The sequence below is a fragment of the Bos javanicus genome, chromosome 2 (assembly GCF_032452875.1).
Source record: "Bos javanicus breed banteng chromosome 2, ARS-OSU_banteng_1.0, whole genome shotgun sequence".
Classification (NCBI taxonomy): domain Eukaryota; kingdom Metazoa; phylum Chordata; class Mammalia; order Artiodactyla; family Bovidae; genus Bos; species Bos javanicus.
In genome coordinates, this window is record NC_083869.1 from 98958629 (window position 1) to 99102807 (window position 144179).

Sequence of the window (144179 nt, forward strand, 5' to 3'; positions counted from 1 at the left end):
TGTGTCTTTCTTTACTAGACTCGAGCTTTCTGAGAATTATGATTTTGTTTTATTCATCTTTGTATTTCTAAGCCCTAGTACAATACCTGCCACATACCAATAACCAAATAAATAATTGTGAATTGAATAAAATGAGTTTATTTCAGCTCTCTTTAACATTTTCCTCTGAGGTAAGAAAACTTCTGATGTAAATAGCATCAGGTAAATTGTGGCAGTTTATCAATTCATCATAGTGCAAAAGCTTTAGAAACTAATTCTACCTTACTCTTGTACATTCTTTATTAATACTACAATGCTACTTATGTCCAGCTTCCCCTTCTCCAATAGATCTTTGGGAATAATAATGTAATGTCTAAGAACTTTGTTTTGAGATGAGTTGAAATCTGAGAGAAAGAACTTCTCTGGATATGGGGGGAATATTACAGATTGTATGGGCTCTTGATGTAAAGATTAGAATCTTCAGAGACTGCACTAGTTAAATTTCATTTTGTGGCTCATCTTTGCCACAGATTTGTGTTCAGCTCAGATTAGCAGAAGCGTATCAAGTAAGAAAACTCAGAATAATATCTTAGTATTTCATGAATCAGCCTTGTCTCTTGCAGCTGCTTTTACATCTGCTGTGACTTTAGTTCTCTTGAGCGCGTGCATGCTGTCACTGCAGTTGTGTCTGACTCTTTGAGACCCTATGGACTGTGGCCCACCAGGCTCCTCTGTCCAAAGGATTCTCCAGGCAAGGATACTGGAGTTGGTTGCCATTTCCTTCTCCAGGGGACCTTCGCAATCTAGGGATCAGACCTGCATCTCTTACGTCTCCTGCATTGGCAAGCTGGCTCTTTACTACTATAGCCACCTGGTTTTGCTTATTCTCTGGTGCTTAAAGCCACAGTTTTCCTTTCTATTTCCCCAGGGATGGGGTTCTAATCTATACTCACGTGCTCAGTTCAGTGGTTTGACTCGCTAATAATTGCCTCAGCTTCTCTGGTTCTTGGGTCTTATGCTCTTGCAAGGTCAAGTGTTCTTACAGGAATCTCATTTGTACTGATATAGATCTTCTATTTGGACTAAAAACTCATAATCCTAAACTCTGCTCAGTTTACACTTTTTCTGCCATTACTTTCTGCTCATCTCAAATATGGCTGACTTCCACCTGACTACACCATTTTCTTTCCTAATAGCTTGACATCCTGCTGTCCTCCTAAATATATTGCTTCTGCTCTGTTCCTTCAGTTGTCTGCTCTCTGGGTGTCAGCCATTTCCCAAAAGGTTAGCTCTGCTATTGACCACACTTAATGAGGATGACCTGGTCCTGAAGTTGTTCCCGAAAGACAGCAGAGCTCAGTGTTCCCTGAGGGGTTTCAAGACACCTAGCTCCTCACCAGAGTTACCATGCATGCAACCTATAAGTAAAGATTTTAACACCAAAGCTCAGAACTCCACATAGGAAAAGCTCAAGCCCTTATTCTTTGACTTATTCTGACTGGAATTACGTGAACAATAACAATAAATCATAGTCTCTTGGAACTTAGAAATGCTAGATTCAGTGTTCAAAATCATGTTCTTCTAAAGTCTCAGAGAGAATTCATCTTCCAAAATTTCTTCAGAAAACCATTTTGTATTAAGCTGTTTCGTTTATGATCCCATATATTTATGATTCGTTTGCCTTGGTGGTGTTTGTGCCTGTCAAGAAATCATAGTGGTTAGTATATACCTTTGCTTGGTTACTATTGGGCTTCATGTTTTAGTTTTACTACATCTATTTATTTTTCCCACAGAAATCTTTGATTATTATTTGTGCTTATCTCTCATTTTTTTTTCTCACTTACTCTGTATTTTCCTCAGAATGAACATCATTTCCAGCAATGAGTTTATCAGAGTTTTAGAGAGTAGGGAAAAATTCTCTTTTAACCAATTTATTTCAACTGTTATTTACCCAGTTGCTTACTGGAAATCATATGTGTTTTATTTGTCTTGAAATCCATAAAGAGAACATATTAAAGTAGTGAATCATACCCCCCACTGACATTAATGTCCTTCTCTGAAAGCTTGTGAAGCCATTTTGATCATATGCATAAATTCAGATGTTGTGATATAATAGCTTGGGGAATTAGGTTTTTTACTCAGTCCTGTAAATAACAAGAAAAAGATAAAATGATTTTTATCATTAAAAAGCACCCTCTGGCTCAAAACGCTTAAAAGAATAGTTCTTTCTCTTGAGTTATAAAGTATTCAATTGATTTCTTCTATAGCGCATTGGTTCCTTATTGAAATTTAGCATTTCAATAATAGTGTACTTTTTGAAATATGCAATCAAAAAAGTTGGAGCATAGAATATATTCTGATTTAATAAATCCTGGGAAACACAAGCAAAGTGAAGTCCTTATTTAACTTTTAAATTAAAATCTAATATTAAGTGTTACTGGACATGATTACATAATGGAAACACACCATTTCAAATCCAAGATCAGTCTATACATATTTTTTTTTCAATTGAGATAAAAATGAGAAGTTTTCTATATGCCAAACCCATATATTGTATCTTTCTTTAATAAGAAGGGAAGAAAGAGTCATTTCAATAATGTTACATAAATAAAAATTATTTCATATAGGATTAAGTTTGTGGTTACTGGGTTAAATCGTTCATTTAATAAAATTATGTTGGCATTCACACAGTAGCTTATGAATAAATGTTTTTATTTGTTAAAACTGATACATGACATCTGAAAACCTAGAAACTACTATTTTAGAGAATTATAGGAAAAGTGAGCAAAACATCATCCATTAGAAAGCAAGCTTACAGTTATTTATAGTGTTCTTATTTCTCCCAAGTAAAGCTCCAGCAAAATAGAGGTTTCCTAGCAAAAAATTTAAATTGAAAGCATGCTGGCAGATTACATTTGCATTTGAATGATTTTATTCCCTTTATACTCTCAAAAAGCATTACATTAAGTATTAATGCTACATTTTGCGCCTGTTATTGTTCACCTTCACTTCTGCTAAACATTAACTTCTCAGCTTATTCAAGAACAGATGTAGATGAGACATAGTGTTTGGTGATACAATGTAGCCAATCTCAAGTTATCACTTTAGTTCCAAAACACTGTTTATCCTATAATGCAAAGAACTGACACCATGCACATGAAGTTATCACCGAAAAGCTTCTCTGTTTACCATAGTGTTTTTTTTTTCTATTATTTCTTTCAAAGATACAATTGCTGGAATGGATGTAATTGTAATACAAAATGGAAAACATCAGTATAGAAGCACTATTTTATTTCTTCTTCTGGTGAAAACAAAAAGCATAATAGAAATAGGTTTTCTAATCAAGATTTACTTTCCCTTTCCCTACAGAACAGAGCATGAGTTATGTAAGCTATTTTAATAATAAGAGACTACTGTGCAAAGCTTAGCAGAATAGTAACAAGAGAAATAATTATGACAGCTAGGAGTTTTAGAATACTAAAATACAAATTTTCATTTGCCGATCAGTTTTAAATGCAGTTCTTCACTTGACTCCCAGATTGGCTAAAAAATCAACACTGCATTTCACCAACCTACAGTAGGTAGAAGCTCCTTTGTGGTCTTGGCTCATTTAATGAAAAGAATCTGTCAGATGATTTGTCTCTGTTATCAGCCCTTCATTAGCAGTATTACTTTCAAGATATTTGTGTTTTTATCAACCTCTTTTAAATATCAGTTCATCCATGGATGTGAAGCAGTAACATGACAGTTTCCCAACCCAGCGCACGGTAGTAGGATTTCTACTAATGGAAACTGAATATTAATCAATTCACCCCTGCCCCCCATCATCTATTCTTTATCCAGGAATGAGATAATGTAGGAGTTGCCATTTCAAACTTCAGTAACAAATATCTATTGCCTATTTTGTGACAATCAGTGGTCTGGTCACTAAGTCAAATGCATTCTCTTTGCTGTACACATGGAACTAACACAACATTATAAATCAGTTATATTTCAAAAAGTTTTTTCAGAAAACACATAAAATACAGTTCAGTTCAGATCAGTTCAGTTGCTCAGTCATGTCCGACTCTTTGTGACCCCATGAATCGCAGCACACCAGGCCTCCCTGTCCATCACCAACTCCCAGAGTTCACTCAGACTCATATCCATTGAGTCAGTGATGCCATCCAGCCATCTCATCCTCTGTCCTGCCCCCAATCCCTCCCAGCATCAGAGTCTTTTCCAATAAGTCAATCTTACCATACTAAAATAATATGTATAGATTTTTATACTCTGAAATGAAAGAGAATTCTTTGACTATAAGTACTGTATTTTACCTATAGAAAGAATTCTCTTTCATTTCAGAGTATAAAAATCCATACATATTATTTTAGTATGGTAAAATATCTCATGCATTTCCTAGAGCCTTCGTTTAAAATATGCACGTGCTCAATGAAGAGAAAATAGCTTAGAATGTGATACTGGATACTTTTTTAATGATATACTGTAACACGTTTAAAAGGCTTATTTCCTTTAGCAGCATCTTGTCGGGAAGTTGACTCACCAGTCTCTTTTTCCGTATGAAGAATTATCCCTGAAATAACTTGTTGCATTTGAAGACCTAATTAAAGACTTAATTAGTTGGCAAGCTTGTTAAATTAGACTTTGTAAAAGTGCATGATGCTCAAATGGAACTAACTTACAGCAGTTTTGAACAGTGCTACATTTATCTACCATATGCTATTCTCTGGGTAATTGACTTTGCTCTCCACTTGACCTGGAGTGCAAAGGGAAACTATAACAGACAGGTCTATAACCTCTGAAGAACTAGAAATGCTGACATAGCCAATCCACATATTTGCATTATACATACTAAACTAACAGATGATAGTATTTACAAGGCTTCACTAAATGCTTAAATCTATTTTGTGGACAAAAGGATTTTTAAGTTAATTCATTTTGTGGAGAGAATAATTTAACCAAGTTAGCATTTAGTTGACAGAATTATGATGAAATTCATTTTGTCTACCTAATTGATTGGACAGCTAGCAGAATGCATTTCTCCCTAGAATGAAGAATATGCAGAGCCTGTCAAATGGCATTTCCTCCTTGGTCTCAAATCATTCTGTCAACAAAATAAATACAACACTCTTTCGTCTACAGTATCGATGTGGGTGTTAATTATGGCGGAAGAGAATGCAAAGTCAAAATCTTCTCTGTTAAGTATTGATAAAAAATATTTATACCATCCATTAACCAGATATCCATCTTGTAAAAGGATTTTTCTGGGAAAAGCTTATATGTAAACTGTGTAACAGGGTAGGTGTGTGGTTGGTGTTCTTCACATTCAGTGTTATAGACATGAAATAAACACATTGGCTAAAAATGTAGATTCAGTGACTAGAGTGATAACATCAGGAAACCAATGAACAAAGCCAATCTACTAATAACTGGTTGTGGTGAAAAACGTGCATTGTTGATTGCAAGTTTCCCAATGGGGGCCAAGCAAAGAAAATGAACAGATCATGCTCTAAAGACTAGAACTACCTGAAGGCTTTAAGAGAACTTTTTTAGAGAGGGATGAGGGAAAGTGTCACAGGGTATGTGATCTGCTCATGGACATTCTTTTGATTGGCTGGTGATAAGGTAACTATAGTATATGGAGAATCAACATCACTAACCTTCTGGTTCCAATGGATCTAGGATCTATGTGCTGGTGGTCAGCACATAATGTGTTCCATCTGGTAGAAGTTTGTGTGTGTGTGTGTGCGCTCAGTTGCTCAATTGTGTCTAGCTCTTTGTGATCCCATGAACTGTAACCCACCAGGCTCCTCTGTCCATGGAATTTTCTGGGCAAGAATACTGGAATGGGGTGCCATTTCCCTCTCCAGGGGATCTTCCTGCCACAGGGATTGAACTCACGTCTTTTGTGTCTCCTGCACTGGCAGGTGGATTCTGTACCATTAGCATCACCCGGGAAGCCTGGTGGAAGTTTTAGTACCTGTAAAACAACTCAAGGATGTATCTTAGGGGATTTATCTATGGCCCTTGAGGATGAGCTAAAGGTCCTTGACTTTGTCTTATGGCTAAACCATTTTTAATTTGTCTTGTTTTCCTTTGTTTCTGTATTTTCTCACTTCTCTAATTAAATTTTCTCTTGGGATATCAGAAAGGCCTAATATGCTAAAGTTTTCCTACAAACAAGATGTGGGGGACCCAAGGGTCGGTCCCTGGGAAGGCTCCACAGGGTCCTACTGGGTTTCAGTCTTAGAATTTTACATTTCTTGTATTCTTTCTCAAGACAAGCTCTGCTTAATAATGGAGTTCTGCTGTATGCTGTGCTGTGCTGCGCTTAGTCATTCAGTCGTGTCTGACTTTGTGACCCCATGGCCTGTAGCCCACCAAGCTCCTCTGTCCATGGGATTCTCCAGCTAAGAATACTGGAATGGATTGCCATGCCCTCCTCCAGGGAGTCTTCCCAACCCAGGGATTGAACCGAGGTCTCCTACATTCCAGGCAGATTCTTTAACATCTAAACCACAAGGGAAGCCCTAATAGTGGAGTGATTCAAGAAAAAATAAGTCAAGAGTTAGAGAAAGCATGAGACCTAAACCCAGGAATTTGGTGAAGGGGAATTTCTAACTGTATAATAGGAACAGGGGACAACCCATTCAGATTGAGGCAGGTCAGAAAATTCTGGGAGAGAAGCTTTCAGGAAGATGAATACCTGACACATTTGGATGTTTTGAAAGAATATGTCAAGTGACTGAAGGCTTGGAAGTAGAATTAAAAGTAAATATATAGCTGAAGTAATGAAAAAAATAAGATAATTACTAGTCTCACTCTCGGGAGAGAGAGCAAAAAAATTGTTCAGGGAAGAAAAAGTAATCATATCTTATCACCTTACCCAGTTGTGATTAGAAGTACCATAGGATAATGTAAACTCAGAAAATGATCCACACCAAGTGACAAGGTTAGGATATTATATAAACGGAAGTATGAAGTTCAGGCCCTGGGGTTAAATAAGGGAAAGAAAGAATAGATTTCTCATTTCCATAATGGATATCAATTCCACTCTATTTGAAAACATTGATGTAACTACCAAAATTACCATCTATAAGAAATCAAAATGGTTGTTTGTTGAGGAATGGGTAATCATAGTGAGAAGTTAGGCACTATTATTTTTGGCTTAAAACAAACAAGCAAGCAAGCAAAAAAACACCTTTACAAGGTGTTAAAAAACAAACAAACAAACAAAATCTTCTACATCTTAAATTATGCACTGTCCTGTGTCAAGTCACTTCAGTCACGTCTCATTCTTTGCAATCCTAGGGACCATGGCCTGCTGGGCTCCTCTGTCCATGGGGTTATTATATCTCTTAACTCGTTAAGCACTGAATATATTTATTTATCTATATCCACATACACATACACACATGCCATGCCGTGTTTAGTTGCTCAGTTGTGTCTGACTCTTTGTGACCCTGTGGACTATAGCCTGCCAGGCTCCTCTGTCCACTGGGATTCTCCAGGCAAGAGTACTAGACTGGGTTGCCATTTCCTTCTTCAGGGGATCTTCCCAACCCAGAGATTGAAACCAGATCTTCCACATCCAGGAAGATTCTTTACTGTCTGAGCCACCAGGGAAGCCCACACATACACACATATGCATTATAAAATCTATTGGAAAACTGAAAGCAATTAATGAATTTTTGTGTATTCTAAGTTTCTTTGAAATGTCCCACATCTTGTGAACTTCCTTATAAACTATATATTCCTATTTAAATATATTGCCCAAATAACTGCTTTCTGAATAGCAAAGTGAGATTACATTTAAAGATATGTCTTTATGGATGACCAAAATTAATAATATATGAATCTCATTTGGTGTTTATAAGTAGATGCATTTTTAGATCTCAAGAGTTTCGAAAAGTAGTAGTTTGGAACTCAGTAGTTCCAAATGCAAATGCATACTTTTTGTGTTTATTTCATGCTAACATGCTGAAGTAATATGCTGGGCATGAAATGTTTGCCTGATGTCTAAACTTATTTAAATTTTCAATATTGTATATAGCTTATAATCACCAGGTGCTCCTTGGTTGGATTTTTTAACATGCTTAACCAAATAATAATAATTAGAAATGGAGTAGAAAATGTTTGAGGAATTTTATGCAAGATAGTAATTTAAAAGAGCAAAATACCTTTCATTTTTAAAACAAAATTAGGAAATAACCAGAAGGTTACAATTATAAAATGGATGTTGAGAATTTAGCTCCTTTATTGGATTTTATAATTGTTAGAAAAGTTTAGATACTATAGAGAATGTCTGCAGGTATTATTTCTGATAGACTTTCTTGTCACAAAGCTTAAGAAGTGACACAGACAGGAGTGGATTCAACACAAAGAAGTTTGTTTCTTTTAAAGATGCTCCTCAGTTACAAGTACACCATTGTCTCTAAAGACAAAGGCACAAACTTTTAGTATCTGTACCTATGAAGAATATTGCATTTCAAAAAACCCTACAGAAATGACCCTGAAAAAATGTCTAACATGGAAACTGACCAATGCAAGCCACTTGTTTAAGTAAAGACAGTTCCATCCTAAAGTGGACAAATGAGAAAGAATGAACAAAAACAAAGTCCTCATTAATCCCCATGACATAACAGATACAGCTTACAAAATAAGTGCTGAATAGATTTTCTATTAAATGTATTGTTTTTAGCAGAAGAAATGCATTGTATATTAGATTTACCCTTTGTTTCTAATCTAAAGAATACTGCCATCCTCATCTTTTCTGTCATAATTACTCTCCTTGTTAACACTCCACAATGAGGAAAAGGCAAATCAGTTGTGTCATTATACCTTGCTGCTAAACAGAAGCAGCACAGCCATTAATGACTTTAACATATGTTCATGTTTTCCTGGCCACTGGGAACTTCATTCATCTGGTTCTCCTTGATGAGGCAAGACACGTCTGTTAACATCATGATGCTGAATTTTTTTTCTCTGGGAGCTGATATTCAGAACAAAAATTTCAGGTTCAATATTAGAGGTGAGAGAGAAAGTGTGCGTGAGGGATAAATGTTCTAGAAGCATCTGCTCTCACCTTTTCCTCCCTAAACCCTATGCTGGACTTCATTACAAATCTGTCCACTAGGTGGTGATATCAATATGTAACTTCAAAAAGAAAGAGTCAAAATCTTTAAATACATAGGGCTCATAATTTCAATAAACCTATAGCATTAAGCAATACACTGAGTATTTTAACATTGACTTGAGGAGCATGAGTTTTAATCTTAGAACAGAGAGTTAAAGTGATTATCAGATAATTTGCTTAATAATTTAAACTCCTCCAATCCTTTCCTTCCAAAGATGTGCTTTTAATTTTACTAGAACCATCTAGCTAATTGTATCAGCCTCAATATTTTCTTGTCAGTTCAGTTTAGTCTTGGTCAAGTTACTTAACCTCTTCATGTCTCATTTTTTTTTTTTTTTTGCCTGGTGTGATCTAATGTGAAGAAGCACTAATAAAAATGATTATAAAACACTTTGCAAATTTTAGTGCCAAAGACAACTACACTGCTTTGAAGTCACCAGAAGTGTGACAAGTGTTCAGACAAGTACATAATTAAACTGTCCAAACTGCATTAGCTATTGATGGCATTTAACTAGGGCTGACTGTTCCTATCAAGCTATGAGTTTAAATTATAGTGGCCTCTGTAACTCTCCCAGACTTCAGCAGACTAGAACTGGCAATGGGCACTGAAGTCTGAAAGTTTATATGTATTTTAATGACAGTGATGGAAACATGAACAGATTGAAATCTCTTCAGTTTCCTCTTTTGTTACCCATAGAAGAAATGGTAACTCTGTTAATTGGTTTTTTAGGGAAAATGTTGAATATCGTTAGTGTAAAGACAGATAATGAAAGATCAATAGTGTTACAGTTCAGAATGGTTACTGTTTGTAACCTAAGTGTCCCAGCTTTCACCAGGCCTTGAGTACAGTTGAAATCACATTCATTTCTGTGCGTGTGTCTGATACCAAGCTCCCATCTACTCACGAGAAAGTAATTACTCCTCAAGTGTTTCTGAGAATCCTTGTGATGTGACATAAATGCATCGTATACTAAACCAGGTTATTGATCATTATCCCTGATAACTGAGTTGAATCTTTGGAGCTGCTAGCAGCCCACATAACACCTCAAAGGGGCCCCTAATCAGAACAGCTTTGTTTCCTCTTGTATGACCCTTCTCTACTAGAAAAGAAGAAATCACTTCAATTACTTAAAACAGAGGGGACTGAAGGCAGAAGGGTAGTTTCTCAAGTGACATTAGAGCTTAGAATCCAAATAAGGGATCAAAAGCCACTCCATGATTAACAACAGGAAGTCAGGTTATCCCTAATATGAAGGGACAAGAAAGAAGTGTGGTGCCAAGAAGATAAGAGGTGGAAGCTACAACCACAGAAGGAGAATCTGTCATGAACAGGATCCATAGAAGAGGTACACTGCTCATTTAAGACACTGCCAGAAGCCAAGTGGCAATAGGCCAATACCCAGGCTTTTCCCCTTCTTCCCAGTCTCTCCATAGTACCTTTTATTGTCCTAACTCAGGCAGAAGGCAGCTGACATGGAAGACAGGAGAAGGAAACACACAATGCTGAAATACAGAGCACAGCAGATCAAGGGTGAAAAGGGGACAGGAAGGCAGCTAGGTACTGGATCAGCACAAGATAGGCTGGATTTTATTTTATTGGAAGGTAATTGCTTTAAAATGTTGGGTTAGTTTCTTGTGTACAATAAAGCGAATCAGCTATATGTCTACATATATCTCCTCCATCTTGAACCTCACTCCCACCCCCCTAACCCAACCCCTGTAGGTCATCAGAGAGCACCAAGCTGAGCTCCCTGGGCTATAGAGCAGGTTCCCACTAACTGGGCTTCCCTAGTGGCTCAGACAGTAAAGAATCTGCCTGAAATGCAGGGGACCCAGGCTCAATCCTTTGGTTGAGAAAATCCCCTGGAGAAGGGAATGTCAACCCACTCCAGAATTCTTGCCTGGAGAATTCCATGGACAGAACAGCCCAGGGGGCTACAGTCCATGGGGCCAAAGAGTTGGGCACAATTGAGTGACTAACGCCTGCATCTACTTTATGCATGGTAGTGTATGAACGTCAATCCTAATCTCCCTATTCGTCTCACCCTCCCAGCTCTGCACCCACGTGTCCGTTCTCTAGGTCTGTCTCTCAATTTCTGCCCTGCAAACAGACTCATCTTGTGGCTGGATTTTTATGCCAACTGTATTGAATGATATGCTCTGCCACTAGAACAAGAGCTGGTAAAGTTAGATTTTTGGAAAAACCCTTGTAGTAAATAATTTTGGACTCAGTAGGCCATACTGTATTGTAACAACTATTCGAATGATACTGCACAAAAGTATCCATAGGTAATATGTAAACAACTATGCAAGGATGTGTTATAATAAAACTTCATTTACAGAAACAAGCCTTTCATGAATTTAAGCTATTCCATGGTATTGTTGCTTCAGCATCTGTTTGTTTGACCAGTCTTCAGAAGCTTAAACTGACAGAATTCTCCTGCAAAGCAGGAGATGCAGGAGATGCCAGTTCGGTCCCTGAGTGGGGAAGATCCTGGGGTGGAGGGGAGGGCATGGTAACCAACTCCAGTATTCTTGCCAGGAAAATCCCATGGACAGAGGAGCCTGGCAGGCTACAGTCCATGGGTCACAAAGACCTAGACAAGATCAAAGCAACTGAACAGCACAGTAGCAAACGGACACAAGCCACCTGAGCTCAGCACAAATTCTAGATGATAACCCAGATAGTTACAAGCAAATGTGAGTTCCTGATATGACTCCCCCTAAAGCACTTGTGATCAACAGTCTCCCCCATCTGTTTGGTTCTTCCCCTCATGTATCAAATAAAACCCCCACTCAAGTGGGCCTTAGGAAGCATCACTAAGAACAAAGCTAGTGGAGGTGATGGAATTCCAGTTGAGCTATTCCAAATCCTGAAAGATGATGCTGTGAAACTGCTATACTCAATATGCCAGCAAATTTGGAAAACTCAGCAGTGGCCACAGGACTGGAAAGGTCAGTTTTCATTCCAATCCCAAAGGAAGGCAATGCCAAAGAATGCTCAAACTACCACACAATTGCACTTATCTCACATTCTAGTAAAGTAATGCTCAAAATTCTCCAAGCCAGGCTTCAGCAATACATGAACCTTGAACTTCCATATGTTCAAGCTGGTTTTAGAAAAGGCAGAGGAACCAGAGATCAAATTGCCAACATCCACTGGATCATTGAAAAAGCAAGCGTTCAAGAAAAATATCTATTTCTGCTTTATTGACTACGCCAAAGCCTTTGACTGTGTGGATGACAACAAACTGTGGAAAATTCTTCAAGAGATGGGACTACCAGACCACCTGCCCTGCCTCCTGAGAAATCTTTATGTAGGTCAGGAGGCAACAGTTGGAACTGGAAATGGAACCAAAGACTGGTTGCAAATAGGAAAAGGAATACGTCAAGGTTGTATATTGTCACCCTGCTTATTTAACTTATATGCAGAGTACATCATGAGAAACACTGGACTGGATGAAGCACAAGCTGGAATCAAGATCGCCAGGAGAAATATCAATAAGCTCAGACATGCAGATGAAACCACCCTTATGGCAGAAAGCGAAGAAGAACTAAAGAGCCTCTTGATGAAAGTGAAAAAGGAGAGTGAAAGAGTTGGCTTAAAGCTCAACATTCAGAAAACTAAGATCATGGCATCTGGTCCCATTACTTCATGGCAAATAGATGGGGAAACAGTGGAAACAGTGACAGACTTTATTTTCTTGGACTCCAGAATCACTGCAGATGGTGACTGCAGCCATGAAATTAAAAGACACTTGCTCCTTGGAAGGAAAGTTATGACCAACCTAGACAGCATATTAAAAAGCAGAGACATTACTTTGGCAACAAAGGTCCATCTAGTCAAAGCTATGGTTTTTCCAGTGGTCATGTATGGATGTGAAAGTTGGACTATAAAGAAAGCTGAGCTACAGGGAATTAATGCTTTTGAACTGTGGTGTTGGAGAAGACTCTTGAGAGTCCGTTGGACTGCAAGGAGTTCCAACCAGTCAATCCTAAAGGAAATCAGTCCTGAATATTCACTGGAAGGATTGATGCTGAAGCTGAAACTCCAATACTTTGACTACCTAATGCAAAGAACTAACTCATTTGGAAAGACCCTGATGCTGGGAAAGATTGAAGGTGGGAGGAGAAAGGGACAACAGAAGATTAGAGTGTTGGATGGCATCACCGACTCGACAGACATGAGTTTGAGTAAACTCCGAGAGTTGGTGATGGACAGGGAAGCCTGGCATGCTGTAGTCCATGGGGTTGCAAAGAGTCGGACACGACTGAGCTACTGAACTGAACTGAGGCTTACAAAACTGTGCCATTTTTGGCTTGAATTGACCAGTTAGTCTTAGTTCAGGAATTCTAAAGCACTACACTCACAGACCCTTGTAAAGGCATGTGCCTCATGTCCTGGCTCTCTCTCTGTACACTCTGCCTTGACCTTCCTATGTGGTCCCTTAAGGCATATCTGTACTTCTTTTAGGACCTGTGGGTAATAAACTTCTCTATTTCACTTTCTTTTGCCATCGTCTGTTGAGTGGAGCCTCACCATCTGGAACCCTGTACTCTACTTAATGAGTGCTAACTTAACAAAGTCAGAACAAGAGGGTGGGCTGGATTTGGCCTGAAGGCCATTGTCTGCTCACCTGTTTTCTAAAGTTATTTTCAGCACTACTTGCTGAGGGCTCAGGATATTTCAATGCAAATTCAAGAATATAATACTTCCTTCCACGGTGCTACATGGATAAGATTTTTTTTATGAAGATTTCTTGATTTTAAACTATAGTAAGTGCCCGACATAATAAATCTTCAAATTGAGAACTTCCAAAGATGTGAATATATGTACGCATGTCCAACCATGTGTGCTATTTCACGTGTTGGTGTATATTGTCATGTGAGTGCATTCTCTACAAGTGATTATGCTTTTGTGTGCTTAACTGTATAGTACTGCATGCATGCCTGGATAGAGCACAGTAGAAAAATGTCTGTATTCCAAGCCAAGGGTGTCTGGAAACAAGGATAGAAGCGGCAGTGATGTAGCTGATACTACTCTATTTTTTAAGGTACTGTAAGATTTAAAATTGTTTTGCTATTTTCTGTTTACCTTTTATGTATTATTTGTGTAAAAAGTATTATAAACCTCTTACAGTACAGTTCTATTTAGCTGATTGTGTTAGTTGGGTACCTGGGCTAACTTTGTTGGAGTTATGAACAAATAGGATTTAGAAATGCACTCTTGGAAAGGAACTCATTCGTGTGTAGGGGACTTACTGTATTAGAAACATAATAGACATAATCTTATTTTTTAACCTTACAATTTCAATAAATGTCCCATTTGTTTATTTTTTATATTAAATTATGTCAGACTTTGGATCATGTCAACAGGTTGGGAAGAGCCTCAATGAGGCCCTATTTTAGGAACCACCAATTTGCTCCAAAATATAAATGTATATAGTATGTGGAGAAAATGAGATAAATGCCTCTAATCTTTAGACCATCATGGTCACCAAAAGACCCTCATTGTTCTGGCAACAGGCACCATCAAAGGAAAACTCCACACAAGACAAAAGAGGGCCAAGTGAGGAACTCTTTTACATTCTACTCCTGATTCCACAAAACACACTGCACTCCAGCCAGTATGCCTTCCTGCTGAGAGTGATTCCTTATTGTGTGATCCTTTCTCCCTGGAGCAAACTCTTTCTTGAGGACTTCCCTGATTAATATACCAAACAGAATTCTATTGCCAGAGCCCCAAGCTGATAGAAAGCCCAGGTTACTCTTTTGTTGGGAGAGGTCTTTGCTTTTTGTTTTGTTTCAATCCACATGTGAATCAGTGAACATAAACTGACCTGAGAGAAGGGATCAGCTCTTAATTCCATATATCCGACTAAGTCATAGTTTAAGCCCAACTGGGATGCCTGATGTTATACTTTATTTGCTTTTATAACCCTCTGGCAACATCCCCAAAGAGACTAGAAGTAACTGATATCCTATACTTTGTTTTCAAGATAAGTTTTTAAATCATCTTAGTGGCGCAGTGGTAAAGAACCTGCCTGCCAATGCAGGAGACTTGTAGGAGATGCAGGTTCGATCCTTGGGTCAGGAAGATCCCCTGGAGTAGGAAATGGCAAGCTGTTCCAGTATTCTTTACTGGAAAATCCTGTGGACAGAGGAGCCTGGCTATAGTACATGGTGTTGCAAAGAGTTGGACACGACGGAATGGCTGAGTATAGCATGTCCATATTTGTAGGGCTTCCCAGGTAGCACAGTGATAAAGAATCTGCCTGCCAATGCAGGGGATGCAGGTACAGTTCCTGGGTCAGGAAGATCCCCAGGAGGAGGAAATGGCAACCCACTCCAGTATTCTTGGCTTTAAAATTCCATGGACAGAGGAACCTGGAGGGCTACAGTCCATGAAAGTCGTAAAGAGTTGGACACAACTAAGCACGCACACGTGCGCACACACACACACACACACACGCACGCACACATCTGTAATCCTAGTTTGAAAGCAGATCACTCTGATTCTAGAGAACTTGTTCTGGAGATGGAGAAGTCAGGTTCTGGATGAACAAATTGTTGGGGTAAGGTGAAGATATTCAGTTATTTTCATCTGTTGCTGTATAGGCTGCTGGTCCTTTCAGCAAAACCAAAGATGTTTAGACTTAGATACTCTACAAAGAGCCCTGCAATCAGTCAAATTCAACACAGGATGTTGGAGAAACAGTAAAACGCCTGGAGAAAAAAAAGGAAAAGAACACAAGATGTAGAGATCCATAAAATGGGCTGATTGTATTCATTAGAAATTTGTGATAGATATGTTACAGATTTTTTGGTAGATTCTATCAAGAAAAATCAACAAATAAGCAAAAGTTCCTGGTGTTAGGTATTTTTTCCCTTTAGGAAATCTACAGGGAACAGAATAGAATGGTCTAACCTGTTAATAAGGATTTAGGTTACAACCATGTATGACACTCTAAATACAGTCACGTTAGAGTGTGTGCTTCTCACCCAAGGGCAGTCAGTGTGGCTTAGTTTCACTATTCAGATAGGTGTATCCTGACAACACAGTTTTCTGGGGAAAGGCATGTCCACCTGTGGGCACACTCAGCTGTCTTCAGCTTGGTGGTTTTTCCCCACACTGAACAGGATCAAGTTTCCACTTGAATATGGAAAGTTAAGATCTGAATGTGTAACAGTCTGTGTTCAATGAGGCAGCTTCTAAGAGCAAATCTGATGAAGACATTTGTGTTGTGTGATTGGTAAACACAAGAAAGTAGGAACTAAAGGCATGGAGATGGGGAAAGAGTATATAAAAATATAAAACAGGACGGAATACAGAAAGGTAAGATTTATAAGAGCTCAATTCATGTGCTATATTGTATGAAATGAAATAGCAAAACTGTGAATGAGGCTGTAAATGCATGTCAGGATTTGGAAGAATTTTTATTACCCACTAGAGTTAGACTCTTCTATATTTTGATATTACTAGGTCCTTTGCAGAGTAATACACGCTTTAAATTTTTCCCCAACCACATCAAGACAGTATTCTGAACAATAGTTGCCACTATATCAGGAGTTATTGCTTTTACTTTTATTTTTATTTTAGTGAAGTCAGCAGTTTCTATAGAGTAACCTGAAGCTATTTTTAAAAATCCATCTTCAATCGTGTATTTTTTAACACTTTAGCACTAAGCATGGGTTAAAACAGGGGAAAAAAAAATGAAGTCATATTTGAATATAAAACAGAGTGGTAGCATTGATAGTAGAAAAGGAAACATTGACCATGGCTTCTTGCTTTCCTTTAAGAAATGGCAAATATATAGCGTTCATAGTAAGGCCTTGCTTTCTTATATAGAATGGATAGTGTTTTATATATTATCATGCCACAGAATCTTTGAATCTGAGGTTGGAGACGATGGTTTCTCTCATCTTACATTTATTATCCGAGCAGGAATCCACTCATCATCACCCCTAAAAGAAGCATGGACAACCCCTGCTTCAAAAGCCCACAAAGATAATGACCTCACAGTTTCACAAGATCACTCTCTACTGAAGAGTCTAGACAGCTAGAAAGTTTCATCTTATATTCATCCTAAATCTGGTTACTCACAAGTGATGTGCATCTTTCCCAGTTGTGTTTGTGGAACTACCTAGAATAACTCCACTTTTACTCTCAAGACCTCCAAATATAAGGGTAGTGTAACTGTATAGGAAGAAGAGGCTGAAAGAATATTCCAGAAACCTTTCAAAATAAATAACCTGGAGAAACACTCCAAAACTGTGTCTCAACCAATTCAGTCTTTATAAAGAAGCACATGTTGGGTTTCAATCATATTTACTATTTAAATAAAAGCTGACATTTATTTAAAGCATATAATTTAAATAGCACTATATTTTTTGTTCATCATGCATTTTCCTTAATTTAGCTCACAGCTTCCTTACACAGCTCTGCAGTCTGATGTGAGGCAATCTTGCTTCACAGTTAATATCACTGGAAGAATACTGGTGGAGAGAGAAAGAAGAAATGATATATTTAGTACTATATTTTATTGGATATAGCATCCTATTAGTTACAAGATACACCTTTATTTTATGGGCCACTATGGCTAGGTGAATTATGGTATTTATTAGTTTGAGAAATTAGGAGACTAAACGGATGCTGAAGCAGATAATTTCCTGTGTCCCTGTTCTGTTCTGAGGCTAGGCATGACTGAGGACAGGAGCGGGAACACAAGGTGACTGTTCCTCTCTATATTCGTGTTGTGTGCTTAGTGGCTGAGTTGTGTCCAACTCTTTGTGACCCCAAGGACTGTACAGGCTCCTCTGTCCATGCGGATTCTCCAGGCAAGAATACTGGAGTGGGCTGCCATGCCCTCCTCCAGGGGATCTTCCCAACCCAGGAATTGAACACAGATCTCCCGCACTGCAGGTGGATTCTTTACTGTATGAGTCACCAGAGAAGCCCATACTCGTGTTCAGTTCAGTCAGTTCAGTCATTCAATCACGTCCAATTCTTTGCAACCCCATGGACTATAGCACGCCAGGCTTCCCTGTCCATCACCAACTCCCAGAGTTTACTCAGGCTCATGTCTTTCGAGTCAGTGATGCCATCCAACCATCTCATCCTCTGTCATCCCCTTTTTCTCTTGCCCTCAGTCTTTCCCAGCATCAGAGTCTTTTCCAATGAGCTGGCTCTTCGCATCAGGTGACCAAAATATTGGAGCTTCAGCTTCGGCATCAGTCCCTCCAATGAATATTCAGGATTGATGTCCTTTAGGAATGGCTGGTTTGATCTCCTTGCTGTCCAAAGGGCTCTCAAGAGTCTTCTCCAACACCACATTTCAAAAGCATCACTTTTTCAGTGCTCAGCTTTCTTTATGATTCAACTCTTACATGCATACATGACTACTGGAAAAATCATAGCTTTGACTAGATGGACCTTTGTCCGTAATGTCTCTGCTTTTTAACATGCTGTCTAGGTGCGTCATAGCTTTTCTTCCCAGGAGTAAGTGTCTTTTAATTTCATGGCTGAAGTCACCATCTGCAGTGATTTGGGAGCCCAAGAAAATAAAGTCTGTCACTGTTTCCATTGTTTTCCCATCTATTTGCCATGAAATGATGGGACAAAATGCAATGATCTTTATTTTTTGAATTGAATTTTAAGCCAGCTTTTTCATTTTCCTCTTTTACTCTCATCAAGAGGCTCTTTAGTTTTTCTTCGCTTTCTGCCATAAGGGTGGTGTCATCTGCATATCTGAGATTATTGATATTTCTCCCTGTAATCTTGATTCCAGCTTATGCCAAATACTCAAAGCAAGTATTGAGAATGATTGGAAATGTGTGGTGCGAGTCAACATAAATATGCTTCATATTTTTTTTTTTAAGTAGCATTATTTGAAGGTGGCGAACAGCCTTGTGAGTGGCTTCCCAGGTGGTAACAGTGGTAAAGAACCCACCTGCCAGTGAAAGAGATGTGGATTTGATCCCTGGGCAGAAAAGATCCCTTGAAGGAGGAAATGGCAACCCACTCTAGTATTCTTGCCTGAAAAATCTAATGGACAGAGCAACCCAGTGGGTTACAGTCCATGAGGTCACAAAGAATTGGACATGACAGAGCAACCAAGCATGCAACAACAGCCTAGTGAAGCCCCTCGGATTGACAGTATTTTACAGTAAGATTTTCTGAGCTTCTGACACATAAACATCAAGTGTAGATGTCATTTTTAAATCTTATTCATTGCATGCCATTTTGTGTGAAGACTTTTTCTTTTTCCCCTGATTAGATCTTCTGTAAGTCAATAATGGCATGATGAAGGATGGACTGAGAACTTTGGAGTGGGCTGGAAGAGTCTGGAGATAGAATGAAGTGGTGCAAATAGAAGAACTGGAAATATAATTTGCATTACCTGCCTCTTTACATGCTTCTTTAATATGTTTAATTTAGCAAATTAAAATAGCATTCTCAACTATCTTCACCAAATCACTTAAATTTCCTTTTGTTCATCTGGCTTATTTGCTCAAGAGACTGCAAATAATATTAAAGGCCAATCTGCCATGTAAATGAAAAATCACAATCTTGGGCAAAATCACAGGTTTCCTTTCCATTACTCTTGAAAAGTGTTCACTCTTACCCTCTTTTTAACTTTTCTCTTCTCTTCTTTTTACCTTTTTTAGCCTTTGTATTTATGTAGGACAATAAGGTTTGCCCCTTCTTTTAACATAAAATGTAGGAGGAAGAAAACAAAGCAAAACTCATTCTCTTCTCTTAGATACTGATAAGGAACTCTGTGGATATCAAGACCCTAATATGAATTACTGGCAAAGAATGGTATTTGTAGCTATTGTCAACTTGACACCGAAGTCTGTGTGAAGCGTGATGCATTTCCTTTCCCTAGATATTTAGAGGGTTTGGAGTACTGTTACCCAGTTCTCTATCATCTCTTTACTAACTGCACAAGAAAATAATTTTACTAAATTATGGCCACACAGATGGAAAAATAATTTTTCTAGATTACTGGGAGTGAAATACAACATAAAGAGCCAAGAAAGACTGTAGCATTGACAGAACATTCTTTCTCCTGCTAGAATGTAATACCATCTGGTCCCAATTCTTTTCTCCCATATCTGTGTCTTTCATGACATCTTTACAGCCTCTCTCATCTAAAGAACTATTCTTTGCTCCTGACTTTGAAATGGTCTTTTAGCTGGATTTGACCAAAACACATGATGGAAGAGGAGGCGCTCCACTTCTAAGCAAAGACCTCAAAAGTACTTGTGAACCCTCAATGTCTCAGATAGCCACCTCAAACAGAAGATAAACTCCAGCTTGCCTAGTGGGATATGAGACATCATGTTAAAGCAGAACCCAGAGAGCTGAGAAGGGAATGGCAACCCACTCCAGTATTCTTGCCTGGAAAATTCCATGGACAGAGGAACCTGACAGGCTACAGTCCACAGGGTTGCAAAGAGTTAGACATGACTGAAGGACTACAACTCAAAGAGCTGAAACTAACCTAGACTCTCAGAGCCTGAGAAACTCACCAGCTGACCTGGACATATAATAAACCTGGCTGGTCAAGACCTGTTGAGTCTGATTTTAATTAGTGAGACCTCTCAGCTGATCCATAGATCTGTGAGCTAAAATAAGAGTTTATATCAATAAAGAGGTTTTATTATTGTAAATAAAATGACAGAAGTTTTTTGATAGTAGGATGAGGTATCTAGTTCCTTCCTTGAAGCTAGTTCAAAATTTCTAGAAGTTCCCAAGGGAAATATGCTGTTACTTACATTTTTTTCCCCTACTTCTCCTGCTACTAGTTGTCCAACTTCTTTTTCCTCACTTTACTGAAAGAAAAAAAAAAAAGTTAAAAAAAATCAAGTCTGTGTTTAGAATTCTGAGCTTCTTTTACATTTATTTTCCTACCAAGTAAGGTCCCATGATCTTGGGACATGACTTCTCATTATAGTCATCTGTCAACTTGCTCTAAGGTCCTTGACACACTTCATTCACATGAATAAATAAATGAATGAAAAAGCATAAGACGTTAGGGAAGGAGCTGAATTTTAATATAGTAGCAGTTTATACTCATAGCCTTAATTGTTTTCTCTTAAATTGTAATCTTTGGTCACTTGTATGAGAATCATCCAAGAGAAACCTCTAGAATACATATCCTTAGGTCCTACCCAGACTTATTGCATCAGGAACAGAAGTTGAGCAGAAGTAAATAAATTACATTGTGCTGATATTTTTACCTGTTTGTTGTTTAGTGTTGCTTTCCACTGCTGAAATTATAAAAGTCAGATCAGCAGTCAACTCCTTCATTTCACTGAAAAAGAAGTTTGGTTTGCAGTCAGAGATCCATCAAGAAAAATAAGCCACTCCATGTATTCGAGTCACACAAGTTTATGTTTGGATACAAAATTAGAAAAACATTAAAAATTGCCCAAATGCTATGTGCTAAGGAAACAAAGTTCAGAGAAACTCTTGCTAGCATCTAAGCAATTAATTATTAAAAAGTTAACATGAAGTTTGTTTCAGCTGTTACATCTCACACCAGCTCACATATCTGTCCAGAACTTTCTCTGGAGATGAATGGTCTATTCTTGTCTTTCACTCTCCAGATTTCTTGCAAATGTCTCTCCTTAGCTGATTTTTAAATTGAAACCAGAAGGATAAGGGGATTTTGTGAAATGTATTGATATTTCCCAGCTTCTCCTCTGTGATGCAGACATATCATAGATGAGGCTGGTGATGGGGTTCAGTTGACCAGAGAGAACACAGTACATATCCAATCTTTGAGGTAATGACCCTAAAATTTTAATGGAAAAACACTCTACCTTTTGGTAGAAGGCTGGAGTATCAGTATTATATAAATATTATTTACATTTAAGTTTTGATAATTAAACCAGGTAAAGATAGAGCTGATATTGCTCTCATATGCAACAGGTATCAACAATTCAGCTTTCACAAGTGTCTTGAGCAATTTCTTTCTTTCATTATATGTTTAAAATTTTCTCCTAAAACTTTGGTAAACTTTAGATCTTATTTTCTGATTGGGCACTTTGTTAGATCCTTTCTTCCTGAGTTTCACTGGACAATATGCAGCAGCATTTGACTTTCTCTTATCAAGTTCATGGAAAATATTTCTAATTTTATTTCCACAATTACGGCCTTCTTCTATACCACTTCTGGCAGTAACACTGTTCTTATACTCATGGAACATGATGGAATTGATACTTTTTGTAGAGTCTTCCCAAAATAAGACTAAATGCAACAATACACTAAACATAGAAAACAACAAAATTGACACATGTAATTGTTAATAACATCTGGTGGAGTTGGGTAGATTGCACAGGTTTTTAAACTCCTATTTTCTTGTTAGAGTTGGGCAGTCCAAAGTTCATGAACAAAGGGCAGTCTCTATGTATATATGAATTTCCATCTCAAGCAAAGGTCAGATGTGTTTTGGAGAATGAGAACAGCTTACATGTGTCAAGAATTTTGATTGCATAATTTTATTAATTGCTCACAACAAGTCCATGAGCATTATTCCCATCTTGTGTATGTTGTAGCTGAAAGACAGAGAGGGTGAAAAGTTAATACAAAATCACACAGTTTGTAAAAGAGCCAGAATTTAAATCTACAGCTTCTATGTAGAACTATAAAAAACCGTGAACTTTTTTCTACTTTATCTCTCTGCCTCTGTCATAGAATTTTCCAGCAAATAAAGTCTTCTCTGTTTTGCAAAAAGGAGTATATAGCACTGTTCTCTGCAGCCTCCATGGCTGATTCTCAAATTGGGAAGGAGGAAATGCTTTATAAACAAAGCCTCTACCTTTCCTCTCTGGGGCATCTCTTCTCATTTTTTTTTTTTGTCACCAATGGTAATAAACCAAAGTTGTAAATCATATTGTACCTTTGTTGTGAAAAACATTTTTTTTTCAGTCCTCTAACAGCCATTCTTTCTTTCTACAGCACAATTTCTTCTCAAATTTCCTGTTTCTTTCTGTGTGTAGTCTTAATGGGGTGTTCAAACCAGTCTCCTACTATGGAGGCTGAAGTGGCACTCCCTAGCCTAGTACTTCTGAGGACATATGATTCATGATTGACTAATCAAATGCTTTCCTCTAGAGTTTTGAATTTGAAGCAATGGATGAAGTCACAGGGACAATTTGGAGATGACTTAATTCAAAGACAGTTTCTGTTATAACATTTATTTCTGTAGTCCCTCTTTCACCACAGCTTTAGTTTCTGTCAGTTTCCAAGGAACAAACTTCCCTTACTTTGTGTGAGTGTAAACTGGCACTTTACTTACTTTTTATTATTGAGGTTAGTAAGATTCAATTTCCATGGAATAAAAGACTCCAAATTAATATATTGATAATAATCTATTAATAAATTCACCTATCTCAACTCATTAAACAAGGAAACCGTGAGTTTTAATGAGAAAACTGGAGAGCAAATCACTTTATATTAGGATATTGACATGTATTTAGTGTGTAGTGTGTATAATAATCAGGGTTACTTTCAGTTGCAAGTAGAAAAAATAAGTCCCATTGTATTTGAAAATCTTGGGGGAAAATGAAAGAAGAAATGAGATTAAAAAAGATAAGGTGGAGAGTTACTGCCCAACATTAATGCCTTTATAAATTCACTAAAATTATGCCTCTACAGTGAGAGTTTTCCAGAAGCCTAAGCAAGAAGAAAACACTGTCAGTTGCACATGTCTGAAAATGTCTCCAGTAAAACTTGATCACTTGCTCAGAAGAAAAATTACACCTCACACTGAGACCAGAGGGGGGTGGGAAATGTTTTTATTTTATTTTATTTTTTAGTGTATGTGTTCTCATGTGAGAACTATCCAAAGTACAATAAATAGTGTCAACAAGCACACCTTAGAGGAAACAGTATGTGGTTCATATACTGTTTTTAAAACTGTTGCTCAGTATAAGTTAATAGCATCATGCCAAACTGAAATCCACTGAAAAGAGTTCTGGGGGGACAAAAATGAAATGACCCAGGTGTGTAACTCTCTGTAGATCAGTTGTTTCATCTACAGAGAGATCTTACAGTGTTTAGAGGTATGAGTAGGCAACTAGCATTCCAGAATTCCTCCAAAACTATTGTTTTCCTAAAGCATTGCTGAGAAATGAGCTTAAGGTTACATTCTCTAGCAATTAACTGCTGGGCAGCTATTCTATGTTGACTGTGGAGCAGATGGTTAATTTGGCCGTTGTTAAATTGGAGGAATTGAAGACAGAAACATAAATAGAAAAAAACAAAAAAACTGCTTTTCTGCTTGGAAAAAGGGAGAGGCATATACTGGGAAGAGATAAAATTATGCTTGAGAAAGTATCAGATGATTTTAAATGAAGGAATAAAGACAGCATTACAAGTAATCCCTTAGGGGGGAAATGGTGTTAACAGTAAGAAGTTAATTAAACGACTTCCTCTTTGGACTGAATACACACTTAGTTATATGACCCATTATCTAACCAAAACAAGAAAGTTATAAGAAATCTCAAACAAACTAATTAGTTCATATTTTTAATGGACAAATACACATTTAAATACAGAGAAAATTAAAGGACATTTAAGAATGTATATGACTCATCTATGTAAAATTTGAACTATAAAAATCTTGATTAAAATTATAATTTTATAATAATATAGTTTTTCAAATCTGATCATAGAGAAATAGAAACAGAACAGCTACTAGGAAGTTGCTATGGACTAAATATTGTTTCCCCTGGGAATTCACATGTTGAAGCCTAAATCATCAATGTGATGGTATTTTCAGGTAGAGCCTTTAGAGGGGAATTAGGTCATAAGAATGGACCCCTCATGACTAGAATTAGTGATCTTTATAAAATAGGTGATAGAAAGATGATCTTGCTTTCTTTGCTCTCTGCCATGAGCTTATAATAAAAAGATAGCCATCCTCGCACCAGAAAATGGGTTCTCACCAGATCACAGCCAAGTGGTCACTCTGGTCTTAAATTTTACACCCTCTAGAACAAAATAAATGTTTGTCATTTAACTCACCCAGTTCATGGTTTATTTGATACAGCAGTCCAAACTAAGATAGAAATTGAATAAAGAAATATCAAAATAATTGACTTAAACTCAGACGTATCAATAACTACCTAAAATGTAAATCGATACTCTGTGGTAGATAGACTTAGAACCCCAGAAATGTTCATGTCTAATCTCTGAAACTTGTGTGTATGTTGCTTTCCTTAGCAAAAGGGATTTGGTAGATGTGATTGATTATGGACCCTGAGTTGTGAAAATTACTTTGGATTATGCGAATGAGGCCAATCATTCACATAATGAGCCTTTAAAAGTGGAGAAACTTTTCCAGCTGGAATCGAATACCGTTAAGTTTAAGAATGGAGAAATAACACTATTAGGCAAGGAATGTAGGTGAATTCTAGAACCTGGAAAAGACAAGGAGATAGCTTCTTCCTTGGATTCTCAGGAAACAAACACAGGACTCCTGGCATTTTGATTTTAGCTCAGTGGGAGACCTGTATAGGACTTCTAACCCACAGAATAGTAAAATAGTAAATTTGAGTTGCTTAAGCCTCTAACCTGGTGGCAGTTTGTTACAGTAGCAATATAAAACACATAGATACTCCAAGTACAGGAAGAAATGTTCAGTCTGCATTAAAAACAATGTGTTGTTAGAATAAAAACTCATATAAATATAAGAATACTGACGAATGAAAATACAAAAAGAGATGCACCATGCAATAAAGGAAGCTGGTGTGGCTATATTAATAGCAGACAAAGTTTACTTTAATTCAAGATAATTTAGTTTAATTACCAATTATGGAGCATAGCATTATATAGTGAAAAAAAAGTCAGTTTTTTAAAAAATATAATCTTAAATGTGTATATAGGCGATAACATAGCTTTAAGTATTGTTATCTATGGCAACATGATAGAACTGAAAGGATAAATAGACTCATCTACAATCATAGTTGGGAATTTAAACACATCTTTCTTAGAAATTAAATGAATAAACAGACAAAAATATCAGGAAGCTATAGAATATTTGAAAAAACCTATTAATCAGGTTGACCAATTTCACTTTTATAGTATATAAAGCAATAATACTATGTGAGTTGTTTTTTAGTACCTATAAATCATTCACAAAGTAGACAGTATGCTGGGTTACAAAACAAATCTCAATAAATGTTACAGGGCTGACATTATATGGAGTGTGTTCTCCAAATGCCAAGAATTACAGGAGATGATTAGAAAAATACTGGCATGTTTGAAAATTAGGCAATACATGTCTAGATAATTTATTTTACAAAGACGAAATCACAACAGAAAGAGAATGTTTTGAATGAAACAATAAGAAAAACACATATACCAGTGTTTGTAGAATGTAATTCATGCAGTAGTATTTGGCGGGGATTCTTTTTTAGCTTTAAATACATATAAGAAAAATATGGTTTTCAAAATTAATTAAGTAGGCTTTAATATCAAGAAACTAAAAATCAACAGTAGGGATATCCAAGTAAACCAAAGACAGAAATAATAAATGTAAGAACAGAGACAAATGCAAAGGAGACACTTAACAGAGAATATCAATGAAGCCCAAAATGTTCCTTTGTAAAGATTTATGAAAAATAATAAAAACTTATTGGACGGCATCAAGATAAAAGAGTGAAAAATAGCAATATCAGAAATAAGAAGCAAAATCTCACCATAGATCCTATAGGCATAAAAGGATAATAAGATGATATAATGAATTAATTATATCAATAAACTTGACAATAAATTTGAAATGTGAAAATTCCTTGAAAATGCAACACACTAACGCTCATGCAAGAAAAACCAGAATATTTTATATATGCTATATTTATTTATATATACCAACATTAGTTCCAAAAATTCCCCTCTCAAACAAAACTTTATGCCCAGATGAATTCACTGGTGAGTTCTATAAAATATTTAGTGAAAAAGAAAAAAAAATTCTATCACAAACTCAGGATAAAAAGAAAGGACAAATATTTCCCAACTGCTTTTAAATGTCAAGTAGATTATTAATACCTGTACCTGCAAAGATACAACATGGAAAGAAAATTACAGGTCTATGCCCCATTTCAACATGTACAAAATATTATCAAAGTACTAGCAATTTGAATTTCCTGGTGTATCAAATGCATACATTTTTAAGACCAAACAGAGTTTATTTCAGAATTATGTTTGGTTTGACATTAGAAAAATAATGTAATTCACCTCAGTGACATAAAAAAGGAAGAAAACAATTGATTTTCTTAGTTGTGTAGAAAGTATTAATAAAACAACAACAACTTTTATAAAAAGTATCTCAGCAAACTAGAAATAGAAAGAAACTTCTTCAGTTTGATAGAGAGTACTTACAAAAAGCCTACGGGTAACATCAGACTTAACTCTGAAATATTGAACGTTTTTCCCCTACGGTGAAGGAAAAAAACAAAGATGTTCATGATCACCATTTTTATTTGACATTGTATTAGAAGTCCTAGCTCATGGAATAATGTAAAAGAAAAAAAGAGCCAGAGATACAGAGACAGAGAAAAAAAAATCTGAAGTGAAAAGTAAGAAGCATAACTGTCATTATACACAGACAACATGAATGCAAATTTAGAAAAAGCAAATAAATCTACAAGCTACAAGAACTAACAAGTGAATTTAGCAAGTTCATGGGTACACAGTCAATTATTTTTTATAAACTAGCAAGAAATAACTGGATAATAAAATTTTTTAAATGACATTTATAATTGTATCAAAAATAAAATATCTAGGAATAATATTAACAAACTACATGCAAGGCTTTTCTGAAAATTATAAATGAAGAATTCTTTAAATATTCAAAGATCTAAATAAATAGAAAGATATTGCATGTTTATGGATTGAAAGTCTCTAAACTGCCAGATATATGTTCTATCTAAATAAAGTTGTTATCTCAATCAAAATCTCACCAGAATTTTGTAGAAGTATGAGATTTATATGAAAATTTAAAGACACAGAAAGGCTAAGACCAATCCTAAAGCTATAGGAACAAATAGAGGGTCATATTTGAAAAGCATAGGCAAATACTTGACATAAATAGCAGAGAGTTCACAGAAGGACCCACATATATACAACATCTTGATTTACAACAAAAAAACACCAACACAAGTTAATAGGAAAATTATTAAGTCAAAATTTTAGTAAGGCAAGAACATACTTTGAGAATAGCAACAAATTTGTTGTCTTTAAAAAGGTATAGACTACCCCCTCAATTCAATCGAATATGACCACATTTGTAAATCAATTGCTAAGAAAAAGTGCTAGTTTTATAGCTATTGTTTCTTAGTCCAAGTTTATGTTTCTATACTCTTTTCTGAGATACAAGGATTTAGAGTCTCCAAATTCATATTCCCTAATCTTTCTTGCAGGCTGGCTTTCTTTTAGGTTCTGCCAATAAGAGGCACTCAGAGCATGCTGAAGAGCTGGGTAAAGGAAAAAGGGATCTACTTCTGTTTCCAAGCTCTGTCAGCTTCCCTCTGACACTGAAGGGCTGCTGCCAGCTTCTTCTGTGTTGTCCTCCTTAGAATTTCCAAGCCTAGCTCTGTATGGGTCCCTCCTTTAAGCTTCAGCATTTTGGTAACTCCATCTCTTCCCTCTTGTTCTTCCAACCTCAGGTGTTGGGGTTGCTTCCTGCCATTAATAATATTGAGGTTCCCTTGGCATCCATTTTATTCTTTCAATGTTCAAACATCTTCTATAACCAATTTCTTGTATCAGATCATCATTTTACAAATGCCTGATGTTTTCTGCTTTCATGGCTGGACCTTGAATGATATAGAGCCCATAACTCACTGGAAATGTTTCTCTTGAGGCAACCGCATGAAAGTTTAAGATATTCTTTTTGAGTATAAATTATCTAATTGAATTTTTAAAACCCTCAGGCCACCTTACCCTTCTCAGCAACTAACCTTCCCAGTCTGGTAATGAGTGCTAATGAATTCCAGGGCAGTTAATGCAGGAATAGAAGTAAGCAAAAGTGATTGCCTTCTATAATATCCAAAATATCTTTCTTAGTGGTAGCAATAAACACCAGGTTGATGGACTACTAATCTGTTGTTATTATCTAGGATGTCAATGTGGACCCAGAATTTTTCATACTTGCTTGAATTTCTCACCACTGGTTTCTGTTTATAGGTAATTTTGGTAGCAAAATTTTCCTTTTAGGTTATGACAATTGTCCTCAGGGCCAATAGCAACTGAAATGATCATTATACAACAGCTGCAGAGGGCATTCTGCCATACCTGTAACCAATCCCAGTATTCAGGTCCCCAGAGGTGGTTGGCTTTGTAATGAACAAGCTAAAGTTAATGTCAATATAACAAATGTCCAAGTAGAAAGAATCTATTTTGCCAGAAGAAGGTAAGGGTTACAATAAGCATGTTCAGATTTACTGGAGAAGAAAGCAGAAAGAAATGAACTGCCTTAAGAGAAAGTTCCTGCCCAAATTCCTTTTCTTGACCACCAATAGACAAGAAACAAAATCAGGCATATTGGAGAAGTGTGTTCTAAATTTCATATATTTTATAGGAAGCAAATATTAAAATTTATCCTCAAATCTCATCAGAATCTGATTATTAAAATCTTTCATCATGTTCTACGACTGCAATCTTAGTCATTGAAGGAGCCCTCTGGGGCATCTACCAATCAACAAACTGTCCATTTAATGTGAATAGTAGTTATAATAAGTGTTAGTCATTCAGTTGTGTCTTACTCTTTGTGACCCCATGGACTGAAGCATGCCAGGCTTCTCTGTCCATGGGATTCTCCAGGTAAGAATACTGAGGTGGGTAGCCATTCCCTTCTCCATGGGATCTGGGATCTTCCTAACCCAGGGATCGAACCCAGGTCTCCTGCATTGAAGGCATATTATTTGCCATCTGAGCCACTAGTGGAGTGATAATAATAGTAGTGGTAATGATAGCTGTACATGAGTCCTTATTTTGTACTTACAATTCTAAATGATTTAAGTGTGCAATCTCTTTATATTTCCAAAAAGACAAGAAGCCATTCCTACTTTGATTAAAGGCAGTGTCTTGATTTGCTTTTTGATTTCTCTTTCTGTAGAAGAGTTTGAGCTTGAAGGAGCTATTAATTAAGGGACTCTGTCCTCAGAGAACTATAAGATGGGCACATGACCCAAACTAAGTCAACTGAATTCCTTTCAGAAATTTGAATCTTGGTATGACTCATTAGCAGCAATACTCTGACAAGATTCTCATATTTACTAGGCTAGTAAATAAATATTAATTCCTATTGTGAGATTCAATCACCAACCTTTCCTCTGATTCTCTATGCCACTCAGTATCTACACCCCAAAATTATTTTCTGCTTAAAATTTCATAGAATCCATTACTGTTGTTTGCAACAACATTTTATAAAAGATAAGTTTTATCTATGAGAAAATTGACGCTTAATGTGGTTAAGTCAATTGTGTAATGTCAAACTCAAATCAGAAAGTGAAGTGAAAGTGTTAGTCACTCAGTCATGTTCAACACTTTGAGACCTCATGGACTGTAGCCCACCAGGCTGCTCTGTCCATGGGATTTTCCAGGCAACAATACTGGAGTGGTTAGTCATTTCCTTCTTCAGGGGATCTTCCTGATTCAGGGTTTTAACCCAGGTCTTCTGGATTGCAGGTGAATTCTTTATTGTCTGAGCCACCAGGGAAGACTGTCAAATCACAGCTAGGATTTTAATCCAGGAATCTCTGGTTTCATGAGGCCAGAGCTCTAGATGAAATGGCTTTGTTGTTGGTGTTGTTCAGTCACTCAGTCATGTCTGAGACCACCAAGGAAACAACACGCCAGGTTTCCTTGTCCTTCACCATTTCCTGGAACTTGATCAAATTCATGTCCATTGAGTTGGTGACACCATCCAACCATCTCATCCTCTGTCATCCCCTTCACCTCCTGTCTTTAATCTTTCCCAAAATCAGGGTCTTTTCTAACGAGTTGGCCCTTTGTTTCAGGTGGCCAAAGCACTGGAGATTCAGGATCAGTCTTTCCAATGAATATTCAAGGTTGATTTCCTTTAGTATTGAATGGTTTGATCTCCTTGAAGTCCAAGGGACTTTCAAAACTCTCCAGCACCACAGTTCAAAAGCATCAATTATTCAGCACTCAAACTTCTTTATAGTCCAACTCTCACATCCATACATGACTACTGGAAAAACCATGGCTTTGACTATATGGATCTTTGTCACCAAAGTAATATCTCTGCTTTTTAATATGCTCTCTAGTTTTGTTATCGGAGAAGGCAATGGCACCCCACTCCAGTACTTTTGCCTAGAAAATCCCACGGATGGAGGAGCCTGGTAGGCTGCAGTCCATGGGGTCCCTAGAGTCAGACACGACTGAGCAACTTCACTTTCACTTTTCACTTTCATGCAATGGAGAAGGAAATGGCAACCCACTCCAGTGTTCTTTCCTGGAGAATCCCAGGGACGGGGAAGCCTGGTGGGCTGCCGTCTATGGGGTTGCACAGAGTCGGACATGACTGAAGCGACTTAGCAGCAGCAGCAGGTTTGTCGTAGCTTTTCTTCCAAGGAACAAGCGTCTTTTAATTTCATGGCTGCAGTCATGATCTGCAGTGATATTGGAGCTCAAATGGCTTTGTAATAGATGCAAAAAGTAAATTTAATGTTATTCAATGTGGAGTGTTTCTGAACAGTTTTTAGAAATCTGAGACACTGCAAGCATTGGTCCTGGTCATTCATATTGTAATGGATTTTATTGGTGGCTCACCTAAACAAGAAGTGAGATTCTCAAAGCAAGAGAAAAGCTTTAACATGAATAAATCAAAAAGGCCTCATGACCAGATTCTTCTTATAGTTAGGAGAAGGAAATGATTACAATTTAAAAGAGCAGTTTGGGAAAACAATTTGGTGGTTCTTCAAAAAGGTAAACACAGAATATGTTCTAATACTTTGTCTTTCTGTTGTTTAGTCGTGTCCCACGCTGCAACCCCATTGGCTGCAGCATGCCAGGCTTCCTTGTCCTTTACCATCTCTCGGAGCTTGCTCAAACTCCTGTCCATTGAGTCAGCGATGCCATCTGACCATTTTGTCCTTTGTCATCCCCTTCTCCTGCGTTCAATCATTCCCATCATCCGGGTCTTAGATATACACCCTAAAGAATTGAAAACAGAGACAGAAACAGATTTTTATACATGCATGTTCATAGAAGTATTAGTTCAAATAGTCAAAAGGTGGAAACAACTCAAATGTCAATCAACAGGTGAACAGATGTATGAGTGATGTATATATAGAATGGAATATTATTCAGGCATAAAAAAGAATCAAGTACTAATACATCCTATAATGTGGATACCTTAAAATATTTTAAGTGAAAGAAGTTAGACACAATAGGCCACATTAGTCATGTGACACAAGTCATATGACTCCATTTATATTAAATATATAGAATAGATAAATTTTTGGAGACAGAAAGATTGATGGTTTTCAGAGGCTGGGGCAAAGTAAAAATAGTAAGTGGTTGCTTACTGGGTATAGGGTTTTATTATGGGGTGATGAGACTGTTTTGGAACAAGATAGAGGTGGTATTTGCACAAAAATGTAAATGCCACCAAATTGTATACTTTAAAATAATTGAGTTTATTTTGTGTGAATTTATCTCAGTATTTTTACAAGTGCCTAACCTCTTTAAGTACAAAGCCTATTAAGTCTCTAAAACTACCTTATAAAATAAGTTATTATTACCCAGCCCATCTTAAAGACAGAGAAGATAATGCATAGGAAAATTGATGCTTGTGATCACAAAGCTGATAAAGTAGTGGATTTGGAATTCAAACTGAAAAGTTCAAGCTATAGCTCCCAAGTCTGTATGTTTCTACATTATACTCTTACACTCTTCAGAAGCTTGGAATTGTGTAATTATACTATAGGCCAGCATTGTCCAATAGAACTTTCTGATAATGAAAATGTTATTTATCTATATTGCTTAATACAGTAGCTATTAGTCACCTGTGATGACTGTGCACTTGAAATAATGCTAGGACAGCTGAATATCTGAATTTTTAATACTGTATAATTTTAAAAATTATTTAAGTGGTCTTATGTGGCTACGGGCTACCATATTAGTTGTTGCAAGTCTAAACTCTGATGTGTTTTTTTGTAAGATATTCTTTAGGGCAAATTTTTTTTTTCAAAATGCATATTCTTCCTTCTAGGTAATATGAAGAGATAGGAAAAGAATTGGAGTAGTTCATCCTAAATTACCTCTGTACCCTCTGAGAACTTTTCAAGTATGAGAAGGAGATTATCAATCCCAACCACTGTGAGGTTGTGTTAACCTTGACTTTTTGTCATAACATCATTTTAAAGGTCAGAAATCTCTTAATACTCACTACAGGGACATAATTGGACCAGATTGAAAAATATTATTCAGGATAACCCCAAATGCAATCCAGACAAAGAAAGCTAGTCAGTGGTAAAATACATACTAGCATCCTACCATGCTAGGATGTGGTAGGACATCCTACCTGCTAAATCAGGTCAGTCGTGTCCGACTCTGTGCGACCCCATGGACTGCAGCCCACCAGGTTCTTCCATCCATGGGATTTTCCAGGCAAGAGTACTGGAGTGAGGTGCCATTGCCTTCTCTGACCATCAGCCCTAGGAACTGTCATCACAAGAATCTTTGAGGTGACATCTTTGCTACAGGCATTTCTGCCACAAACAGTTCCATTGCATGACTAATTGGCCATAAAATAATTTTTCAAAAACAGATGAAATGGCACAAAATAAAAAGGGGACGTTAAAAAGGAGATAAGGAAACATGAGAAAAAAAATAACAAAATTAAAAACATTTTATTGCAAAATACAAAATATTTGAATACATTTAAAATGGATGTAGATTCTTGGCAATACTGAACAAATAACTGATTTTACCTTGTGGGTCATACCTAAGCTTTTATCTTCCATGCGTTTAGTTATTAGTATTTTTTGTTTGTTTGTTTGTTTATTTTTGACTGTGCCACATGGCTTGTAGGATCTTAGTTCCCCAACCAGGGATCAAGGATCAAACCTGTGCCTCCTGCAGTGGAAGCATGGAGTCCTGACCATTGGACCACCACGGAAGTCCCCGTTGTTTTGTGGGGTTTTTTTTGGCTAACAACCCCCTTTTTCTTTTTTGCTAAAATTTCTTCCCTCATTAAGATAGGTATCAGGTTCCAAACACTAGAACACATATCTTTCTTGTAAACTAAGCTTTGTAGTGCATTGTGAAAGAAAATTACACATTCTTGTCTGTTCTTGGCATATTATCACATATCTATTGACAGACGTTCTATAGTTCCATGGGAAATGTGAGTTCAATAATGTGCCTTCAAATCCATGAAGGATTTACAAGCTGATACATTATAATTTTCTGGAAGAGTATGCAATCTGACTTTACATTCTTATTTCACATTTCCAGTAATTTTTGTCACCATATTTTCTATCAAGTTGATATACCTAACTGTTATCACCCACTATCTTAAGGCCATGTTGACTCTTACTCTGTACACCATCATGAAGGTTTACATAATTTAAAAATAAAAGTACTGTGTTAATGGAGAAGTAAAACAAAACTATCAACCAGTTGAAAGCAAATTGTCAAACAAAACTGTCAACCGATAATTTTATAATTTATGACAAAATTACCTTGCAACCTATTAATTATGTGGTAAAGATGTCTATGGCAAAGATGTTTATGGTGAAAATAACTGGACACACCTATTGTCACTTTGAAGAGATGCAAGATGTAGTGAACTTTGAATAAGTATGTTCGACATTTGGTATAAAAGAAATGCCATAAATGTAGTTGCAGGTCACCTCCTGTATTTCATCCTACAAATATCTTTTCCAAGGTTTTCTTTCATTTGTTTCTTCCCCAAAGTTAAATTTGCTTTTGCTTCAGGCCTCAGATTGTCACGTTTTATTTTTCTTCTTCTTACACTTGTTTGTAATGTCTACATGTTTAATAGAAACAACCAAGGTACCAAGTTGGAATACACATTTTTTCAGCCCAAAGTATCTCACACATGTACCAGCATGCAATTTATACTCATAATTAAAATTATTCTCAAAAAATAAAAAAGATATTAACATTACCCTAAGGTGTAATCACTTGTGATAATTTACCACAAATTAACCTTGCACCTTGTGTGTGCAAGAAGCAAATAGATGACTTTCATTTGTACAAAAAATATTTGAGTTAACATGCTGGATATTACATTAAACATTGAAATACAACAGTAACCAAGACAGACAAAAAATTATTCTCTTATAAAGCTAGAGAAACAAAAATAAGTATAGCAATTAACAGTTAACATTTATATAGAATTTAATATGCTCAGGCATAGTGTCTGGGGGCCAACTGGAGGAGTGATATTTGTAGATGAAGATCAGAAGTTCCATTTGGATTATGATAATCCTAAAGAGGAGCTTCCCAGGTGACTCTAGTGATAAAGTATCCACCCGCCAATTGCAGGAGACAAAGGAGATGCAAGTTTGATCCCTAGATCAGGAAGATCTCCTGGAGAAGGAAATGCAACCCACTCCAGTATTCTTGCTTGAAAAATCCCATAGACAGAGGAGTCTGGTAGTCTACAGTCCATGGAGTTTCAAAGAGTAGGGCATGACTAAGCAACTGAGCAGGCACACACACAAGCTGAAGGAGACTAAGCTTAAAGGAGACTAACTTAAACATAAGTTAGAAGTAGCATGGATAGTGTTATTGGGAAGAGAAGGACCAATGTGCAAGACCAAAGTTCAAGTTTCAAGGGGAAAGATCTCTGCTGGTGTTACATATTTAGCAGTGATGGCCATGTAGAAGATACCTAGAGCTGTGAGATAGAGTGACATTACTCAGTGAATAAGTATAGGTAGAAAAATGAGAGAGTCCTAGTGCTAAGCCCTGGAGAATAAAACACTGTGAGGCAGAAAGAGAGATTGATTAAGCAGACCAGAAGAGTATGAAAAAATCCAGGTTAAGTATGGCATCCCAGAGGAAAATTTTTCAAGGAAGGGAAAATGATTCACTGTGTCAAATGCATCTGATAAGCCAAGAAAGATGAGGAACTGGCTGTTAGATTTAGCAATATGAAAGATATTCAGTATATGAACATTTTAGTGGGAGTAGTTTAGATAAAACCCCAACTGGAGCAGTTTCAAAAAGAATGAGAGAAAAAAATTGGAGAGAACAAGCTTCTATAAATCAGTCCAGGATAATGAAATGAGTATGTGTATACTGATGATATGAATATCAGGTGACGAAGTCAAGTTTTTGAGAAATAGAACTTTCCTCATACTTCCTATGATTGAATTCAGTACTTTGTTGCATTAATTGCACAAATTTCTTTGCAGTGTTATTTGCAAAAGTAAAGCTTCAGAAAAACTGACTATTAGTTAAACATTATTTTAAAAGCAAATGAAAAAAAATAGCATATAATTTGCTAAGTATGGGGCATCTATACTATGGAATATTACAGAGATGGAGAAAAGAGGTAAATCCTTTATGTTTTGTTATTGAAAGATTTCCAAAGTATTTTTGATGAGCAAAACTTATGGCAGTATAGCACCTATAATGCAGTTTCTTTACTTTGTGTCAACAGTTTGGTTAGATAAACTTGACAGGATTCAACTAACTGAAAAATTTTGGACATTACTATTAAGCTACTGAGTTATTAGACTAGTCTTTGTTTTGAGGGTTAAAATATTCAGGGTGATTCAAGTCAGAATTTGTATCTCCCATCTCATTGAAATATCTCCTTTTCCTAAGGAGTGCCCAGCTGTTCAAGGAAGCATGGTTTGCCTTTTCTATTTTTTTTTCCATTTCTTCCCCACAGCTAGTTGCTGCTTCTGTTCCCCCAAGGTGGGCACCAGATGGAAAAAAATTAACATCATCCCCCTGGCTAATTTTGTTGTAATTTGATACAAGTGTAACATAGGCTGGCTTATGTCCAAATGCTGGCTCTTTTTCTCAGCAAATGATTCTGGGGCTTCTTTGAAGACTTCCCCAGTGTGGACGTTAAACAGCACTGCCCTCTGGTAGGAGGGCACACTCATAAATTGGCCTCTGTGACCTCATTCCTGGTGGCTCAAACAGTAAAGGATCTGCAATTCAGGAGACCCAAGTTTGATCTCTGAGTCAGGAAGATCCCCTGGAGAAGGAAATGGTAACCTATTCCAGTATTCTTGCCTGAGAATTCCACAGACAGAGGAACCTGGTGACCTACAGTCCACGGAACTGCAGAGGGTTGGACACATCTGAGCAACTAACACTTTCACTTTTTCAATTTCAACCTCCTCTTTGGCCCCTCCTCTGGCAGAATACCTCATACAGCTTTTCTCTTATATGTTACCTCTCGCTGACAGGAAATCGTATTAGGGAACATTGAGAATGGAGTCAAGCCAATGGGATCATATACAATATTTAACTTGGTTTTGGTAAACAATAAAAGGCTTTTGGTAAGATGCCTCTTGAAGAAATCTGCTGCTGCTACTGCTAAGTCACGTCAGTCGTGTCCAATTCTGTGCGACCCCATAGACGGCGGCCCACCAGGCTCCCCTCCCTGGGATTCTCCAGGCAAGAACACTGGAGTGGGTTGCTATTTCCTTCTCCAGTGCATGAAAGTGAGGTTGCTCAGTCGTGTCCAACTCTTCGCGACCCCATGGATTGTAGCCTACCAGGCTCCTCCGTCCATGGGATTTTCCAGGCAAGAGTACTGGAGTGGGTTGCCATGAGGATTAGTTAATTTACTATAGCCTTCCACCAAATTTTATTAAAAACCTCTGCTACATGCAGCTATTTATTATAGAGCTATTCAGAAGTAACACAAAAAAGTTCTTACAAGGTTCTCTGAAAGCTGGATGATGGCCCAGCTCTCTGAACTTTTAAATTTTACCTAAACCACCTTGCTTGAAAGGTTTATTCATAGTAGAGAAGACAGCGTTCAAGAAGTATATTTTTTTTCTTTACCCTGTAGTGAACATAAGATAACAAAAAAATCTACCTAAATTAATGGCTGGATAAAGCACTAGTTAGGAATAAAGCCTTAAGAGCTAGTCATAGAACAAATGAAAATAGTTATCTCATTAGTTATCTGACTATTGAGGCTGTTTCTAAAATAATTTAGCCAATCAACATAATTTGGTTAGTGCTGATTTCATCTATGAAATTCCACTTAAACATTCTCATGTTCCCTAAGGGGCTCCCCTGGTGGCTCACTCAGTAAAGAATCTGCCTGTAATATAGGAGACCTGGGTTCTATCCTTGGGTCGGGAAGATCCCCTGAAGGAAATGGCACCCCAATTCAGTATTTTAAACAGAAGAGCCTAGTGGACTGTAGTCCATAGAGTCACAAGAGTTGGATACTACTTAGTGGCTAAACCACCACCACCACCATGCTACCTAAGATGCTGTTAATTTTACCAATTAAAAAAAAAAATTTCTCCTCTTCCTTGTGCTAATTATCAAAGTGTTTGGCGTTGAGATGGGAACAGCCCAAGGAATCTACTAGCCAACGTTGGAGTGTGGATTGATGCCCTGAAATGGATAGGGCAGCACATGAAGTACATTCTGAAAGGACACATACCTTCGCCTTCCTAAGCCAGTGGCCCATAGGAAACAGCTGTCACTCAACATCAGCATCTTTTCTGCTTCATGGACAAGGGTTATGACACATAGTGGCCCCCCACTGGCACAATTCTTCCATGCAGTCATCATCCAGATGCACAAGCCCTGTTTTCTCACCAGCTGGCACAAGCCTTTCAGAAAAATAAGTGAGAAGAGCTCGCACTGTTGGAACACCACCCATTTAAAAAAGGGCATGATTGCTATGCAATGAAACCTCTTTAACTTCTTGCTCCTGATGGAATGACGAGGGTTTGCAAGCTCTCCTGGGGAGACCCATGCACTGGGACCAGTGGATCAGATGTCCCGCTGCAGTATGGTTGGCATAAGGAGCTCATTCCAGAGCTGAGATCTTTAGCAACAACCTGCAAACGTGGCAGCAAAAGCTTATCCGAGCCCCGCAGGTACAGTGTGCCTGGATGCAGGAGCTGCAGGAACTGAGGCCTCTCATCAAGGCCATGTTCAATGCTCAGTTTGAAAACATCTCCTGACACCTTCTACAAGTCTGCCTGCTTCTAAGAGCCTCATGCCCTATTCCAACCTCTTCAAGGACTGCCCTGGCTACTGGCTCAAAGACCTTCTGCCGGCAGCATTAGGTCCCTCAGGACCCGCTAGTTCTGAACAGCCTGCAAGAAGAGGCCCCTCCTCCCACAAATCCCAGACAGGAAAAAATGACTCTAAGCTGAGAGTTTAAAATAATTAATGTGAACATGTCACACAGAGCTTGCCCCAGGGGTATAGTTTAAGATGCTTAAAGAATGACTTTAAATACTTTAAGATGACTCAAACCGGCTCTGTCCCACGTTGTTGACCATGATCCAGACACCTGGGCCACTACAGAAGGAGATTTCTCAGTTTCTTCTTGCTCTTAAGGCAGCTCCAGTCAGGTGCTTTCCTTTAGGGAGTCATGTGAGATGAGGATCATGGGAGGTAGCCTTTTGGAGTCCCCCAAACTGCAAGGAAAACAGTTCAGACTTGACCAAGAACTTGGCAGGTGCCTCCAGTTCTGTGCTCATGGCCTGACACTTAATAGACATCAAGCCAGAAGGCATCTTAAAGAGATGGGAACACCAGACCACCTGACCTGCCTCTTGAGAAATTTGTTTGCAGGTCAAGAAGCAACAGTTAGAACTGGATGTGGAACAACAGACAGGTTCCAAATCAGAAAAGGAGTATGTCAAGGCTGTATTTTGTCACCCTGCTTATTTAACTTATATGCAGAGTACATCATGAGAAATGCTGGGTGGGAAGAAGCACAAGCTGGAATCAAGATTGCCAGGAGAAATATCAATAACCTCAGATATGCAGATGGCACCACCTTTATGGCAGAAAGTGAAGAAGAACTAAAGAGCCTCTTGATGAAAGTGAAAGAAGAGAGTGAAAAACTTGGCTTAAAACTCTACAGTCAGAAAACTAAGATCATGGCATCTGGTCCCATCACTTCATGACAAATAATTGGAGCAACAGTGGAAACAATGAGAGACTATTTTTCTGGGCTCCAAGATCACTGCAGATGGTGACTGCAGCCATGAAATTAAAAGACACTTGCTCCTTGGAAAAAAAGCTGTGACCAACCTAGACAACATATTAAAAAGCAGAGACATTACTTTGCCAACAAAGGTCCATCTAGTCAAAGCTATGGTTTTTCCTGTGATCATGTATGAATGTGAGAGTTGGACTATAAAGAAAACTGAGCGCTGAAGAATTGATGCTTTTGAATTGTGGTTTTGGAGAAGACTCTTGAGAGTCCCTTGGACTGCAAGGAGATCCAACCAGTCAATCCTAAAAGGAATCAATCCTGAATATTCATTGGAAGAACTGATGCTGAAGCCAAAACTCCAATACTTTGGCAACCTGATTCAAAGAACTGACTCATTTGAAAAGACCCTGATGTTGGGAAAGATTGAAGGTGGGAGGAGAAGGGGATGACAGAGGATGAGATGGTTGGATGACATCACTGACTTGATGGACATGAATTTGAGTAAGCTCTGGGAGCTTGAGATGATGTTGAGGTTTAGGACTATAGAAGGTGTGGTGGTGGGTGGGGGAAAGCTGCTCCATCCTCTTCCAAGGGGATAGGGAGGGGCGATGGTATAGTCCTTCTAAAAAAGACAAAGGGTTCTCTTTTTCCTCCCTACTCCACTTCCAGACATAAATCATGTAGCATCCCTGTATCTCATGGTCCAAATGCCATGCAGAACCTCTCTCAAGAATGTGAATGACTTGTACTATGGGTTTGGAGATGCAGATAATATTCACAATCAAATACAAGCTGTCAATTATAATCCAGCAAATGGGATTTCCCTGGTGGTGCAGTGGATAAGAATCTACCTGCCAATGCAGGGAACATGGGTTCGATCTCTTTTCTGGGAAGATTCCACATGCAAAGGAGCAACTAAGTCTGTGTGCCACAAATACTGAGCCCATGAGCTGCAACTACTGAATTCGCTGGACTTAAAGCCTGTGCTTCATGACAAGAGAAACCACCACGATGAGAAGCCCTCACACTGAGCAGAGTAACCCCTGCTCTAGAGACAGCCACACTAACCGCACTGTCACACTAGAGAAAGTCCTCGCACAGCATCAAAGACCCTGTGCAGCCAAGAATAAATAAATACAAAATTTTAAACAAAAAATAAATAGCATAAAGTCCAGAAAATGAACTTCATGCTCATTTAATGAGTATTTATGGAATGCCTTCTTTGTGCTACCCACCGGCCTTAGGATGTATCTAGAAAGATCCAATTCTTCATTCCCCACCACCACTCAATTATCTCTGAGAAATGGGTGGCTGACTTTTTACCTTTTTCTTCCACATATTTTATACTATGGAATTTTTTTCTTATCTATAAGTTTTATTTTTTAGTTTGTAAATCATTTTCAGAATGAGAGCAAAACTTATTCTGTTTCTCTTCCCATATGCATTTTTAATTTATTTTATTAATATAATAATTCAATTACTGTTTTTGAAAATGCAAGATGCTGGTCATCTTTCCCCTTTGGCTTGTGAGGTTCTAGAATCAATGATTATAAGCTTTAAAGAAAGAAAAAAAAGTCATTGCTGTTCCGGTGACTTATTTTATTTAGTAAGTATAATTGGTCCTCTACAGAGCATTGATTAAGCTTTAGGATGTAAAAGGTCAGATGTAGATTTATGCAAGATAAGACCACATCTTACTTCCAACTCATTCAAAAATGGCACACTACTTACCTTATCCTTCTTTGTGTCTCTAAAAGATCTCTTTGGGATTTATAACAACCAATTAGAAATATATATCCTAGATACAATTAGCCTCCTTTAAAAGTCACAGTCATCTGGAGGAATTAATAGTTCACCGCATACCCCCAAAATCAAATAACGAGAGATGGATCTTTTACTTAAAATACCTAAGAATAAAAAAATAAATAAATAAAATAAAATAAAATACCTAAGAATTAGCTATCTATTGAAATGTAACAAATTACTCCAAAATCCTATTAGCTTAAAAGACTAACTTTGTTTTCTTATATTTTCTGTGGGCCAGGAATCTGAACATGGCATACTTAAGTGTGTCTGTTCCAAGGTCTCTCACAAGGCTGTAGTCAAGCTGTTGCCTAGGATTATAGCCACTCAACACTTAACTGGGGGAGGATCTAATTCCAAGTCACTGACATGATTGTTGGCAGGTTCTCACTGACCACGTCCAGAGTCATTAGTTCTGCTTCATATAGGTCTCTCATTTGGGATATTCACAACATGGCAGCTGACTTCCTTAAGACCAAGAGATTAGAAAGAAAGACAGGGAGACAGAGATCCCTCAAAATGGAAGCCACCATCTTTTCATAATCTAATTTTAAAAGTAACATCTTATTGTTCTACTGTAGACTGTTAGAATGTTTCTAAAACAACATTAACAGGAGGAGATTATAAAAGGATGTGAATATTAGGAGACTGAGGTCTTTGGGGGCCACATTTCAGGCTGCCTTCAACAACCTACTTCACACTCATCTTCTCTACCCCTGCCATCCTCACCATGCAAAGTTCATATTGTTAGCCAGAACATCTTTTACATCCTTCTCTTCTCTCTGGGTAGTCTAAAATTCTCTCTGTTTTTCATCGCAACACTTCTCCTCAGTTAAAACACCCATTTAACAAAAGAAAAACACATTTATTTAGTAGAATATGGATACTATTGTTTCTTAAACAGGTCCCTCAAGAAGTCTTAGTGTAAATGGAACAATGCGAAACTTACTATAACATTATACTTAAGATTAATTATTTCATATGACTCTATTGCAATTAAAACTTTATTATTATAAAGTACTTGTAATAGCCTCAATAATTAAATCTTTTAGGAAAGAGAAGCTGTGTTCAAATGAATTCTGTGTTATCATTGGTTGTATTTATAGTGAGTCTTCCCAGAAATGAACTGTGATTTTCAAGAGTTTTCTTTTTTTTTTTTAAGTTAAATTTTATTCAAGCAAAAATGTGTGTTTGTTTCCAAAGTCTCTTTTTTATCCCTCTTTATGTGTCTCAGTACTGGTTCAACTACAGTGAAGAGGAACACAAAGCTTTTGACATTTGGGCCACGAACAATGTTGGTTATTAAACTCAGTCTTACCTTGGAACAAGCTGCTTCCTCAGAACACATCTTGTTATATTTTCCTTGTCTGCAGAGTCAGGAACGAATAATGCCATATAGCCTTGAGTGCTCTGTGAACAAATGATGCAAGCCTTTGAAGAGTTTTCATAGCTTAGTGGTTTCTTTTCCTTCCCTCTTGATATTATGTTTGTTTTGTTTTGCTTTGTACCAGGTTAAATTTAAGCCCTTTCCTGAGCTTGTCCAAAAGTTTCAGAGGGAATAAAAGTTTCAGAGGGAATAAACGTAGTAACTCTCAGACACACTTTCAAATTCTAACGTCTGGAAACTGATTTCTTCGGATCTCTGCAAGTGAGACCAGAAATCATCTGGATTCTTTCAGCCAACTGTGTACAATAACATGACTTGACTATCCCAGAATTCTCTTGTACAGGAAAATGAAAATACAAATAACTTTATTTGATTCTTCAAGATCTTTTGGAAAATCCAGTTATCAGAACATTAGAAGACTCATCCAGCCCTCATGAAAGGACTGGGATGATAAGTAGTTAAACCAATTTCATCAAATGACTGTTGACTTCTCAAGACTTAATTCAGACACTTGGGCTTATTGTGTCCACCATCTTATATTATTATATCATGAATTTTGCCCAGTCTCAAATAGATTTTTACAGTAAAAGATCTATATTATCTTTCCCCCTCTTTTTTAAAATTATAGTTGATTTATAAAATTGTGTTGGTTTCCAGTATACATCAAAGCGATTCAGTTATATATATACACATATATTCTTTTTCTAATTCTTTTCTCTTATAGATTATTACAAGATATAAAGGATAGTTTCCTGTGCTATACAGTATGCCCTTGTTGTTTATATATTTTATATATAGTAGTGTGCATATATTGTAAAAGACCTACTTTAAATCAAACTGCAGAAACTCCATAAATATTTCATCTTTGTTCCCTCCCACCTTCAAACACTATAAAGACTCTACCAGACATCCCTTAGTTTAGCAAGCAATAATCTTCTCTACAAGTCAGTCACTTTATCTTCAAGTTGCTTTGGTGATCTTTTGAGGAAATGCATAGTTGAGAGAAGCAACCAAGATATGACTGTTCAGGGAAAAATTTAAACATTAGTGTTAATTACTGTTTATTGATTCTATATGAATCCTACTTCTCTCAGTGAGAAATATAACAATATACTCAAGTTGTATCATCAAAACATGATGAATGAAATTTGTCTAGTAAAAGCAAAACAAATACTTCAGATAAAAATATGTAAAGTTCAGCAGTGATATGTCATATTACCTGAGTTGGAATATGCAACATCTTGAAAGTCAGGCAAGTAGAGAGTTGAGGCATAAGAGGCAAAGTTAGGTTGTGTCCAACATCTTCTGTTATCCAAGCTATGTGGGAAAGAAATAACAGAAAGAACAGATATAAGAAATAGCTTCTACAAACCTGTAAATGTCACAGTCTGCAGCTAGGATATTTGCTTGACAGATAAGGCTTCATTGAGAATGATCTTGAGTGACTGTAACCTCAAGGAGGCTCACCAATGTTTGTTATCATGAAGTTGAAAACAAGCAAGGACTACTTTGGTTATTTTGATGGATATAAAGGTCAGGGTGGATATAATACATTGTCTCCTTAAGAACTGCTATTGAGCGTAAACTTCCCTTCCGGATATAGATATGCATTTTCATTGTAGCTGCATCTCTAACAACCCTGATGATCAATTAGCTGTCCAATTCAATTAGAAAAGAAAGCTATCACCCTTGTCCCTCTGTTGAAGTTGCCCTTGAACACCAAGCTATAACTCTTCAGAGGTGGTCTTCCTGTCCTTGGACTCCTGCCACCTCAGTAACCAACACCACATACACTCAGCATTACAGAATTTTTTTAAACCTAGTGAATTTCATTTGTCTCCAAAACAAAAGTGCATTTGAAGTCCTTCTTTCTATCAAATATAAGTTCTGGGCTTCCTTGATGAGAAAACAGAGCAATGGCAGATTGAATCCCAGGGAACATGAAATGAAGCTTCAGGAAGGGAAATCAGTTGAGTGGGTACCCCTCTTAAGACTGCATTTAGAGGTAAAATAAGTACATTGTCTTTTTTACTTCCTTTCTTTCATTCTTTGTTTTAATTTAAAAATGCACATGGACAAGGTTACCCACTATTACTTGATGCTATACTATCTGACTGTGTTATCAATTTGACATTTTGTGGATTAAGAAAATGAAGCCACACAATTTGGTAAGTGGGCTACCAATAGTCTAGCAACTGTCTCTAGATCAACAGCATGAATCAATATGAAATTTTTTCTTATAGAATTATTGTATCCTTCTTATCTTTGCTGTTTATCATTTTTATTTGGAATAAATAATGTAGATTTTTCACTTTTTGATGCTGATTCAGTTTCTAGAAGTGTTTGTCAAGCCTATTTCCAATTCACACAAGCATATCAAAATGTGATACCCAAATTAAAATACTTTCACCTATCCCAAGGTTTAGGGGGATTGAATACATCAAAAGAATATGAGGCATTTATATAATTTTATTTTTTAATTAAAAATATTTCTTTTTCCAATTTATTATTTTTATTTGTTTTGCAAATAACACTAACAGACAATTTCAAAATTCCATGTTAATAAAAAAAATCACCTTCAATCCCAACATTCTTTTTTGATATGTACAGAAACTTTTAATTGGTCTTTTTCAGATATTTTCTAGAGAGTTACTAAAAACCCACTTCTAAATGAAACCGACAAAAAAATAAAATAAATGAAACTGACAGAATAATGATTCTTGTCAAAGATATACAAATGAGTTTTCTATTGCTGCATAAACTACCACCCCAAAACTTAGTAGTTAAAAGCCTATTATTGGCACAAAGGGAAAAATTAGGCTAGGCTTAGCTGGGTGGTTTTTAGGCAGAGCTCTCATGGGTTACTTATACAGTTGCAGTTGGGAGACAAGACGACTGAGGGCTGGAGGGTCCTGAATGTCATCATCCACATGCCTTAGACATCAGCAGAGATGGTTGGAATGGACTATGGACATAGCAGGAGAAGGAAAGGGTAAGACAAATTGGGAAAGTAGCATTGACATATATACACTACCATGTGTAAAACAGACAGCTAGCAGAAAGCTGCTGTATAACACAGGGAGCTCAGCTCAGTGCTCTGTGATGGCTTAGGGTGTGGAATGGCAGGGAGGGGGAAGCAAAGAGAGAGGGGATATATATATTACATTTATATCTATAAAATGACTGATTATATATATATATTTATATACATAAAATGTTATAGATTTATAAATCACATAACTTCACATTTATCTCACTGTGTTGTTCATTCAAGTCAGTCCAAATTCAAGAGGTAGAGAAATACATTTCATGGCTCAACAGAGAAGATTTCAATCAATTGTGGCCATTTTTTTTTTATTCTACCACAGTGTCAGCAATGTTATATGTAACATAATGTTAGAAATTAAGTTGAATATTAATAAAAGTATGTTTATTAAAACTGAATAATCTCCAAAAGGAAGACAGCTTCAATGTTATTACTTTTTTGCTAATATTTAAATCCCAAACCCCCAAAATAGTTATTTATGTTTTAATTGACTTGAAAAACAACTGGTCAAATTCTTAAATATATTTGTCATAGTAAATATTCAGGATCTTTTATTAAAATTGAACCTGAGGGACTTTCCTGGCTGTCCAAGGGTTAAGACTCTGTGCTTCCAATGAAGGGGGCATTAGTTTAATCCCTGGTTGGGGAACTAAGATCCCATATGCCATGGGGTGCAACCAAAAAAAACTAAGCATAAAAATAACAGGTTTACTTCTTTCAAAGTGTTTAATTACAGTGATGAAAAACTATTGACATAGGTAACTTATTTTAACACTTCATGTGACAGTCAAAATGAAATCTGAAAATGAGACATGAGTTTCTCCCTAAATTAAAAAATGGAATACAGAATAAAGATTTTGAAGACAGGATAAGGGAGAGGGTTGGAGGCTGTGTCATCTGTTAATGGATATTCTTTTGATTGGTTGGTGGTGAGGTAACTTTGTGGTATTTGGGAAACCAACATTATCAACCTGGTTCCAACAAGTCCCAGGTCTATATGCTGGTTGTCAGCAATTAATGACTTTCACCTGATGAGGGTTTTAGTATCTATAAAACTACTGAAGGATATGGCTTGGTATCTTATCTTTAGTCCTTGTGAAAGTTGCTCAGTCATGTCCGACTCTTTGTGACCCTTGGACTATACAGTCCATGGAATTCTCCAGGCCAGAATACTGGAGTGGGTAGCCTTTCCCTTCACCAGGGGATCTTCCCAACCCAGGGATCAAACCCAGGTCTCCCGCATTGCAGGTGGATTCTTTACCAGCTGAGCCACAAGGAAAGCCCAAGAATACAGCAGTGAATAGCCTATCCCCTCTGCAGCGGATCTTCCCGACCCAAAAATTGAACCGGGATCTCCTGCATTGCAGGCAGATTCTTTACCAACTGAGCTATGAGGGAAGCCCTCTATAGTCCTTGAGAAGGAGCTAAAGGTCTTTAACTTTGTTTTTATAGCTAAACTATTATTATTTTGTCTTGCTTGACTGTTCTCCTTTGTTCTTGCCATTTTCTAACTTTTCTGATTAAATTTGTTCTTTGGAATTGGGAGAAGGCCTGAGGCTAAAGCTTTTATACAAAGAAGAGGCGGGGAATGAAAGGATGTGGAGAGAGGCAGGTCTGTCCCCAGAAGATACTGCTCAGTTTCAGTGTCATATCATACATGCATTTATATTTATTTATAAATATGTATTTACATTTATTTACAAATATGTATTTATACATATATATATTTATACACATACATTTATATTTATTTAGAAATATGTATTTATATTCATTTATATATGCACTTTTTTTTACATACAGGATTGTTAAAACTAATCAGTACTCTAACACAAGTGTTCATGCTATTATATGCAAATTATACCTTAATAAAATAATAAGACAAAGCAATAATATCAACAATGAGGTGCATATACTGAGGACGTTTGGGAAGTGATACTCTAAAAGAATGTACTAATAATGATATAGTGTTCCAATTCAGGATGCATATCTGAATCTAATCACAAGGAAATATTCAGTTCAATTCAGTTTCTCAGTGGTGTCCGACTCTTTGTGACCCCATGAATCACAGCATGCCAGGCCTCTTTGTCCATCACCAACTCCTGGAGTTCACTCAGACTCACATCCATTGAGTCAGTGATGCCATCCAGCCATCTCATCCTCTGTCGTCCCCTTCTCCTCCTGCCCCCAATCCCTCCCAGCAGCAGGGTCTTTTCCAATGAGTCAACTCTTCGCATGAGGTGGCCAAAGTATTGGAGTTTCTTTTAGGATTGACTGGTTAGATCTCCTTGCAGTCCAAGGGACTCTCAAGAGTCTTCTACAACACCACAGTTCAAAAGCATCTATTCTTAAGTGCTCAGCTTTCTTCACAGTCCAACTCTCATATCCATACATGACCACTGGAAAAACTACACCATCCTAAACTGAGATATATTTAACAAAAAAATTGCTTATATTTACAAAAAAATGCCAAGGCTAAGAGACAAAGACTGAAGATCTATTCCATATTAAAGGAAACTGCAAAGAAATGCAACACAAGAAGCTGAATCTCTTTATGCTACAAATGACATATGTGAGTCAATAAGTAATTGGGAAAAGATAGTTTAGATAAAAATGTTGTGTCACTGTAAAAGTTTTTTTAATTTGATAATGGTACTGTTTGTAAGAAAACACAATTTTCTTAGGAAATACACACTAAATTGTTAAGGAGTAAAAAGTTACAATGTATAGAAAAAACTCTCAAATGGTTAAAAGTAATGAGAAAATATGTATTGTGTGTATACACACACAGAAACCAAAGCAAATGTGGCAAATGTTCAAAACTTGTGACTCTATATAAAGAATATATGATTATGACCAACCTAGACAGCATATTAAAAAGAAGAGACATTATTTTGCCAACAAAGGTCTGTCTAGTTAAGGCTATGGTTTTTCCAGTAGTCATGTATAGATGTGAGAGTTGGACTATAAAGAAAACTGAGCACCAAAGAACTGATGCTTTTGAACTGTGGTGTTGGAGAAGACTCTTGAGAGTCCCTTGGACTGCAAGGAGATCCAACCAATCCATCCTAAAGGAGATGAGTCTTGGGTGTTCATTGGAAGGACTGATGTTGCAGCTGAAACTTGAATACTTTGGCCACCTGATGCACAGAGCTGACTCATTTGAAAAGACCCTGATGCTGGGAAAGATTGAGGGCAGGAGGAGAAGGGGACAACAAAGGATGAGATGGTTGGATGGCATCACGGACTAGTTGGACATGAGTTTGGGTAAACTCCAGGAGTTGGTGATGGACAGGGAGGCCTGGCATGCTGCGGTTCATGGGGTAACAAAGAACTGGACACTACTGAGTGACTTAACTGAACTGCACTGAACTGACTATGGTCTTTCTAGGTAACATTATAGTAAATTTTCTGTAAATTACAAATTATCTCAAAATAGAAAGTTAATTTTTTTTTTTAAATGTTAGTTTGAACAGTTTGGTCTAACAGATTTTTCTGTAATGTGTTAGTATTCAGTCAAGGTACCTGAGTCATATTGATTTTCTCTAAGTTTCAAGGGAAAATCCATTCTTCAAGATATTTTCTTAAAAATCAATGTGATTTTTGCTTCACATATTGAATTGTTTCCTGTGTTAAAAACAGAATTTAATATGCAGCAACAATTCAACACTGATTATGTTGTAAATATCAAATATACCTTACAAAAAAGAGCCTACTACACTACAGTAGTCATAAGTTAAATAAGTCATAAGTTAAATCAGTGCCAAACCTCCCTCCTAGAGATGAGATAATATTTTTGTAACGTACATAACCATTTTGGATTATTACATCATTACTTAGAAAAGTATTGCTTTATTTTTTGAAAGACAATTAATAACGTGATCTTCCTGAAATACTTCAAGGTTATACCTGGTTTTGGCTTCCCTCCTAGCTGTCGGTAAGGAATCTGCTTGCAGTGCAGGAGCCCTGGGTTCAATCCCTGGGTCGGGAAGATCCCTTGGAGAAGGAAATGGCAAACCAGACCAATATTTCTGCCTGGAAAATCCCATGGACAGAGGAACCTGGTAGGCTACAGTCCATGGAAATCACAAAGAGTTGGACATGACTTAGTGATTAAACCACCACCATACTTCATTTTATATAGTTAATGCCATTTCTGAACCTAACCATCTGACTTGAAAACTGACGATTCTCTCATGTCAAGACTGTGTAAAAGGCCTGCTGGAGTTTGACTATACTCACAGAGAGTATATGAGACAAGATAAGCAACAATCCAGAACCTGTAAGATATCTAGGAGGGAGACACAAGGAGTCTAGATTTTTGAATTCCAGTATTACGGAATGATATATAGTCTAAGGCATCTCTGGCTAGAAACCAAGTCAATTTTAGAACACTATCCTTTGAGCCTAAGGCATTTCCAAGCTCAAAGAAAGGGAAATCTTGGACCCTCTTATTTCACTATCAACAACAGCAAAAAATTTAGCAAATTAAAAGCACATTTCAAATGCACACTTAAATGGAGCCAAACACCTGTATCAATAGAAAGTTGTGGTACTGGTCTTGACACTCATAAATAAAGTTAGGAAACTAGAAGTGGGCTAAAATTGTCTTAGATAAGGGAAGCTCTGGGATGTTGGTGAAAACAAATAAAGATCCTTTCAGAGGAAAAATGTTCTGAAATTAGACCCCAGAGACTTACCATAAAAATATTCAAATATAAATTTACAGTCATACATAACCAAATGGACCAGAAAACAGGTCTGGAGACTGAAAATCCTAGAAAAAAAATTTAATTCTTCCATGTGACAATATTTGAAGATTGGTCTCTTGGGAGATAATTAAGGTTAAGTGAGATCATAAGTGGTGGTTTAGTCGCTAAGTCATATCTGACTATTTATGACCCCATGGACTGTAGCCCACCAGGCTTCTCTGTCCGTGGGATTCTCCAGTCAAGAATACTGGAGTGGGTTGCCGTTTCCTTCTACGAGATGATAAGGATGGGACATTAATCCTATAGTATTGGTGCTCTTTTGAGTAGAGGAAGAAAGATCTCACTCTCTCTATTTTATGTACTAAGAAAAGGCCTTGTGAAGACACAAAAAAGAAGATGCAATATGCCATCAAGTAAAAGAAACCAATCAGAAACCAAATGTTGTAACCTTTGGCCAAAACCTTAATGTTGTACTTTCAGCCTCTAGAACTGTGAGAAAATCGACTTCTGTAGCTTAAGCTACACCATGTATGGTATTTTGTTATGGCAGTCTAAACAGACTAAGACACAAGATATAGTTCCTGATGTTCAAGCTGGTTTTAGAAAAGGCAGAGGAACCAGAGATCAAATTGCCAACATCCGCTGGATCATAGAAAAAGCAAGAGAGTTCCAGAAAAGCATCTATTTCTGCTTTCTTGACTATGCCAAAGCCTTTGACTGTGTGGATCACAAAAAACTGTGTAAAATTCTGAAAGAGATGGGATTACCAGACCACCTGACCTGCCTCTTGAGAAATTTGTATACAGGTCAGGAAGCAACAGTTAGAACTGGACATGGAACAACAGACTGGTTCCAAATAGGAAAAGGAGTTCGTCAAGGCTGTATATTGTCACCCTGTTTATTTAACTTATATGCAGAGTACATCATGAGAAACGCTGGACTGGAAGAAGCACAAGCTGGAATCAAGATTGCCGGGAGAAATGTCAATAACCTCAGATATGCAGATGACACCATCCTTATGGCAGAAAGTGAAGAGGAACTAAAAAGCCTCTTGATAAAAGTGAAAGTGGAGAGTGAAAAAGTTGGCTTAAAGCTCAACATTCAGAAAACAAAGATCATGGCATCCAGTCCCACCACTTCATGGGAAATAGATGGGGAAACAGTGGAAACAGTGTCAGACTTTGTTTCCTGGGCTCCAAAATCACTGCAGATGGTGATTGCAGCCATGAGATTAAAAGATGCTTACTCCTTGGAAGGAAAGTTATGGCCAACCTAGATAGCATATTTAACAGCAGAGACATTACTTTGCCAACAAAGGTTCGTGTAGTCAAGGCTATGGTTTTTCCTGTGGTCATGTATGGATGTGAGAGTTGGACTGTGAAGAAGGCTGAGCGATGAAGAATTGATGCTTTTGAACTGTGGTGTTGGAGAAGACTCTTGAGAGTCCCTTGGACTGCAAGGAGATGCAACCAGTCCATTCTGAAGGAGATCAGCCCTGGGATTTCTTTGGAAGGAATGATGCTAAAGCTGAAACTCCAGTACTTTGGCCACCTCATGCAAAGAGTTGACTCATTGGAAAAGACTCTGATGCTGGGAGGGGTTGGGAGCAGGAGGAGAAGGGGACGACAGAGGATGAGATGGCTGGATGACATCACTGACTCGATGGACGTGAGTCTGAGTGAACTCCAGGAGTTGGTGATGGACAGGGAGGCCTGGCGTGCTGCGGTTCATGGGGTCGCAAAGAGTCGGACACGACTGAGTGACTGATCTGATCTGATCTGATAGTTATTAAAAAATACATGTAATTGTACCAAAAAGTCTAAACTGAAAATTTAAATTTAGATAGAATATTAGACAGTGGCTCAGAGGTTAAAGTGTCTGCCTGCAATGTGGGAGACCTGGGTTCCATCCCTGGGTCGGGAAGATTCCTGGAGAAGGAAATGGCAACCCACTCCAGTATTCTTGCCTGGAGAATCCCATGGACAGAGGAGACTGGTGGGCACAGTCCACGGGGTCGCAAAGAGTCGGACACGACTGAGCGACTTCACTTTCACTTTTACTTTAAGAGAGAACAACCTCAACAGGAACATTGGTGGTAAACAATGGGAATAAATTACTATTAAACTGAAATGTACAGATTAACTTCACAAATATGAAGGGCAGTGAAAAAAGTCAAAGAGGAAAGTTATGTATACTGTATAATAACATTTTTACAAATTTAAAAAATGATCAAATTTATCTTGCCAGAACATCGAATGGAGGCTACTTAGCCCTGGTGGATGCAGAAAGTGCATGGATGAGTTTTCAGGGATGGTAGAAATCGTCTATATCTTGATCCAGATTGTATAAAAATGTTTTAAAAAATTCATTGAGATTGCAAGATAAATTTCAAAAAGAGCAAAGGTAAAATAAAGACATTTCAGAAAAACAAAACTGAGAGTTTACAAACACTAGACTTTCACTTAATGAATTCTAAAGGATATACTTTATGAATGAGGAGAATGACCTGCAAAGGAATATTTGATATGTAAGAAGGAACAGTGAACAAAATAATTGTCGACATACATATAGATGCAGGCAAGCAGTAGATGTGCAACTACTAATTATCATAATAAAGCCTAAATCAAAGGGTCGGAAAGTCAGAGTCAAGACAGCGCAAAGAAGTGAGACCTGAAGCAAAAAAAAAAAAAAAAATTAGTTTTTAGTTCTGCTTTTCACTCCTTAACTTGGTGCTCTTGGCAATATTCCTTTAAACATCATGTCTATATATTTAAAATAAAAACATTTATTAGCTCTCCTGCCCTTTTTACAAAAGGGCACTCATAAATATAGAGGATTTCAAAAACTGCAAAATATGAGGATTAAGATAGCATGTCTGTTATTGTTAAATCATAAAATGAGATAACTAGGAAAAATGTTTAATAATCATTCTTTTCCAAGAGAACTAGAGAAAGGATACATGATATGTCCTAGATTATATATCCAGTTAGTAACAATGCTTGTTCTAAAATAAAATAGGTCCCCTGACTCCTAGTCTAGTATTTTATTTCCTTAATCTTTTTGACATTGAGATATTTAAAACACTAACAGGAATGACTCTTGGGTACTGAGTAGAAAGAAAACAGTTCCATATATCTTTTTTCCAAACTGTTTCCCTGCCTTTGTTAAGAGACTATTATGGACATGTTGAAAATATACTGCAAAGGTCTTATCAAGGCATCACAACTTGTTTCTTTTAGGCTTATTAAATCTTTATAAAATTCAACTTACTGTCATAAAAAATTAGCTGAAATCTAGCACATTCAAACGCATACATACACATGTACACCTCTTTGAAATTACCTTAATTAAAAATATTTGATGAGTTTGTTAAGGCAGTTATGGTAACATCGCCATTCTTTTAACTATCATTACCTTTAAAAAGAAAAGAAAAGACTTAAGCCTTTAACAGAGGCCATAGAGGTTTTTACTAGTGTGATGCAAAGAAAGGAATTTTCTTTCAAGTCAAGTAGCCAAGTGATTGGAAAGAATCCAAAATAGTATTTTTTTAAAACCTTTTGGTGTCTCATAATGCTTTGGATCCTTGCCAAAGAAAATTAACATACACACATACATACATGAACATACACACACACATGTACACAACACACACGCACACACACTCATGCAAAATTTTCAGAGGATTTCAGGAAGCCTTTAGGCCTAAAGAAGGATTTTTGTTCTAAAGGTAGTAGATGGAAATAAAAGAGAAAAAGCAGCCTCTAACATATGATTATTCTAGAAAATGTGGTTAGTTTTCTGCGTCAGCAAGCACCTAGCTGCAGATAGGAGTTATACTCCTTCAAATGAAGTAAACTCTTTCATTATGCCATTCTCAGAAACTCTCACTTTTGATGTCAAATCTCAAATATTCCTCTTAAACACCCCTCCTCCCAAAGTATAGTCCAATATTAAGATTAAATCATTTTATTCTCTAATAACCTCAATCTTATTCTCTACCAACCTTCCCTTTTCCTTCTTGCATAGTTAATTGATCTATGTATATGCAATTTATTCATTTTATTTATTTATAACTTATCTCAATGCATTTTGCTTTAGAAAGAACTCCTGAACTTTCAGTCACCCAAACAAAAACCAATAAAACTTCTGTTTACCTGACAGATCTTGGAATATTTCAAAATTCTCCATGTTACTATGAACAAGAAAAATCACAAATGGTTAAATCTTGTGAACTTGTATAAGTTAAACCTATATAAAAATGAGGAAATTTGTAGTGACCTTCTTTATTCCTCCAGCACCCTGTCTAGGTATTACACTGGGAGCTATTCATTACAGGAAGAAGCCAATCCTCTATTTTTCCCCCTTAGTTCACAAAGTCTTGCAGGATGTAATCTCAGATTTTCAGTGGAAGCGCTTCAGTGCTTTCTGCTTTCTTTGCTGCTGTGACCAGATGGAAGCATCACCTTCTTTTCCAGAAAGTCTATGAACAGGCAGAGTAAAGGTGACAGCTCACACGGAGTGGTGCCAGATGCTCTTGTTTATTCCAGAGTGTTAAGGGATATTTGTTGGCTGAAGTTCAATGGCTTTTTAGAGGATTTTCCAAAGAGATACAATTTGGGGGTGAAAATCTGCTTCTGTGTGCAACACCAATAAAGAAAACATACTTTGCCCAGTAGACTTGGCTATGTGTATCTTGGTTTACATTATTTCCCCAAAATACAGGAAGATTTTCCAACCCCAAGCATTGATGTCAGAGGGATGCAGCACTCTTGCCTACTTGCTGTCTTTAAGAATGTTGCAAATTGGTAGCTGGAGCTGTAAATTTACCCCCTTTTTATATTTCTTTTTATTTTCTAAAACTGAGTCATAATTGTATTGAAGGAAAAGTTATTTTAAAAACTGAATGCATGATAGTACTAAGCATGTTTATTTTAATATAGACTAAAGCTATGTTCACACTGAAAAGACTATGCTAGTATTATTTACTCAACAAACTTCTAATACTACCATGGAGAAAGCAGGTTGTCAGCACTCAGGAGCCTAGGTATTGGATTCCAGGTTCTGAAGGTTTCTAGCCATTTCACTTTGTCAGAATCACTTAACATCTTTATGCCTCAGTTTCCTCATAGGGAATATCATCATAATCATAGTACCCATCTCGTAGGATATGTTTGAGGACTAAATGAGTTTTTCATAAAGCATGTTTACAAAACTACCTGGCACATAATAAGTAAGCAAGTAAGAAAGTGAAGTCGCTCAGTCATGTCCGACTCTTTGTGACCCCATGGACTCTAGCCTACCAGGCTCCTCTGTCCATAGGATTTTCCAGGCAATAGTACTGGAGTGGATTGCCATTTCCTTCTCCAGCACATAATAGTACTCATCAAATGTTAGCCAATACTGCAAGCATTGTCATTATCATTGTTATCCTGCAGTCATTTACTTTTGATGAATTACATTATAAAAGATGTATTCTTTCTTCCTTGGCAACACTTGTTTTAGGGAAAATGAGTCAAAAATATTATATTAGAGAAAATTCAAAACTCCAAAGTTTGTCTAACCTCAGTTCAGTTCACTCGCTCAGTTGTGTCCGACCCTTTGTGACCCCATGAATTGCAGCACCAGGCCTCCCTGTCCATCACCAACTCCTGGAGTTCACTCAGACTCACGTCCATCGAGTCAGTGATGCCATCCAGCCATCTCATCCTCTGTCGTCCCCTTCTCCTCCTGCTCCCAACCCCTCCCAGCATCAGAGTCTTTTCCAATGAGTCAACTCTTTGCATGAGGTGGCCAAAGTACTGGAGTTTCAGCTTTAGCATCATTCCTTCCAAAGAAATCCCAGGGCTGATCTCCTTCAGAATGGACTGGTTGCATCTCCTTGCAGTCCAAGGGACTCTCAAGAGTCTTCTCCAACACCACAGTTCAAAAGTATCAGTTCTTCGGCACTCAGCCTTCTTCACAGTCCAACTCTCAGATCCATACATGACCACTGGTAAAACCATAGCCTTGACTAGACGGACCTTTGTTGGAAAAGTAATGTCTCTGCTTTTCGATATGCTATCTAGGTTGGTCATAACTTTCCTTCCAAGGAGTAAGCGTCTTTTAATTTCATGCCTGCAGCCACCATCCACAGTGATATTGGAGCCCAAAAAAATAAAGTCTGACACTGTTTCCACTGTTTCCCCATCTATTTCCCATGAAGTGATGGGACCAGATGCCATGATCTTCGTTTTCTGAATGTTCAGCTTTAAGCCACTTTTTCACTCTCCTCTTTCACTTTCTTCAAGAGGCTTTTGAGTTCCTCTTCACTTTCTGCCATAAGGGTGGTGACATCTGCATATCTAAAGTTATTGATATTTCTCCCAGCAATCTTGATTCCAGCTTGTGCTTCATTCAGCCCAGCATATCTCATGATGTACTCTTCGTATAAGTCAAATAAGCAGGGTGACAATATACAGCCTTGACGTACTCTTTTTCCTCTTTGGAACAAGTCTGTTGTTCCATGTCCAGTTCTAACTGTGGCTTCCTGACTTGCACATAGGTTTCTGAAGAGGCAGGTCAGGTGCTCTGGTATTCCCATCTCTTTCAGAATTTTCCACAGTTTATTGTGATCCACACAGTCAAAGGCTTTGGCATAGTCAAGAAAGCAGAAATAGATCTTTTTCTGGAACTCTCTTGCTTTTGCCATGATCCAGCGGATGTTGGCAATTTGATCTCTGGTTCCTCTGCTTTTTCTAAAACCAGCTTGAACATCTGGAAGTTCACAGTTCACGTATTGCTGAAGCCTGGCTTGGAGGATTTTGAGTATTACTTTACTAGCGTGTGAGATGAGTGCAATTGTGCGGTAGTTTGAACTTCTTTGGCATTGCCTTTCTTTGGCCTCCACAAATAAACCAACAAAGGTGTTCATTCTGTTTGGGATCTTTCCCAAGGAAGTAAAACTAACATTTTCATCATGATTTAAAATAAATAATAATCACTCTTCTAAGCAACAAAAACAATATCTTACTATCTCTCTCTATATATATGTATATATATATACACATATACACACACACACACATACACATATATGTAATAGTACCTTTTGCAAACAAAAATACTCTTTAAAAGTTCTACAATTATTTTAAAAAGGAAAAAGAGAAACTTTATATGTTTTATTAAGTTATGAAAAGGCAAAATGATAGGATACTGAAAGAAGAACTCCCCAGGTCGGTAGGTGCCCAATATGCTACTGGAGATCAGTGGAAAAACAACTCCAGAAAGAATGAAGGGATGGAGCCAAAGTAAAAACAATACCCAGCTGTGGATGTGACTGGTGATAGAAGCAAGGTCCAATGCTGTACAGAGTAATATTGCATAGGAACCTGGAATGTCAGGTCCATGGATCAAGGCAAATTGGAAGTGGTCAAACAAGAGATGGCAAGAGTGAATGTCAACATTCTAGGAATCAGTGAACTAAAATGGACTGGAATGGGTGAATTTAACTCCGATGACCATTATATCTACTACTGCAAGCAGGAATCCCTCAGAAGAAAGGAAGTAGCCATCATGGTCAACAAAAGAATCCGAAATGCAGTACTTGGATGCAATCTTAAAAACGACGAATGATCTCTGTTCGTTTCCAAGGCAAACCATTCAATATCACAGTAATCCAAGTCTATGCCCCAACCAGTTACGCTGAAGAAGCTGAACCGGAATGGTTCTATGAAGACGTACAAGACCTTTTAGAACTAACACCCAAAAAAGATGTCCTTTTCATTATAGGGGACTGGAATGCAAAAGTAGGAAGTCAAGAAACACCTGGGGTAAAAGGCAAATTTGGCCTTGGAATACGGAATGAAGAAGGGCAAAGACTAACAGAGTTTTTCCAAGAAAATGCACTGTCATAGCAAACACCCTCTTCCAACAACACGAGAGAAGACTCTACACATGGACATCACCAGATGGTCAACACCGAAATCAGATTGATAATATTCTTTGCAGCTAAAGATGGAAAAGCTCTATACAGTCAGCAAAAACAAGACTAGGAGCTGACTGTGGCTCAGACAATGAACTCCTTATTGCCAAATTCAGACTTAAATTGAAGAAAGTAGGGAAAACCACTAGACCATTCAGGTATGACCTAAATCAAATCCCTTATGATTATACAGTGGAAGTGAGAAATAGATTTAAGGGCCTAGATCTGATAGATAGAGTGCCTGATGAACTATGGAATGAGGTTCGTGACATTGTACAGGATGTTGGGATCAAGACCATCCCCATGGAAAAGAAATGCAAGAAAGCAAAATTGCTGTCTGGGGAGGCCTTACAAATAGCTGTGAAAAGAAGAGAAGCAAACAGCAAAGGAGAAAAGGAAAGATATAAGCATGTGAATGCAGAGTTCCAAAGAACAGCAAGAAGAGATAAGAAAGCCTTCCTCAGCAATCAATGCAAAGAAATAGAGGAAAACAACAGAATGGGAAAGACTAGAGATCTCTTCAAGAAAGTTAGAGGTACCAAGGGAACATTTCATGCAAAGATGGGCTCTGTAAGTGCAGAAATGGTATGGACCTAACAGAAGCAGAAGATATTAAGAAGAGGTGGCAAGAATACACAGAAGAACTGTACAAAAAAGAGCTTAACGACCCAGATAATCACAATGTTGTAATCACTGACCTAGAAATAGATGAGGAATAGTGGAAACAGTGTCAGACTTTATTTTTTTGGGCTCTAAAATCACTGTGGATGGTAACTGCAGCCATGAAATTAAAAGACATTTACTCCTTGGAAGGAAAGTTATGAGTAACCTAGATAGCCTATTAAAAAGCAGAGACATTACTTTTCCAACAAAGGTCCGTCTAGTCAAGGCTATGGTTTTTGCTGTGGTCATGTATGGATGTGAGAGTTGGACTGTGAAGAAGGCTGAGCGCCGAAGAATTGATGCTTTTGAACTGTAGTATTGCAGAAGACTCTTGAGAGTCCCTTGGACTGCAAGGAGATGCAACCAGTCCATTCTGAAGGAGATCAGCCCTGGGATTTCTTTGGAAGGAATGATGCTAAAGCTGAAACTCCAGTACTTTGGCCACCTCATGCGAAGAGTTGACTCACTGGAAAAGACTCTGATGCTGGGAGGGGTTGGGGGCAGGAGGAGAAGGGGACGATAGAGGATGAGATGGCTGGATGGCATCACTGACTCGATGGATGTGAGTCTGAGTGAACTCCGGGAGTTGGTGATGGACAGAGATGCCTGGCGTGCTGCAATTCATGGGGTTGCAAAGAGTCGGACACGACTGAGCAACTGAACTGAACTGAACTGAAGTTAGAAACTCATTTCCTTGTATCACTGTTCTTTCACTTGGGGGGAAAAAACAGTTTAAAACATATACATGTATGCTAATTTGCTTCAGTCATATCCGATTCTTTGCAACCCGATGGACAGTAGCCTGCCAGGCTTCTCTGTCCATGGGATTTTCCAGGCACAAATAGTGGAATGGGTTGCCATCCTCCTCCAATATACATGTATTACCATGTATAAAATAAGATATTTCATCAGAGAAACTGTAATCAAAATATTTCTATGAGTTACCAAGGTTTGGATTTCAAATTCCAGGTAACTGATTCAAATAAGATCAACTCATTTTAATGTTAATTGATACAGTTCATTATAGAGTCATTGTTTATATTTGAATTTGCATATATTGTTGAAGTGAATCAACTTTTGTATTTAGAATATTTTTGTTATTTTAAAAGTATGGATTGATTCAAAAATGGTAAAATAGAGCTATTAAAAATGTGTACTTGGCGGTATAGAAAATAAAATTTTATGATGCCAACTTTGGTTATATATAAATAACTTCTTTGACTATCATTAAACTCTATTCTAAGACAGTAATAAAGACTGCTTGAAATAATATGCTCAAAAGTGGAAAAAATTAGCATGGAATCCACAGATCTCAGCTGTAGTGATTGCAGTTATTGATAGCACCCCGTCCTGCATGACTATCATGTTAAGTCACGCCCACATTTGTTCTCAGCTCTAGCCATATGGCAATTCTTCCTGAATGATTTGGTTTTTCCTTCTTCTTTCTCTATCATTACAGTATTATGCCTTTCTTCCCTTTGAATTTCGCCAGCTGGGTAGCAAAAACAGCATTATTTTTGTCTCACTTATTCTTGATCCTTTTTTGATTATCCTTGGTTACTTTAAACATGAACTTATCCTGCTTGTATCAAAAAATTGAAGGATTCAGTTTGTGGAAGCTATTCTATTAGATGAGTTCAAGTTTCCACATTCTTCTAATACACTTTATTCTTCAATTATCTTTTGATATGGGGGTTGTGGGTTGGAGATTTAAATTCCCTGGTATATAAATTCCTGCAAATAATCTACATATATTGAGAGAAAGGCTTGAAAACTGTCAACATTTTTTAAAGGGAAGTCTCCTGATTATAAATCACATTTGAGTTGGCTATTCATGACCAAAAGAATATTCATGTTATAGAAAACAAGTTTGTGACTTGGTTTCTTTTAACAATCATATATTCAGTGGTAGTAGTAGTAGTAGTACTACAATGATTGTAGTAGTTCAGTTGCTCAGTCGTGTCTGACTCTTTGTGATACCATAGACAGCATGCCTGGCTTCCCTGTCCATCACTAACTCCCGGAGTTTGCTCAAACTCAGGTCCATCCAGTTGGTGATGCCACCCAGCCATCTCATCTTCCATCCTCCCCTCTCCTCCCACCTTCAATCTTGCCCAGAATCAGGGTCTTTTCCAATGAGTCATTTCTTCGAATCAGGTAGCCAAACTGCTGGAGTTTCAGCTTCAGCATCAGTCCTTTCAATGAATATTCAGGACTGATTTCCTTTAGGATGGACTGGCTGATCTCCTTGCAGTCCAAGGGATTGTCAACAGTCTTTTCCAACACCACGGTTCAAGAGCATTAATTCTTTGGCACTCAACTTTCTTTATGGTCCAACTCTCACATCCATACATGACTACTGGACAGACCATAGCTTGGACTCGATCGACCTTTGTTGACAAAGTAATGTCTCTGCTTTTTAATATGCTGTCTAGATTGGTCATAGCTTTTCTTGCAAGGAGCAAGTGTCTTTTTAAGCAATGTTAGTATATCCAACAAATTGAAGATTATACCCTGCCTTAGGAAAAGTAGTGTAGAATACTTTACTTTGTAAATATGATAGTTTATTTCTTAAAAACATTAACTTAACGCCAGCATCAGTAGGCTGGTGGCTCCTATTGCAAAATTTGTGAAGCTGTTGCCTTCTGCTTGTTCATCACAACTAAACCAGGCTCACAAGAGTGTCTGCACACCCAGAGAAGGTACCTGATGAATATTTTGCTGTGATGATAGAAATACACATTTACAAATCAAAAGTCTGTGAAATGTTGATTCCTCTAAAGGAATTTTGCAACAAATAACTGTAACCTTAAAACCAGAAAATGATCCATCATTGATTAAAATAAACAACATGATGATAAAATAAAACAAAGCACAATCTTTGTCCTTGGAGAATGCTTGAGATGAATCTGGGGAGAGATTTTAAGTGATATATATATATATATATATATATATATATATATATATATATTACTGATCTTGGTTCACCTGGTTATTATGGATAATTTTATCATACAGGGACCTTTTTGATTCACAATCTCCTCCAATTCCATACAGTCTGCTTTCAAATTTCCAAAATATATTCTTTGAAAATAATAGTTAACTAAAAAGATGACATGCATTCAGGTTTTAAAATTCTTTTGTGTAAGAAGAGAACACTGATTTAGGAAAAAAGGACTTCTTAAGAAATTGCCTTAACTGTCATAAAATAAAAATTATGTCATGCTTTAATTTTCCAAGGATTCAAAAAATTTATCCTTTTCCTGATAATTAACTTTCAGCTATACATGTATTTATATCATAGTTGACTTAGTGCAATAATCTGCAAAGTTTTACTAAGTTTTTGAACCCACCAATCTACTTCTAAATGGTATACAAGTTAAAAAATGCTTATAGTACAAATGTTGTACTCTTGAGTATATGTCAGATGAATGTTCTGTAGTAAACCATAGCTGGTCAATAAGGATCTAACAGTGTTACAGACAAAAATAGATAATCTTCATCTTAGATTTTCTAATTATCAAAGCATCTTAACCACTTTCAACAGTGATAAGATCAGAGCACTTACATTTAGATAGCTACCGATTCAGCAAAAACATGTTTTATTGACTAGACTGTAACATCATGTGTGTGCATGAATCTCATCCATATTTTCACCTGGGAAATTGCTAGCTCATCATCTGAGATCTCATAACTTTAGTTAATTCAGCTGATTTGGAGTATATAATGCTTTTATTTCTTAGTCCTGAGACTTCAAAAGCATTGATTGTATTTGGAATGTTACTGTGATACTTTAACTTCATAATATGTTCTCTGTATTTTCATTAAAGGATAAATAAGACTTCTATTTAAAATATTGTTTCCTAAATTTCAACATTTTTTCTCTCAATTAGATTTTATACAGAAAAATAAGTTACTTAATTTATTTATTAATAGATAGCTGGGCCTTATGTCTATATCTTCCTCATCTTTAAAATTAATGTAATAATAGCTACAGGTCAGTTTTGAAGATTATATGAATTTTTAATATATCTATAGACCTAAAATTACTATCAGAGTAGCTAGCCAGTGCATAGAGGTGGGTGTTATTACTGAAACCACTGATAATGATTGTAGAAAATATTAAGAAAAACTTGATTAAAATTTATTTTTGTATTTACCAGAGTTGTAGAAAAACAAAAGGTTCAAGTGTTCTTTAAACCTGGTAGGTTTATTTTTATTTATATAAAATTATAAAAGAAATGGAGAAGGCAATGGCACCCCACTCCAGTACTCTTGCCTGGAAAATCCCCTGGATGGAGGAGCTTGGTAGGCTGCAGTCCATGGGGTCGCTAAGAGTCAGGCACGACAGAGCGACTTCACTTTCACTTTTCACTTTCATGCATTGGAGAAGGAAATGGCAGCCCACTCCAGTGTTCTTGCCTGGAGAATCCCAGGGACGGCGGAGCCTGGTGGGCTGCCGTCTATGGGGTCGCACAGAGTTGGACATGACTGAAGTGACAGCATAAAAGAAATGCTTAAAACATACTTTTAAAAAATCTTAAAATGTTAGAACTATTTTGCTTGCAAAAGACAGAAAAAAATCCACTCAAATGGCTCAAGCAAAAGAGAACTTTATTACTTGTATTACATCAAACTAAAACGTTCAATGTAAGCACTGGCTTCAGTTATGAGCAGTGGTAGGGGTTTAAATAATGCCACCCAGCCTTTTTCTTTTATTATTTCTTAGTTATGTTCATCTCCATGTTGTCTTCACTCTCAGGTTCCACAATGTAGCTGCTAGCAACACTAGACCTAATCTGTTAGGTTCAAATGTAAAACAAAACAGCAACAACAACAAAAAAGACTACCTCTCTGTTTGGGTTTCACTGACTATGATTGGTCTAGTTGATCATTCCTTAATCAATCACAATGTCCGGGGGAATGAGATTCTTAGCTGGTTAGGCATGCTTACAACTCTAGAAACCTGAGGCAAATGGAATTATAGTAGGGAAAGGCTGGTTTCTCAGGTAAATATTGTGATAGGTTTATCATAAGAGGAATAATCCATTTGGACCATTGCATCTAACATATGAATACGATCAGAATATATTTGAAGATGCAGTGTTTTGCCAATTTTCCTTCTTCTTTTCACTTTTAAAGAAATGGATGCATCCCATGATTTTGTTGTATTTTCACTTTCTTTTCTTTCCCTGGTATTTGTGGCACTCGACTCTACCATCTGAATATGGAGGCTCAGCTCTACTTTGTGTGTAAACTAGCTTTCATTGTGAGCAAACTTTTAACTTTCATGAGTCTGAAGGTTGGTGCTAAGCTGACCCTCTGGTCTTGGTCTTGCATCTCAGTCAGCTGCCTAACTACTTGAACGGAAGTATATTACAGTATCTAATCTAGAAAATTAGAGATACAAAGGGAACACTTCAAGCAAAGATGGGCTCGATAAAGAACAGAAATGTAATGGACCTAACAGAAGCAGAAGATATTAAGAAGGGTGGCAAGAATACACAGAAGACTCTACAAAAAAGATCTTCATGACCCAGATAATCACGATGGTATGATCACTCATCTAGAGCCAGACATCCTGGAATGTGAAGTCAAGTGGGCCTTAGAAAGCATCACTACGAACAAAGTTAGTGGAGGTGATGGAATTCCAGCGGAGCTATTTCAAATCCTGAAAGATGATGTTGTGAAAGTGCTGCACTCAATATGCCAGAAAATCTGGAAAATTCAGCAGTGGCCACAGGACTGGAAAAGGTCAGTTTTCATTCCAGTCTCAAAGAAAGGCAATGCCAAAGAATGCTCAAACTACCTCACAATTGCACTCATCTCACGCTAGTAAAGTAATGCTCAAAATTCTCCAAGCCAGGCTTCAGCAATACATGAACCGTGAACTTCCAGATGTTCAAGCTGGTTTTAGAAAAGGCAGAGGAACCAGAGATCAAATTGCCAACATCCGTTGGATCATGGAAAAAACAAGAGTTCCAGAAAAACATCTATTTCTGCTTTATTGACTATACCAAAGCCTTTGACTGTGCGGATCACAATAAACTGTGGAAAATTCTGAAAGAGAAGGGAATACCAGACCACCTGACCTGCCTCTTGAGAAACCTATATGCGGGTCAGGAAGCAATAGTTAGAACTGGCCATGAAACAACAGACTGGTTCCAAATAGGAAAAGGAGTACATCAAGGCTGTATATTGTCACCCTGCTTATTTAACTTATATGCAGAGTACATCATGAGAAACGCTGGACTGGAAGAAGCACAAGCTGGAATCAAGATTGCTGGGAGAAAACTCAATAACCTCAGATACGCAGATCACACCACCCTTATGGCAGAAAGTGAAGAGGAACTAAAGAGCCTCTTGATGAAAGTGAAAGAGGAGAGTGAAAAAGTTGGCTTAAAGCTCAACATTCAGAAACCTAAGATCATGGTATCTGGTCCCATCACTTCATGGGAAATAGATGGAGAAACAGTGGAAACAGTGTCAGGCTTTATTTTTGGGGGGCTCCAAAATCACTGCAGATGGTTTTTGCAGCCATGAAATTAAAAGACACTTATTCCTTGGAAGTAAAGTTATGAACAACCTAGATAGCCTATTAAAAAGCAGAGACATTACTTTGCCAACAAAGGTTCGTCTAGTCAAGGCTATAGGTTTTCCAGTGGTCATGTATGGATGTGAGAGTTGGACTATGAAGAAAGCTGAGCACCAAAGAATTGATGATTTTGAACTGTGGTGTTGGATAAGACTCTTGTGAGTCCCCTGGACTGCAAGGAGATCCAACCAGTCCATTCTAAAGGAGATCAGTCCTGGGTGTTCATTGGAAGGACTGATGCTAAAGCTGAAACTCCAGTACTTTGGCCAACTCATGCAAAGAGTTGACTCATTGGAAAAGACTCTAATGGTGGGAGGAATTATGGGCAGGAGGATAAGGGGACGACAGAGGATGAGATGGCTGGATGGCATCACCGACTCGATAGACATGAGTTTGAATGAACTCTGGAAGTTGGTGACAGATAGGGAGGCCTGGCATGCTGCGATTCATGGGGTCGCAAAGAGTCAGACAGGACTGAGTGACTGAACTGAACTGAATCTATATTAGAGGCCAAAAGTTATTGTCACTAATTATATATGTTTTCCAATTGAGGAGCTCCATTTCTCTTTCTTTGTTGGAGTCTATATCTCTTCATAAAAGTGAAATGCTCTATATGCTTTTCCATAGCATCACCTAATCTATATACTCACATAACACTACAAATAATGGATCTCCATTGCCATAAGTATCCTAATAAATTATGCAATCTATGAATATATTGGGAGAATATCACTGACTATATCTTACCTTTATTTGTATCTCCTCTGAGCTTGCAATGTCTAGTGCAGAGTAACAGTCTTAAATGCTTACTATGACTGTTGCTGCTTCTGTTGCTCTTGTCCATAAAACCACATGATAATCATATTAGTATCTCTTTAGCTAATTGTTTTAACCTCAGGGGAGTGTCCAAGCGTGCCCATGGGATCAATGTTTTAGAAGTCTAAATATCTTTTTTGCAAATAAAAAAATTCTCTCTTTATATTTCCCATTAGGAACTGTTCTTTGTTATCATCTGATCTCACATTTTACCATGTCTCCCATATACTATTTCTTTTCACCCAATATAGATATAAATATAGACATAAATGTAAATATAGATATATGTGAGTGAGATGAGAAAGAAGTGCTGAATTCAAGGACTTTGAAGAATTTCTGGGGAAAGTGAATCCTGGGTTTATTGTTTCTTCCAGCAAGAAGGATGCTGTTTAATAAATTCATAGGCTACATGTGGAAGATTATAAGTTATCATATAGATAACATAGCATTTTATGAAATCAAAATATTCTACTATGCAGTTATTCTTTACCACAGCCATCTTTTTCTACAAAAAAGAACAATAATAAAAATGCTTCTATGACATGAAAATTATAGCCAAACTTTTAGGTGTGTATACTGGGAGATGGAGTGAAGTCATGGAATATAAAAAAGATACTATAATAAATAACTACTATCCTCTACTTACTGGTGCTTTTCCTATGTCCTTGGTTCTTGCGGCTTTCTTTCCTTTCTTTCAGGCATGCCCAGGAGTTCTGTGTCTCACCACATCCTGCCACAGTGGCACCGCCAGCCCTGCCTTATGCAGATAAGCACTCGTGCTTACTGTCCTGCCTTCAGATCCAGCCTGCTGCGAGGAATCTGGGGGGGCTGGAGTTCCCAGTTCTCAGGAATCTGTATTTACCACCTGAGTTAGGAACAGGCTAGAGAAGGTCAAGTAATGGCTGTTGGTGTTATCTTTCCCTTGGAATAGAATTTTAGGAATAGGAAAAGCAGGACTGGATCCCATACCTATAGCCAGTCCATTGGGAAGTGGGGCTACTATCAGATAGGGACACCCTTGTGGGTTGACAGATGGCCCAGGGGGAAGGGGAACCATGCATGTCCCAGTCCACAGGGATGCTCCTTGCTCAGAGTAACAGGACCTTCCATTGAAATTTGTGTCCTCATTCTGATTACTTCCTCCCTCCCTGAACTTCCCATCTATCTACCAGATGGGGGACAAGGCCCTGAGTGCTTATGCACATGTTAAAGGCAGATGCAAATAAAATGTGGATTTCCTTTACTAAAAAAGAAAAGCCTGAACATTTTCAACCTGTAGTTTTGATTGTTAGCTGTAAGTGGACTTCTCCTCACTAGTCTACAGTAATGCATTCACATCCTTTCCATTTTCATAGTTGCCACTGGATCTCTGAAATTTAAAGTTGTTATCTGGTATTATCTTGAATCTGATTCTAATATTTTCCCCACATTGAGCAAGAAGTACAAGATCAATGTCTATTAGTTATTCTTAAAAAAATAACCACCTATGATTGAAGAATTGTGTTATGTAAAGATGAATTGTAAATAACTGTTGCTCATAGAAGCATAGTCCTTGAAGACAAACCTCTACTTTTTCTCTGTTGCCTTTACATACATCTCATAATTCCTAGCAGATAGCAGGTTTTCATTCTTTGTTGAATAAATAAATGAATCAACCAATGAATCAATTAAGTTTTACCAACTATATTTTCTTAGGGAACATAAGTCTACAACAGAATGCCTCCTCTACCATGGACTAATCATATTAAATTTCCAGTAGAAGGAATCAACAAGTAGAAAGACCAATGTGAAAAGTGTGTTTGAGGAACATCTAGAAAGCTAATACAGCTGGAAAAAAAAGAGACTTAGCCAGTTAAACAGCATCTAGACTATGAAATTGTCTACTAAGCTATTGGAGTTTCTGATCAAAGGAGTTACATGATCTGTTCCATGTGATTCTATGATAGTATGACTGTAGGTAGAAAATAAAAGGAAGGAGGAATAGAATAAAGAGATAAGTTTGGCAGTTCCTCATAGAGTTAAGGGCTTCCCTGGTGGCTCAGAGGTTAAAGCATCTGCCTCCAATGCAGGAGACCCGGGTTCTATCCCTGGGTCGGGATGATCCCCTGGAGAAGGAAATGGTAACCCACTCCAGTATTCTTGCCTGGAGAATCCCATGGACAGAGGAGCCTGGCGGGCTACAGTCCATGGGGTTGCAAAGAGCCGGACATGACTGAGCGACTTCACTTCACTTCACTTCATGGAGTTAAATATGCACATGCCCCATGACCTAGAAATTCCAGTTTAAATATTTATCCAAGACTAATGAAAGCATTATAAGCCACAAAAAGACTTGTTCAAGAATATTTATAGCAGTTGTATTCACAATAGATCCAAATTAGAAATAGCTCTATCATCTATCAGCATAAGAACAAATTGTGATATATTAATTCACTTAAAAAGAAAGTACGTACTACATGACTTACTTTATATGAAATTCAAGGATGAATAAATTAGACGATGGAAATCAGAACAATTGTTACCTATGAGTGGTGAAGATTATCGGGAAGGGGAAAAAAGGGAACTTTTGGAGTGACAAATAATCTATTAATTTGACCACAGTGTTTATTACCTAGATGTACTCATTTGTGTATTGTGTGTGAAATAAGTGAAATTTATCAACTGTGTATATAAAACCTATGTATTTCACTGTAGGTGAATTTCTTTTTTCTTTTTTTGGCCACACTATGTGGCATGCAGGATATGAGTTCCCTGAACAGGGATCAAACCTGTACTCCCTGCAATTGAAGCACAGAATCCTAACCACTAGACTGCCAGGGAAGTTCCCTGTATATGAATTTTGATTCAACACACATTAAAATAACTATATTTTCCAAACTAGACTTTTTTTGAAAAAGGAACTTGCAGAAAATGCAAATAAATAAAAACGAAACTAAAAACAAAAAACAAACCAAACAAAAATGAGATAAGTTAAGATGGGGGAAAACATTGTCTAAGAAAGTGATTCTGATGGCTTAAAACAGAGTGGTTTTTGTGTAGGTGATTTTAAATTGTCAATATGGGAATTTTAAAAAAATTGAATGAGCTAGTCTTGATTGTTGGATTGAATGTTGATGTGAGAGAAAAAGGTGAGTCAAAGATTATCAACTAGAATCTTTTTAAAGAGATGGACAGGACAAGAGGGGAGCAGTCAAGAAAAAATTCAATTGTTCAATTTTGAACATATTAAACGTGAGACTCCTATGAGTAATTTTTAGTACTGAAACTCTAGAATTTGACTGCTCTACTACTTACTAGCTGGATAAGTGCCTTGGCATGTTTGAGTCTTATTTATGTATTCTACCAAATGTAATTATAATAAGAAGACTTGCAGCCTAAGGTTATTGTGAGAATTAAGTTAGTTATCCATATAAAAATCTAGGAATAGTTTATAGCATATTGTAGGGATTTATTATTATTGTCATCCAAATAGAAATGCAGACAGTGGTTATGACTTTGGAACTCAAGAGGAAGTCAGAATTAGAGGTAGAGATGGGATTTAAAGCCATGGGAACAGAGAAGACCATATAAAATGTGAGTGCTCTTGATAGAAAAGAGCCAAAGACAGCCTGTTATATTATTCCAAGATTTTGAGTTTGGGAAGATGAAAACAAGTTAGCAAACAAGACTCAGAAAGAGCTGCCAATGCAGCTGGAGGAAAACCAGAAGTCTGTGATCTTCTAGATGCCAAGTGTTGTTAAAAGAAAGGCAATTTTATTGGATAAAACTTAATACATGAACATTGGATTAAGCAAGATGGAAGTCATTTCCAGCTGAATGACAAAATTCAGCCTTCAGTGTAGTCATTGAAATGGAAACCCAAATGAAGTGCCTTAATGGGAGAATGGGAGGAGAAGGGGATGACAGAGGATGACATGGCTGGATGACATCACCAACTCAATGGACATGAGTTTGAGTAGGCTCTGGGAGTTGATGATGGACAGGGAGGCCTGGTGTGCTGCAGTCCATGGGATAGCAAAGAGTTGGATATGACTGAGCAACTGAACATAACTGAATGGAAGAATTAGTATAAAAAGAAAGTAGAACCAATCAGAATAGTTTTCTGAGAACTTCTGCTTTCTGTAGAGTAGGTAAGTGTTGTAGGGAACTTGGAGGAGGATGGGTGTTGGGGTGAATTTTTATTCGGATGAAAGATATTTCACCATGTTTGCAGGTTGATGGGAATGATACCACTGTAGACATTAAGGGGATTTTCTCAGTCTCCTTTGTACGGCAACAAATTTAAAATGGAATGAATATACATTTGGATAAAGGGGATTGCAGCCTCCAAAAAAAGAAGCTGCAATTACCCATAAGAGTAAAACTAGGATTTCAATTATACTAATTTTGATGGTGTATTTGTGCAAACAAGAAAGAGGACCTTTATTTTTAACATAAACAATGTGGGATTGATACCCTAAGGAAGTACTTTATGGTATTACCGAACTGATTTGTAGTCTTCTGAAAAAGAGACAAATTGATCTTTTACACTAGTAAATGAAAAAATATTTTATTCTTACACAGGACAAAATAAAGTCACATAGTAAAGGTCAGTTTTTAATGTATAATAATAAGCAAGAAATTGACCCATTGATTTCAGGTTCTCTGTTCATGTTGTCCATTCTAGCCAGATCCAATCATTCACTATAACTTTATGCATCTTAACTCCCCCCCACCAAAAAAAATTTTTCTACTTCTTTATAAATGTGGCTAATAAGTTTGCAGGATCCTTACAACTCACAAATGTATGATTATACAACTCCCAAAATTTTTCTACTTTGTTTCATGAAACTAGTCCAGCATATTTATGATTCTCTGACATCTAATCTCTTTCAGCATTGTTTCCCAATTAGCATCAATCTATTCTAATCATTTATCATTGCTCCATATTTTGTAGTCATTACCATTTGCAGTAAAAGTGTGATCATTTGTATTTTTGAAGAGCTCCTTCTAGGAGTTTTGTGTTGCTTTCTAATAAATAAGTGAATGAATTATACTAGTACTGAAAGAGTGAGGAATGCCATGTTGAGGTGGCATGCCATGTTAGAAGAATACCATGTTAAGGGCCCATCACAGGGAGGCTTGAAGGAGAGGTTGAAGGACGGTTGTTTGGAGAAGGAAATGGCAACCCACTCCAGTGTTCTTGCCTGGAGAATCCCAGGGACAGGGGAGCCTGGTGGGCTGCCGTCTATGGGGTCACACAGAGTCGGACACGACTGAAGTGACTTAGCAGCAGCAGTTGTGACCATTATTGTTCTTAAAAAAAATTGCAGGAATAATTACTGCTCTCAAAGAGCAGTGCCCTCCCCATCATCACAAGCATATTTATTCACTGTTTTCAATATTTATTGATGACCTAGAATATTAACTCTATGTGGGATGCCCAGTACAAAATTGAAAAAAGACTCCATCATGTTATTAAAGGGTTGATTGTCTAGTGGGAAAGAAAAGCATTATGCATTGTCACAGCCTCAATTGATAAATCTTATAAATAATGATAATGTACAGAAGGAAGAGAAAAATGGGGATTTACATTATAATAGTAATATCATGGCATCAGGAAAGGAAGCTTCCTTAAGAAAACAATCTTTACCTTAAGTTTGAAGAATCAGAAGTAAGCTAGATAACAACATAAATCCAAGAAAGGAAAATAACTCCACAAGTTGCTGCTGCTGAGTCGCTTCAGTCAAGTCCGACTCTGTGACCCCATAGATGGCAGCCCACCAGACTCCGCCGTCCCTGGGATTCTCAGGCAAGAACACTGGAGTGGGTTGCCATTTCCTTCTCCAATGCATGAAAGTGAAAAGTGAAAGTGAAGTCGATCAATCATGTCCGACTCTTCGCCACCCCATGGGCTATAGCCTACCAGGCTCCTCCGTCCATGGGATTTTCCAGGGAAGAGTACTGGAGTGGGTTGCCATTGCCTTCTCCGAACTCCGCAAGTAATTAATTCTGTATTCTGTGTCAGAGATGATACACACATACTCTCACAAAGTGAGAGCAAAAGAAGAATGCGAGTGTCTGTGTGTGTGTTAAGAGCTGGAGAGGAGGGGAATAGAAGAAGCTAGAGAGGATTTTCAGGAGGGATCTTATGTAATAAGCTAAGCTATGTGCATTCCACCCTGATTGCTATAGGGGTGATATCAAGGGATTATAACGAGAACTAGGAGGATCTTACTTGCTCTCTGAACACAGCCGTGGAGGCTGGTTTGGAGATGATATGGAATGCATCAGGCAAACTCTAAGCCTCCTGCATTGTCCATCACATCAGAGCCTACTAATATTAGGGCAGTAGGAGAGAATCAGCCATTGTCTATAAAACATTCAAGTTTTGAATGATTCTTTGCCCTTGGGAGAGTAAAAACACCTTTTTTCCTTAAGAAAAAAGCAAATGAAAATTTCCCTTTTTTCACTTATGCTGCTGCTGCTGAGTCACTTCAGTCATGTCCAACTCTGTGCGACCCCATAGACGGCAGCCCACCAGGATGCCCCATCCCTGGGATTCTTCAGGCAAGAACACCGGAGTGGGTTGCCATTTCCTTGTCCAATGCATGAAAGTGAAAAGTGAAAAGTGAAAGTGAAGTCGCTCAGTTGTGTCCGACCCTCAGCGACCCCATGGACTGCATAGACTGTATCAGTTTCATATTGCTGCTATAACAAATTACCTCAAAGTCTGTTTCCATGTAAGGTAACATATTCACAAGTTTCAAGGTTTAAGATGTAGAAATCTTTGGAAGGCTATTAATCTGACTACCACACTGATATCTATGAATCATTGTGACCTCCACCATAACTATGAAATAATACTAAAAATTTCATTGCCTTTGTTGGTACAGACCAGATTGAGATCCTGCTAGAGTTTTGTTCTACCCTTCTTTAGCCCTGTGCATGATATGCTGTCTCACTCATCAGTTTAATATAATCTATTTTGCTACTATAAAACCTTTCAGTTGCCTTTGACCATCTGCAAGGTAAACACGGGTTTCTGTGTCAGAATATGTTTTATATGAGCAGTTTTCAGTGATGGATGTTAGACAAGTGAAGATTGGGGTCAAAGCATGTTGGTTATTTAAAATATCCCCTAATTTAAATTTGCTATGAAGTTTGCTTCCAGGTAAAAATCATGCCAATAAGTTATAATAGGTACCAGAAAAGTTATTCCTTTTTTTCCTCACATTTTAAAAAATCTTTACATTTATAGAAAACCTAAATTATTATTATTGTCTAATCCTCTCAATAATGCAGTGAGGAGTATTCATTCTCTATATATTATTTTTACTTTCCAGATGATGTGGTAGAGGAATAAAAAATTAAGATTTTGTCAATTTCAAAGCATGATAAATCAGCACCAAAAATATGCTGTATTAACTAGCCCGCTAATATTCCACTCTAAAACTTGTGCATCTATTTTTCCTTTTATTTAACCATTTCCCCTTGTTAAAAAAAATTTTTTTTATATACTATCTGATTATACTGCTTTAACTCCTGACTCATAATTTGAAAGTATTACTTGGATGTTTTTAACCATGAAAGCAAACACTGCTTAGCAGTCCCCAAAGACATCTGCAATCCTGCTGAAGAAAAATAACAGATTTAGGTCTTAGCCTTTCAAAGTCATTTCTCTCCATGAACTCATGTTTATCAGAAAATGAATAGTGTTTGGACAGGTTGCTTATGATAAATATGGAATATTTTGTAGGTGATGTTACAAGGCAGGTATATTTTATGATTTAGGTTTTATAGGTTGCCCTCTGGGACTTTCTATTTATTGAGTAAAGTACTCAAACATTTAGGTGAGGTATATTTATGTATACACAGAGGTTTATCATTTTCACTTGTTGAATAAGAATGTTGGATTTTTTTTTTTTTTTGCATTTATTCTCTTAGTAAGCCTTCTCTTTAGTATGCCTAGGTGAGCTGGGTTTTAAGTTATGCAGTGTTTTCCGTATGTTGCTGTCCAGCACTTGAGTAAATTAGGTTCTAAAATCAGCAAGCTTACATCTGTGCTTGGCTTTGAGAAGGGTTTAAAAATCTTTTCCTGGCAAATCATAATCACTGATGACTGCTTATTTCATGCAAATTTTGACACCCGTGGGACTATTAATTTGGTGATGCTCTCAATGAAACCAAACAGCTGCTACTGAAAGGGCAAAATTTCGAACAATACAATACCTCTTAAAGGTCTATGTGGCCAAGTCAGTGACTGAAATGCTCCTGTAGGACTGATTTAGTTTCACAGAGAAAGGTTGATAAAAAAAAAAAAAAGAAAGAAAGAAAATCACAGCATTATATTAATTTGCATTTGGAATTAATTTTGAATACTTACAATCAGATAACTCCAATTTTAAATGTGTTTCACAAAAGTTTTAAAATGCTTATCTCTGAAGCTCTGGTTTAATTAACAAACCCTTCTGTATAGTTTCTGTGGTTTTAAAGATGAAATAAATGCTGATTTCTCTGTTCAACTGAACTCTCTGAAATATTTATTTATATTTTAGCAGCCTCACTTAAAGTTGCTTTTAAACAAGTTAAATTCTATTGGTATAGATACAGGATTAGTTGACTGCTAAGGTAAGGCTAAATAGCAGCTGTGTATAGCATAGAAGTGAATTTCTCACTCAGTAACTGTCCATGCTTAAGCAATGTGTGGCTGGTTTTGTTGCTGAAGTTTTGGGGATCTAGGTTCTTTCTCTCTTGTCTACCATCCTTAACATGCAACTTCCATTTTGTACTTTAAATGGCTCTTCTAGCAATATCAGCAAGAAGGAGAGAGGGACAGTGGAGGGTACCAAATTTCATTTAAAAACTATGACCAAGAAGGTGCTTATATCATTTGCTCTCCCCTTTCATTAACAAGATTTTAATTACTGAACCATACTGAGCTGCAAGAGAGACTAAGAAATAAAGCCTTTAGCATAAGCTCTTTTAACATTAAAATGTCTGTTACTATACGAAGAAGAGAAAAAATATTAGTATCCAATCAACAGCCTCTGTCATATACTCTAACAGTACTTTGGAGGGCTTTGAACATTGTAATGTGGGGACTTCTCTCGTGGTCCAATGGTTAAGACTCTTGCTTTCACTGCAGGGGGCACAGGTTCAATCCCTAGGTAGGGAACTAAAATCCCATAAGCTGTGTTTACAAGGCCAAGAAAAATATTGCAATGTGGTGGATATCCAAAGACATGGTAACATGCCAATGAAAATTTTATCATTGCAGAATAGGGCAAATTCTTCCCTTCTTATTTTATTTCTTCCTGTCTTCCTTTCTCTTTTCCTCCAACTCATCTCCACCTGCCTTTCCTTATTTTATTAGCTTCTATATATCAGCTATTGTCTTATGCACTAAACTTCAAAAGCTATTTTCTCTCTCAATAGTCATATAAGAGGGAAATAATAGATTAGGAAAATATGGTTAAGTATTATTTTAGCAGTATGCTATAGACACAGAGAACCAAGTCTTCCTAGGAGGACTTTTAATTCCTAGGTGGCATTTTGGTCTTCAAAATGGAATATGAGTTGCTACATAATGCTTAGTCCTGTTTATTCCCTTTGCTTTACTGAGCTCTGACTTAGTCTGAAGATCTTACTGATAGCTAGAGTGCTGAAGACCAGCACTACAGACACTAGCATTGTTCCCCATTATTTCTAGTATTTCTCTTTCTGGGCATGCATTAGTATTGTACTTAACTTTCCAGTTTAGAAGTGGCCATGTGATTTGCTTTGGCCAAGATACATGAGCAGAAGTTATTACTTCCAAGTTATTATAAGCTGGTATACAAGTCTCCACCTCTCTTTTGCCCTACCACAGTGGCTGTGAAAGCATAGTTTGATATGGAGTTACAAAGCTGAGCTATCATATACAGGTCAGCTATCCTGGATAATTACCCAGGTATAAAGCATACTCCCCAGAGAAATAAATTTTTGCTGCTTTAAGACACAGAGATTTGTGGGCTGTTTGTTAAGCAACATATCCTAACCAAATCTAACCAATGCAGTTAATGATAAAGTAACTGATCATTGCTATGTGATTACCAGAACACCTTACCTGGCTCCTGAAAAAACTGTATGCAGGTCAAGAAGCAACAGTTATAACCAGATATGGAACAACAGACTGGTTCAAAATTGTGAAAGAGGTATGTCAATGCTGTCTACTGTCACCCTGTTTATTTAACTTCTATGCGAGTACATCATACAGAATGCTGAGCTGGATAAAGCACAAGTTGGGATCAAGATTGCAGGGAGAAATATTAATAACCTCAGATATGCAGATGATACCACCCTTACAGCAGAAAGTGAAGAGAACTAAAGAGTCTCTTGATGAAGGTGAAAGAGGAGAGTGAAAAAGCTGGCTTAAATGTCAATAATCAAAAGCTAAGATCATGGCATTTGGTCCCATCACTTCATGGCAAATAGAATTGGAAACAATGGAAACAGTGAGAGACTTTATTTTCTTGAGCTCCAAAATCACTGCAGATGGTGACTTCAGCCATGAAATTAAAAGAAGCTTGCTCCTTGGAAGAAAAGCTATGACCAACCTAGACAGCATATTAAAAAACAGAGACATTACTTTGCCAACAAAGGTCCATATAGTCAGAGGTGTAGTTTTTCCAATAGTCATGTATGGATATAAGAGTTTGAACATAAAGAAAGTTGAGCACTGAAGAATTAATGCTTTTGAACTGTGGTGTTGGAGAAGATTCTTGAGAGTCCCTTGGACGACAAGGAGAACAAACCCATCAATCCTAAAGGAAATCAATCCTGAATATACACTGGAAGTACTGACGTTGAAGCTGAAGCTGACTCTCCAATATTTTGCCTCCTAATGCGAAGAGCTGACTCATTAGAAAAGACCCTGATGCTGGGAAAGATGGAAGGCAGGAGGCGAAGGGGACAACAGAGGATGAGATGGTTGGATGGCATCACCGACTCAATTGACATGAGTTTGAACATGCTCCAGGAAATGGTGAAGGACAGGGAAGCCTGGCATGCTGCAGTCCATGGGGTCGCAAAGAGTCAGACATGACTGAGTGACTGAACAGCAAAATCCCTCTATCTGCTCATCTCACATTCTTTCATGATCCTACTCCATCCAATGATGAGATTATAGGGTAATATATGATTGCTGCTGCTGCTGCTGCTGCTGCTGCTGCTAAGTTACCTCAGTCGTGTCCGACTCTGTGCGACCCCATAGATGGCAGCCCACCAGGCTCCTTCATCCCTGGGATTTTCCAGGCAAGAACACTGGAGTGGGTTGCCATTTCCTTCTCCAATGCATGAAAGTGAAAAGTGAAAGTGAAGTCGCTCAGTCGTGTACGACTCTTAGCGATCCCATGGACTGCAGCCCACCAGGCTCCTCCGTCCATGGGATTTTCCAGGCAAGAGTACTGGAGTGGGATGCCATTGCCTTCTCTGAATATATGATTAAGAGTAGAAAATTAGAAAGTTTTAGATTTCCTCAATACAGTAAATTCTTCGCTATCTTCAAGTAGTGAATGTTTTCAATAGATAAACACAATAGTTCATTTTCCTTTGTATAAATCTCTGGGGTTTGTTTTAGATTGGTAGATTTCAAGTTATTCTCTTTGAAAGAAAATAAGGGGAAAAATAAACATTCTATCTATCCAATCAGAAAGCAAAATACCTGATATTTACTCAGAGCACATCTCCAACATCATGGAGACATGAGATGCACCCTTTGTCTCTCCCCTTCAATCCACAACCTGTAAAACATCCATAACTCAACAAAGGTACCTTTGTCCAACATACCAGGATGCCAGAGAATTCCACGTATCTGTACATCTAAATGGAAAGCGGGGTGTGGGGAGGGGGGCAGGGGTTGGCCTGCAATACATAAAGAAGGCAGAAGTAGAATAGCAAAGGTAGTGCCTGTGACCCGAGGCCCCTGGCAGTAGTGCTGAGCCCACAGCACCAGAGAATTCAGTATCTTTAGATGAGGCAGCACTCAGGATACTGACTGCCTAGCCTTGGTGGTACGTATGGTCTCACAGGAAACAGACAACAAAGTCACTGCTGTCTGCAACCCAGTCCATCTAGCTGCAGAGGCACCCTCAACTCCTCCCATACCCACAACAACAACTGCAAACCAGACAGCCCTGCTCATGGCAGAGATACTCGTGGCCCCAGCAACCTCCCAACTCCTCCTTTCCCCTGCTGTGGCAGATTCTGTAACCCGAAGGACCCTGGACATCTGCCATCTTGGTCCTCAGGTGGTGACACCAGCAACACTGACAGGAGCAAGGCACGAGAGTTCCTGAAAACACAAGCAGGGGCAATGAGGGTATATTGTGACGCCTCTGACAGAAGGTGTGAAGCAGACACAAAGTGATGAAATCTCCAATACAACCAGAGGCAGCTCAGGTAGGTAAAACCAAAGGCTTGTGCTGTATCTCCCTCTATTGGAAAACCAAATACCGATTTCTAGTTACTAACCTGTTGCATCTTTAGAATCAAGTAGGGAAAGCAAGTTTTATTTGTTTTTGTTTTTTTTTTTAATTTTATTTTATTTTTAAACTTTACAAATTGTGGCGGATTCATTTTGATATTTGGCAAAACTAATACAAGTTTTATTTGAAAAAGAAAGGTATTCACTACTTAAAATGGGTTGGCAGAAAAAAACTCATCAAGCACTGTGAAGAACTATGGTAACAGTATCACACACACAAAAATGACAGTTATTTAGGAATCAAGCTTAAAGTCTCAAAATGCTATGATCTGATTCAAAATTTAAAACAGCTGTTACGAAGACATTTGAAGAGCTACAAAAACAAAAAACAACTCAGAAAAGCAATCAGTGACCTCAGGAATAAAATTAACAGAAAGAACCCTTTACCAAAGAAATTGAAACTTTAAAAAAGAACCGAACAAATTCTGAAACTGAAGAATTCAGTAAATGAGAGGAAGAACACATTAGAAAGCAATGAAAATAGAGCAGAACATTTGAAAGAGATAAATGGTAAACACAAAGATAGAAATCTAGAAACGATGCAGGTAGAAAAGGAGAAGGAATTAAGATCTTTAAAAAAAATAAAGAGCTTCTATGACAATTATCTGACTTTATTAAGAAGGGCAGTATTAGAATAATGGGTATCCCAGGAGAAGAAATGGAGAAGACAGTGGAGATTTTATTTAAAGACAATATCTGAGAATTTCCCAAACCTGGGGAAGGGACTGGATTCACAAGTCCACAAAGCTAAGAGAACATGTAATTATCTTGGCTCTAAAAGACCTTCTCCAAGACACATCATATTAAAACTGGCAAAAGTCAATAACAAAGAATTTTAAAGGCAGGCAGGAAAAAAGGATGATAGCCTACAAAAGAAGACCCATATGCCTATTAGCAGAATTTTCTGCAGCATCTCTACAGGCCAGGAGAGAGTGGAAATGATATATGCAAAATACTGAAAGATAAAAAATTGTCAGCTAAAATTCCTCTATGCAACAAAGTTATCATTGAGATATGAGAGAGAAATAAAGGCTTTCCCAAGGAAATAAACAAAGCTGATGGAATTAATTGACATGATCTACCTTACAAGAAATGTTGAAAGGAGCTTTTCTGCCTGAAAAAAATAAAAGGCCAAAGTACACAAAACTTTGAATAAGATAATAGAACCAGAAAATTGAAACTCTATATCAGAATAGGTTGTTAAATACTTAATTATAGGATAAAGATTAAAAGGAAAAAATAGTAAAACTAACTACAGCTACTTTGATTTGGTAATAAACCCACCACATAAAACGGGATAATTTGAGATAATACAAACATAAAAGGGGAAGAGGAAATAGTCAGAACCTGTCTAGACAAATGAAGATAAGATGCTATCATCAGAAAAAGGACTGTTTTATCTATGAAATATTGCAGAAATGCAACTACAAAAAATAAATATAGCACAGAAACATAAAAAATTAAAAAAAGAGGAAACTGAGAAAAAAAAAAATCATAGAAAACCTCCAAACTAAAATGGCTGACAGAAACACAAGGAAAAAGAAACAACGAAACAAATGGAATGCCTAGAAGGAAAGACAAAGGGAGGGGTCAGAAGAATAAATAGATGTTGTGCTGTTGCTAAATCCTGTCCAACTATTTGCAACCCCATGGAGTGCAGCACTCCAGGCTTCTCTGTCCTCTACTATCTCCTAGCATGCATGCTAAGTTGCTTCAGTCATGTCTGACTCTTTGTGATCCTATGGACTGTAGCCCACCAGGTTCCTCTGTCCATGGGATTCTCCAGGCAAGAACACTGGAGTGAGTTGCCATGCCCTTCTCCAGGGGATCTTCCCTACCCAGGGATTGAATCTGTCTCTTTCATTTCATTTCATTGAATCTTGTTGGCAATTAGGCTCTTTACCACTAATGCCACTTGGGAAGCCCCCAGTGTCCCCCAGAATTTCCTCAAATTCATTTCCACTGAGTCAGTGATGCTATCTAACCATCTCATCCTCTGCTGCCCTCTTCTTTTGCCATCAATCTTTCCTAACATCAGGATCTTTTCCAATGAGTCAGCTCTTTGCATCAGATGGACAAAGCATTGGACCTTCAGCTTCTGCATCAGTCCTTCCAATGGATATTCATGGTTGATTTCCTTTAGGATTGAATGGTTTGACTTCCTTACTGTCCAAGGGACTCTCAACATTCTTCTGTAGCACCACAGTTCAAAAGCATCAATTCTTCAGTGCTCAGCTTTCATTATGGTCCAACTCTCACATTCATACATAACTAATAGAAAAAACATACCTTTGACTACATAGACCTTTGTCAGCAAAGTGATGTCTCTGCTTTTCAATATACTGTCTAGGTTTCTCATAGCTTTTCTTCCAATGAACAAACATCTTTTAATTTCATGACTACAGTCATATATGAAGGGACTTCATCAAGTCCAGATGTGTCTTGTAGTGGTCTATTGGGACTTAAAAGCCAAAGATATTTTACTTCCTAAACAGAAAATGCAACTCCATAGTCAATTTTAAGAGTGTTAAATGCTTATATACTTCACTTAGGTTAAAAGTTCTTGTGCCATTTATTATATCTGTTGCCATTTATTATATCTGACCATGACCACCAATCATGGTCTCCATCAAAAAACTACCCACAGAGAAGTCTCATATTATAAAAATGTACAAATGTGGATAGATTTGCATAAATGAAAACTTACACTTTATTTAATGTCAGGTTTATTTATATACTTCAAATTTAAACACATAAATGGTCCAATTTGGTGGAGAAACATTTGACTTACAAAAATAGAGATATAAACATGTTTATCGTTGTTATATGCTTAAAATGTTCTTTAGTTCAGTTCATTCACAAAGTTGTGTCTGACTCTGCAATCCCATGGACTGCACTGCACCAGGATTCCCTGTCCATCACCAACTTCGGGATATTGCTCAAACTCATGTTCATTGAGTTGGTGATGGCATCCAACCATCTCATCCTCTGTCATCCCCTTCTCCTCACGTCTTCAATCTTTCCCAGCATCAGGGTCTTTTCTAATGAGTCAGCCCTTTGCATCAGGACCCAAGTATGGGATATTCAGCCTCAGCATCAGTCCTTCCAATAAATATTCAGGATTTATTTTCTTTAGGATGAACTGGTTTCATCTCCCTGTGGTCCAAGTGACTCTCATGAGTCTTCCCCAGCACTGTAAAAAAGCATCAATTCTATGCTCTGCCTTCTTTATGGTCCAACTCTCACATCCATACATGACAGCTGGAAAAATCATAGATTTGACTATTTGGACATTTGTTGGCAAACTAATGTGTCTGCTTTTTAATATGCTGTCTAGGTTGGTAATAGCTTTTCTTCCAAGAAGAAAGTGTCTTTTAATGTCATGGCTGCATTCACCATCGGCAGTAATTTTGTAACCCAAGAAAATAATGTCTCTCACTGTTTCCATTATTTCCCCATCTTTTTGTCATGAAGTGATGGGACAAGATGCCAAGATCTTTGTTTTTTGAATGTTGAGGTTTAAGCCGGCTTTTTCACTCTCCTCTTTCACTTTCATCAAGAGGCTCTTTAGTTCCTCTTTGCTTTCTGCCATAAGAGTGGTGTTGTCTGCATATCTGAGGTTATTGATATTTCTCCTGGCAATCCTGATTCCAGTTTGTGCTTCATACAGCCCAGCATTTTTCATGATGTACTCTGCATATAAGTTATTCACTCTGCAGGGTGAATAAGGCTAAATAAGTATATAGCCTTGATATACTCCTTTCCCAATTTGGAACCAGTCAGTTGTTCCACGTCCAGTTCTCACTGTGGCTTTTTGACCTGCATATAGATTTCTCAAGAGGCAGATAAGGTAGTTTGGTATTCCCATCTCTTAAAGAATTTTCTGCAGTTTGTTGTGATCCACACAGTCAAAGGCTTTAGTGTAGTCAATGAAGCAGAAGTAGATGTTTTTCTGTAATTCTCTTCCATTTACTACGATCCAATGGATACTGCCAATTTTATCTCTGGTTCCTCTGCCTTTTCTAAACACAGCTGGAATATCTGGAAGTTCACAGTTCACAAACTGTTGAAGCCTAGCTTGGAGAATTTTGAGCATTACTTTGCTAGTATGTGAGATGAGTGCAATTTTGTGGTAGTTAGAATATTCTTTGGCATTGCCTTTCTTTGGGATTGGAATGAAAACTGACATTTTAGAGTCTTGTGGTTGCTGCTGAGTTTTCCAAATTTGCTGGCCTATTAAGTGTAGCACTTTCAGAGCATCATCTTTTAGGATTTGAAATAGCTAAGCTAGAATTCCACCATCTCCAGTAGCTTTGTTTGTAATGATACTTCTAAGACCCATTTGACTTTGCACTGCAGAATGTCTGTCTCTAGCTAAGTGATCAGAGCATAGTAGTTATTTCAGTCATGAAGATCTTTTTTAGTATAGTTCTTCTGTGTATTCTTACCAACTCTTCTTAATAGCTTCTGCTTCTATTAGGTAGATACTGCTTCTGTCCATTATTTTACCATCATTGCATGAAGAGTTCCCTTGGTATCTTTAACTTTCTTGAAGATATCTCTAGTCTTTCCCATTCTATTGTTTTGCTCCATTTCTTTGCACTGATCACTTAGAAAGGCTTTTTAATCTCTCCTTGCTATTCTTTGGAACTCTGTATTCAGATGGATATATCTTTCCTTTTCTACTTTGCCTTTCACATCTCTTCTTTTCTCAGCTATTTGTAGGGCCTCTTCAGAAAACTATTTAGCCTTTTTGCATTTCTTTTTATTGAGAATGGTTTTGATCACCACCTGCTGTATAATGTTATGAACCTCTGTCCATAGTTCTTCAAGCACTCTATCAGATCTAATCCTTTGAATTTATTTGTCACTTTTACTGTATAATCATGAGTGATTTGATTTAGGTTATACCTGAAGACCCCCTGGAGAAAGGAATGGCCTGATGGCTCAGAGGTTAAAGCATTTGCCTGGAATTCGGGAGACCCGGATTCTATCCCTGGGTTGGGAAGATCCCCTGGAGAAGGAAATGGCAACCCACTCCAGTACTCTTGCCTGGAGAATCCCATAGAGGGAGGAGCCTGGTAGGCTACAGTCCATGGCATCACAAAGAGTCGGACACGACTGAGCGACTTCATTTTCACTTTCACTTTCATAGCTGAAGAGTCTAGTGGTTTTCCCTACTTTCTTCAATTTAAGCCTGAATTTTGTAATAAGGAGTTCGTGATCTGAGCCACAGTCAGCTCCTGGTCTTGTGTTAGCTGACACATAGAGCTTCTCCATCTTTGGCTGCAAAGAATATAATCAATCTAATTTCAATATTGACCATCTGCTGATGTCCATGTGTAAAGTCTTCTCTTGTGTTGTTAGAAGAGGGTGTTTGCTATGGCCAGTGCTTTCTCTTGGCAAAACTCTGTTAGCCTTTGCTTTGCTTCATTTTGTACTCCAAGGTCAAACATGACTGTTACTCCAGGTGTTTCTTGGCTTCCTACTTTTGCAATCCAGTCCCCTATGATGAAACTTTAGTTCAGTTCAGTCTCACAGTCATGTCTGACTCTTTGTGACCCCATGGAATGCACCATGCCAGGCTTCCCTATCCATCACCAACTCCTGGAGCTTACTCAAACTCATGTCTATTGAGTTGGTGATGCCATCCAACCATTCCATCCTCCATCGTCTGCTTCTCCTCCTGCCTTCAATCTTTCAACCCAACATAAAGGTCTTTTCAAATAAGTCAATTCTTCGCATCAGGTGGCCAAAGTTTTGAAATTTCAGTTTTAGCATCAGTTCTTCCAATGAATATTTAGGACTGATTTCCTTAGGATGGACTGGTTGGATCTCCCTGCAGTCCAAGGGACTGGCAAGAGTCTTCTCCAACACCACAGTTAAAAAGCATCAATTCTTTCTTTATAGTCCAACTCTCACATCCATACATGACTACTGGAAAAACCATAGACTTGATTAGATGGACCTTTGTCGGCAAAGAAATGTCTCTGCTTTTTAATATGTTGTCTAAGTTGGTCATAACTTTCCTTTCAAGGAGTGTCTTTTAATTTCATGGGTGCAGTCACCATTTGCAGTGGTTTTGGAGCCCAAGAAAATAAAGTCTGTCACTGCTTCCATTGTTTCCTCATCTATTTGCCATGAAGTGATCGGACAGGTGGCATGATCTTACAATTTTGAATGCTGAGTTTCAAGACAGCTTTTTCACTCACTGCTTTCACTCTCATGAAGATGCTCTTTAGTTCCTCTTCACTTTCTGCCACAAGAGTGGTGTCATCTGCATATCGGCGGTTATTGATATTTCTCCCAGAAATCTTGATTCCACCTTGTGCTTCATCCATCCCAACATTTCACATAATGTACTCTGCATATAAGTTAAATATGCAGTGTGAAAATATACAGCTTTAAAGTACTCCTTTTCCAATTTGGAATTTTCATTGTTCCCTGTTCGGTTCTAACAGTTGCATCTTGACCTGCATACAGATTTCTCAGGAGGCAGGTATGGTAGTCTGGTATTCCCATCTCTGAAAAATTTTCCATAATTTATTGTGATCTACATAGTCAAAGGTTTTGGCATAATCAGTAAAACAGAAATAGATGTTTTCTTAGAATTCTCTTGCTTTTTATGATTCCATGGATATTGGCAATTTGATCGCTGTTCCTCTGTGTTTTCTAAATCCAGCTTGAACATCTGGAAGTTCATTCCAATCCCAAAGTAGAGTAATGCAAAAGAATGTTCAAACATGATGCACAATTGCGGTTATCTCACATGCTAGCAAAATAATGCTCAAAATTCTCCAGGCCAGGCTTCAACAGTACGTGAACCTATGATGAATAGGACATCTTTATTTGGTGTCAGTTCTAGAGGGCCTTGGAGGTCTTCATAGAACCATTCAATTTCAGCTTCTTCAGCACTGGTGGTTGGTACATAGAGTTGGATCACTGTGGTATTGAATGGTTTACCTTGGAAAGGAACAGAGATCATTCTGTCAGTCTTGAGATTGTACCCATGTACTGCATTTCTGACTCTTTTGTTGACTAAGAGGGCGCCTCCATTTCTTCTAAGCGATTCTTTCCCGCAGTGGTAGATAAAATGATCATCTGAATTAAATTCGCCCATTCCAGTCCATTTTAGTCCACTGACTCCTAAAATGTCAATATTCACTCTTGCCATTTCCTATTTTACCACTTCCAGTTTGTCTTGATTCATGTACCTAACATTACAGGTTCCTATGCAATATTGTTCTTTAATATTTAATATTGCATGAAAGCAACATCAGACTTTACTTTCATCACCAGTCACATCCACAACTGTGCATTGTTTTTGCTTTGGCTCAGCCTCTTCATTCTTTCTGGATCTATTTCTCTGCTCTTCTCCAGTAGCATATTGGGCACCTACTGACCTGGGGAGTACGTCTTTCCATATCCTATTTTTTTGTCTTTTCATACTGTTTATGGGGTTCTCAAGGCAAGAATACTGAAGTGGTTTGCCATTTTCTTCTCCAGGGGACCACATTTTGTCAGACCTCTCCACCATGACCCATCTTGGGTGGCCCTACATGGCATGGTTCATAGTTTCATTGAGTTAGACAAGACTGTGATCCATGTGATCAATTTGATTAGTTTTCTGTGATTGGGTTTTCATTCTGTTTGCCCTCTGATGGATAAGGATAAGAGGCTTGGTGAAGCTGTAGGGGAATCTGGGTGTTGCTCTTAAGGGCAAAGCCATATTCAGTAAAACTTTAATGAGTGATTTGATTTAGGTTATACCTGAAGATCCCCTGGAGAAAGGAATGGCCTGGTGGCTCAGAGGTTAAAGTGTTTGCCTGGAATGCAGGAGACCCGGGTTCTATCCCTGGGTCGGGAAGATCCCCTGGAGAAGGAAATGGCAACCCACTCCAGTACTCTTGCCTGGAGAATCCCATAGAGGGAGGAGCCTGGTAGGCTATGTAGGGACTGTTTTGAAAATTAGAAAATTAGAGATACCAAGGGAACATTTCATGTAAAGATGGGCTCAACAGAGGACAGAAATGTATGGACCTAACAGAAGCAGATGATATTAAGAAGAGTTGGCAAGGATACACAGAAGAAATATACAAAAAAGATCTTCACAACCCAGATCACGATGGTGTGATCATTCACCTAGAGCCAGACATCTTGGAATGTGAACTCAAATGGGCTTTAGGAAGCATCACTATGAACAAAGCTGGTGGAGATGATGGATTTCCAGTGGAGCTATTTCAAATCCTAAAAGATGATGCTGTGAAAGTGCTGCACTCAATACGCCAGCAAATTTGGAAAACTCAGCAGTGGCCACAGAACTCTGAAATGTCAGTTTTCATTTCAATTCTGAAGAAAGGCAATACCAAAGATGCTCGAACTACTGCACAATTGCACTCATCCCACACACTAGCAAAGTAATGCTCAAAATTCTCCAAGCCAGGTTTCAACAGTACATGAACTGTGAACTTCCAGATGTTCAAGCTGGTTTTAGAAAAGGCAAAGGAACCAGAGATCAAATTGCCAACATCCGTTGGATTATGAAAAAAAGCAAGAGAGTTCCAGAAAAACATCTATTTCTGTTTTATTGACTACGTCAAAATCTTTGACTGTGTGGATCACAACAAACTGCAGAAAATTCTAAAAGAGATGGGGATACCAGACCACCTGATCTGGCTCTTGAGAAATCTGTATGCAGATCAGGAAGCAACAGTTAGAACTGGACATGGAACAATAGACTATTTCCAAATCAGGAAAGGAATATATCAAGGCTGTATATTGTCACTCTGCTTATTTAACTTATATGCAGAATACATCCTGAGAAATCCTGGGCTGTATGAAGCACAAGCTGGAATCAAGATTGCCAGGAGAAGTATTAATAAACTCAGATATTCAGAAGACACCACCCTTATGGCAGAAAGTGAAAAAGAACTAAGAGCGTCTTGTTGAAAGTGAAAGAGGAGTATGAAAAAGTTGGCTTAAAGCTCAACATTCAGAAAACTATGATCATGGCATCTGGTCCCATCATTTCATGGCAAATAGATGGGGAAACAGTGGAAACAGTGGCAGTCTTTATTTTCTTGGGCTCCAAAATCACTGCAGATGGTGACTGCTGCCATGAAATTAAAATACATTTATTCCTTGGAAGAAAAGTTATGATCATGCTAGACAGGCTATTAGAAAACAGAGACATTGCTTTGCCAACAAAGGTCCATCTAATCAAGGCTATGGTTTTTCTAGTAGTCATGTATGGATGTGAGAGTTGGACTATAAAGAAAGCTGAGTGCCAAAGAATTGATGCTTTTGAACTGTGGTGTTGGAGAAGACTCTTGAGAGTCCCTTGGACTGCAAGGAGATCCAACCAGTCCATTCTAAAGGAGATCAGCCCTGGGTGTTCTTTGGAAGGACTGATGCTGAAGCTGAAACTCCAATAATTTGGCCACCTGATGTGAAGAACTGACCCTTTGAAAAGACCCTGATGCTGGGAAAGATTGAAGGCAGGAGGAAAAGGGCACGACAAGGATGAGACCATTGGAAGGCATCACCGACTCAATGGACATGAGTTTGAGTAAACTCTGGGATTTACTGATGGACAGGGAGGCCTGGGGTGCTGCAGTCCATGGGATCACAAAGAGTTCCACATGACTGAGTGATTGAACTGAAATGAACTGGAGCTGTTTTCCCTCCCTGTAGTTTGACCTGAGGCCAAACTATGGCAGGTATAATATGGCAATAATCACAAGACCTCCTTCAAAAGGACTTACACCAGTACTGTTGGCTCCCAGTACTGCTGTAGTCAGTGGTCCTGACCCTGCAGCAGGCCAGTATTGCCCTTGCCTCCTCTAGATTCCTGGACACTCACAGGCAAGTCTGGGTCAGTCTTTTGTGGGGTTACCGTTCCTTTCTCCTGGGTCCTGGTGCACAGGAGGTTTTGTTTTTGCCCTTTAAGAGTCTGTTTCCCAAGTCCTGTGTAAGTTCTGTAACTAAACAGTAAAGTAGAATGAACTATACAATCCATTGATGGATTTATATAAACAGAATTAAACAGAATTGATTTAGTGTGTGATTAGGGTGGAGAGGTTTCAATTATCATAAAGTTTTATTTCTCAATGTGCATGGAAGATTTATACTTGGTTTTGTAATAATGTTCTTTAGACCACTTTGGATATGTGAAGTAGTTCTTAATAATATGAGAAAGCTTAATGTCACACTCTTCATAATTCTCTTTCCCTATTTTCCAAATATTTTCAATTTAAAAAGAAAAAAGAAAATAAAAACATGAAGATAGTAAATTACTTAAAAAACTTTGCCCCAATCTTTTTCCCTTTTTACTTTGAATTCATTTGTTCCTCATGTTTTCGGCAACTTCTAAACACATTTAATCAGTTCTGATGTAAACATGCTATTATTTTGATGTTGCTGTTGTCAAAATATCAAGAAAATTACTTTGGTAAAGTGAAATTAAAAGACATTGTGGAATTTAATAATAATATAGACAAAAGTGTACTTTTTTACTCTAGGTACTTTTGGAAGAAAGTAGTGATTTGAGGTTTAGGAGGACTGAATTTTCTAAATAAGTACAATAACTTTATTTTACTTTTCCATGTTAGATTAAAATAGTGATATCACTAATTCAGAAAGAACATGTAGTTTCTATTTTCATTTCACTTTTTTCATCTGTTCATCTGCTCTCATTAGTGGAAAAACCATATAATAGGTTATGTTTTCTGATGACAGATTATTTCAGTTAAATTTGTCTTGTGGGCTAAGATAAATGGGTCTTGGCCCTCACGTTGTAGGCAGACGCTTTACCATCTGAGCCACCAGGGAAGTCTGATAAAACTACAAACAGTGATATTTTAAGTGTATTTTCTTTTATTAAGCTGTGATTTGCAATGTCTTGTTATTAATACGAAAAGAAAAGGAGTTGCTACTTCCATCTAATTGTGTTTGTTCTGTTTACATTTTTTATACTCTCAAAGTTTATACTTAAGTTCAGAGGTTTTTTTTGTTTGTTTGTTTTTTGTTTTTTTTTTTTGGCGGGGAGGGGGTGGGAAGAAGGGTCAGAACTTGTCACAGAGCCATAAGACATGTCAGATTTCAGGTCATTTCTCTGAGTTCATTTGGGTACAAAGCATGCACATTCGCATGGTGACCTTTGCAAAACCAAACAAAGAATGTGACTTGTGGGTCATTTCCTAAATTCAGCAGATGAACCGATTATTCCCCAAAACCTGGTAGTCTGAATAACAATGAAGAGTGGAAAGTTCACTTCAAATCCTGAGGGGGAAAATAAGTCCCTGAAGTACATTTTTAATAAATTACTTGTATATTACAACCAGTATTTTAATGGTTTTTTGCTGAACTGCTCAATGCCAAAAGATCAAATTCTTTGCCACAAAGAAGTATTGTCAAGCCTTAAAATATACCTTAATTTCTAATTATATTTCTTTGTCTCTGAGCTATAGTTCTTTAGAGAGCCCTTTTTTATTGAAGGAGGGGAGTGTATGATAAATAGATTTTTCCTGAACATTTGTAGTAAAGAAAATTTGCAGAGAGTTTCACTTAAGCTTTGTTTGTTCTCTAGAACAAATTGAGGTGTAAATGAATTAAGAATATTTTTATTATGATTCTCTCCCCATATGTATAATATCTATAAAAGCATCTGGCATAATATATTGAGATAGGTATCATTATAGCTGGTTGCCATGGAAATGATTTTGACAATATTCCAGTAGGTAACTCTTTCCTATCAGAGCAAATTGAGGAGAAGAGAAATGATTTACATTTGGGACTTTTAGATTCAATCAACTCACAGGGCTTTTAAACTCACCTATGCCTCTGTGTTTAAAGGTAATGTCTGAACCAGAGATGTGAATATTTGATAAAGAGGACTTGATTTACCCAGCAGTGGTATTGCTGGGTCATATGGTAGTTTTAATCTCAGTTTTCTAAGGAATCTTTATACTGTTCCCCATAGTGCCTGTATCAATTTACATTCCCACTAACAGTGCAAGAGTGTGCCCTTTTCTCCATACCCTCCCCAGCATTTATTATTTGTAGATTTTTTGGTGATAGTCATGTGAGACCTATGTGAGGTGAGACCTTACTGTAGTTTTGATTTGCATTTCTCTAATAATGAGCAATTTCTCTAAAAATGAGCAAAGAGACTGAAGATCTCATCAAGAAAATTAGAGATACCAAGGGAACATTTCATGCAAAGATGGGCTCGATAAAGGACAGAAATGGTATGGACCTAACAGAAGCAGAAGATATTAAGAAGAGGTGGCAAGAATACACAGAACAACAGTACAAAAAAGAGCTTCACAACCCAGATAATCATGACTGTGTGATCACTCACCTAGAGCCAGACATCCTGGAATGTGAAGTCAAGTGGGCCTTAGGAAGCATCACTACAAACAAAGCTAGTGGAGGTGATGGAATTCCAGTGGAGCTATTTCAAATCCTGAAAGACGATGCTGTGAAAGTGCTGCACTCAATATGCCAGCAAATTTGGCAAACTCAGCAGTGGCCACAGGACTGGAAAAGGTCAGTTTTCATTCCGATCCCTAAGAAAGGCAATGCCAAAGAATGCTCAAATTACCACACAATTGCACTCATCTCACACGCTAGTAAAGTAATGCTCAAAATTGTCCAAGCCAGGACATGTTCAGCAATATATAAACCGTGAACTTCCAGATGTTCAAGCTGGTTTTAGAAAAGGCAGAGGAACCAGAGATCAAATTGCCAACATCCGTTGGATCATGGCAAAATCAAGAGAGTTCCAGAAAACATCTATTTCTGCTTTATTGACTATGCCAAAGCCTTTGACTATGTGGATCACAATAAACTGTGGAAAATTCTGAAAGAGATGGGATTACCAGACGACCTGACCTGCCTCTTGAGAAACCCATATGCAGGTCAGGAAGCAACAGTTAGAACTGGACATGGAACAACAGACTGGTTCCAAATAGGAAAAGGAGTACATCAAGGCTGTACATTGTCACCCTGCTTATTTAACTTATATGCAGAGTACATCATGAGAAACGCTGGGCTGGAAGAAGCACAAGCTGGAATCAAGATTGCCGGGAGAAAATTCAATAACCTCAGATATGCAGATGACACCACCCTTATGGCAGAAAGTGAAGAGGAACTAAAGAGCCTCTTGATGAAAGTGAAAGAGGAGAGTGAAAAAGTTGGCTTAAAACTCAGCATTCAGAAAACTAAGATCATGGCATCTGGTCACATCACTTCATGGGAAATAGATGGGGAAATAGTGGAAACAGTGTCAGACTTTATTTTTGGGGGCTCCAAAATCACTGCAGATGGTGACTGCAGCCATGAAATTAAAAGATGCTTACTCCTTGGAAGGAAAGTTATGACCTAGATAGCATATTAAAAAGCAGAGTTATCACTTTGCCAACAAAGGTCCATCTAGTCAAGGCTATGGGTTTTTCAGTGGTCATGTATAGATGTGAGAGTTGGACTGTGAAGGAAGCTGATTGCTGAAGAATTGATGCTTTTGAACTATGGCATTGGAGAAGACTCTTGTGAGTCCCTTGGACTGCAAGGAGATCCAACCAGTCTATCCTAAAACAGGTCAGTCCTGGGTCTTCATTGGAAGGATTGATGCTAAAGCTGAAACTCCAATACTTTGAGCACCTCATGAGAAGAGTTGACTCATTGGAAAAGACTCTGATGCTGGGAGGGATTGGGGGCAGGAGGAGAAAGGGACGACAGAGGATGAGATGACTGGATGGCATCACCGACTCGATGGACATGAGTTTGAGTGAACTCCGGGAGTTTGTGATGGACAGGGAGGCCTGGCGTGCTGCGATTCATGGGGTCGCAAAGAGTAGGACACGACTGAGCGACTGATCTGATCTGATGGTAGTTTGGACATTTCTTTGGGATTGGAATTAAAACTGACCTTTTCCAGTCTTGTGGTCACTGCTGAGTTTTCCAAATTTGCTGACAGGTCAAGTGAAGCACTTCAACAGCATTATCTTTTAGGATTTACAATAGTTCAGCTGGAATTCCATCATCTTCACTAGCTTTGTTCATTAGTAATGCTTCCTAAGGCCCACTTGACTTCACACTCCAGTATATCTGACTCTAGGTGAGTGATTACACCATTGTGGTTATCTGGGTTATTAAGAACTTTTTTAGTACAGTACTTCTGTGTATTCTTGCCAACTCGTCTTAATATCTTAGGCTTCTGTTTAGATCCATACCATTTCTGTCCTTTATTGAGCCCATCTTTCCATGAAATGTTCCCTTGGTATCTCCAATTTTCTTGAAGAGACCTCTAGTCTTTCCCATTCAATTTTTTCCCTCTATTTCTTTGTATTGTTCACTTAAGAAGGCTTTCTATCTCTCCTTGCTATTCTTTGGAACTCTGCATTTAAGTGTAAATATCTTTCCTTTTCTCCTTTGCCTTTCACTTCTCTTTTCTCCACTATTTGTAAAGCCCTCTCATCCAACCTCAGCCATTTTGCCCTGTTGCATTTCTTTGGGATGGTTTTGATCACCATCTCCTGTACAGTGTTACAAATCTCAGTCCATAGTTCTGCAGGCACTCTGTCTATCAGATCCAATCCCTTAAATCTATTTGTCACTTCCACTGTATAATCGTGAGATTTGATTAAGGTCATACCTGAAGGACCTAGTGGTTTTCCCTACTTTCTTCATTTCAAGCCTGAATTTTGCAATAAGGAGTCACAGTCAGATCCAGGTGTTGCTTTTGCTGACTATGCAGAGCTTCTGTATCTTCAGCTGCAAAGAATATAATCATATAAAGAAGAGCTATGATAAATCTAGACAGCATATTAAAAAACAAAGACATCACTTTGCCAACAAAGGTCCATACAGTCAAAGGTATGGTTTTTCTATTAGTCATTGTGAATGTGAGAGCTGTACCATAAAGAAAGCTGAGGACTAAAGAATTGATTCTTTTGAACTGTGGTGCGAGAGAAGACTGTTGAGAGTCTCTTGGACAGTGAGGGGATCAAATCATTTGATCCTAAAGGAAATCAACCCTAAATATTCATTGGAATGACTGATCTTGAAGCTGAAGCTCCGATACTTTGGCCACCTGATGCAAAGAGTCAACTCATTGGAAAAGACTTTGATTCTGGGAAAGACTGAGGGCACGAGGAGAGGGGGATGACAGAGGATGAGATGATTGGATGGCATCACTGACTCAGTGGACATGAGTTTGAGCAAACTCCAGAAGATAGTGAAGGACAAGGAAGACTTGTGTGCTGCAGTCCATGGGGTACAAATTGTCAGACATGACTGTGCGACTGAACAACAGCAGCAACCAGGCAGTCTTATCTACTCCTTTACCTCAAATAACACCAAGGTGTATAAACACCAAGGTGTATATCACAACCCATTCTTTTTAGTTTTGATCTAATCATTTAAACTGTTTATTAGCTACTTTCAACAGATTCTATTACAGGTACACTATACTTATGCACTAAAACAGGCTCCATTATCTTAGTACCAAATTCTGTGTTTTTTTCTCTTTCATGCTAGTGAAATCAATACACAACTAGCAAATGATGTACCCCATTGCTTCTTTTTTTCCTTATCTACTCCTTCCCCCAGGATCCAATAAGTCTCAAGTACTGTCTATTCAACCCAGGAAGTATTTTCTGAATTCATACTCCATTCTACATTTCAACCACTAAATTGATTTTCCTCCTCATTATTTCTGACTATATTATTTTGAGAATATTCTAAATCAATCTATTCTCTTCATTCTCATTAAATCCCTGGCCAAAAGGGAAAATTCAAAGTCCTTAGTATGTTCAAACTACCTCACCATACATTTCCATACTCATTCTCTGTGAATTTTCCCACTTATCCTATGCTAGTCACATTAGAAAATGTAACTTTGACAAAGAATTCTTTCTCCACAAAATATTTCCCAAACTGCACTTCATGGACAGAATTGATTGTTTTCCTCCATGCTGCCACTGTCTTTTGGACAATATTTAGTTAAATACTTGTCTCAAATAAGGATTTAAAGGCTCTAATTTTCCTTTTAAGCATAACTTTCACTTCGTAATGCAAATTGTCATGCATTGCATTTTCATTATCTTGTAATAAATTATTTTCAGTCTTCTATTTTTCTTTATTTTTGATACATGAGTTATGTAGAATTTTGAAAATATATTACTTAGCTGATAAATATTTGAGACTTTTTAATGTTCTCTTTTAGAATTGATTTCTAGCTTAATTCCTGCAGGGTTAGATAATTTTTCTGAATAATTTCAGTCATCAAAAATTTGTTCAGATATTTTTTATGGACAATTCTGGTAAACATACCGTGTATACCATGTACCCTTGAAAATAATGGGTATTTCTAGGTTATTGGGTGTTGCATTTTAGACACCTTAATTAGATCAAGTTAATTATGTTACTTATGTCTTTATATTATTACTGATTGCTTGTCTCATTAGGTACAGGGAGATAGGTATTAAAATTATGCAGTATGTTGTATATTTGCTAATTGCCATTTATTTTCACTATATTAAATGGAACATACAAATTTAATTTTTAGAATATTCTCTTACCTTAAAATTAACTTGTTCTTGTATTACTATAGTGAAAACAGGCTAATTTTGGTTTGTGTTTGCAAGGCTCATCTTTTTCTTTTACATTAAGATCTTTGTTATTATAGTAAGTGGTGTCTCTTGGAAACAACAGACATATAGCTGGGTTTTTAAAATTCAGCCTAAAAATCTTAATGTCTTAATTTCAATGTTTATACTATTTACATCCATTATAATTAAGGATATATCGGTTTATGTCTACCATCTCACTCTTTGCTCTCTGTCCCACTTGTTGTAGCCTTGTTCTTTTCTTTTGATCCTTCATTTGGATTAGTCAATTATTTTCAATTATTCCAACTGTTTTCATTATTAGTTTGTTGGATTTGCATTTTTCATGCTTTCTTTAGTTATCATTCTAGAAATTGCAACATATATTTTGACATATAACAGTGCATCTATCATTTTTCAGATAATGCTAGACCCTTAGAAGACTTTTCATTTTCTTTTCATTCTTTTCCCTTTGATATAATGTTTGTCATACATTTAATCTACTCATGACTGAATCTCAGAAAACAATGCTATTTTGTTTCTATGGTCAATATTTATTTACATTCATCCACATATGTACTCTTTCTATTCATCTTTCTATTCTTTTCTACATTTCTATTAATATTTTTCTATATAGATCTCTTTTCCTTCTCAAAGGATTATGTTAATTTTTATATTGTGTTTATTGTGAGTCTGCTGAGTTAAATTGTTTCTGGAAATGTCTACATTTTGCCTTTAGTTTTGAAGAATACTTTTACTGAATATAGACATCTAGATTAAAGGGTGTGTGTGTGTGTGTGGTTTATGTGTGTGGTTTAATCCTTCAACACTTAGAAGATATTTTGTGGTCTCTGGTATCTGCTGTTTTATATATACTTTTGAAATCCTGGTTGGTTCAGAAGCTCTCTAAATATTCTAGTTATTTTAGGTAAAGGCATTAATTTATATACATTATAATGTCATGTGTGTGCTAAGTCACTTCAGTCATGTCCAACTCTCTGCAACCCCATGGACTGTAGCCCACCAAGTTCTTCTGTCCATGGGATTCTCCAGGCAAGAATACTGGAGTGGGCTGCCATGCCCTTCTTCAGGGTGTCTTCCCAACCAAGGGATCAAATCCGTGTCCCTTAGGTCTCCTCCATTGGTAGGCAGGTTCTTTACCACTAGCCCCACCTGGGAAGCCCTACTATGTCATAGTCATGTATGTATTGAGATAACCATATATTTTAAGTTGGTAAATTTAAATAATTGATTATAATGTTAATATGTTCCTGTATTCTTGAATTAAACCAAATTTGAACATATATTTTTCTTTGGTGGATTTGGTTTAGAATTGTTTATTTAACTTTTTTTTCTTCTCTGGAAGAGTTTGTATAAAACCGAAATTATCTTTCTTTTATTTTTTGTTAAAGTTAACTTGGGGGGCGGGATTTAAACTGTGGATATAATTTCTTTACATGGTTATCAGTTTATGCAGCATTTATAATTCCTTTACAGCAATAAGTTATATTTTTTGAGCAGTAAGTTATATTTTTAAGAAATTATGTATTTTGTCTAGTTTTCAAATTTGTTTGAACACTGTTATTCTTTGATATTGTTTCCTGTTCCTTTTATCTTTTTAAAATAAAACTTGTTATAGTTTAGTTACTTTTTTTCAATATATCAGATAATTCTTATATACTACTTCAGATATTCTCAGCCTCAAATGTCTGTGGTGTCTTGGACCACCTTTTTGTAACTGCTTCAATGACCAGCTCTACATAGGGGTTGACCAACTTCACACAGGTTTAATCTTCCAATGCCTTGTCTCAGTACTTCCTGCTTCTGGGCTACTTTCTTTGCTGAGTTTTGGGAATCTATAGATCTATATTTGGGATCTATGAATACATAAATTAAAAGATAAGATAAAAGGTTAAACTTCAACCTAAAAGCTATAGGAGTCAGTACATATGTACCTCTCTCTTTAGGAAGGACTATCATGAGATGCAGTTTATAAGACTTCTGAGAAGTGATCTATGGAATCAAGCAATTCATTGCTCTGTTCTGTGGTCAGTTCAATAACACAACTTCACTTGTGTCTCCTCTGGCTGCTTCAGTTCCATTTCCCTCACTCCTGTTCCTTGGGATCACACTTTCTAATTAAAAATATAGCAGATCTACCCATTGTCTTAGATCCTGCTTTCAAGGTGTGACCAGTTTTTCCAAAGAAACTACTTCTTTGAAAATGAATAGGCTTTGTCAAGCCTCTTCATTGTACTTTTATTTTGTATATATTAGTAATGTTTTGCTTTTATATTTGTTATTTTCTTCTTTAAATGTTCTTGCATTTTATTTTCTTATTTTTATTCAAATCTTTAAAATTGAATAATTGTTATTAACAGCTTGAGACTTTCTTATTTTCTAACCTAGGTATTTATTGCTATAAATTTCCTTCTCTATTACCACTTGGTCATATTCCACAAGTTTTGGTTTGTTGTATTTCATTGTTAAATTTGAAATATTTTCTGACTTCTACTTTGAATACTTGTTCTTGCTACTAAGAAATATATTTTGAAATTACTATGTATATGAGTGAGTATGAATGCTCAGTCGTGTCCAACTCTTTGTGATCCCATGGATCGTAGCCCATCAGGCTCTTCTGTCCATGGAATTTTCCAGGCAAGAATACTGCAGTGGGTTGCCATTTCCTTCTTTAGGGGATCTTCCCCACCGAGGGATCAAACCTGTGTCTCTTGCGTCTTCTGCATTGGCAAGTTGATTTTTTGCCAATGTGCCATCTGGGAAGCCCATATATGCTTTGTATTTAAAAGTTCTTTTACAGTTTGTTTTCAAGTTTATCATATCATGTCTATTTTAATGTATCTAATTTATCTTTAAGATATTAAGATTTTCAATTTGTTGAAGTTGTTTTATGACATAGTAAGTGACATTTTTCAAATATATTGCACATTTGCTTGTGAAGAGATTAATTTTTTAATTGGTGGCTGCAGGATACCACATATGTCCTCTAGATTAATTTAGTTGTATTGTTCAAATCTATATCCTTATCGGGTTTATATCTGCCTCATATATCAGTTACTGAAAGAAATGTATTAAAATCTTCCATTATGACGCTCTACTTTTATTTTTTGTGTACTCATGCACATGCATATATTTGAGATTATGCTATTAGAAATGCTACATACATTTTCAAAATTATATAGCATTCTAGTGTAGCTTTTTATCCTACTTTCTAAATATTTTTTTTTGCGTTAAAGTGTCCTTTGCTTGACATTATGTAGCAAATTATTTACTTTAAAAGCATTGGCTTGGCATAATTTTTCTATTCTTTTATTTTCAAATTTTCTCTGCCTTATTTGCTTTTAGTTTCATAAGCATCCTATAACTTAAATTTAAAGTAAAGAAGGACTAGTTCTGTAATATTTTCTTTCTAACTTGTGGATTTCTGAGCAGATTGTCAAACTATGACCTTTAAGCCAGATAAAACAGACTGCCTGTTTTTATAAATATGTATTATATATGTAGGAATATATATATTGGAAGAGAACCACATTCACTCATTTATAGACTGTCTGTTGCTGCCACAAGGACATAACTGAATAATCATAAGACACCATATGGTCAGCAAAGCCTACAATACTTACTATCTGTCCCTTGAAGAAAAGTTAGCTGACCTATCACTGTAGATGGTGATTGCAGCCATGAAATTAAAAGACGCTTACTCCTTGGAAGGAAAGTTATGACCAACCAAGATAACATATTGAAAAGCAGAGATATTACCTTGCCAACAATGGTCCGTCTAGTCAAGGCTATGGTTTTTCCAGTGGTCATGTATGGATGTGAGAGTTGGACTGTGAAGAAAGCTGAGCACTGAAGAATTGATGCTTTTGAACTGTGGTGTTGGAGAAGACTCTTGAAAGTCCCTTGGACTGCAAGGAGATCCAACCAGTCCATTCTGAAGGAAATCAGCCCTGGGATTTCTTTGGAAGGAATGATGCTGAAGCTGAAACTCCAATACTTTGGCCACCTCATGCGAAGAGTTGACTCATTGGAAAAGACTCTGATGCTGGGAGGGATTGGGGGCAGGAGGAGAAGGGGACGACAGAGGATAAGATTGCTGGATGGCATCACTGACTCAATGGACGTGAGTTTGAGTGAACTCCAGAAGTTGGTCATGGACAGGGTGGCCTAGAGTGCTGTGATTCATGGGGTCACAAAGAGTGGACATGACTGAGCAACTGAACTGAACTGAACTGAAGGATTAGTTAATTTATGTTTATACTAACTGATAATATATATTTAACTTTGGGTTTTTAAACTAACTCTTTGCCCTTGTAACAATTTTACCTGTTTTCTTTATGATAAAAATTATTTTATTTTCTCTGTTCTCATAAATTGTAAGTTATAAACTCTGTTTCTGTTTTTATTTGTCATACTGTTGGCCACACAACAAGGCTTTCCTTATTAGTATTAATTTATAGCATAATCTTTCTTCAGATCAATAAAGGGATCTCAAAGTTCTGTGATTCTAATTATAGTCTTCATATCTTACATGTATTTATTTCAAAGTTTTGGTCCAATCTCTATTCTCCACAGGAGATGGACAATAACAGGTTTATATTTGTCTATTTATTTATGTCTCTAAATTTTTGCTACCCATCTTTTGTGTATCTCATATAAAATGATAGATTTATTTTCTTTTTGATGTACACCCTTGATCAGCTCCTGTACTTAATGAGAAGTTCTTTGTTATTGTTTGCTGTTGTTATTGTTCAGTCGCTAAGTCAGGTCCAACTCTTTGCGAGCCCATGAACTTCAGCATGCCAGGCTTCCCGGTCCTTCACTATCTCTGAGTTTGCTCAAACTCATGTCCAATGAGTCAGTGATGACATCCAACCATCTCATCCTCTCTTCTTAGTTCTCAGTGTATTTTTAATATGTTATTTCCTTTTTATACTTGAAGGCTTAGTTCAGTATATATTTAGAAGATAATGCTACTTTAGTTTGATGATTATCTTACGCCTTTGAAAATATTCCTCAACTATTTCTGGATTTCATCAGTGCTCTTCAGAAAACTGCTACTTGATAATAATCTTTGGAAGACATCTTTCTATTTTCTTTGACTGAATTTAAGATTATATCTTTGTCTTTTGCAATCTGCAATTCTACTGATATATATATATATATGTAATTTAAAATGTTATATTTCTGTGCTCATAAGTCTGGATATTTATATCTAGTATCTATTTTTTAAAGATTTCCAACATAAAATCTTCAAATATTACATATCTCCCAATCTCTTTAAACTCTTTTTTTGGAACATCACTGGAAGTAGCAATGGTGATTCTGAGTTAGGTCACTGGCAAATGGAACCTCATGTTGATTTTTGAATACAAATAAGATATTCCTTTCTGCAACCTTGACAAACTTAGACAATGAATAAGAACTAAGAAGCTATTGTTATGCAACTGGGGCCTAGAAATGATGGCTGTTTGGATATTAAGGTATGAGAGTCTTCGTAGTTTTCCAAATTCTCTTAAGACCAGGATACATTTAATTACAAGGATAACACATCTGATTTCTAGCTCATCCCTGATAACAAATAGTTATTACTACACAAAATGTATTTTTATAAAGTAGTACTTTGTGTATAACATTATATCAAAACATTGTATCAAAAGAGCTGGATCAAAATACTACATTCTACATAAGAATCAGCTGCTGCCGCTGCTAAGTTGCTTCAGTCGTGTCCGACTCTGTGCAACCCCATAGACGGCAGCCTACCAGGCTCCCCTGTCCCTGGGATTCTCCAGGCAAGAACACTGGAGTGGGTTGCCATTTCCTTCTCCAAAGCATGAAAGTGAAAATTGAAAGTGAAGTTGCTCAGTCGTGCCCGACTCTTAGCGACCCCATGGACTGCAGCCTACCAGGCTCCTCTGTCCATGGGATTTTCCAGACAAGAGTACTGGAGTGCGATGCCATCGCCTTCCTCAAAACATAAGGATCTAGCAGTGATATATTCAACTGTGACATCCATCAGAAGATGCTGACATGAATTGAGCTGTCCGCAAAGGAATAGGAGCATTCTTACTATTTTCTTATATTCAAGAAAAGGTCAAGTGCTATTAAAGGGACAAAATACTATACAAGATGCATATCAAGTGCCAGTGTCTTGCTATTAGGGCCATATAGAATTTGATTAAGACTAGATTGTCATGCTATTTTAAAGCGAGCCCAGACTTTACTAGGATAAAACAGTCTCACATACAAAGCCATATTAAAGACCAATTTAAGACCATATTAAAGACAAATTTTGAAAGACGTTGTGTTCATAACTCTATGATAAGACACTTTGAATATTTGTTTGTTGATGGTTCTCTATACAAGTCCAAAATAAGACTCCAACTTATTCAACATTGGCCACATATGGTAGGGAACTAACTTATAAAGACAGTTCTACAAAACTGATAATTAAATGCAAATATCCTCCATGTCAGGTTTCCCTGATAGCTCAGTTGTTAAAGAATACACCTGCAAAGCAGGAGACCCAGGTTCAGTTCCAGGGTCAGGAAGATCCACTGGAGAAGGGATAGGCTCCCCACTACACTACAGTATTCTTGGGCTTCCCTGGTGGCTCAACTGGTAATGAATCTGCCTGCAATTTGGGAGACATGGGTTCCATCCCTGGGTTGGGAAAATATGCTGGAGAAGGAAATGGCAACCCACTCAGGTATACTTGCCTGGAGAATTCCATGGACAGATGAGCCTGGCAGGCTATAGTCCATGGAGTTGTAGACTCAAGACCCGACTAAGGGACTAACACACACACATCCTCCATCTCAGCCTGTCTGAAAATAAGACTGAACAACAACTGCAAAAATAGTTCTTTATCTAATTATCATATCATATCCTCCCCCATTTGTGATAAAACTGTCTCCAGATATTGTGAAATACCCCCTAGGGGAAAACTGCCCCTGGTTGAGAACCACTGCTGTAGTTTTACCATGCTTCTCCTATCTACCTACCAATCTGAAATCTCCCTGAGAAATCACCTTAATTAATTCTCTTAGTGTCCTTCTAGAGTTTCTTCATGTAAATGCCTTATTTTACATGAAAACACTTTGTTCTTATCCTTGTTTATGTAACTTAAAGGTTTGGAAATTCTTCATAAATTTAATTTTTTGATAAACACTTGAATTGCTCTAAGATTTTATCAAAATGAGTAAATTTGTACTTATATAATTTCATACATGTATATGTAATATATATTTATATATTATATTATATATATATAAATATATATATTTATATATATATTTATATATAAATATATATATATATAAAACACCACTGTTCTGGAAATTTGTCCTGTGATTACATATACATGTATGAAATTATGTAAGTACAAATTTACTCATTTTGATAAAATCTCAGAAGAACTGTACAAAAAAGACCTTCATGACCCAGATAATCACGATGGTGTGATCACTGACCTAGAGCCAGACATCCTGGAATGTGAAGTCAAGCGGGTCTTAGAAAGCATCACTACGAACAAAGCTAGTGGAGGTGATAGAATTCCTGTTGAGCTATTCCAAATTCTGAAAGATGATGCTGTGAAAGTGCTGCACTCAATATGCCAGCAAATTTGGAAAACTCAGCAGTGGCCACAGGACTGGAAAAGATAAGTTTTTATTCCAATCCCAAAGAAAAGCAATGCCAAAGAATGCTCAAACTACCACACAATTGTACTCATCTCACATGCTAGTAAAGTAATGCTCAAAATTCTCCAAGCCAGGCTTCAGCAATATGTGAACCGTGAACTTCCTGATGTTCAAGCTGGTTTTAGAAAAGGCAGAGGAACCAGAGATCAAATTGCCAACATCCGCTGGATCATGGAAAAAGCAAGAGAGTTCCAGAAAAACATCTATTTCTGTTTAATTGACTATGCCAAAGCCTTTGACTGTGTGGATCACAATAAACTGTGGAAAATTCTTCAAGAGATGGGAATACCAGACCACCTGACCTGCCTCTTGAGAAATTTGTATGCAGGTCAGGAAGCAACAGTTAGAACTGGACATGGAACAACGGACTGGTTCCAAATAGGAAAAGGAGTACGTCAAGGCTATATATTGTCACCCTGCTTATTTAACTTATATGCAGAGTACATCATGAGAAACACGGGACTGGAAGAAACACAAGCTGGAGTCAAGATTGCCGGGAGAAATATCAGTAAGCTCAGATATGCAGATGACACCACCCTTATGGCAGAAAGTGAAGAGGAACTAAAAAGCTGCTTGATGAAAGTGAAAGTGGAGAGTGAAAAAGTTGGCTTAAAACTCAACATTCAGAAAACGAAGATCATGGCATCCGGTCCCATCACTTCATGGGAAATAGATGGGGAAACAGTGGAAACAGTGTCAGATTTTATTTTTCTGGGCTCCAAAATCACTGCAGATGGTGACTGCAGCCATGAAATTAAAAGACATTTACTCCTTGGAAGGAAAGTTATGACCAACCTAGATAGCATATTCAAAAGCAAAGACATTACTTTGCCAACAAAGGTTCGTCTAGTCAAGGCTATGGTTTTTGCTGTGGTCATGTATGGATCTGAGAGTTGGACTGTGAAGAAGGCTGAGCGCTGAAGAATTGATGCTTTTGAACTGTGGTGTTGGAGAAGACTCTTGAGAGTCCCTTGGACTGCAAGGAGATCCAACCAGTCCATTCTGAAGGAGATCAGCCCTGGGATTTCTTTGGAAGGAATGATGCTAAAGCTGAAACTCCAGTACTTTGGCCACCTCATGGGAAGAGTTGACTCATTGGAAAAGACTCTGATGCTGGGAGGGACATGACTGAGCAACTGATCTGATCTGATTTGATCTGATACATATATGTATACATACAAACATAGATAAATAGAGAGGGGGTGGATATTGACAAATTTCCATACAAATATATGAGCTTACACTCTTATCAATAATTCTAGTTTCATGGAAAAATAGTACTTTTAGGTTGTTAAAAGTCTTGGTTATAGTTTGTAATTCTTGTTCTTTGTTTTTTTTTTTTTTCTAGTTTAAAAAAAAATGATACTGAAATGTACTGCTTCTATGTTCATACTGTAATTCCTTTTATACACTTCTTGCTTGACAACCAAGGGGAATAAAAGTTCCTGAAACTTTAGTGCGGTAATTTGGAAAACAAAATTATTTCTAGAGAGGCTGAGAAAAGTGATAAAGTCCCAAATAATATGGTTACTGGTCTCTGGAGATGCTGATAAAATACTCTTACACTCTATTTAGTGACTAAAGGTGATAATATATCCCTTGGTGCTTCAGAGGGTAAAGCGTCTGTCTGCCAATGCAGGAGACCCAGGTTCGATCCCTCAGTCGGGAAGATTCCCTGGAGAAGGAAATGGCAACCCACTCCAGTATTCTTTCCTGGAGAATCCCATGGACGGAGGAGCCTGGTAGTCTACAGTCCACGGGGTCGCAAAGAGTCGGACGCGAATGAGTAACTTCACTTTCTTTCAAACGTGATAATCCAACTTTTCTTGAGTATTATTCACTATGAGGATGGTTCAAACAGGGATTTTCAGAGTCATAAACCTATTAAGCATTTCACTTAAGCTTTCTTGAGCAAGTTTAGGACTGCAGAAACTTTAATGAAGGAGAAAAAAACAGGTTTAATCAAGATTTCAATATAAATATAGCTATTGATACCTTTCACCTTTGGAAAATGTCTAATGAGTCATGGCAGGATTAATCTACTGAAGAGATGATACATATTACCTTTCATGTTTTCCTTATGGTTTTTGTGTGCTATTTCATAAATGGGCCCAGCTGACCAGTATGTTCCTACATTCTATGAGATTTCATTCATTAAAATTTCTCATATAAATACTTTTCCCTTTAATCATTTTAAGTAGGAAGAAGACTAGGGGGCTTCAGTTTAGACTACTGCATCTTCCCTCTCATCATGAATTTTGTCTCCTTCCCTATTTCTATAACTTGGCCAAACTTTTAACAAAGAAGCAATATTGAAAAAACTAACCAAACACTTAATTGTGTTCAATAATTGTGAGTTCATTAGGTGTACTTATATGATACTCATCAACATCTAGTGTATTTCCCATTAGAATAAAAGCTATTCACCTTGTATTACAATTAAAATATGATTACTATGGAAGATCTGAAAGGTTTACTGTACTTACTGGAACTCACAGAACCAAAGTATTCCTTTTCATGTCTGTAAAATTGAATGCAATTATTTATAAATGATTATGCTCTTTCAGAAATCTCCTCCTAGCCAAGACAATATTAACATCATCATGTAGTCAACAATAATGGCATGTGAGAAGCTCTAAAATGATGAACACGACTGAATTCCTTTTACACCTATAAATCTGAAACTACTTAGAAAGCTCTAAAATTTATGAGCACTTTAAGTATTATAAATTTTTATCAAGTGTGGCTTTTAAAACTAAACTTTTTATTCGTGTATTATGTGCATTTTTTGCACAGCTTATTTGCGTGAGACCAATTCTCCATGTGAAGCCTGATAGCCAGAGAACAAACAATTCATTTGATAATCATTTGTTCTAGAAGCTATCACTTGAATCACTTCTAATGAGGTGGATGAAACTGGAGCCTATTATACAGAGTGAAGTAAGCCAGAAAGAAAAACACCAATACAGTATACTAACGCATATATATGGAATTTAGAAAGATGGTAACAATAACCCTGTGTACGAGACAGCAAAAGAGACACTGATGTATAGATCAGTCTTATGGACTCTGTGGGAGAGGGAGAGGGTGGGGAGATTTGGGAGAATGGCATTGAAACATGTATGATATCATGTATGAAACAAGTCGCCAGTCCAGGTTTGATGCATGATACTGGATGCTTGGGGCTGGTGCACTGGGACGACCCAGAGGGAGGGTATGGGGAGGGAGGAAGGAGGAGGGTTCAGGATGGGGAACACAGGTATACCTGTGGCGGATTCATTTCAATATTTGGCAAAACTAATACAATATTGTAAAGTTTAAAAATAAAATAAAATTTAAAAAATAAAAAATAAAAGTAGTATAGGAAGTTAAAAAAAATAAACTTAGCTTAAGACCAATTTGAATTGATTAATATTTCTGAGCACTGTGACTTTCATGGGAAGAGAGAAAAGATAGAGCAACCAAAGATAGTCTTTTCTTATGTGTTCTGTGACAATTATCTCTTTTAGTAGGTCTCTCCAAATCAGTCCTCATTGGGAAACATGATTGGAATGCTTACCTTTTCTGGGAAAGGGGGAGCAAAATAGAGTTAACTTGTTGAATTTAGAACTTCAGTTCTGTCACTCAGTTGTGTCCGAATCTTTGTGACCCCATGGACTGCACCACTCCAGGCTTCCCTGTCCATCACCAACTTCGGGAGCTTGCTCAAACTCATGTCCATTGAGTTGGTGATGCCATCCAACCATCTCACCCTCTGTCATCCCCGTCTCCTGCCTTCAGTCTTTCCCAGCATCAGGGTCTTTTCAAATGAGTCAGTTCTTCGCATTAGGTGGTCAAAGTATTGGAGCTTCAGCTTCAGCATCAGTCCTGCCAATGAATATTCAGGACTGATTTTCTTTCAGATGGACTGGTTGAATCTCCTTGCAGTCCAAGGGACTGGCAAGAGTCTTCTCCAACACTACAGTTCAAAAGCACAAATTCTTTGGTGCTCAGCTTTCGTTTTTGAATATGTTAGGGTAATCTACCTTGGGGTGATACTGCTCCTGCTGCTGCTTAGTTGCTTCAGTCATATCCGACTCTGTGAAACCCTGTGGACTGTAGCTCGCCAGCTCCTCTGTCCACAGGATTATCCAGGCAAGAGTACTGGAGTGGGTTGCCATGCCCTCCTCCAGGGGATCTTCCCAACCCAGGGTTTGAACTCAGGTCTCCTGCATTGCAGGCAGACTGTTTACCACTGAGCCACTGGGGATGCCCTGAGGTGATACTATCCAAATGTAATCATTGGTTAGTAATCACATAAAATTTAGTTTTAAGTTATTTTAAGAATTTGGGCTTATATTTTATTGAAAACTAAGTAATGACATGTTCATTTGATAATATTGAAACGAGCTTAATTCATGCATATATTAAATGTGCTAAAATAGTTCATTGGTTTCACTGAGTTCAACAAAAGTGAGGCCAAAAATAGAATTTCTGTTAAAGAAATAAAGAATTACTATGATTATGTAATTTAAGAATAGTGGTTAGTTTCAACATAAGTGAAGATATACAGGAGTTAAGAATTAGTTTTTGCTTTGTTTTTCTGGCTAATCCTACCATGCAATTACTTCTACTAATTAACTCATGTTGATAACCCATTTTCTAGAAAGAAAAAAAATTTCTTTGCCAAAGTGGGAAATTTATTTTAATTTTACCTATGTTAAAGTCCAAAGTGTGATATTTGTGTTTTTAAGAAATTTAGAAAAACAACATAAGCTTTATTTTATGCATCAATTTTGTCTTCCTGTCTTCCTCTACCCAAATGGAGCTTTTGAATCAATATTCATCTCAATATTTAATTCCACCTTTGACTCGGTGATTTTTTACCGACTTTCAACTTTCAAGTCGAGATCATTCATCAGAATGTAATACTAATGATATTTACTTTTAATAGAAGCAATTGTTTCTACTTGCTGATTATATCAAAATTTCATTTTTGAATGTCCACAGCACTAATTAACAACAGTATAAACAATAAAAATTCAGCTGCAAATTTCTAGATTATTTTAAGAATAGCTAAACCCATTATGCCTTTAGAAATAATCTTTTTAGGTAAATAGGCCTGTATTTGATTCCAGAGTTGGATCAATGAATTTTAACAGAGAATGGAGCAATGTACCTCATTCAGGGCATTTCTGATGATTGTCATTAGATGTTATTGTGAGGAGATGAATAGTAATTTTGCCACCTAAATAATGTGGATGAAGTTTCTGTCTTTCACAGCAGCTTGAGCTTCAAAGACATTAGCTGTGAAATATTACTGTGAACCTAGTGATACAAAGGGAAAATTATACCTTGATTATATATGTGGGATACTATTTTGTTTATTGTATTTATTGATTGTACAATAATCATGTCTAAAAGTATGCAAGATTAACTCGAACTCAAATAACCTTGCTGTCCTCATATACCACCGATTATTCTGGAAATGCTTCTCCTTCCTAGTTTGAATCTCTGAACATCTTTCTCCACATCTCTAAGTAGTATTTAAAGCTCAAAGTCACAATAGATGCCTGATATTTGCTCTAAAAAAAATCTATTTTATTGATATACACTTCACTCTTTACCTTTGTTTCCTTATGGTTGAACTTTCTCATTCTTTGGTTCCTTTGATGTCTAATACCACCCACCTGATTTACCCACTGGCTAGTTTCTAGACTTTAAAGTCTGACTTCTGGACTTCTGATCTCATCCAAGCCCTATACCATAAATTCACTGGTAGCAATGTCCTTGTTTGGAATGATTCCAGGACTTTGGCACTAATCTTGCAAACAGTGCTTACTTAGTTCTGTCTACAGACTTATCTAGAGCATCTATAACTGAAAAATCAGAATTTTGAAGAATTTTAATAAAACATATATATCAGTTCAGTTCAGTTGCTCAGTCATGTCCGACTCTTTGGAACCCCATGGACTGCATCATGCCAGGCTTCCCTGTCCATCACCAACATACAAGCATGAAAACAACACAATGTTATAGCCTGAAATAATAATGTAAGAATTATGAAAATTCATGAATGCTGCTTTGGTCTCCTGCATTGCTGGCGGATTCTTTACCATCTGAGCCATCAGGGAAGCCCAAGAATACTGGAGTGGATAGCCTATCCCTTCTCCAGGGATCTTCATGACCCAGGAATCTAACAAGGGTCTCCTGCATTGCAGGTGGATTCTTGACCAGCTGAGCTACCAGAGAAGCGCCATGCTCAGTGGATAAGTTGTGTCCAGCTCTCTTGCAACCCCATGGACTACAGCCCACCAGGTTCCTCTGTCCATGGGATTTCCCAGGCAGGAATACTGGAGTATATTGTTGGTTGTCATTTTCTTTTCCAGGGGATCTTCCTGATCCAGGAAATGAACACGTGTCTCCTGCATTTATACACAGATTCTTTACCACTGAGTCACCAGGGAATCCCAATCATTACATAGTATATGTTTAATCTTTTCAACTAAATTTTAGTTTTCCTTAAAAAGTCATCAATTACAAAGGCTTTATTTTAATATTATAGAGATCAAAGTATAGATTAGGAACTTATAACCAACACTCGCCTTGGTTATTTCCTTTACTTTTTTGGAAAATACAAGTTAAGTATCTCTCTTAAGTAAAGATTATCTAATACGATGGGACAAACTGAGAGCATGTGCAAACTTCAAAGGAGAGTTAAACCTCTAAATTTCCCACTTCGGGAGAACAGTAAATTTGTATAAATTTCATTGGATAATTTGGTATTCTGTAATGAAAGCACAATACATTTCCAGGGCTGATATTTAAGTAGTATACTTTCTATAGCTGCTTTGCTGGCAGTTGGTCTGATTGACAGTATCTCTGTCATTTAGGCTGTTAATTTTTGGATATTACCTTTATGATTAAAAAATAAATCTACTCTTGATGTATGCTCTAATTAACTTAAAACATGTAAAAGGATGTTCATTGCAGTAAATTTTTATAATATTAAAAATCAAAATTAAGAACACTTTACAAACATCTGTAGGCATAAAAACAAGGGAAGATTTTGACAGGAGCAATTATCTTATATACATTTTAATTGGGAACTATACCGTTTGGTTACCAACAGCTACTTCCAAGAACTGCTATAGATGGGAGGCTGGCTAGCTGGCCCATTGCTTCAGGTAAGACTTTACTGGTAGTGTCTCCACAAGCTAATATCCAGCCTTTATGTATGCAGCCTGATAACTCTGTGGTATCAGTTCTTCCAGAAGTGATTATATTCTGAGGAACTGATTCACAGTGGCTAATCTCGCAAAGAAGGGGACGGATAAACCAAAATGGCAATTTATACATTCACAATGACAGAGATATCTGGCAGGATAACCAACACCTGTCATTTCCCTGGATTCTCCCTCCTGATGGGTAAATCAACCCAGGGCAACCACATTATAGATTAGAAGGCTGATCTGTGTGCCCTGGACTAAACAAAATTCATATATTTTAAGGCTATTTCAAGATATGATTCATATCTTGATGAATTTCTTTTTCTGCCTGAAAGATATTTTCACTCAAATAACTGATAATAGTCCTTAAAATCTGACACCTTTTCCCTTTTCTGAACTGTAGAAATATGTGTATATTCTACTATTTGTTTCTCTTTAAAATTGAATATAGTCCCATAGCCATATGGACAACTTCCCTTCTTTTGTTACTACTTAAAGTTACTCTGAATATATTTTGACATATTTGAAAATATACAGATTCTTTTTTTTTTTTTTTTTGGTGTACACTGATCTCAAGATAAACTTTTGTCAACTTGGCTATGCTCAAGAGCAATTTGTATGCTCATTCAAGATTTATTCAGCAAACTCATATTGCCTGTCATATTAGGCATTGGCAGAGACAAAAGATAGCCAATTCTGGTTTTCAAAAAGTGAGCAGTTCAAGATATAAAAAAGGTAATCTCAAAAATATTTCTAATTTCCAATGATATGCGTTATAGTAACTAAAATTTAAGGTACATTAGAGTTACAAGAGAAAAACCAAAAACAAAAACTCAGAAAAGGTTTCTAGAGGGTAAAGTATTTGAGCTGACAAGAAGGAGTAGGCATTTGTAGACTGACTATCAAAAGAAACATGCTTTAGGTAGTAGATAAGATAATATGCAAAGGAATAGATTCTTAATTTATAAGAAATCCTAGGTTTCGTGATTGGAATTTGGAAATACCCCAATCTCAGTTGTACCCCAATTTGAAACCTCTTAAGTAAACCTGTTTCATGAAATGAGTGATGTCATCTTTCATATTTACTAAGTTTAATATCAGAGGATTATTTTGGGGGCAGTTTTGTAACATAATTCTGAGGGTTCTTTTTCAGATTACAGTGGAATCACTATAAGCAGAGCAGCCCATATCTAAATCTTACAGTCTAATTGGGGAATTTGATATAATGTGAATTCCTACTTTATTGCTCTATCAAAACAAATTCTGTATAGTTGGTAACATTGGCCTTCAGGCTACAAGAGCTATAATAACCCATATTGATTTATTTGGTGTTGAGAATGCATATTTTAAATTTTAATAAAAATGCCACATTTCTACTCTTTCAAAATTCTTCACAACTTAGGTCAGAGTATTACTAATGTTGAACTTTCCAACACATGTTTAGCCAGATGATTATGTTCAAATATAAAAGATAAAAGCTGCTTACTGCCCATCAAGTTTGTGGACCAAGATTTTTTCATTTTCTGCTGAAAGATCAATATGAGGTATGTTTGATAAATTAGCAAACTGAAATCACAGAAAGCTTAAATTGCTCTTAGTCCTAACTATGTCTTCACTATATCTATATAGCATTATGTGGAGGAATTTCCAAAACTGATGCTTAGAGATACTGTGTTTGTTATACTTAGAAATTTTAATTTAATATATTTATCTGTTGATAAAGTTATCATACATATTCATCATAAAGTACTTGAAGATGCAAAAGGTTTTTAAAAATTGTTATCTATAGTTTTTCCACTTAGACCTAAGAATTTTGAAGATTATGTTAAATTTTCTTTCAGTCTTTCTCTTATATTTTTGTATATATGTCTGAATATGAGTGATTTTATAACTTGGATATGCAACCTTTTGAAATACACCTTTTATCATAATACATTGTGACTGTATTCCCATTACCTTAAATAATCATTAGATATATACTTCATAGTATTGCATATATGCAAAAAATATATTTAATAAATCCTTAATAATACCTTTAGGTTATTTTAAAAATTAACCTAAATTTTATAAAGTTTTAATTGAAAGAATGTTCCTCCATACTACCATTTTTTGTTTTTTTGGCCACACTGCATGGCACGTGGGATCTTATTACCCCAAGCAGTGATCAAATTCATACTTCCTGTAATCAAGTGTGGAATCCTAACCACTGAATCACCAGGCAATCACCTAAGTTAATTTTATTTAGATTATTATAATAATCAAAGCCCTAAATGCACTTTTAATGAATTCTTAATTGTTTCTTTAGGAAAAAAGCTTAGAAGTTGAATAGGTAATATTCTTGATGTAGTGGTTTTTGTTTAGTTACTAAGTCGTGTCCAACTCTTTTGTGACCCCATGAACTGTATAGCTCTCCAGGTTCCTCTGTCCATGGGATTTCCAAGTCAAGAATACTGGAGCCGGTTGCCATTTCCTTCTCCAGGGGATCTTCCCAACCCAGGGATCAAACCTGTATCTCCTGCATCTCCTATATTGGCAGGCAGATTCTTTACCACTGTGCCACTTGGAAAGCCCAATATTCTTGATAGAAGCTATCAAATGACCCTTCACAAAGACTGTACTAGTTTGAGTGCATTGATCTGCCTTGTATGAATTTTAAAAAACATAAACAAACATATTCTGGCCTCATTGAAAAACAGGTGTTAGGTTTTATATTAAATTTTATTTTCGTAGCTGGTAAAAACCATAACACAGCTAGAAAGCTAATTTGAATAGGTACTAGCTACATGGTTCAATCAGTAAGCAATGATCTTGCTTCATTCTGTAGATTTTTAAACCTGTATGAGTTATGTAATTCTTGGAGAGCAAAGGTGAGTTTTGTTTTGTTTCTGGTTGCTATGTTTAAACTCTATATTTTCATCCAGCTAGCTGAAATGGCCTAACTTAAAAAATAAATGAGTAGCCCTTTAGAGTTTCTGTAAGAAAATGCAGCAAAACATTTATATTCTCTGCATTTTACTGAACAAAATACATATGCAGGTTTATTTATGGCCTATTTTGCTTTTCAGTACATTTTGATACCTAGGATTCTGATTGAATGAACTAAGGAATGGACAGAGACCTACCTACAAGTTTAATCTCACATTTATCTTTGCATTAGGGATAAGAACTACTTTTCCAAACACCCAAATGTTATAAAAAGCTAATGAAGTTAGGTAGTTTAAGCCCTGCTTCCCTGTAATGATTTTAAGATGTTCTTTCTGTAGAATTTAGGGGCTTTAACAGGAAAAGACATGCAACCATCTGCTAATTATTACTGACCCTGACAATAGTGGGTCTGTTTTCTGCACACAATTAGAGATGATGTTTGTGACTAAAGGAAAGGTGTGATTTTTCTGTAACAAGTTGACCTTTAAACAGGAAAGCACAAAAACTTGTTTAGGTCCTAAAATGAATGAAAACAACACATATAAACTTCTAGGTTCCTTTCAAAATCAAAATCTATTTTCACTTTTGAAATTTAAGGGGAACTTGTTTTAAATTTCCTCACATAGTTTGCAAATGTTTGATATCCCAGTAGGTGCTATATTTATTTTGAGTTCATTTTTCTGTGCTTATTGTTTGATCTTTGAGTGTATTGTTTTCTTTTCTCTTCAATGATTTGTGTGAAAAGTATTCAGTTGGTTTTCAACAATCAGAATTTAAACACCACCAAAAAATAAACCCAAAACTATATTAACATTCTTCTAGATTTTTTATTGTGTTTACGATGGCTGAATATAACATTAACACCATGAACACAATGGCTCTAAAAGAAGCAGTTATCTTTCTTTGTGTGCTAAATTGTTTCGTTGTGTCCAAATCTTTGTGACCCCATGGACTGTAGCCCGCCAGGCTCCTCTGTCCATGAGATTCTCCAGGCAAGAATGCTGGAGTGAATTGCCATTCCCTTCTCCAGGGGATCTTCTCGACCCAGGGATTGAACCTGATTCTCTTATGTCTCCAGCATTGGCAAGCAAATTCTTTACCACTACTACTACCTGGGATCATAACCAAAATAAGACTTATTTTTCAAAAGTTGCTTAAAGACAAATGTTGTAAATGATAGAAATGAAATTAGCCTCTATATCTATGTATTGCAAAGTCTGAAATACTTACTATAATAGATGTTATGTAAAAGCATTATAAACATTGTTTCATAAGCTAACAATACATGAAGAGCTCTTCAGGTCTCCAAATGACAATACCTGAAAATACAAAAGCAAGAAGGGGTCAAGCACATTAGCTTCACAGACTTTCCCAAAAGAGCTATCCATTTGCAAAAGTCATTAGTGGACATTTGGATTTGAAACAGAGCTCCTTTGTGTTATGATCAAATGCTCTTCTCTTTAGCAATAATGGGAATCACTAAGTTTTAGTTTCTTCTTTCTGGTTTGAATCTTTAACTATCGTTATAATGATGCACTCTAATACTAGAAGCAAATTAGCTAACTAAAAATAGGTGGGGATTTGTATCTACACAACAATGTCATTACCCATATTTTACTTTAAGAAAAATGTGTCAAATAATTTTAAGATAATCCATAGAATTGTGGTACAATATATTTATTTTTGAAATTCAAATTTGCCTAAATGGTGATCAAATGAAGGCAACTCATAAAAATAAACTAATTTTTTTTTAATAAAACTTATCAAAGTAATATGAAAATTTTCAGGCCTTCAGTAATGCCATTGTACTGAATTTCATATAGCATCCTGAGGTTCTGAAAAACTGCCAATGATTCTATGGAGGTATTTAATGTATAAACATATTAATTCTACATTTTCTAATATTTTATTATATAGCTTGCAAAGGTACAAGAAAGTTGAAATAATTTCAACGAAGACATACATTTATACGCATCACATATATTCAATAATCTATATTTAACTTTATTTTCTCCATAACATTTCATCTATCCATCCCTCTATATATTCCTCTATTTATCTATCACCAGATTTTATTTTATTTTATTTTGCAATTCAACATAAGTTGTAGGCATCATTACACTTCCTCCTAAATACTTGGTCTCCATATATGCCATTAATTATCATTAGCTAAAGTTCAATACTAGTATATAATTCTTTTTCTTTTGAGGCAAAATTCCTACACAATGACATATACAAAGCTTAAGTGTATCATTCAGTTGTTGTTTAGTTGTTAAGTCCTGTCCGACTCTTTGCGACCACATGGACTAGGCTCCTCTGTCCAGAGGATTTCCCAGGCAAGAATACTGGAGTGGGTTGTTATTTCCTTCTCAACGACATCTTCCAAACCCAGGGATCGAATATGCATCTCCTGCATTAGCAGATGGATTCTTTACTGCTGAACCCCCAGGAAAGCCCCATATAATTCAGTACATTCTGACAAATACATAAGCCTGTGCAAGTCAAAACTCTATCAAAATAATGAACATTATCATCATCCAAGAATTTGTTTCACATTTCTTCTCAGTAAACATTCACACACACACACCCCACCCCACTATTCAGAAACAACTTTTTCTAATTTTCCTTACCACAGATTAGTTTTATCTCTTTTATAATTTTATATAAATAGATTACTCTCTTTATATGTATATATATATGGGCATATATATGTGTGTGTGTGTGTGTGTATATGTTGTTCAGTCACTCAATCATGTCCAATTCTGCAACCCCATGGACTGCAGCATGCCAGGCTTCCCTGTCCTTCACCATCTCCCAGGCTTGCTCAAATTCATGTCCATTGAGTCGAGGATGTCATCCAACCATCTCATCTTCTGTCATCCCCTTCTCCTGCCTTCAGTCTTTCCCAGCATCAGGGTCTTTTCTAATTAGTTGGCTCTTTGCACCAGGTGGCCTCTGTATTGGAGCTTCAGCAACACTCCTTCTAATTAATATTCAGGATTGATTTCCTTTAGGATTGACTGGTTTGATCTCCTTGCAGTTCAAGGGACTCTCAAGAGTCTTCTCCAATACTACAGCTAGAAAGCATAAATTCTTCAGCGTTCAGACAACTCTCACATCCATACATAACTACTGGAAAAACCATAGCTTTGACTAGATGGACCTTTGTTGGTACAGCAATGTCTCTGCTTTTTAATATGCTGTCTAGGTTTTTCATAGCTTTTCTTCCAAGGAACAAGCATCTTTTAATTTCATGGCTGCCATCACAATAAGCAGTGATTTTGAAGCTCAAGAAAATAGTCTATCACTGTCCATTGTTTCCCCATCTATTTCCATGAAATGATCATGGATCCCATGATCTTAATTTTTTGAATGTTGAGTTTTAAACTAGCTTTTTCACTCTTCTCTTTAACCTTCATCAAGGTTTTATAGATACAGATATAGATATACACACATACATAAAGAAGGCTGAGCAACAAAGAGCTGATGCTTCCCAGCTCTGGTGTCAAAGAAGACTCTCAAGAGTCCCTTGAACTGCAAGGAGACCATACCAATCAATCCTAAAGGAAATCAACCCTGAATATTCATTGGAAAGACTGATTCTAAAGTTAAAACACCAATATTTTGGCCACCTGATGTGAAGAGCCAATTCATTGGAAAAGACCCTGCTGCTGGAAAAGATTGAAGGCAGAAGGTGAAGTGGATGACACAGGAGGAGATGGTGGATGGCATCACTAACTCATGGGACATGAGTTTGAGCATACTCTGGGAGGTGGTAAAGGACATGAAGGCCTTGTGTGCTGCAGTCCATGAGCTCACAAAGAGTCAGACACAACTGAATGAACAATAAAATATATAGCCATACAATATTTATTAATTTGTTTGAGTTCTCTTTGAAACAAAAGAAGCAAGCAGAAGAATAATAAGACAAATCAATGGAACAAGTTTTTCATCTCTCAAAGATGAACTTCCCATGTTGGTAGGTGCCCAATATGCTACTGGAGATCAGTGGAGAAATAAATCCAGAAAGAATGAAGGGATGGAGCCAAAGCAAAAACAACACCCAGGTGTCTATGTGACTGGTGATGAAAGCAAGGTCCGATGCTGTAAAGAGCAATATTACATAGGAACCTGGAATATTAGGTCCATGAATCAAGGCAAACTGGAAGTGGTCACACAGGAGATGGCAAGAGTGAACGTTGACATTCTAGGAATCAGCAAACTAAAATGGACTGGAATGGGTGAATTTAACTCAGATGACCATTATATCTACTACTGTGGGCAAGAATCCCTTAGAAGAAATTGAGTAGCCATCAAAGTCAACAGAAGAGTCTGAAATGCAGTACTTGGATGCAGTCTCAAAAACGACAGAATGATCTCTGTTCATTTCTAAGGCAAACCATTCAATATCACAGTAATCCAAGTCTATGCCCCAACCAGTAACGTGGAAGAAGCTGAAGTTGAATGGTTCTATGAAGACCTACAAGACCTTCTAGAATTAACACCCAAAAAAGAAGTCCTTTCATTATAGGGGACTGGAATGCAAAAGTAGGATGTCAAGAATCACCTGGAATAACAGGCAAATTTGGCCTTGGGGTACAGAATGAAGCAGAGCAAAGGCTAATAGAGTTCTGCCAAGAGAATGCACTGGTCATAGCAAACACCATCTTCCAACAACACAAGAGAAGACTCTACATGTCAACATCACCAGATGGCCAACACCGAAATCAGATTGATTATATTCTTTGCAGCCAAAGATGGAAAAGCTCTATACAGCCAGCAAAAACAAGACTGGGAGCTGACTGTGACTCAGATCATGAACTCCTTATTGCCAAATTCAGACTTAAATTGAAGAAAGTAGGAAAAACCACTAAACCATTCAGGTATGACCTAAATAAAATACCTAACAATTGTACAGTGGAAGTGGGAAATAGATTTAAGGGACTAGATCTGATAGACAGAGTGCCTGATGAACTATGGATGGAGGTTCATGACATTGTACAAGAGACAGGAGGCAAGACCATCCCCAAGAAAAAGAAATGCAAAAAAGCAAAATGGCTGTCCAGGGAGGCCTTACAAATATCTGTGAAAAGAAGGGAAGTGAAAACCAAAGGAGAATAGGAAAGATATACCCATGTGAATGCAGAGTTCCAAAGAAAAGCAAGGAGAGATAAGAAAGCCTTCCTCGGTGATCAGTGCAAAGAAATAGAGGAAAACAACTGAATGGGAAAGACTAGAGATCTCTTCAAGAAAATTAGAGATACCAAGGGAACATTTCATGCAAAGGTAGGCTCAATAAAAGACAGAAATGATATGGACCTAACAGAAGCAGAAGATATTAAAAAGAGGTGGCAAGAAAACACAGAAGAACTGTGTAAAAAAGATCTTCATGACCCAGATAATCACAATGGTGTGATCACTCACCTAGAGCCAGACATCCTGGAATGTGAAGTCAAGTGGGCCTTAGGAAGCATCACTACGAACAAAGCTAGTGGAGGTGATAGAATTCCAGTTGAGCTATTTCAAATCCAGAAAAATGATGCTGTGAAAGTGCTGCACTCAGTATGTCAGCAAATTTGGAAAATTCAGCAGTGGCCACAGAACTGGAAAAGGTCCGTTTGCATTCCAATCCCTAAGAAAGGCAATGCCAAAGAGTGCTTAAAGTACTGCACAATTTCACTCATCTCACATGCTAGCAAAGTAATGCTCAAAATTCTCCACGCCAGGCTTCAGCAATACATGAGCTGTGAACTTCCAGATGTTCAAGCTGGTTTTAGAAAAGGCAGAGGAACCAGAGATCAAATTGCCAACATCTGTTGGGTCATGGAAAAAGCAAGAGAGTTCCAGAAAACATCTATTTCTGCTTTATTGACTATGCCAAAGACTTTGACTATGTGCATCACAATAAACTGTGGAAAATTCTTCAAGAGATGGGAATACCAGACCACCTCATCTGCCTCTTGGGAAACCTGTATGCAGGTCAGGAGGCAACAGTTAGAACTGGACATGGAACAACAGACTGGTTCCAAATAGAAAAGGAGTACATCAAGGCTGTACATTGTCACCTTGCTTATTTAACTTATATGCAGAGTACATCACGAAAAAAGCTGGGCTGAATGAAGCACAAGCTGGAATCATGATTGCTGTGAGAAATACCAATAACCTCAGATATGCAGATAACACCACACTTATGGCAGAAAGCAAAGAAGAACTAAAGATCCTCTTGATGAAAGTGAAAGAGAAGAGTGAAAAAGTTGGCTAAAAGCTCAACATCAGAAAACAAAGATCATGGCATCTGGTCCCATTACTTTATGGCTTATAGATGGAGAAACAGTGGAAACAGTGCCAGACTTTATTTTGGGGGACTCCAAAATCACTGCAGATGGTGACTACAGCCATGAAATTAAAAGATACTTACTCCTAGGAAGAAAAGTTAGCAGCAGCCTAGACAGCATATTAAAAAGTAGAGACATTACTTTGTCAACAAAGGTCTGTCTAGTCAAGGCTATGGTTTTTCCATAGTCATGTAAGGATGTGAAAGTTGGACTTATTAGAAAGCTGAGGACCCAAGAATTGATGCTTTTGAAATGTGGTATTGGAGAAGACTCTTGAGAGTCCCTTGGAATGCAAGGAGATCCAACCAGTCCATCCTAAAGAAAATCAGTCCTGACTGTTCATTGGAAGGACTGATTTTGAAAGTGACACTCCAATACTTTGGCCATCTGATGGGAAGCGCTGATTCATTTGAAAAGACCCTGATGCTGGAAATGATTGAAGACAGGAGGAGAAGGGGATGACACAGGATGAGATGGTTGAATGGCATCACCAACTCAATGGACATGATTCTGAGTTAACTCCAGGAGTTGATGATGGACTGAGAGGCCTGGCTTGTTGTAGTCCATCGGGTCATAAAGAGTCGGACACAAATGAGCGACTGAACTGAACTGAATGGAACAGGACTACAAGGATTTTTAAAAATTCTAATTATCCGGTGGTGGAATTATTGTCTGCTTGTTAAAGCCAAAACAATCCACAGTTAAATTTCTGTCATTTACAGGAGTTTATCAAAGATCTCGGAGAAGGCAATGGCACCCCACTCCAGTACTCTTGCCTGGAGAATCCCAGGGACAGAGGAACCTAGTGGGCTGCTGTCTGTGGGGTCGCGGAGTCGGACATGACTGAAGCAACTTAGCAGTGGTAGCAGCATCAAAGATCTAGGTATAAGATTAATGTATAAAACTCAATTGTATATCTATATAATATCAAAAAAGTGAGATAATAATTATAAAATGCCCTGTAGAAAATAATAAAAATATAAAACATCTAACAGTAAATCTAATAAAAGATGTGTAAAGTATTTTTGAAGAAAATTGTGCAACCTTGTTGAAAGATAATTTAAAGAATATCTGCAGTGACAGCAATACTCATTGTTAAGTGAGATTAAATATCATAAAGACGTCAATTCCCTCAAATGGATCTATAGATTCCATGCAATTCCAAGAAAAATTTAGGAAGATTTTAAAGAACTTAGCAAAAGTTTTAATATAATTGTTTCAAAGAAAAACAGTGAGACACTTAAAAGAGACTCGAGTAGTGTATTTGCTCTGATAGGATCACAGAGTTGGACACAACTGAGCATAGCACAGCACACACATCATCATGGAGTACTGACATGGTGCTCAGTCACACAGTCGTGTCTGACTTTTTGTGAGGCTTTGCTCTGTAGCCTGCCAGGCTCCTCTGTCCATGGGATTTTCAGGCAAGAATATTGGAACGGGTTGCCATTTTCCTCCTGCAAGGGATCTTCCCGACTCAGGGATTGAACCCATGCCTCTTGTGTCTCCCGCATTGCAGGCAGATTCTTTATACACTGAGCCATCAGGGAAGCCTGGAGTACCTGTTTTGGGATAAATAAATAGAACAATAAAGCATAGTATTAAACCTAGAAACAGACTCAAGCAAATACAGACAGTTAATTCACAAAGACTCTGATGATGGGAGGGATTGGGGGCAGGAGGAGAAGGGGACGACAGAGGATGAGATGGCTGGATGGCATCACTGACTCGATGGACGTGAGTCTGAGTGAACTACGGAAGTTGGTGACGGACAGGGAGGCCTGGAGTGCTATGATTCATGGGGTCGCAAAGAGTCAGACACGACTGAGTGACTGAACTGAACTGAACTGAATTCACAAAGAAGTAGAATTTTAAAGTAGGATGTAAGTGGCAGCAGTCAATAAATGATACTGGGAGCATTGGTTATTCATTAAGAAAAAGAAATAAATTGAATTGTACTTTTATAAACAAAAAGCAGTTTAAGGAGGATTACATACAGATACGGAAACAAAACTTCATATATTTTAGGAGAAAATAAAAGAGTATATATTTATAAGTTTAGGATAGAAAACATTTTCTTAGATGAGACAAAAATTTCTAAGCATAAAGGAATAAATAGATTTGATTACATTAACACAATAACATGTTCATAAAATGGCATTAAAATTGAAAGATAATTTAGCTGGGTAAAGATATTTGTCATAATCAGTAAAGAATGTTTATTCATCATTTGTATCTAACATTTCAATCAAAATCAAATATTTAGAAAATACACAGTGTTATCATTTATAATAAATTTCAACACAATAAAAATACAAGGTAATATTTTGAAAAATCCAATATGGTGGTTCAATAGGATGATTCCCTAAGGGAAAGCAGATTGATGTGAACAGGTAGGAGCTCAGCTGCTGCTGCTTCTGCTGCTGCTGCTGCTAAGTCACTTCAGTCCTGTCCGACTCTGTGCAACCCCATAGATGGCAGCCCACCAGGCCCCTCTGTCCATGGGATTTTTCAGGCAAGAGTACTGGAGTGGGTTGCCATTGCCTTCTCCAAGGAGTTTAGAGAGAGTTTCAAATTTGACAGTGTGATAGCTCTTGGGGAGGGTGGGAAATTTACAGATTCGATGGCTTTATTGAAGTGACAATTTGACTAAGACAATGGTCCCCAGTTACTCAACGAAACACTAATGTAGGTGTTGCCATGGAGACATTTTGCAGATATATTTAAAAACCATGATAAAGTAAGTTTAAGTAAGGGAAATCAATTTGGCTAATATGGATGGACCCAGCTGAATCTATTGGAAGGTTTTAAACCAGGGTGGAGGTTTCCTGGAAGAGAGAGTTCCATTCTACTTATTATATCCCCTTCCTGACTGCTTGCCCTATGTATCTGGGCTTATTTAGCCAACCTCCATAATCATCTAAGTGAATGCTTTGTAATAAATCATATACATATATATGTATGCATAATATGTGTGTATATATATATATATATATATACATACACATATATGCATCCTACTAGTTCTACTTCTCAGGTGGAATTTTGACATAACATTCTTGATATAACAGATGTTTTATTATTTTTTATCATTTATATATAAAAAGCATTGATATCACATATATAAAGATCATTGGGGAGCAGAATATAGTATCAATATTTAAGTATGCTCCACTTTTATTTATTGCTATTATTATTTTTAGATAACCACCTCATGCAAAAATAAATCACTGTTCAAAATAAAGGGCTAAAATTGTTTTGCAACAATTATTGATTAAGACTGAAAGGATTACTTTCTCTAAATAAATTAGAAAAATCTCATAATTCTGGTAGAATTTTTAAACTCATTATGTTTTAATAAAAAACATTACACAATATTCTCTGCAAATATTCTCTCATCCAAAAAGTGGGTGTGTTTTTAAAGCATTTATAATTCACAGGAATCTGGCCAGTCTAATCTCACAGTCTAATTAAATGAAATATAGAAAAAGAGGACACAGATATCTCAACTGCACTCTCACACATGCATACAGACCTACACACACATAGGGTAAAATCTTTAAAGTGGGCTTTGTCTCAAGTCACTACAGTGCGCCTTCCTATGTTTTCTGGGAGCTGCTCCAGTGCCTCAGCAGTCACCGTTCACCTGTCTTTTGTCACTTGCTTCCAGATTTAAAAGTATTTCAGGGCTAGAATGAATCAGGCTACTTTGATAGCTTCTGAGGAGGAGGAAAAGAAGCCTGAGTTGTAAATATTGCACTGACAGAAGCAACTCTGCAGTAGAATGGGGACACCTGGATGAACCAAAAATTTAACTAATTAAAACTAACCTTTTGCCAACAAATAACTTTTGTAGCAGGTGAGAAGGACGAAGAGCATCAATAGAAGACTGCTGCTGCTGCTGCTAAGTCGCTTCAGTCGTGTCCGACTCTGTGCGACCCCATGGACTAGGTGGAGAAAATTACTGCAGGGCATCATCTGTGACTTGCATTAAATGAATGATTTTGGACAAGTTAACCTCCTCAGAGTTAGACTTCTACTCTGCAAAATGGGTTTACAAATAGGATCTCCTATATGCAGTGGTGGCTTGAAATGTTCTACATCAGAGAGGCTTGCATGGCTTCCTAATAAGTGGAGAAGGTAATTGATTTTCTTAAAGCTCTAAAGCAAGCACATTATTTTTATACACTCTTGTTATTTATTGTTGTTTAAGGGAAAAGATGCCACAACTACTAATAGAATTGCTGTGATAAATAATGAGATAATGCACAAAAAGCAGTTGGCACAGTGCTCCCAAATAATATTATAAATACTTTGTAAATTATAGCAGTAATAGTTAATATTAAAGTTAGTATTAATTTTTAGATCAGTATACTTTGCCTTTTCCTTATTTCTACATTGATACTTATTCACGTTTGTAATGTTTGTAAGTGGGATGTTCATAACACAAAATAAGTGACTTTATGTTTAATTTGACTTAAATTTACATTATGCAATACACCTAAATATATGAGATAACAACTTTTAGTAACTATTAGCCTGGAAAGCAAAAAACCATATATAGTTTCTTTTAAAGCAAAAAAAAAATATGCTGAGCAACTTAAAAGACAAAATTAATAGTGCATTTAAAAGCAATTATAAATCACTTCTACAGTCTCCATTAGAAACACTGTATAAACACTAAGTTAGTCAATATCACATGCAAAATAAGTCCATACATTTATGCTAGCCTTGTGACCATATTTTTTTTGCTTTTCATCTTCAATATTCCCATATGACCATAAATGGTCATTTTCTTAATTTAAAGTGCTGCTGTCTCTAACATTTTTCATTTATTCAATAAAACAATGAAACAAGCTAGGCCAGAAACACATTACCTCTGGAAAATCATTTCAATAACACAAAAGCTCATCGGTGATGTAGTAACTAAGGTGGTTATTGAAGTCATCACTTACAACACAACAAACAAGCAAAAGCATTCCAAAATGAAAATGGACTCTGAATGCACTGAGGTAATTGTCATCATCATCATCATATTAATAACAATAAAATAATAAATCATATTTCACATAGAAATGAATATATGTTTTCAGTGATTTATACAGGCCTGCTAAATTTAGGTAAAGCCATTAACTTGGAAGATTAAAAACATCATGGGTAGTGAACTATGAAATGTGGTTCCCATGAAGGCAATAGCATTGGAAAACTGTCATAGTGAAGCTGGATCTTTTTGAAAATGCTCTATAAGATTTTCTTTTTAGTATATAAGCTATGTTAATTGTAAAGTACAAATACCAGCTCTGTGTTTCTAGAGGTCTTACAGTTTAGCACAAATAAAAAACAAAGATAATGAAAGTATTTCTTTCTCTGTTCCCTCTACTTCTGTACACTGAGTTCAGACTCTAGAATCATGGGTACATTATATAGGAATTGGTCAAAGGCATTCAATGTCCCTTAAGAACATCATTATATATTCTTAAAGCCTATTCCCACCTTATTAACTTTCGTCTCTCTTGTAGATTTCTCATCTATTCAGCTTCCTCTCTAGCCTTTCTTTCTCATGTTGTTTTGTTGCTGTTTAGTCACCAAGTCATGTCTGACTCTTTGCAACCCCCTGGACTGTAGCCAACAGGGAGAAACCCATGGACAGAGGAGCATGGGAGAATACTGGAGGGGCTTGCCATTTCCTTCTCTACTTGTGTAGTCTATCCTCTTGCTACACCAGTTAATAATAAGAGCAAACACTTATAAAGCACAATTCTAGGCCAAGTATGACTCTAACATATTATGTAAACTAGTTTATTTAATCCTCACAATAATCCTATGGGGTTGATGTAGTATTTATCCTTACTTAATAGATAAAGAAAATTTGGGTTAAAACAGAGGTATTATTTTGGGCTTCCCTGGTGGCTCAGTGGTAAAGAATCTGCCTGCCATCACAGGAGACACAGGTTCAATCCCTGGTCCAGGAAGATCCCACATGCTGCAGAGCAACTAAGGCCATGAGCCACAACTTTCAAGCCTGGGGTCCAGAGCCCAGGAGCTGCAACTACTGAAGCCTGTGTGCCCTACAGCAGCTTGAGCTCTGCAACAAGAGGAACCACTGCAATGAGGAGCCTTCATAATGCAACTAGAGAGTAGCCCCTGCTCACCACAATTAGAGAAAAGCCTGTGCAGCAATTAAGATCCAGCACAGCCAAAAAATTAAATAAATAAAAAATGACATATAAAATTTGTTCAAGATCATATGAGTGGTCTATGGATAAATGACAGATCCAGAATTTTTATTTACTTCTCTTTTTTAAAGTTTCAATATAAATTTAGTCCCCTTTAGTTATTCAGTATTCATTCATTAACAACTCAGATCCACTCTTGGTTTCTATATAAGTCCATTTGACTTTACAAGTATGGGGAATCTTGATGTAAGTCTCAGACATACGTTTGTAAATATTTTGCATGTTTCTTTAAAATATGAGACCTGTCCTAAACATAAAAACAATGCCATACTCAAAGCTACAAATTAACAACTCTTCTTGAAGTCCAGTTAGTATTTAAACTTCCATGGCTATCTTTGTGAATGTAGTTTTCTGTTGGATTGCTTAAATCAGGATCCAAACAAAGTCCAAATATTGCCCATCATTAAGTTTCTCAAGTTTCTTGTAATCAGTAGTTTCCTTCTGCCTCTGATTTTCATCCACTCTTTGTTTAACATATAAAAAAAGTTTTTGTGCAGTGGAGTTTTCTAATTTCTATATGTTGCTGGTTGCATCCTTATGATGCTATTTATTGCAGTCCTTCCCCTGTATTACTGGTAAACTGGTAGTTACATCTAGAGGCTTAAGATATTGTGTATGTGTGTTTGTATGTGTGTGTGTTGTTTGGTGTGGTATGGTTTATTTTTTTTTCAAACTATGCTACAAGTGCAAAGCCAAAGTTTGAATCCAGAATCTGTGCTTTGAACTACTCAATGATACATTCTCACAAACATGCATCCTTCCATTGTTTTTCATGACTTAATTGTCCACTGCCCACGTCATCAAGCCTTTCATTATACCACTGAATTGGCACAGAACCTCAGTGCTCCATTGCCTATGATAGAATACTTATTTTCAATGTAATCTTTTTTTAAAGCATTTATCATATCTCAAGATATTGAAAGAATTTATTGGTGGATCTCAACACTAATATTTTTAACCCAAATGATGTGTTTTTATGTTTTTATTTCCAGTGCTTGCTAATATATGATACCTAGTGTTGACCTTAAAGAAAAAGACTTCTAGTTGTTTCTCCAACAAAAATGGGTTTATTGGGGATTATCAAAAAATTGCAATGTGGAGTCTGTAACAATGATGAGTCAAGTGCAATTCCCACTGCAACAAAAAGAGGAAAATTCTTACATAAAAGGGAAAAGGAAGATAGGAGGCCACAGTAAACAGAGCCCATTGGGGGAATTGAGAATTCAAAGTGTGGTGGCTTTCCATTGGCTGAGTTATGAGTGTCACAGGGGCTGAGCTCTTGCCAGGAAAGAAAAGGAAGTCTTCCTTCCTCTTGTTGGACTCTGCTATTATTTGAGCATCTCCTTCTAGCTTCCCAGCTCTACTTTAATTGAGGTTTCTATTTATTAATTTTTACAATCGTAAGAATGGACTAATAAGTATTTCTGGGAGAAATGAATAAATGCATACAGGATTGAATGAAATGAAGATGCTTATAAAACACATAATGTTTAAGCAAGGAGGGATTCAGTTATGTTTTAAGTGTCAGATACAGAATAGTCCAGAAACTTAATCCAGAATGCTGAGCAAACCATGATATACTTTTGACATGTTAAAAAAAAAAAAAAGAAGTAAAAACTATCAATTTTTTATCACGATGGCTCAGATGGTAGAAGAATCCACCTGCAATGCATGAGACCTGGGTTCAATCCCTGGGTTGGGAAGATCTTCTGGAGAAGGGAATCACAACCTGTATTCTTGCCTGGAGAATTCCATGGACAGAGGAACCTGTGGGCTACAGTCCATGTGATCGCAAAGAGTCAGACACGACTGAACAACTAACCACATATTATAAGCAATATAAGATAACTTTGGGTAATTATTTAAAGGAAATTAATTATAAACAGAGTCCTGAAAAGTAACATCAGAGCAGGGAAAACAATCTTGGAGACAGGAAAGCATGGAGCTTAGACACAGGACTGTCAAAGAGCATTTCTAGGACTTCCACAGGAAAGAATCTAAGACTCATCATCTGCTTTTTTTTTTTTTTTGCCTATCTGCCCAAGATTCATTTTCCAGAAAGGGATCATCATCCCTAACCTTAGCCTGGGGAAAGGCAAGATCCCTGACTTATAGTCTCACCGGATTTCATCTCATGGAAAAGAATTCCTACAAAGCAAATGTAGTATTCTTAAGAAGGCAAAATATATTTTTAATTTTCTCTATAAAATTCTCAGAATACCAGTATTTCCAAGATATTTCTGAGGTAACTACACTGAAAATGTAGCCATGGATGAGACACATACAAAATTTGCCTTTTCAAAGTTAAAAGAAAGAACCTGTGTGGCAATTGTTCCAAAAAAGCAGATAGGAAATGCTGTAGTAACATACAGCAGAAGTAACTAATTAAACCTGGATATTAAGAGAAGAATAAACATATAATCTGGCTCTTAAAGATGAGTAAGAGTTGCCCAATTAATGGAAGGGTGAAAGAAATCCCCACATAAAGAAATAAAATGAACCCAAAAATCCTCAGGCAAGACAATGAAGCCCTTTTATTGAAAAGAGACAAGATTGATATAAACGGTGGAAAGAGATGCACTGAACAGTACAGCCAAAGAGCTAGAGAGGAGCCAGGCTAGGGAAAATCCTGTCAGGATTTTGGATCTGATATAAATGACAAGGCAAAATTATCATTAGTTTTAAAAAAATAAAAAAAATTATTTTCAATTTTGGCCTCACTGGGTCTTTGTTGTTGCATGCAGGCTTCCTCGAGTTGCAGCGAGCTGGAGATACACTCTAGTTTCCATGCACAGGCTTCTCACTGCAATGGCTTCTCTTATGGCCGAGCATGGGCTCTAGGGCACATGGGCTTCAGTAGTTGTGGTGCGTGGATTTAGTTGCCCCTTGGCATATGGGATCTTCCCAAACCAGGAACTGAACCCTTGTTCCTTGCATTGGCAGGAAGATTCCTAACCACTGGATGACCAGGAAAGTCAATAATGAGGTAGATCAAGAGTTTTGCAACAATTTGGCAGTAATACAAAGAATGGCTTGGGTGGACAAAAGTAGAAATAGGAAGGCTAATTCAACTAGTAGTCATGAGAATTGAGAGAAATGGACTAGTTTGAAAAATACTAAGAAGGTACAAGGGACAAAAAAGGTAAAAAGGATGGTGACAGGTAAGAAGAAACAAGTCAAAAGAGTTTCCCATTTCTGGCCTGAGCCACAGGAAGGAGGGCAGGGCCATTTATTAGGATAGAACACACTGAAGTAACAGCAGGAGTTCAATAAGGATGACAGAACATTCAGTTTTGATTTAATTAGCTTGATGTACTTGTGAACCTCAAACCACAAGGGTCTTCCCTGGTGGTTTAGTGGTTAAGAATCCGCCTGCCAGTGCAGGAGAGACAGGTCTGATCTGAGTCTGGAAGATCTCCTGGAGAAGGAAATGGCAACCCACACCAGTATTCTTGCCTGGAGAATTCCATGGACAGAGGAGCCTGGTGGGCTATAGTCCATGAGGTTGCAAAAGAGACACGACTTAGCAACTAAACAACAACTTGCGAACCAAGTAGGAATGCCAAGTAGGTACTTGGAAAATAAATCAGGACCCCAGGAGAGATTCAGTACTGTTTGGTGACACTATGGAGACACTGATGATGGCCAAGGTAGCAGAAGTACAGAGGCTGTTTGAAAATAGAGATTAAAAATTGTCCATTGAATTTAATTACATAGAAGTGATTTTTAGACTAAATGAGAAAAATTAAGTGGATCAGTAGGAATGAAAGCCAAGTGGGAGAAAATTAAGGGGTTAGAGGTGAGCAGATGTAGATACTAACTATAAGAAAGTTGTTTTGGAAGGCTTGACTGTGGGGGAAAAAGGGCAAGAGCAGTAGATGATGACAAGGGAGAAAAGTTTTTTTTATCCTATTACTATTAGTAGTTGGAACTTTGGAATCTATTACTGATTGGTAGGCATGTGTAAATTTCTTTCCTTTAAATGGTCAAGATACTTAAATTGACATTTTTCATATGCTATGAGCTATTTTGTTTCGTATCAGTGAACGTCAACTGTTGCAACACAAAAGAGCTGCCCTAAACTAGGATTGCAGATACAATCTTTTGCAACACAATTTTTCAGGCAGCCATTATCAAAAATAATGAATTTGTTGCTTGTGATGATACCTAAGGCTAAATCTGGACTCAGCAAGAAAGAATGCCATGATTGATTAGCCATGTCTGCCATTAGCTCAGAACTAAGGGCTGAGCCTGCCAAATACTTGCCGACACCAGGCTGGGAACTTCACTTAGCAGCAGCATCTTCTTAAAGGACTAGTTAGTTGATATTCAAGTCAAAATAATTTTGATATAAATAATTTGTATGCCTGAAATCCTACATATGCCAAAATGATATGTTATATATTTATAATATTAATATATAACCTATCCTTTTTTAATGCAATGGTATTGCCTCTTAATTTGACTCCTACATATGCCAAAATGATATGTTATATATTTATAATATTAATATATAACCTATCCTTTTTTAATGCAATGGTATTGCCTCTTAATTTGACAGTATATTTAAGCAGAGCTGGAGAAGGCAATGGCACCCCACTCCAGTACTCTTGCCTGGAAAATCCCATGGACAGAGGAGCCTGGTAGGCTGCAGTCCGTGGGGTCGCGAAGAGTCGGACACAACTGAGCGACTTCCCTTTCACTTTTCACTTTCATGCTTTGGAGAAGGAAATGGCAACCCACTCCAGTGTTCTTGCCTGGAGAATCCGAGGGATGGGGGAGCCTGGTGGGCTGCCGTCCACTGGATCACACAGAGTTAGACACGACTGAAGCGACTTAGCAGCAGCAGTCTGCATTTACAATTATTATTTTTTTAATTCTGTACATTTACATGGTGGTTGAGATATTTCACTTGCAACTGTTCTATTCACTTTTCAATATGGGCATATAAATGTTTATTACTGAAATAAATGCAATCCTTTTCTGAAAAACAGCTGATTGCAACAAGATACATCTTTGCTCCAAGTCTGTCCTTTGTGGTTCAGTTGAGATTTGCATGTGAACAGACCTTACTTGGCAATGGCACCCCACTCCAGTACTCTTGCCTGGAAAATCCCATGGACGGAGGAGCCTGGTGGGCTGCAGTCCATGGGGTCGATACAAGTCGGACACGACTGAGCGACTTCACTTTCACTTTTCACTTTCATGCATTGGAGAGGGAAATGGCAACCCCCTCCAGAATTCTTGCCTGGAGAATCCCAGGGACAGGGGAGCCTGGTGGGCTGCCGTCTATGGGGTCGCACAGAGTCGGACACGGCTGAAGTGACTTAGCAGCAGCAGCAGCATACCTTACTTGTCAGTGCTGCACAGAGGTGTGAATGTGTAGGCTTTATTTCCCCGTAAAGAATTACAGCAACAAAAGAAAGACAATGGAGAAACAAGCAAAGCATCCATTTTAAGACAAAGCATTTAACCTGGGTGTTAAATCTGAAAGGACTGGGGGTATAAAAGAAAGCAAAGATATAGGGAGAGATCCCAGACTATCAATTATTGGGGTTGAAATTTTCCATTGCCCTGTAATGGCAGACATACCCCAGGGGTCATGTTCCATCACCTTAAGAACACTGCAGCTGGACTTCATTGGCAAGATGACTAAAGAACAATTAGGGCCCAATGGGTACCATTTATTTTCTGACCATGTCTCTAATTTGCCATTCACTTGAGTCTCTAGAGGAATAACTCACTACTTAGTCCGTCTTTTTGGTAGCTGTATGGTTTTGGTAACAGTTTTTTGTTATTGAAATATATTCACCACAAACACTAAAATGTTGGATTATGAAGAGATTATTAGGCAAATGAGACATATAATATTTAATTTTTATTAATATTAATTAATTATTAAATGTATATTATATAAAATATTATGTATATAATATTTAATTTTTAGGACAGAAACTACTTCTCTCAATTAATCAATTTAAATGCTATTAGGACATTATTGCTAACCAATGTCATTCTTAAGATGGTTTCAGTTTATGGTACAGTTTCTAATTTCCTAGAAATGTAAGAGGCACCCATGTTAAACCAAAATAAAAAGGAAGTAATATTGAGAAAATAGAGTTCTTAGGAGAAATCCATGGTCAAGTATCTAGAGCATCAAAAATGTGTTTTTAATAAAGTGTGCGAGGATGATTTGCTCTATAATTGTCCTTTACAGAATATTGTCAAAAACATGTTACCCAAGAGAAAAGTCTGAACTATGCTCTCCTAAGAGACTTCATATATTAAATTGCTTCTCCTAATAACAACAAAAACAAAAAAATCACTAAAATTATTAAAGATTCTATCATAGCAGATATAATTGTTTCAAATAAAAGGAATTTTTCTTTGAAAATAATTTAAAATCATGGAGACCACATGATTTATCAAACTTACCAGAAAAGTGACTATTAATTCTTTCATTGTTGATTCCTTTATCTAAATTTTATAGTTTTTATGTGCTTTACCTTTCAGCTGAACATTATAAAATAAAAATAATTTTTTTCTTTCTTAAAAACTGATTGTAGAACATCCTTGTGTGAGATGGCATGAAGTCACTAACCAACTAAAATATAAATCAATCCAATGACTTTTATGATTAACAAGTTCTGCTTACATTCCATCCTTATAAAATGATTAGAAACTGACTTCCCTAAGAACAAAAACATTATTTTGAAAATAGTGAAATGTTTTTGAATTTTATGATGATTAATATATAAGTCTCGACTTTTGGAGCAATACATAATTATATTCGTCAAAAATTATTGACTATTTTTAAACACTCTGGCACTGTTCGCAATGGCCAATCCAAAGAAACAGATAACAATATGACTTCTTTCTATTGTGAATTTAAAAAGAAGCAAACATTGAAATCTCAAAATGATTCTAAGCTTATCCCTGAGGATTACTTTATTTGAGAGAAATACTGATAGTGAAAGTCAAAAAATGTCTGACCAAAATGCATGCAACAGAGGCCAAATAAATTTGAATTCAGGTCCTAAATTCAGATAACGCCAAACCAGGATATCTTCTCTGTGACGTACATGATACCTGCCTTGGTTTCTCACTTTGAACACAGTTACCATATCCCACCTGCCATACTCCTAGCTATCTTCACCAAATATGCTGGTCTCTGCTTAGGATTCCAGCTCAAGCACTGGTGAGAGGGTTCATTTCTAAGAGAATGTTAATAATTTCTGAATAGAGAAAAAGTGAAGGAAATTGGGTCAGCAAAACAATGTTCAGTTTTATGCAAATATCAATGCCCAGTTCTGTCACTAAAGGTTTCTAGCAATTTTACGTAATCACATTACTTAAATTATACACTTTGAAAGAGAAGTGTATAATTACACTTATACACATTAAGTACGTGATTTTTTATATTAGAAAATAAATGAACTGAGTGAAAGGGAGAAAGGAGAGAATTTCTTCAGAAGATCAGAATTCTAATCTTCAGCAGAATTGGGGAAAAGAGAGATCTTCATCAGAAAAGTTCTGTGATATTTTGATTTATAATAAGAAATATTATATTTGTCCTTCACTCCAGTTTCTGGCACAGAGCTGCTATAACGCCTGGAATTTTCTATGTGGTAAGAGTGATAAAGGTGTCTTTTGTAATGTTAATGAAGTGACTTTTGGGCTGCCCTTAGATCAAGTAGGTCTTCCCTGGTGGCTCAGATGGTAAAGAATCTGTCTGCAATGCAAGAGACCTGGGTTCAATCCCTGAGTCAGGAAGATTCCCTGGAGAAGGAAATGGCAACACAATCCAGTATTCTTGCCTGGAGAATCCCATGGAGAGAGGAACCTTGTGGGCTACCGTCCACGGGGGCCCAAAGAGTTGGACACGATTGAATGACTTTCACTTTGCACTTTAAATCAAGTAAGGATGGCCATTGGTTACCAGAGGAACCAACTGTGTGATTAGAAGGTTGGAAATTTCAATCCCATCCCCTGACATCCAGGGAGGAGAGAGGAGTTAGAAGTTGAATCAATCATCAATGGTCAACAGCCAATGATTTCATTAATTTTAATGATGTAACAAAGCCTCCATAAAAAAAAAAAAAAAAGACAAAAGAAGAGGGTTCAGAGAGCTGCCAGGGTGGTGAACACATGGAGATGTAGGGAGAATGGTGTTTCAGGCAGGCATGCTCCTCACAACTTTGCCTTCAGCATCTCTTCTGTATGACTATTCTTGAGTTACATTCTTTAACAAAAAAAAATTGATAATCTAGTGAGTAAATGGGTTTCCTGAGTTCTGTGAGCCATTTTAACACATCAATCAAACACAAAGAGGAGGTTATAGGAATCTCTAGTTTATAGCCAGCTGATCAGAAATACAGCTGACAATCCGATCTTGTGATTAGCATTTGAGTTGGAGAGTCATTAATCAGAACCTACAGTTTGTAGACAGTCTGTCAGAAGCACATGTAATAACCTGGGTTTATGATTGGATTCTAAAGTGAAGGGTGGTCTTGTAGGAATGGGGCCTTTACTTCTGGAATCTGATGCCATTCCCGGGTAGATAGTGTCAGAATTGAATTAAATTTTCGGATAGCCTGTTGGTCCCAAGCATTGCTTGTTAAAGAAACTTCCATACCTGCACACATATTGGAATTGGGTCCAGAAACCTGAAATAAATTTTAAAGCATGCAGTGGGTGTTGTATGTATCATTGCACTTTCTTCACTGGATGCTCTTTATTATCTCTCCTTTTTTTTTAACATCTTCAGACAATGAATTATGGAAAATCTACAAAGTAAATTTGTTAATTATTTCTGGAAAATGTAAGTATATGAATAGAAGGTAATATTTACGTAAAGCAAATTGCTTGTTATTTTGAAGCTAAAGAATAAAACTCAGTTTTGCTCATTAATCAAAGGATACCAGGGAAATACGTATATCAGTTTTATCAAATTCAATAAAGTGGCATTTTCTGTTTTACATAGAGATATTTATGAAACTGATTGTGTTATTTGTGAAGAAAAGCATGTTAAGCAAATAAAAAAAGATGGTATTGTAAAGGCAAAAGTTTAATTTCAGTACTTACCCTTTTAGGAAGATAACAAAATTGAAACTGTGGAACTAAAAATAGTGATGTCTTATGGCAATAAAGACAACAATATTTAGGAAAACAAAACCATTTTAAAACAATAAAGCTGATATAGTGAATATCATGTGAACAAATAGTTAATTTATTAATAATATATTATTTTGTGGAATGTATTTCTTAGGTTCCTATGGCATAAAAACAGAAAGAAACTCTTTAAAGTGATTTAACTTTAAAGGGAAAAAAGAAAATCCAGCCAAGTGGAATATAATCTTGCATAAAGGAGAAAAGTAGCAGGGGATTTTGGGATCCTCCATTTCTGTGATTCTCATATGACAGGAGGAAAAATATACAAAGTTAAGTGAGCTGAACTTCTCAATCACTAAGCATATTTTTCAAAGTGCAAGTCATTATGCTAAACAGAAATGAGAGCCTTGGAATAATGAAATATCCCATGAAAAATAAATGAAAGAAAAAGACATGTCTAATTACGAGAGGCAGATAGCTTCATTTAGCTTTTGAGATAAGAATTTTAGACTATAAACAACTTATTAAAACTCATCATTTGAAATCATCCCCTAAAATTATGAGAATTTTGTTTCAAGCAAGTTTGGTAAATTCAGACCTTGATGTAGAAGTTCATTTGGATAATCCAGGGGGCACTTTTTAAAAATTAAATTATTCTTTTGTGAGCACTTCTAAATTATTAATTCCACTACTCTTTGGCTTAAGGCTTAACTTTTGGGATCACTGACATATTTGCAAACCCTCTGTCCTCAGAAAAATGCAGATCTACTCATGTATAAGACATTGTATTTCCAAGGGTACTTGGAGTTTTAGGTTTAGAATCTCTAGTTTATGCCCTTATTTAACTATGTCACCCCTTTGGAGTAGGACAATTTATCAAGTAGTGTTTTTTATTTAATTTTTTTGTTTTCCCATAAGACAATTTAAAGAAGATAGAAATGATGCATTTTGCTCCAGAAGATGGTAAACCAGTCATATTATGCAGGTTATGCCTGATACAAAAGTGTATGGCAGTGGAGGTGGGGTGGAGGTGGAGATGGGCTGAGGGTTGAGGGTTAAAATCATCAATTCATGAGGCTGTTAGCTGAGTTGTAGACAGCTTGGAGAGGAAGAGCATTTTAACTGATTTGCCCAGAAGGATGCCTTTTCAATTGTTTGTGTTGGTTCCTGCCCTTCATTCCAGGTCCTCTAATTTGACTATTTATGTACAACGAGCATAAAGAAAATGTACTTGTATACAAAGGAATACACACACACACACACACACACACTCCACATAAAGAGATTTTGAAAATTAATTTAGTTTAGTTTTCCAAAACTAGATTATTCTGGATCTAGTTTTCATTCATACTTTTTAATCTCATTTCCATTCTTACAAAGATGATTCTTTCTTTGTGTTTCAACTCATCATTGATGATCTAGATATGACAAAAAAATATTCACCAAGGTAGATTCTCTTTTCTTCCTAGCAAGTATGGTCTAACATTGATACATCATGTTCAGTTAGTAGGAAAGATTATTGTGTATTCCATACAGCTCTGGACACAAACTGTCTAAGAAAAGAGACTTGGGTCTCCTTATGAGAGAAGAGGATTTTTATTTAATTCTTGCCTATATGTGTACGACGGCTTCACCTCCATCGCTCACTGGGAGTTTGGATACTTAATCTATATCTCACTTTTCATCTTATTAGCCCTCCTGGATCAGTGCTTGTTGAAACACACTATAGCATCCCCTCAAGCCAAACTCTGTCCGTGTAGAAAAGCACATCTGTTCCCTCCAAATCTCTGCCCTGCCTAAGTAACCATTCTCAGGTGGCTTCTAGAAAAACAGAAACTTTATGAGTCCAAACGATACCCACTTTTGCCACCTTAGTTAGGCTCTCTACTCAGGCAGAGAGCCCTGGCTAGCTAAGAGAATTCTGATGGATTTACATAGAGCCAAAATCCTCCTATCAAGAGGAAATCTTTCTTTCAGTGCCTTCAATAAATTTTCCTTCAAACACAGAAGACCCCTGTGACTCTGAGGCTTTTTTAATTATTATTATTTATTTTATTAGCAGCTATTTGCTATTTCTCTTGCAAAGAATTCTGTCATGTGCCTTTATGTTTATTGTCTAAATTGAACAACCTTTTATGGTCAAGTTTAGTGCAAATTCAGTCTTGCTACCAACATGCTCACGAAACGTACAATAAATATTTGTTGCTGTTGATGAGTTCAAGAACTGGATCTTGCCAGTGCCCACTCTGATCGACAGCTGCACCAGAATCGGATGTAGTCATTGTCTAGCATCAGCCCCCACATGCTACAAAAATCTGGAGAGGCTGTCAGGACGCCTAGTGTATGGCGTTCTGCCCTCCATCCCAGGTGTTAAGGTTCAACCTCCCTTGTGTCGGTCCAGCCCTGATGGCATGACGCAGAGTTAAAGTTGCTGCAGATGCTTTTGATTCAAATGCATGCTGAGCCCTCCCTGATCAGCATGTTCCTTTGGGCGATATCACAATTTCAGCTTGTTCAAGCTGTCTACATTCCTGTTTACTTAGGTTTGCAAATGGAACTTTAGGACTCAGGTTAGTACTGACAGTACAACCTGCAAGGGTTCTAAATCCTCGTTTGCCTTCATTCTGAGGGACAGTGCTCTATTTTCAGAGCAATATTGTTTCATATCAAAATTGCTCTCCTGGTTTGAAAACATAATGACATGAAGACACATGTCATGAAACCCTGCATTCTCAATTTTAAATGCAGTGATCTGGGAGTGAAAAACAGCACCAAAGGGCATCAAATTCCTTGACCACTGGCGTTGTTTCTTCCTTTTGTTTTTCCCAAGAAGCACAGAGGCATGTGTAAACAAGAGAAAAGATGTATTCAAGGTGGTAATTCAATGGTGCATGAAGATGATACTTTTTTTTTTTTTTTTCTTAATCTATAAACAATTTCTGACCTACAGGGTTTTCTCCTGCTGGGGTTCTGATTGTACTACTTAGAGATGCAGTAGCACAATGAACTGAGGGTGAGTCACACTGCCTCCAACAGGCAGGATTCGAGGCTGGACGGTCAAAGGAAAGAAACCTCAGAGAGAATGAACCACTTCTCATTCTAGCTCATTCCTATTAGATGGGAAACCTGGGGGTAAAGTCACAAAAATATAGCCTGTTTCCTTCTGGAACAATCGTCAATTTGTATGTGAGCTGCCGTGTTCACTCCTGGCTGCATGTCAGATTCATCTTAAGAGATTTTTCAAAATCTACATACCTGGGTGCCATCCAGACTAACCTAAATCAAGATTTCTGGGCATGAGGCCCAGGTCCTGGCATGATGCAGTGCTCCCCAGGCTCCTACAGTTGCCCAGATCAGCAGGATATCATGCTCTCTTTATCCAGACAGACAAGCAACCCCCTTGTTTTCCACCCCATACCTCACATGGGATGTCAGTGTTAAATGGTGCCTCTGATTATTGAGACCTTTTGGGATTCTGCATCAAAAACAGACTTGTCTCCTATAGGAGTCCTTCTTGCAGCCAGCTCCCTCCTCTGCAAACTTTCATTCACTTTCTGGCATCCAAAAATTAGTTTTCACCTCTTGTCTGATCTTATCTCCTCATTTTGAAGGATTTCTACATTCCCGCCCCCCTCCATTTGTTAGCATTTTAATAATGTCTTGAGAAAGAGTAGAGACCCCAGTATTTACTACACCATGTTTAACCAGACACATTTCCTTTTTTAAATGTGTCTGAATCTCCCATCTTTGGAGGGATCTTTGCTAAATGTCTTGCTTTCCCTGACTGTCCATCTCTCTAGCCTCCACTAGAGAACTCTATTGCAACCACCTAAGACAACTGCACCTTCAGCCCTCATCTATCTCAGAAACATATATTTACTTGTCACACATCTTTAGCCATTTCTAGTGTTGTGGGGAGGAAGAACAGTTCATGTTACTCCAGAAGCATACTTCTCTCTTCATCCCTCCATTCCACCTCCCTAGGTCAGTCAACACTCTCTCTTTTCAAAGTTCCCTTTCCCAAATCATTCTCATAGTCCACCTAGCAAGAGGTCTTTAAAACTCTCTAAATATAACTCCCTGTTACAGGAAGATTAAGGCAGAAATGACAGTAAGTCAAAAGATTTAAGAAAGGACTTAGATTTTTTAAAAGAGAAATCTTTGTAAACAGTGCTATAAATGAAATCTTGTTAAGATGAAAATAAAAAAGGACCTAGAGTCCTTGTTTTAAATAAAAACAATAAAGTATGTGGTAAAAAAATTCATAGAACGGAACTGTAGAACATGAAATTGGTAAGCTTTTCATCAGCTCCCACAAAACTCCATCCCAAGACTAACTATTGTTAACTAATGTTGAATTTTAAACTAGCTTTTTCACTCCCCCCTTTCACTTTCATCAAGAAGCTCTTTAGTATCTCTTCACTTTCTGCATATCTGAGGTTATTCATATTTCTGCTGGCAGTCTTGATTTCAGCTTGTGCTTCATCCAGCCTGGCATTTCACATGATATACTCTGCATATAAATTAAATAAGCAGGGTGACAATATACAGCCTTGTACTCCTTTCCCAATTTGGAACCAGTCCATTGTTCCATGTCTGGTTCTAACTGTTGCTTCTTGACCTGCATACAAATTTCTCAGGAGGCAGGTAGGTTTCTCTGGTATTTCCATCTCTTTATGAATTTTCTACAGTATGTTGTGATCCACACAGTCAAAGGCTTTGGCGGAGTCAATAAAGCAGATGTTTTTCTGTAATTCTCTTGCTTTTTGTATGATCCAATGGATGTTGGCAATTTGATCTCTGGTTCCTCTACCTTTTCTATATTCAGATTGAATATCTGGAAGTTCTCAGTTCACATACTGTTGAAGCCTAACCTGGAGAACTTTGAGCATTGCTTTGCTAGCTTGTGAGATGAGTGCAAATGTATGGTAGTTTGAACATTCTTTGGCATTGCCTTTCTTTGGGGTTAGAATGAAAACTGACCTTTCCAGTCCTGTGGCCACTGTGAATTTTCAAAATTTGCTGGCATATTGGGAGAGTGAAAAAGCTGATTTAGAACTCAAAATTCAAAAATCTAAGATCATGGCATCCACTCCCATCACTTCATGGCAAATAGATGGGGAAACAAGGGAAACAGTGACAGACTTTATTTTCTTGGGCTCCAAAATCACTGCAGATGATGACTGCAGCCATGAAATTAAAAGACGTTTTCTCCATGGAAGAAAAGCAATGACCAACCTAAACAGCATATTAAAAAGCAGAGACATTACTTTGCTAACAATGTTCTAATCAAAACTATGATTTTTTCAGTAGTCATGTGTGGATGTGAGATTTGGACCATAAAGAAAGCTTAGAGCTGAAGAATTGATGCTTTCAAACTGTGCTGTTAGAGAAGACTCTTGAGAGTCCCTTGGACTGCAAGGAAATCCAACCAGTCAATCCTAAAGGAAATCAGTCCTGAATATTCATTGGAAGGACTGATGCTGAAGCTCAAAGTCCAATACTTTGGCCACCTGATGTGAAGAACTGACTCATTGGAAAAGACCCTGATGCTGAGAAAAATGGAAGTCAGGAGGAGAAGGGGACGACAAAGGATGAGATGGCTGGATGGCATCACCGACTCGATGGACATGAGTTTGAGTGAACTCTGGGAGTTGGTGATGGACAGGGAGGCCTGGCGTGCTGCAGTTCATGGGGTCGCAAAGAGTTGGACACAACTGAGTGACTGAACTGAGCTGAACTAAATTCTAATACTTTATTCACCATTTATTCACGAATACAGAAATATATATATATATATACATGCATATATATATATATACATAACTTGCGATATTAATGTTTTGCTCCATAAAAAGAATTTCACTTCTAACTCTGCTCTACAACATTTTAAATTTGATATAATGTGGAAGTCTAGAAAAAATTCAAACTTGCATGTCCAATTTGATGACAATAGAAATGTCCATGGGAAGTAAACAGGGAATATTTGATCATCATGAAGAAATACTCAATATCCAACCAACATTACTTTATCTTTGAAAAATCTGAAAGCATCTCTAAAAAGGAAACTTTTGCAGAACTTATAAACTTCTTCTGTCTCAAGTTATTTCTCAGTGTTGGTTTAATTATAATTTTAATTACCTTTTTCTTACTTTTTTCAGTGTTAGCAGTAATGGAAAATTCAGATGGATTACTGATGCCATCTCTAGAGAGATACCTGAATTCAGTTCAAAACAAAATCACCCTGATCTGTAAACACTTTAATAAATTCACTGAAGCTTAATAACTTCAATTGTTCTCACCATCACATATGTCCCTAAAACCACGCTGGTTGCATATGTTTCACAACTGTAACAAAAATAATTATTTTCAACTTCAAGATTTTGAAGCTCTGCCAGTGTCAAAAATAAGAACAAGCTAAACCCAATCTATGTGCTTAACCATATTTAAAAATTTGAAACTCTGGTTTGTATTTAGAAGTTTATTACAATTACATGACATGTGTGTATATATGTAGATATTTAAATGCATATGTACATATGAGTATATTATACATACATTTAAATTCAACATAACCTTTACACTCACACACACATGCACACACATAGTTTCAGTTCAGTTCAGTCTCTCAGTCGTGTCCAACTCCTTGTGACTCCATGAATCACAGCACACCAGGCCTCCCTGTCCATCACCAACTCCCGGAGTTCACTCAAACTCATGTCCATCGAGTCAGTGATGCCATCCAGTCATCTCATCCTCTGTCGTCCCGTTCTCCTCCTGCCCCCAATCCCTCCCAGCAACAGGGTCTTTTCTAGTGAGTTAACTCTTCGCATGAGGTGGCCAAAGTATTGGAGTTTCAGCTTCAGCATCAGTCCTTCCAGTGAACACCGAGCACTGTTCTCCTTTAGGATGGACTGGTTGGATCTCTCAAGAGTCTTCTCCAACACCAAAGTTCAAAAGCATCAATCCTTCAGTTCTCAGCTTTCTTCAGAGTCCAACTCTCACATCCATACATGACCACTGGAAACACCATAGCCTTGACTAGATGAACCTTTGTTGGCAAGGTAATATCTCTGCTTTTCAATATGCTATCTAGGTTGGTCATAACTTTCCTTCCAAGGAGTAAGCGTCTTTTAATTTCATGGCTGCAGTCACCATCTGCAGTGATTTTGGAGCCCAGAAAAATAAAGTCTGACACTGTTTCCACTGTTTCCCCATCGATTTCCCATGAAGTGATGGGACCGGATGCCATGATCTTTATTTTCTGAATGTTGAGCTTTAAACCAACTTTTTCACTCTCCTCTTTCACTTTCATCAAGAGGCTTTTGAGTTCCTCTTCACTTTCTGCCATAAGGGTGGTGTCATCTGCATATCTGAGGTTATTGATATTTCTCAAGTTCTTAGAAAAATGGAATTAGAGGTCACTTGAGGGCTTCCCTCATGGCTCAGACGGTAAAGTGTCTGCCTGCAATGCGGGAGACCAGGTTCTTTCCCTCGGCCGGGAAGATCCCCTGGAGAAGGAAATGGCAACCCACTCTAGTACTCTTGCCTGGAAAATTCCATCAACAGAGGAGCCTTGTAGGCTACAGTCCTTGGGGTCGCAAAGAGTCGGACACAACTGAGCGACTTCACTTCACTTATCTTCTTGAGAGCTGAGTTGAATTTTTTTTAATAGTCTCAAATTATCTTTTTAAAGTATCCTCTTTTTAGATAAAATCATACAATACTTCTGTTTAAAAAAAAAACACATTTAGGAAATTTTAAAGATTAAATATAATTCTGCTGAATTGATGCTTTCTCATAGCATCTCTGTGTAAAACCAGAGGACTGGATGCCAGTGGGAGGTCTGGTGGTGGATGTGGGGACCCACTTTTGTCCTGTTCATGAATGTTTAAATCTATAGCTACTTCACACAGAAGAATCAGTTAGGCCTGGTTGGCTGGTATATCATCAGGTATAAAACGAGGCAGTTTGGATTTCAATAAATGACCCCAAGCCACTACCTACCTCCTTTCACTTAGAGTTGTAAAGAAGTGTGTCACAGCTCTTAGACCTGGGGGGATGCTGAAGACAGACTTTCTCCTCAAGAGTCCACACTGGGCTTTGCTCAACTGGAAACAAATGGGGGTATGAACAGGGATCACATTAGAGAAACTAAACATCTCGGAGGTTAAGTATCTAAAACTATGTGACAATTCAATCTCATCAAATAGGTCTTGAAAACCTATACTGTGTCCAGAATAGGACTAA

General features: G+C 37.2%; 1 long non-coding RNA gene across 1 annotated transcript; it reads right to left on the reverse strand.

Annotated features, from left to right (window-relative positions):
* Nucleotides 1–17388: 17388 nt before the first annotated feature.
* LOC133235747 (uncharacterized) lies at nucleotides 17389–21501 on the reverse strand. Its single transcript, XR_009732635.1, has 3 exons — nucleotides 21362–21501; nucleotides 20897–20953; nucleotides 17389–17611 (listed from the first exon to the last, which is right to left on the reverse strand). It is a non-coding gene; the product is annotated as an uncharacterized LOC133235747 (long non-coding RNA).
* Between the last annotated feature and the right edge of the window lie 122678 nt (nucleotides 21502–144179).